Source organism: Hemicordylus capensis, chromosome 2 (genome assembly GCF_027244095.1).
Source record: "Hemicordylus capensis ecotype Gifberg chromosome 2, rHemCap1.1.pri, whole genome shotgun sequence".
NCBI classification, from domain to species: Eukaryota; Metazoa; Chordata; class Lepidosauria; order Squamata; family Cordylidae; genus Hemicordylus; species Hemicordylus capensis.
The window spans coordinates 76,953,253-77,054,918 of NC_069658.1; the positions used below are offsets into that span (position 1 = coordinate 76,953,253).

General features: G+C 43.5%; 2 protein-coding genes and 1 long non-coding RNA gene across 4 annotated transcripts; 1 reads left to right on the forward strand and 2 right to left on the reverse strand.

Annotated features, from left to right (window-relative positions):
- Positions 1-6,674: 6,674 nt before the first annotated feature.
- TMED7 (transmembrane p24 trafficking protein 7) lies at positions 6,675-17,644 on the reverse strand. The gene is made up of 4 exons (XM_053290712.1): positions 17,378-17,644; positions 17,036-17,245; positions 11,133-11,378; positions 6,675-9,680 (listed from the first exon to the last, which is right to left on the reverse strand). The coding sequence occupies exons 1-4, from the start codon at positions 17,516-17,518 to the stop codon at positions 9,444-9,446; spliced, it is 834 nt and encodes a 277-aa protein (XP_053146687.1). The 5' UTR covers positions 17,519-17,644; the 3' UTR covers positions 6,675-9,443.
- Positions 17,242-75,953, forward strand: LOC128342798 (uncharacterized). The gene is made up of 3 exons (XR_008315178.1): positions 17,242-17,506; positions 47,664-47,774; positions 75,667-75,953. It is a non-coding gene; the product is annotated as an uncharacterized LOC128342798 (long non-coding RNA).
- A 1,661-nt stretch (positions 75,954-77,614) lies between these two features.
- On the reverse strand, positions 77,615-97,685 carry CDO1 (cysteine dioxygenase type 1). Of its 2 annotated transcripts, none has more exons than XM_053290716.1 (5): positions 97,416-97,685; positions 87,332-87,409; positions 84,399-84,556; positions 80,933-81,102; positions 77,615-78,238 (listed from the first exon to the last, which is right to left on the reverse strand). In XM_053290716.1, exons 1-5 carry the CDS (start codon positions 97,592-97,594, stop codon positions 78,209-78,211), a joined length of 615 nt encoding a protein of 204 aa, XP_053146691.1. In that variant the 5' UTR covers positions 97,595-97,685; the 3' UTR covers positions 77,615-78,208. The 2 variants fall into 2 exon arrangements, with proteins under 2 accessions (XP_053146691.1, XP_053146692.1); XM_053290717.1 differs by lacking the exon at positions 97,416-97,685 and adding an exon at positions 90,669-90,810.
- Positions 97,686-101,666: the final 3,981 nt, after the last annotated feature.

Here is a 101,666-nt window from a genome sequence, read left to right on the forward strand (position 1 = left end):
AAGAAAGGATTCCTTCACTAACTTGTTCGGCAAGTGACAGTGGTGGTACCAGAATTTTTTTTTTTAAGAAGGGGGCGAGCGGGGAGAAAAGTCCAGGTACAGTTCGGGTCTTGTCCCACGTTTCTGAGAGAGAGAGAGAAATAACCGTGTGTTTTCACAATGTTGTTTCCGTTCTCAATGTAAACTGCTCACGAGGAAGTGCTCTCTCTCTCTCTCTTTCTCTCAGTCACATACGTTGACTTGACTAATTATAATAAAGATCAGGACACGGGAGTATGTGAGAAGTGCCTTTCCTTTAAGTTACTTCGAGGATCCACGGATTGTGGGGTGGGGGCACTACAGGGGGGCCATCCTACTGGTCTGGGAGTGGGAGGGCAGGGCACTCCTCGCGAGTTGCTTATTGCACGGGACCCTGCAACTGAGGTCTGGAGCAAGTCTGTTTGAAGTTCTCCTTTAGCTCAGGACAAAAAAAGCACCCGCCAAAGCCCAGCAGTCATATTTCAGGATGAACCATTAAAGAAGGGTTGAGAATAAAACTGCAATATGCCAATGCTGTCATGCAAATCTAGGGTGCGGCCACATTTGGAATACATACTGTATACAGTTCTGGTCACTGTATCTTAAGAAAGATATTGCAGAACTGGGAAAGGTGCAGAAGAGGGCAACTAAGATGATCAGGGGCCTGGAGCACCTTCCTTATGACGCAAGGCTACCGCATCTGGGGTTTTTTTTTTAGCTTAGGAAAAAAGACAAGAGAAGACAAAATAGAGGTTTGTAAAATTATGCATGGTGTGAAGAGAATTGATAAGAGATTTCTCTCTCACACACACACACAAAATAGAACAACAGAACAATAGCACGCACACACACACACACAATAGAGAGAAGAGCTGGTCTTGTGGTAGCAAGCATGACATGTCCCCTTAGCTAAGCAGGGTCCACCCTGGTTGCATATGAAAGGGAGCCTAGAAGTGTGAGCACTGTAAGATTTAAGGGATGGAGCCGCTCTGGGAAGAGCAGAAAGTTCCCTCCCTGGCATCTCCAAGAGAGGGCTGAGAGAGATTCCTGCCTGCAACCTTGGAGAAGCTGCTGCTGGTCTGCGAAGACAATACTGAGCTAGAGAGACCAATGGTCTGACTCGGTATTTCCTATGTTCTTATGTTCCTAACCTGTGTGAGAGAGAGCGTGCCACTTTCCACTCCGTCTCTCTTCTTGAGGGCATGCACTCAGACTGCCTGCCCGCTCTCCTGCGTCTTGGGAGGGGGGGGGGCACGGGTAGCCTGCCTGCATAGCCCTTGAGAAAAGAGACAGAGTGGAAAGCGGTAAGCTCAGCCCAGGGATGTAGCTATAATTGAGCAAATGGGTTGAAAGCAGTGGCGGAGCCAGTTCACCAGCAGCCTGTGTCCGGCCGCGGCGATGACCCTGCTCACCCCTCCCCCTGCAGCTGACATCAGACGCAGGGGCTAGCCACACCCCCACATCAGATGTCAGATGCGGGGGGCGGGGGTGGCAGCTCTGTTTGGGAGTTAGGGCCAGGAGCAACTCTTCCCTGCATTAAAGGCAGGGGAGAGCTGCTTCTGGCTGCACTGCGAATGCAGTGTTGGCCGTCCAACTCCTGAACAGAGCAGCGTGGCTCCGTTCAGGAGTTAGAGCCAGGCTGGCACTGCATTAGCTGCACTGGCCATTTAACTCCCAAATGGGGCCGTGTGACCCTGCTCAGGTGCTAAATCAGCACCCCCCGTGTCTGACATCAGAGGCGGGGGGCATGTCTGGGGCCGTGCTCGCGGCCCCTGATTGGCAGTGGCCCGGGTTCTTTGAACCCATTCACCCAATGGTGGCTCCGGCCCGGTTCAAAGAATTTGGACCCCTCAGCTCCACCCCTCACTATTTTCTTCCTTACTCCAGGGGACTGCCCGCCAGAGAGAGGAGTAAACATGGGCCCCCTCTCCGCTAGCTATGCCCCTGGCTCAGCCCATCATGGTGACCCACGGGCTAGGAGGGAGCGCAAGGAGGCCATGTGGGGAGCACGTAGTAGCAGGGGTACACCTAGGTAATTTTGAAGCCTGGACCTAAAGGCCTTTGGAGCCACACCACCCTGCTTTGGAGGCCCCCCACCCACGCCACATACACACCATGACACAGGTGGTATTTTTAACATGTGCATTCCTGAGGGCACAAACAGCAACTGAACTCACAATAATGTAGGCATATAAATCAGGTATATTTATGCAAATATGCATTAGCAGAAACATTTCAACACACAACTTAACATATTCCCACCCCATATATTTCTTTCCCCAAGAAATCCGCCTTTCCGCCTCTGTCTCTAAAGCAGAGGTCACACTTGGCTGCCCAGAACAGTGGTGGGCCAGCGTGTTAGCCAGTACAGACTAAGGAGGATTTGGAGGTGCCCAGGGTGTGTGGAGGCCCTGCAAGTCCAGGGGTAAGAGCACTTCTGCGTAGTAGCTCGGTGTTCTCCAGTCTCATCTCCTCAGACACCACCAGGCAGCACGCTTCCTAGCCTGCCAGTCCCTGCTGAGAAGCTGGGCTTCCCCAGATGGCTTCCAGCTCCTCCATGCTATCCATGAGCTATGAGGGGGAGGGAAAAGACAGCAGGTGCAGCAGAAAAGGTTTGCAGGGAAAGTGCCTCTTTCATGTGATTCCTCATCATCTTGAGAAACTACCTCATTTCCTCCTCACATCAAGGCTTTCTCATCCCCCTGTCGCCCCACCATCTTCTCTGCACCCTCCTCTGCCAACTTTTCCCTTGTGTCCTCTCCCTCTGCTTTTCATGAAAAGTGGTATTTAAATAATCATGAAATTAGTAGTCTTTGGTTGTGGGTGGGTAGATGGAGGGTAATCTTGGTTGGAGGCAGGCATGGAGCCTGACCGTGAGCGGCCCGTGTCCGGCCACGGCAGTGGCCCTGCCCTCCCTCCTCTGACATTAGATGTGGGAGGCGTGGTCTGGCTCCTGAACAGAGCCACACGGCTCAATTTGGGTGTTTGCAGCACTAGCCGTTTAACTCCCGAAGGGGCCATGCAGTCCCCGCTCGGGAGCTAAACCGGCATGAGGTGCGGCCCCTGATTGGTGGCGGCCCAGGTTCTTTGAACCCGTTTACCCAATGGTGGCTGGTTGGGAGAGCCTTTGGCTCTCTAGTTATAACTACAACTCTGAAATTTGTGTGCATGCACACTTGCATACAACTTTATACACACACACACCACACAAACACACACATATATACACACACACACTCAAAAGTTGCAGTTAAGAGATGAGTTTACATCCAGATTACGTTACTCATAAGCAATTCAATTAAAATTCATGAGGCATATTCATTTGTCCCACTAATTTCTATGCGAGTACTCATGAGTAATTTAGTCTGGATGCAAGCCATTGTCTGGAAAAGTAGCCTGCCTCCCTAACTGTAACACACACAAACATTTCTATGTGGGTACCTGAGCTGAACATCTGCAGAAGTGGTACACTTGTTTAAAAACGCTGGGAACCCCTGATCTATAGAATTCTCTGTTATGGGATGTGGTGATGGCCACCAGCTTGGATGGCTTTAAATGAGGCTAGGACAGGTCTATCAGTGGCTACTAGTCTTGATGGCTATAGGCTGCCTCCAGGCTTGGAGCCAGGATTCCTCTGAGTGCCTGTTGCAGGGGAGCCGCAGCAGGAGAGAGGGCATACCTTCATCTCTTCTAGCTTGTGGGCTTCCCAGGGGCATCTGGTGGGCCACTGTGTGAAACATGATGCTGGATTAGATAGGCCTTGGACCTAATCCATCAGGGCTGTTCTTATGTTCTTAAGAGAAAGGCCTCCCCGCCACCCACCCCAAAAAAGAGGAAGGAGGAATGGATCTAGAGCCTGGTAACACTCATGTATTAAATGAAGATATAATTATAAATTGTTTAATTCAATATAGTATTTTTTGCTCTATACGATGATTTGCTATTCCATTTATTTTCACAACTTTTTGAACATGGAAGGCATGGCTGCAGCTATCATGGACAGGAACTGCTACAATGTCTCTTTATATTAGTCTTTACTGTAACATTCTAATTTTATACAGTTAATTACATCATTTCCAGACTTGCAGTCAATCAGTTTTACTGGATGATGAAGTTAGCGTAATGAGGAAGTATAAATTTCCCTATACAACCACAGATGTGTTTCTATTATAGCACTTGTAGTTTTAATTCCTTTTTCTGTTATCTAAAATTAGCATATTTGTTTTTTTATCGTCATAGCACAAGGTGTTGAAGTTATCAGGGAACTTTCTTCTGCAACCCATAAGACATCTCCTCCATTGTTACCACACAATTAAACTTGTGCAATATTTTCAAAACCAGAAGCCAGCACATGGACTTTCCACTGAATAAAGTATTTGCTACATAAGCAGCTTCCCCCTTTCATATTTCCCCTTGTTTGTGTACCTCTTCCTATTTTCATCTTAGAGCAGAAGCATGAGCTTGTTTTCTTTTTTTAAAAAATCAGCTACTTTCCAGGACATTGTTCATGAGGCTCCAATATTCTTAGTAGAATAACAATTCAAATGGTAAAGTGGCACATCTATCTAAGGGAGCATTCTAGTCTTTATGATAAAATAATGTGAGGGGATGCACTGTGATACTATGAAGGCTATCAACCATTTTTTGAATCCATTCACTTTAGAAAGGGAAAGCAACAGCACATGAACAAAGGGTGTCATGTAAAAGGGCACCAAGGACAATAAACATAACAACAGCCCTGCTGGATTAGACCCACGGTCTATCTAATCCAGCATCCTGTTTCACACAGTGGCCCACCAGATGCCCCTGAGAAGCCCACAAGCAAGAGATAGATGAGGATATGCCTTCTCTCTTGCTGTTGCTCCCTGGCAACTAGTATTGAGAGGCATCATGCCTCAGACTGGAGGTGGCCTTAGCCACCAGACTAGTAGCCATTGATAGATCTGTCCTCCATGAATTTGTCTAAACCCCTTTTAAATCCACCCAAACTAGTGGCCACATCCCATGACAAAATTCTATAGATCAATTATGGCTGTACTTCCTCTTGTCAGTCCTAAATTTCCCGACCTTCATTAGACTCCTACTGTTTTTACCCTTAGTAAGAGATATTTGAAATAGCAATAGCAATAACATTTATATACCGCTCTATAGCCGGAGCTCTCTAAGCGGTTTACAATGATTTTTTAGCATATTGCCCCCAACATTCTGGGTACTCATTTTACCGACCTCGGAAGGATGGAAGGCTGAGTCAACCTTGAGCCCCTGGTCAGGATCAAACTCGTAACCTTCTGGTTACAGGGTGGCAGTTTTACCACTGCGCCACCAGGGGCTCATGCACAGGAATTAAACTGATCAACATCTAAATCCCACTGTAGTAAATTTAGTCATGACTAACTTGTCTCATTCATTTCAGTGGTGCTTAGTTACAATTAAACGGCTTAGGGCCAAGATATCTGAAGGACTGCCAATGACTCCCATATAGCTCTGCCCAGTCATGTTATGCAGAGGATCTTCTATGCATCCCACCGCCTACTGAAGCACAACTGTTGGTCACATGTGGGCAAGTCTTCACAGCAGTTGCCCTGGTTCTCTGGAACTCCCTTCCCCTTGATCTTAGGCTTCTCCCCCTACCTCGTTTAATTTTAAACAAAGGTTGAAGACCTTTTTGTTTCAGCAGGCCTTCCCCTAATTCTTATTTCTTGTGATAGCCTTATCCTGCACTTCTAAAATTTTAGAGTCTGGTTTCACTGTTTTAAATGAACTTTGTTGTAATCTGACATGAATTCATTTATGAAGAGTAAAGGTAAAGTGTGCCGTCAAGTCAATTCAACTCCTGGCGCCCACAGAGCCCTGTGGTTTTCTTTGGTAGAATACAGGAGGGGTTTACCATTGCCATCTCCTGCACAGTTTGAGATGCCTTTCAGCATCTTCCTAGATCGCTGCTGCCCGATATAGTACCAGTGGGGATTCGAACCGGCAACCTTCCGCTTGTTAGTCAAGCATTTCCCCAGCATATAAATCTTATAAATAAGTAGAGTCTGGATGATGCCCACTATATTATAAGTACATTTTACAGCCAACATTTTAGTTTTTTTGGTCTGTTTGGTCCTTTAAAATTAATGAAGGTAAGATTCTCTTCATTAAGCATTATGAAGAGAATTGAAAAGCATATTATTTCAATCAAGGTACTGTAGGTAGGTGTGTATATAATCAATTAATGCCATCAAGCATGGAACATCCTTTAAGATTCCACTGAGATTAAGAATCAGAACGACCATCCTACTTTTAAAAATCTAGTTAAATGAGTTATACTGCAATCCTATGAACAGTAACGTTCTAACCTACCTCACAGGGGTTTTGAGAGGATAAGCACATCCATGTTATGTTGTGAGCAGCCCACTCTGGGCTCCTTGGAGGAAGAGTGGGATATAAATGCAAATAAAAAATAAATAAGATCCACTAAGCCAAGTGGGACTGACTGTTGAATTCCTGCATAGAAAAAGGCTGCTTATCAGTTTTCAGAGCTCTTATTTGATTCTATTAGGATGATTCTAAAGTCCAAACAAGAAATCTGAAACCTATCTGTCCCATCTTCCCATTTTTGGGAACATCTGCATAGATTGCATTAAATTCTCAAACAAAAAACAACTCCAATACCACCTTATATTAATTTTATTACCCCATAAAATTCACAGGGCCAGCTTTGTCTTACTGACACTAACAAAATTTTGCAAATTATATCAAGAATGGGACACTTCACAGCACGATACATACATGTAGACTTAAGCAACAGAATTCAGAAACCTGGCATCTTATTACTGTACTTCAGACGTAGATGTGTTCCAAACAGCTTTGTTTGAAGAATGGTTGGAATTTATACCCACTCATGTATTGGTATATGTGCCTATTAACCCCTACTCCTAATCCAATAACGTATGCAGCTACCTTGAAATATACAATATGTGAAAAAGGCATTTTTAAAAAAAGACTGCACGTTTTACAGAATGGTACGAGGTGGTCTGGATAGAACCAAGTAGGTTGAAAAGGCAAGTGTCACAATTTGGAATAACTGAGCTAATCAGCTCCATTACACATTAACTTATTACTGGGAAGAGACAAGGAAGAGGAAGGGAAACACACAAGCAAAATTCTCACACACAATTTAACATATATTAGGGGGCTTGAGATCTCCACTCATAAATTACTTATGAGTAATTTATAAGTTACTCAAATGGCACAGCAACCGCTGTACCACTCTTCCTGGTACAAGAAAGTAGTTGTATGCAGACTCTAGCCAGTGGTTACATAAGTGTTACTACTACCTCTCCTCTGCTAAAAAGCTAGAGAAACAGAGTTTAGTTACATTATTAGAACCTACAGAAAGCTGCATCCCTCATGCTGTCACCCGCTCTACCCAAAATGCTTTTAAGTGGCTACTAGATATCTGATTCCACCCAACGTAAACATAACAAGGTAGTTATAAAAGTTCCTTAGCTCTAGACTGTTTTCAGTCCAACAGACATCTCTCAACTGGCCAGCTCATAAATAATATTGAATAATTTTTTTGCCATTTTTTGCTGTTTATAGCCAAACCCCTAACACTGCTATACCGATCTTAATTAAATGTCAATAGGGTTGATATGGGGCTCTAGAATATGCCTCACTAATAGAAAGAGAAGTTGCAGAAGAAAGCAGATTCCATCTTGAATAGGTTTTATGTTATGAAAATTGTCTTAACCTGCCCTCCTGAATGGCTAGTACTGACATTTAATGTAAGAAATGGACAAGTACAGTAAATAAGTTTATTTTATGCCAGTGGGAGAAACACACACACTGTGCACTAAGATTTCTGCAGGATTTTAACTAGTACAACTCTGTAGTCTTCCCTTCCTCTAAAACACATCATTTTCTAAAAAGCCACACAAACAGTAATGAAAACGGACATTTTAACAACCCCAATAAACTAACCAAACTAGTTATTTTTAATTTGAACATCAGTGCTTTGACACTGAACCACTCTGTATTAGAGAAAATCTACTCCACCCATTAACACACCATCAGCATTTAAAGTTAAGACAATGGTCTAGGTTCATAGAGTATTAAAATCTAAGAAACTGCAATGGATGTGTTTTTCCAGGATTGATATCTACGCTGCCCAAGTGTAGCGAGGCAAGCTGGTTTAAAGATCAAAAGATATTTCTGCAATTGTAAGCTTTTGAGCTTAGTGGTATTCATATGCTTACAAGCGCTGCAAACAGGCTTTTCTTTTGAAAGAAGCCTTTTAAAATCCAAAATATACATACATAGTTTCAACAAATTTTGCTTTCATGAGGCTTATTTTCATATAGGTGTGTTTGATTGGGGCGATAGTGTTAATTTTAGTTTGATTGCTTGAAGATAAGGTAGGATGTGCAATCTTACACACTTACAGAAATATTCAAGATGTTATTAGGCATGAGCAAGGAGAACAGTTCTGGCTATAAGCCAAAAAAGCCCACATACCCTGAAGTTTGAGAACCACTGCACAAAATAGCCCTCTAGTCCAAAAATGGTAGCAATCAGGACAAGGCAACAGATTATTGCATCACATCAATCAAAAGTAAACTTTTCATCAGTTGTTAATTTAGACTCTTTATAGGAGAACTGAATAGTTAGTGAGATTATACTGCCATGACCAGCATTTGTACACACATTGCTTAATAAGCCAGCTGTTCAAGTTATAATCCTCAAACCACTTAGGCCATTTAACCCAGTGCACATGTACTTTATAAACTTAGTCCTATTGACTTCAAGTGGAACTGACTGACAAATGATTTGTGGATCAGCTAGCTGATTTTTCAAAGAAGCAGCACCACAACAAGCCCTAAGATTCAAACAACTTTGAGAGTTGCAGAACATTCTCCTTATTTAACTTAAGAAAAATGCAATAAACCATGCAGACTTTTAAAGAAACAGAGAACTGGTCTCCCTAGAATCCAGTCTAAATTATAGTACTGCAAAAGAAGATGCAAGAAATGCTTCTGACAAGAATGTTCACTGCAAATCAAAACAGCGCTGTACAAGGTTTTGAGACTAATCACCTTTGCTTTTATTCTCACATCTCCCAAATTTGAAAAATCAGAAGATTCACCTAAATCACAATTTAAAGAATTTTAAGCATTATGTTCCTAACAGTCTCATTAATTAAAAAAAACCCAGTAACCTTAAGTTAGGTCTTTCAGCAGACAAACAAAAAGAGAAAACCCATATGTAACAAATAAAGACTTTCCACAGCTTTTGGGGAATATGTATTTTGCAATTTTAGGCTGGGGAGGGAGGGTAAAAGTATTTAAAATGTTCCCCACGTTTAATTGTTCTTTAACTAGAAATTATTTGAAGAACAGTATTTTACAAACAGTGGATTTGAAGCATTTTCTCAACATGAGTTATGATCCAACACGGGTTGTGGTGGTTCTTTTGTCTGAGAAGAAGCTTTTGAGAAGAAACACCTGCCCAATGCTAACTACAAGAAGAATGATAGCTTCTCCTATTGACCAATACGCCACCCGTGTGTTTAAATCTTCAGCTCTGCTGCGACCTTGTGCTTCTCTCAACCGAAAGTGAGTCTGGTAATCAATGACAGATTTTAAAGCTTCGTGAATTGAAACACATGCTGACTCCATCTAGATACAGAAAGAGAGAAGAGTTGATTAACAGGTCACTACTGAGCAACAAATGTAGGATTTTTGCTATGGATTAACTTTTCAGTTTACAGTAAGTTATTTTCTTATCCAACCAATAGCAGGCAACAGTCATACCCAATTTTCTCAAACTATCTTCAAAGATTTTGATTCAATGAGTGAAGCCTTCAGGACATATACAGTATTTGATCGTGGCATACAGGAATTTTTACCACTTTGTAAAATGAAAACATTTCTTGAACAAGTACCAAGGCATTCTGCAGGAGCTGTTTTTCCTAACCTAATGATCCTGTAATTAAGTCAGGATGCAACAGTCTTAAGCACACTTCAGCAACGGGGAAACCAAACTAACCTGGGCATTTATAAAACTGTTGCTAATACCCAAGTCTTCCAAGACACATGAAAATACATTCTGAGTGATGGTAAAAGCACCTATTTTACATCAAATCTATTTTACACTATGAATCTATTTTACAGTCAGTGGTTCAGCATCAAATATTAACATATCTGGCAACTTGATTATGCTTTAATATTAATCTGCAGATATGTTCATCCTGATCAACTCAATGATAATGGAATTTGTTGCTGGCAATTAAGATGCATTTGTGAATCACCTAATCAAATATCAAGCTGCAGTGTAATGGTATAAAAGGCTTTGGCTGTGCAACTGTCATGCTACCTTCTCCATTTGCCTATATATCCTGTAGAACAAGACCCAAGCAAGAAATTAACACTTAGATCCATTGCTTTTGGCTGGGTATGAAGACCTTGTACATTGCTATCCTCAGCACCTCCAAACAGCTGCCTCCTCCAATAATGTAAGAACCACTGATACCATCTGCCTCATGAAGACCTCAAGACTTTTGTTAAATTCTAGAAGATTTAGGATGTCTGTTCAATTTTACTATAAACTGCTTTGAGAACATTTTGTTGAAATGTGGTATATAAATATTCTACATATATACATAAAAATAGTAAGTGTTGTACATACTTAAGTGCCTAGCCCTCTGCCTTAAGCAGCTGGGTGAACAAAAAACCATTAAAGGTAAAGTTGTGCCCTCGAATCGGTGTCGACTCCTGGCGACCACAGAGCCATGTGGTTGTCTTTGGTAGAATACAGGAGGGGTTTACCATTGCCTTCTCCTGCACAGTATGAGATGATGCCTTTCAGCATCTTCCTATACCGCTGCTGCCCAATATAGGTGTTTCCCATATTCTTGGAAACATACCAGCAGGGATTCGAACCAGCAACCTCTTGCTTGCTAGGCAAGTCATTGCTTTCTGCTAAATCCAAAGGCCTACAAAGCCTAATTTCACTCAAGTAACTAACCCTAGGTACTGGCAATTGTAGGATTTGTGAAGATCTATAACTAGGTTTCAGAAAGCTTGGTGTTGTGCAAGATATCTTCTACTCCAAATAAAAGGCAACTCTACCTGAGTAAGTGCAGTGACTCTGTTTTCACTAGGAAACAGAGGAGGATCATCTCCAACTTGGAAATCAAAGTACACTGTCTTGTGTGTGAATGTAGAGAACTCATTGCTGAAACAAAATTTGTATGTTCCATTTCTGGTTGCAGTAAAGGTAAAGCTATCATATTGTTTCTTCATTTCTTTGTACAGCACAATGCCATCTGGATCTTCTAAGCGGCAGTCAACGTCATAGTGCCCTCCAGTGATCACCTGTGGAACAGAGAAAATTGGTATTTAGAATGTCAAAGAGTCAGCAATACCACAATTCCTGGCAAATAAGGCAAGCATGTCTACAGGACAAGCCACAGACGTATAGCTCACTATTACTGAAACATTTGTTCAGCTGTAGTTCTTGTATATCAGACTTTAAACAGATTAACTGTTCCAATCTATAACTGAATACAAGCAAAGAAGAAGTGCTAGGAGAAACCCAAATGCCTCAAGATAAATCACCTGACCTGCACAACTACTACAAAACAAGATCACATTTTCTACCGGTCTTTTTCTATTACTATGTAAACACAAATTCTGCTGTTATCCCAAAGCACTTGTAATGAGAGTTGGAAGTGGAGTCATACATTCAGCAGAAGTTCACATAGGCTTCCTCTTTTATTATGGTTATATTAAAGCGATAAAAAGCTAAACATTAAACCTTAGTCACAGATACATTTGAAGAGGTTGGTTTGATCCATTTTCCTTCCTAAACTGAGGAGCCTCTGCATGACAGATAACTCTAATATCCTGGTCTGATGTACTAGCATTTCTACTTGTAACACTATTATGTCCAACACTGATAATCCTATTTTGTAGTAATTCACTGGTATGTCATGCGTTAAGCAACAATGTGCTGGAACAATAAAGCTTCACATCAGATCCAAAAACTATCAAACCAGAAAGAGCAACACCAAATCACACAACTATCAGGAGAAAGATTTCAAAAGGTATTAGTAAAAGCAAACAAAACCACATGCATGCAAAATTTTCTACCTTTAGTAAATATTTATTTATCTATCATATTTTTATATTGCCTGATATGTATATCTATAGGCGGTGTACAAAATATATTTGCTAAGTAAATAAAACTGGCAATGGATAATTATAATTTTGTTCAGAGAGACAGATTAAATATCCTTGGTAAACAGATAGCTTGGGACAGATAAACAATTAACTCCAATGGGGAAAATGGCGGGGAGGGTTAGCGATTTGCTAAGGCAATTTTGCTTTCCTCCTGTTCTTTCCATAAAAACTATCAAGAACCACTGTAGTGTTAATTGCAGCAAAATTGATGAAGAACCTGTTTTCTAAAAGCCAACATGTACAAACCTAGCATATATAAGGTTCATTCCAGAGGAAGTTACCTACAAATACCTCTTACTGAAATCATTGGGACCTGGGCTGAAAGGCAATGCCTACACTTGGTGGCTGTAATGGTCACTTAGTGAATCATGGAATGCTGAGGGGCAGGTTAAGCCTGAAGGGAGGGGCATAGAAGGGCAAGTGTGCAGGTAATGTCTACTTGTGAAACTGGAGAGCAAAGTAGAGAATTCTAATGTGACAGCATGTGCAAAAGGAACTGAGTCCAGACATTCAAAACATGTCTGCAGAATGTCAGCTAGTGGACACCAAGAATATCCTTAGAGATGGCCATGTGATTTGGAGTTAATGGAGTAAAAGAAATGCCAGACAACCAGGCTTTCACAGAAAGATATAACACATTAATGATACAATCGGGTTAGGCCATATAGATAAAGGACAAGATGTCAGCTAAGTCTCCTATTCCAGGGTAACCAAGCTATGGTGGTGATAAAATTGATATATTGCTTTTCAGCAAAAAAAAAAAAAAAAACAAAAAAAAAGGTTGCAAAGTAGTTCACATAGCGAAAGGAATGAGAAAAGGCTCAGGATCTTAAAAGGCTCACAAGCAACAGCCACTGAAGGGATGTTGTACTGAGCTGAGTAGGGACAGTTGCTCTTCATCCTGCTAAACACAGCAAGAACCACCACTTGACAAGATGCCTCTTTGCCCAGTTAGTATCCATGTCATTGTAACCTTAAGTGTTTAAGTGCTATACTATCTAAGTACAACAAAGTAAAGAGTAAGATAGGGGTGTTATTGGGGGAGGATCCGAGGACAGCTTCGTTGCTACTATCCTCCACCCTCCATGCCAGATCCCAACTCCCTCACCAGCATAAAATTATGACAGCAAAATAGCTTGTGAAAACAGACACATACACACCATCAGAATTCAAAGGAAAACTCAGAAGGGCTACTCCCTGTTTTCACTCCCATCCCACATCACATAAAAGAACATGGTATGAACAAGTGGGGAGTCAATTACAGTACAGCACCAGAGACTGAAGTATTAAGACATTAAGGGAAATGCCTCCATGATGAAAAGACTCTGCACAAACAGTGAAGGAGAACAATATAAAATCAGCAAGCTACACTTTTCTTTCCAGAACTTTACAGGTACTCTGCCTGAGAATTCCAAATACAAGCACATAAGATATTCCAGGGAGTAAGGTCCCTCAGAAAGACACTTAATAAGTAAATTATTTGCACAAAGCAGTTCCCTGATTACCCAAACTCTCCCAAAGCAGGTGGGCCCTCACCATGCACTAGGAAGGTATACAGCAAGCATAGCAACCTGTTTACCAGCAAAGATCACACTATTCAAAGCACTGGAACCAGTAACCAGGCCACCTTCTCTGACATATTCTTTCTTATAGGGAACACCACATGAAGTATTGTCCTAACAGCAACACATTCTCCCCTAGCAGGTGCCCCCAACATGCAGGGGTGAGGAACTAGGTAGGCAACAGAATGCAGCACAGGAGGCAGCAGGATTCTCTTCCCAATGCGTACCTGGGCACAATGACCATCTATTGCAGCTGCTCTCCATTACCTTCTTCATGTTTCCCTTGTCCCTTCACAGGCAATCAAGCAGCCTTTCAAAATTTACAGAGGCATGAGATGTTTCCTTCTCCGTCTCCTGTCCTTGCGGATCATGAGCAGTGAAAAGCTAGCTGTTCCTACATGGGCCACAGCACATCTGAAGCTGCTAAAAGGACAACTTGCAACAGTATCAAGTTGGGGAGGCAGTGATGAAAAACACTGAACTATTACTCCATCATACAGAGGAGCCCTACCACTACAAGGTTAGTAACCCTATTCATCTATTATGTTGTCAGAACTTAGTCTATAACTGATAACAGAAATTGATCGCAGAGTTGATATCAGTTGTGTTACCAGGACTGACCTTTTTGATACAACAGACTAAAATGGCCACCCCTCTGGAAACTGTCCATAACTAACTTTTTAAAAAAGCTGCATCTGTTTCAGCTGTCTGCTGAGGACTATGAGATAAAGGAACCCTACCTTCATGACAAGGTACATTGTGAGCCCTTTGGGGACATGGAGCCATTTTATTTATTTATATCTATGTAAACCGCTTTGGGAACTTTTGTTGAAAAGCGGTATATAAATATCCATTGTATTTGTAAGGAACACACACACAGAAGGGAGGGGCAACAGAAGCTCTTGGCCCTCCTGACAACCTTCCCTTTGGTTACTGCTGATGTGATAAATTAAGCAGTTGGGATGCCTGCAATGGGAGTGGTTGGGTAAAGAGTGACAGGTAACAAGGTCTAGTGGGACTTCTTGCACATACTGTCCATCAGGTATGTGTAAGTGAATGTAAACTAGTTAGAACCACAACTTCCAGGTTTGGATAACAAATGGAGCTGTGGTTTAACTAAGGCCAGGAAGTACCTAGGTGCACAAGGGGAGGAAGTGTGCAGGCTTGGTAGGCATGGTGTACCAAACCATGGTTTGTTAACTGAACTGGGTCTATATGACTAAACTCCTGAACTGGAGCTTCACTACTCTTGTCAAGATTATGTGCCTCCCAACTGTTGTCCATTCTCCATAGTCTTAACATCGGTGAAGTTTCTTGCTTGTAGTAATCACGTTTTGAATAGTTGATTTCCTTAACTTTATTACATTGAAATATTCTCAATATAGTCTGTTGTATATGGAGAGCAATATGCAATGTGGAAAACCACAGTACTACTGGACTGAGTAGAAGATGAGGAAGCACGTCGTATGACAACCCGATGTTGGCAAATGGGAGAGCATTATGTGGCTTCACAGTACTGGTAGTGCTCAACATGATTGCTTAAGGAGAGCTTCCTTTGTTTCAGTTAACAATTAGATGATTCATTATTGAGGCAAGTTGTCCTTGATGTTTAGGCCATACCTGGTAAAAACCTTTCAGAAACACACAATTTGACAAAGTTGAGACAAAAAGCCCTCTACCCTGGGTAGAGGAAAAATGGCTACCAGCACAGAAGTTGAGGAGTACTCCATGTTACTGTTACTACCAAAAAAGGCCTCTCCCAAAACCTTGTGGGGGCTTACCTTAGCAGTAGAGACTCTGAGTGTTCAACAGCCACCTGCCATATTCCTTTACAATGCAATGCCCCCACGAGTGATGCATGGGGAGGGTCACTGCATACACATATCAGATGTATGCACATATAAATATGATAAATTTATAAAGTGAGTTTAAAAGACAGGGGGGACCCCCCCCCACACACACACACACAGACCAGGGTGCCCACAGACACTTGGCTGAGGACACAAACAGTGGCCCCTCTATTTTTTCCATTTCTGTGCAGAATTAGTTTTGTTTTGGGTACCAGTATCAAGGCAGTGTATGTGCACATGCATTCAGAGTGGGGCCTTCCTGAGTCAACCTGAGTGGGATCTAAAATAAACTGGGCATTAAAAAAAAAACTTGTGAGTGTGTGCACATGCCTTACAGGGAACACTGGGCACAAGTACTGCAACCATAGGAACAACATAGGAAACTGCCATATACTGAGTCAGACCATTGGTCTATCTAGCTCAGTATTGTCTTCACATACTGGCAGCGGCTTCTCCAAGGCTGCAGGCAGGAATCTCTCTCAGCCCTATCTTGGAGAAGCCAGAGAGGGAACTTGAAACCTTTTGCTCTTCCCAGAGCGGCTTCATCCCCTGAGGGAAATATCTTGCAGTGCTCACACATCAAGTCTCCCATTCAGATGCAACCAGGACAGACCCTGCTTAGCTATGGGGACAAGTCATGCTTGCTACCACAAGACCAGCTCTCCTCTCCAATAAATTTATAAAATGGGTTTAAAACCCATTGTACTTATATGAAAGCCAGTGTGGTATAGTGGTTAGAGTGCTGGACTAGGCCCAGGGAGACCTGAGTTCAAATCCTCATTCAGCCAAAATACTTGCCAGGTGACTCTGGGCCACTCACTTCCCTCCCAGCCTAACCTACTTCACAGGGTTGTTGTGAGGCAAAACTGAAGTATGCAGTACACCTCTCTGGGCTCCTTGGAGATAGAGTGAGATATAAAAGGTATATAATAATAATAAGTTTAAGTCAAAAGCTAAACTGTATCAAAAAGGAAAACTTCTCTCACCTTTTCCATGCCTGTTTTACAGTTAGAGGAGGAATTGGAGTCCATTCTACTGTCTTTGATGTTTATATCATTCTTCCTTCCTCCATGAAACTCAAGGCAATGCATGTTTCTTACCTTTCATTTTATCCTCACAACTCTTTGAAGTAGGTTAAGCTAGGAGCAACTAGTCCTAGATTACTCAGTGAGGTTCATGGCCAAGCTGAGATCTGAACCCAGGCTACCCTGGTCCAAGTACAACACTCAGGACTACACCACACTGGCTCTTCACTAATGACTACTGTCCAGGAGAGAAGTTATTCTGTTTTAACTAAAATTCAGACAAGCCCCACCCCTAGGCGTTGGAACACATGTGGATAACACATGTGGCGTTGGAAGCCAAATGATGCCCTTACCTGGAACTCCAGGGTACACTTGGTGCCCTGAACGATCTCCTCGTAGAAGCACTGCTTGGCGTTGTCGGGCAATTCAAAGGTGATCTCCGAGGCGCGCACAGCACAACCCAAGTTCAGCAGCAACAAGAGCAAGGTCCACAATCCCAGGGAGCCACTAGGGCCCTGCCAGCCCCTCAGCAACATTTCCCTGACGGAGGCGCAAACGCAACGCTGAGGGGCGAACAAGAAAAGCAAAAAAGGGACAAAGTGAGAGAAGGGCAAGGAAAAGAAAAGGCTCTGCATAGGCCTCGCCTGCGCACCTGGAGAGCAGGTAAACAAGTGAGTCCTTGGCGGAGAGTTTACCTGCGAGGGACGCGAACAACGGCAGCCCAAGCCGGTACCTGCGGCGTGGCCAACAGAACGGGAAGTAAACCGTACCCACGACCCGGAGGTAACAGGCCTCCACCTTACAGAGGCAGAAAGCACTTCCGGGTGAGTTGTCATTTGTAGACGTGGTGTTCTTGCTGGCGGCCAGGGAGTGAGAAGGGGCGGGGACTAGACAAAAAAGGTGGGCGGGGTTTAAATGACCAGACTGTGCTTGGTGCGCTGAGAGGCTTCCACGACGGTTTTGGGAAACGAAGCGATTGTCGCTTCCAGGCGAGGTGCTGATTGGACGTTGCTTGGCGATGGGGGGGCGAGAGCGTCTGTTACTCTGTGCAGTTGGCGCTTCCCTTCAAGACGGGGAAGGCGATCCCTGCGCAGGTGCTTCGGTGCCGTACCGCCGCCTCAAATAAACCCTTTTAGTAGTGAAAACTCTTCTGCTTTATGCCAGGGACGTGGGGATTCTCCTTGCGGGTGACAGTGCTGGGCTGAAAGTATCCTCTTGAAGTCAGTAGGTCTTGCTTTTGGAGAAAACATGCTGCTGAGGATCACGCTGTCGGTGTAGAGCCAGCTGGTGTAGTGGTTAGAGTGCTGGACTAGGACCGGGGTGACTCTGGGCCAGTCACGTCTCTCTCAGCCTAACCTACTTCACAGGGTTGTTGTGAGAAGAAACTCAAGTATGTAGTACACCGCTCTGGGCTCCTTGGAGGAAGAGCGGGATATAAGTGCTATGGCGCATGTAGGGAATGAAAGGCACTTGACCCAGGATGATATTGTGTGTGTGTGTTTGTGTGTGTGAGAAAGAGAGAGAAGAGCCCTATTCACATGTTATGTTCCATACTTGTACAATGTACACAGGTACAGTTATTTGCACATTATGTTGACCACAGGAGATGTATCAGGGAGATGGCATTTTCTATGATTGCACCCCATTTATGGAATAGCCTCCCCTGTGAGGTTCTCCTGGCTTCATCACTTTGTTCTTTTAGATGCCAGGTAAAGACCTTTTTGTTCACCCAGGCCTTATAAGTTTGGGTTAGCAGATTTGGTCTGTTTTTTAACTAACTTGAAAATGAGTTTTTTAAAAACTGCTTTGTATTGTATTTTGTATTTCCTTTTCAGCTTTATTTTGGTCATGATTTAATGTGTTTTTATTATATGTTTTAATCCTTTATTGTGAAGTGTCCAGAGAACAATTTGTTATGGGGTGGCTAACAAAGTTTTCTTATTATTATTATTATTATCATCATTATCATCATCATCATCCGCTTTCTTCTTCTTCTTTATATTTATTTCTCTAAGACGTACCCATGGCTAATCCCATGTGTGGCAGCTCTCGGGAGAGTTTGCAAGCTGCTGCCAGATACCCATGGGTACAGGGCAAGAAAATGGCGACAGGGGGCAGCAGGCGGGCAGGGAAAGCATCGGCCGGTGGGGAAGGAAAGTGCCCGCCAGGCCAGTGAGAAAGGAAAGCGCCGGCCTGGCTGGCGAGGGAAACCACTGGCAGGCAGGGAGAGAAAGCATCGGCCAGCAAGGGAAAACACCCCCAGTGACGGGCGGGGAAGGAAAGCGCCGGCCTGGCTGGTGAGGGAAAGCCCAGTGGCAGGCGGGGAAGGAAAGCATCAGCCTGCAAGGGAAACCACGGCCGCTGGCTGGTGGGAAGGAAAGTGTTCTCCAGGCCGGTGGGGAAAGAAAGTGTCGACCTGGCCGACAAGGGAAACCACTGCTGGCGGGTGGGGAGGAAAAGCATCGGCCAGCGAAGGAAGCCGCGGGTGGGCAGGGAAGAAAAGTGCTGGGCCTCTGGCCAGGCCAGCGGATGGGGAGGGAAAGTGGACTGGGAGGGAGGAGGAAAGGAGCCCTTTCTGGGGCTGAAGGGAGGAAGGAGGAAGGAGCATGGACTGGGGCTGAAGGGGGGGAGGAAGGAGCACGGACTGGGGCTGAAGGGAGGGGGAAAGGAGAACAGGCTGAAGGGAGAGGGGAAATGAAGATGGGGAGGAGAGACAGGGAGAACAAGGGGCGCAGATGCTCTGCACCCGATCAGATAGTACTTATATATTTATTTTTCCTAGACATACCCGTCACTAATCCCATGCGTGGCAGCTCTCGTGATAGTTCGCAAGCAGTTGCCAATTAGAGATGGGGGAGAAAATAGGGATGCTGGCATGGGGCCGGGAGCAGCAGGTGGCACCGGGCCGGCCACTGGGAATTGGTTCCAGCCAGAAAGCACCAGGCAGGGAGGGGGTGAGAAGAAGTGGGCTGGCTGGCCCGACAGCCAGAAAATGGGGGGGAGGGGGGAAGCAGGCCAGTGGAGACGCAGATGCTCTGCACCCAGCCCAGCTAGTCTTCTATATATTTATTTCTCTTAGAAGTACCTGTTGCTAATCCCGTGCATGGCAGCTCTCGCGAGAGTTTGCGAGCAGAAGCACCATGGTGATTGGGCAGTGGAGATTCCATATGAGGATAGGGAGGAGGAGCCTATGAGAGCAGCAGTACCATGGTGATTGGGCAGTGGAGGTTCCATATGCAGATAGGGAGGCGGAGCCTGTAGTACTGTGGTGATTGGGCAGTGGGGATTCCATATGCAGATAGGGGGGAGGAGCCTGTGATGGTTAAGGTCAGTTGGAATGCAACTGTTACTGGTCAGAAGATTGTTGAAGAATCTATATGTATATAAGAATAGTGGGCAGGGGTCTGTGAAGAGAGGAGTTGTGAGGGAAGAAAGCCCCTTCAGGAGAAGGAGGCCACCGTTGTGTGAAGTAGATGAGGAAACAAGGTGAACAAGATCTATTAACTTAGGAAGGAAGGGTGCGGGGGGAAGCGAGGGGAAGAAAGACAGAAGGGAAGAGTGAGTGGAGGAGATAGAAAGAGGGGGGAAAGGGAGGGGAAGAGAGAAAGAATGAAGGGCAAGGGATGGGCCCAAGCCTGTCAGCGGCCTGAGGAAAACAAGCAACCATCATGGTGCCTGTTGGCAGCAAGGAAGGGCCCAGTCAACCACTGCTGCTGTTTGGGCCACTTCAAACCACATACACCCATGATCAGAAAACTCCCCTAAAAGATGTACAGGTGAAACTCGGAAAATTATAATATCGTGCAAAAGTCCATTAATTTCAGTAATGCAAATTAAAAGGTGAAACTGATATATGAGACAGACGCATTACATGCAAAGTGAGATAGGTCAAGCCTTAATTTGTTATAATTGTGATGATCATGGCGTACACCTCATGAAAACCCCAAATCCACAATCCCAGAAAATTAGAATACTAGATGGAACCAAGAAGACAAGGATTGTAGAATAGAACAATATCGGACCTCTGAAAAGTATACAGTGTACTGTGCTTTATTGGCCAGCAAACTCTCCTGACCTGACCCCATAGAGAATCTATGGGGCATTGCCAAGAGAAGGATGAGAGACATGAGACCAAACAATGCAGAAGAGCTGAAGGCCGCTAATGAAGCATCCTGGTCTTCCATAATACCTCATCAGTGCCACAGGCTGATAGCATCCATGCCATGCCGCATTGAGGCAGTAATTGCAGCAAAAGGGGCCCAAACCAAGTACTGAATACATATGCATGCTTATACTTTTCAGAGGTCCAATATTGTTCTATTCTTCAATCCTTGTCTTCTTGGTTCCATGTAATATTCTAATTTTCTGGGATTGTGGATTTGGGGTTTTCATGAGCTGTACGCCATGATCATCACAATTATAACAAATTAAGGCTTGACTTATCTCGCTTTGCATGTAATGTGTCTGTCTCATATATCAGTTTCACCTTTTAATTTGCATTACTGAAATTAATGGACTTTTGCACAATATTCTAATTTTCCGAGTTTCACCTGTAATAGCCTAGAGTCTCAAGCAATGCTTTATTTCTGGCAATGTCCTGTGCAAACACACATATTCCTAGTGTAAGCTATTTGAGATAGCATTTTAGCTTAACAGTACAATCAGTGTTCATGTTGCTTTAAGTAAAATCAAGTAAAAACCAGCAATGGTGCCCCTCAAAAGCATACCCCCCCATACACAAATGCAACATTCAGATTTTTGTACACTTTTGATGTTTCTTGGGATAGCTTCCTGAGTACAAAAAAACAAATTTCATTTTTATTGCAATTTGAGGTTGACCTCTTTCTCTCTTTCTTTTGAATAAAATGATTGGCCTAAGAAGACTCTCAGAAATGATGGAAACTGTTGTTCTTTTTATTTCCTCATAGTTCTCACAGTGCTAACTCTTCTATTATGGAGACTGGGGAAAGGGGGTTAATGAAATTCACAAGCTTACCCCCCTGCCAGTATATCATGCCCTCCTCCATAGCCTTCTAAACACTAGCTGAGAGAAGGAGATCAAAAGATAAGGGAAATGTGGCCCCCTTATAATTTGAGCACTGAAAAACTGTCTGATTCTGAAGCTGCTGCCATCTGTAGAACACTCTTGGGAAAAGGAAGAGCTTTTAGTAGCACTCTGATATGTGAAGCATAAAATCACGAGAGCTTAAAACCACATGAGCTGATTTCAGTGCACGTACCAAACATCACTCATTATTTTAATAGTTCAATGAGCACTGACTACATATTACTTAGGTTATCCAGACATTTTTCTGTCTGGGCTCTCCCCAAAAGAATAGGCAGATTATCTGTCCTTGATTTTCTATAGAAGTAAGAATTTAGTGATGGAATATGGAGACAAGAGATAAATACAGACTCACTTTGTTCACCAGAAATGTATAAGTAGGTAATTTCTAATTACTAAATCATATTGCAGGGCAAGATGGATTGATTTAACTCCCTAGGGAAAATAAGAAAGATTTAAGTGAAGTTTCCCATTTTGAAATTCATATATTTCTTGAAAAAGTAAGCATACTAACAGGTTGCTATTCAAATTAAGACATATTGGTTTGCAACTTAATAGGGCATACAACTTGAGAGCATGATAGAAAATGTTTGCTCATGTGTCTTTTGCTCTTTGGAATTATATCTGCTAAGAAACAGATTTCTATTTAGCTTTCTCTCTACACTTGCAAGGATACAAAGCAAAGCCTATTGTTACATTCATGCCCCATTCACATGTAATGCAAAACCAGAGTTTAAGGGGCCAGAGGTTGCCAAACAGGTATGCCCAAATGCAGGAAACTCTGTTTCCATGTGGAGAGCAGCCTGAGGTTTTCTTTTCTAAACTCCAATTTGAAGTTTAGTTGCTCCAGCCTGAGGTCTGCCACAGCCTGCATTACGTGCGAATGTGGAACTTCAGGCTCGGCTATCTGGAACCAGAGTTGAGGGAGGATGCTACTCCCTCTCTCTGGCTGTGACTGGCTGTCTGGGCTATCCTTCACACAAGAAGGAAACCCACACAGCCAGTTCCCCCTCTGCAGTCTCCCTGACTTCAGACAGCCTGCTCTCTGTTACGTCCGAATTCGGACAGGAGAGTGGGGTGGGGAAGGCAGTGGAACTGCGAGTCTGTGGTTATGTGTGAATACAGCCACTGTTTCAACTTTAAAGGTAAAGTGTGTCAAGTCGATTTTGACTCCTGGCACCCACAGAGCCCTGTGGTTTTCTTTGGTGGAATACAGGAGTGGTTTACCATTGCCTCCTCCTCTCCAGCATGAGATGATGCCTTTCAGCATCTTCCTATATTGCTGCTTCCCGATATAGGTGTTCTCACATTCTGGGAAACATACCAGTGGGGATTTGAACCAGCAACCTTCTGCTTGTTAGTCAAGCATTTTCTTTCAACTTTGGGTCAAACTAAATATAACATGGAAGATCTGCAAACAGGATCACCCACATTATTTTTTAAATGGCCTTGGGGAGTGGGTGGGAATGCAAATCACTACCGTGGTGCTCGGATTAATCTTTTCTTTATTCACCTTTTTGATGAAATGAGATTAAAGAATATCTGTATAGAGTTATCTGGGTATGATGAAGGGGTTAAATCTCATACTAGGAAAGGCTGGCAGAGACAAGCCCTGCAGCTGGGAAGCCCCCTAGTGGAGGAAAAAAGAACAGAGCAGTTGGAATATTGTTAGAGTTGACAGCTGGAACTGAAGGTTCACAGAGGAAAAGTCTGTCAGGCAACCTAGTAAGAAGGCTGGGAGTAAAGAGGTCAGGTTCTGAAAAATAAAAGTGTAAAGCTGATCAAGCTTATGATCTCTGGAAGGAAACTATTTAAACCAAGACTCATATATGTTGTTTATGTCTGAAGTGAATGAAGAGATACTGTTATGTTAAAACCATTCCTATAACTATGCAAGCAAACCTCCCTGCTTAGAGAACCAAGTGATCTTCAGAATGTGTAATTAATAAATTTCTATTTATTCAACGTTAAAGGAAACTGAGAGTGACTTTGTCTATACCACCTACACCTACAACACCTCATTAGCGGAGCTGAAGACCTATACATATGTAGATCCCGAGATCCTGTTTATACAGAGATTTTTTATGGTGCAGTGGAGTAAGGTGATGCTGGGAGAAATAGAAAAATAATAAACAAGTAGAAACAAGGGTATAAAAAAAACCCTTTTACAACAATATTTTTTTAAAAAATTGAAATGACCCCCTGAAGCTGTTTGTCCCATGCGGGAAACATAACTGTATATTTTATCCTGCGGGGCAAATAGCTGTGGAAAGCTATTTTAATCAGGAAAATTATGCTGATGGAGAAAAGAGGGTTAAAAAACAATGTCACCTTCCCACACTATTACAGACTCAGTTCAAAATGTCCCAGTGCTGCAGCGGCTATTAATGTTTTGTTTTTTAAAAAATACAGTCAATCCTGTTTACAGATTTCCCATGTTGCATCTGGTTTGGTCTTTACTTGAAAGCTAAGGCTGCAGTCCTATGCAGACATTTTTGAAGGTGAATCCTATGGAAGAAAAGTTACTGTATTTCTGAGTAAATTCACTAAGGAAGCACAAGCATCCCTCTGATATGTGTCAAAAATGCTCCAGGATGTGTATGTTCCAAATAGACATATGGAAATCCTGAAGGCTTTGCAAATGATTGTGTATCATAAAGTGCTCACCTGTTCACCTCTGCCATCTCTCCTTCACCCTGTCTTGAAGTCCCTACACATTTACCTTGGGGTAGGGAAAGGAATGGGACTAGCTGATGGTAGCAGTGGGTGCTCCAGGCCCTAGTAGAGCGTCTTTTCCCTGCTGAGGCTGCTGCAATTTGTAGTCCAATCCCAGTAGGTTGGGGGCGGGACTCCATTGGGGTCAGGAAGGCTCACTATTGCCCCTGCCTCAAAGTAAGCTTGTTGGAACCATGCAGAAGGGAAACAGCAGAGGTGGATAGCTTACAGAATTGGATGGAATGCAGACCTGATCAAGCAGGTCAAGCCAGGTCAAGCCAGTCCTGCTTCCAAGCCCTTGGATAGGGGTATTCTGAATGCCCCTACCCAAATGCTTTCAACATCTCTAGACATATAGTGCATAGGGTTGAACTGCCACATATCCAGAACTTTCTAGGTGGTGGGAGGCAGTTACTGTGCAAAATAGTGTTTATTACAAATATTTATACACTTCCCATCTTGTGAAGAGTGTTATAAAGAGTTAATAATAAATTAGAAGACCTCACAAATGCCCATTTTTCACTGTCCATTTTTATACAGCCCCTTCCAAAAGATTCTGGGAGTTGCACAAGGACAAAACCAAACCCGCAACACAATCATTTTAAAAACAATCAATACAAAACCAAATAAACAGTTTAAAACCATTAAACAATTAAAAGCATTTAAAACAGTTCTAAAACCCTGAAAGTCCAGACCAAACAAATAGGTTTTAAGGGCTCTCTTGAAGGCCAGTAATGAACCTAAACTACAGATTTCTGCTAGGAGTGTATTCCACAGCCCAGGAACAGTTACAGAGAAGCCCCAGTTCCGAGTCGCCACTAGACGTACTGGTGGTAACTGGAGACGGACCTCAGATGACCTTAACATGTGATGGGGATCATACAGAAAGCATTCTCTGTTATCCTGGACCTAGGCCATTCAGGGCTTTAAAAGTAATAACCAGCACTTAGTATTTTGCCTGGAAATATACTGGCAGCAAGTGCAACTGTTTAAGTACAGGCATAATATGGTCTCTCTGGGATACCCCAGAGACCAATCTCGCTGCTGTATTTTGGATTAACTGAAGTTTCAGAATTACACAAGTCCCACATAAGAGTGCATTGCAATAGTCAGGCCTAGGTTACCAGCTGATGCACCACTGTTTTGAGATAGTTCTCTTCAAGGAATGGGCGCAGCTGTCGAATCAGCTGAAGCTGATGGAAGGCACTCCTGGCCAGAGCCTCCACCTGAGATACCAGGGTGAGGCCTGGGTCCAAGAGTACTCCCAAGCTGCATACCTGCTCCTTCCGGGGGAGTGCAGCCCCATCCAGCACAGGAAGCTCTATTCATCCATCAAATTCTGAGCCCCTACAATGAGCACATCCATCTTGCTTGGACTCAGCTTCAATTTGTTATCCCTCATCCAGCCCATTACTGCCTGTAGGCAGGCATTTAGAGAATGAATGCCATTTCATGGTGGTGGTGGTGACGGCGACAAGGAGAAATAGATTTGGTTGTCATCAGCATACTCATAACACCCTGCACCAAATCTCCTGATGACCTCACCCAGCAGTTTCATGTAGATATTAAAAAGCATTGGTGACAGAATGGAGCTCTGAGAGAGACCATATAACTGCTCCTGATTTGAGAAGCAACTGTCACCAAGCTCCACCATCTGGAATCTAGCTGAGAGATAGAAACAGAACCAATGCAAAGCAGTTCCTCCTATCTCCAACTCCCCCAGGCAATCCAGAAGGATACCATGGTTGGTGGTATCAAACAGCGCCAAGAGATCCAAAAGAACCAGTAGAATCACACTTCCTCTCTTGATTCCCTGGTAAAGGTCATCTATTAGGCCAACCAAGGCTGTCTCAACCCCATTGCCAAAATATGACATTGTGTTATTTATAATTGTTAAGCTCAGAAGTGAGATATTTCCCCCTATTGTTCTCTGTGTTTTATGTAGAAAAACAGCATATAACTCAGTGTTTGATACTGTACCTAGTCGTAGTTCGGTTTTAAGAGATTGTAAATGTAGGCTTTCACATGTTGGTTTATTTGAAATCCAGATTCTCCCTCAGAAGAGGATCCGCTGCCTATTATGAATTGCTTCGACCTCCTGCTCTCAAAAAGGGCCAATCACAGATCTTTGCCTGTCATTTGGAGGGAGGAGCAATCCCCTCAACCTCAGTTTTTCGCCCTGCCCCTGTCTTGCTCCAGCAGGTTCCGAAATCGTTAGCTCTGTACTTGATTCGTGTTATTGAGGAGTGTTTTTTAAGTCTCCGGTTGTGTGTTCTCCTTCTCCCTTTTCAACTTCCCTGCTTGGATTAGCGATGGGGGAACCAGGGAGACAGATGTTTTAAAAAGTTTTTCTATTGCCTCCACTGCGGCGTTTGGCACACTCTGCCCAACATGGCCACCGACTCTGGGCGCAACAAGAGAGAGGTTTCTCCCTCTCTCAGAGGAGGAGTTGGTGGCACATTCTGTGTGCCAGGCCAAGTGGGTGGTGGCGACCTCTCCCTCACCCATTGTTCGAACTTCCAAGACTGTGAGGAAGAGGTCATGGCAGAAAGGAAAGCAAAGAGTTCTTGGGAGGCACATAAGGCTCCACTCCGGGAGGCGGTGCCAGCCAAATGGGGGAAAGTGTCTCACCACTCTCTAGGGTCAATCGGCCCGATGCGGGGCAGAGATCAGGCTGGGGTTCTGGGAGCGCAGCCCTTAGTGGGGGCTCCCACCACTCTGCCCACCAAACGCTTGTGCCCTTCCGAGGCCAATCATCAGATGGCTCCAATTGAGAATGAGGAAGACAAGTTTCCTCCCAGCTTTGTGGCTCTGCTCCAACGCGTTATGGCAGTGGAGTTTAGCAAGCTGCCCTGGCCACCTCTTCCCGCCAATTTGCCTCCGGAGCGATGCAGGCAGGGAACTCGCTGCTCAGCCCTGCACAGGAACAAGGGTCACCTGTCCTGTCTCCACAGGGGTCTTCTGTCCCTATTTGCCCTGCAGCTCCTTCGCTGCCAGCAGTGCCTTCATTGCCCATGAGGCACAATCCTGTTGTTCTTTCTGAAGTGTCTGATTTGGATAATGAAGATGGGGAGCTTTCAGGGGACAAGGAGGAGCCTGATAATTCCTAGCACCCACCTTACTGACTGTTCTCTCAGTTGGATTTTTCTGTGTTCCTGCACAAAGCCTACAAGATCCTTAGGTTGGAGGGGGTGGCCCAGGCTGTCTCCGAAAAGCCCACAGGCGATTCAGCAGTGCTTCCCTCCCTTCAAGCACTTGAGGTCTCAGTGCCTTGCCCACATTTGTTTTTGAGTATTATACAGGCAGAATAGGACATCCCTACTGAGAGTAAGGGGCCTCCACCTACAGTTAGACGTTTTTATAATGCAACCAAGTTGGTGATGGAAAAGCTCAGGGTGCCCCCATTGATACTGAAATGGCTGCCTTAGTGCTGGGAGCCATCTTACCAAAGGATAACGTGCAATGAGGTACTAAAAAAGGTACCTCATTATGTGCTAAAAAAGGTACTAAAAGATCTGAACGACAAAAAATGGGTTCTAGAATCCATACTAGTTGAAACGAAAGATAAGAAGAAGGCCATGCCTTCTAGTAATCAAAAGGAAGATTATAAGTCCTTTCCATCCATGTCATCCAAAGCCAGGGGCTACAAGGCAAGGTTTTGACCCCGCCAGAATAGTCAGGATAGGTTTGCCTGGTCTAAGCCAAAAATTCCCTTTTGGGACCACATGCCCCACAGGCGTCAGCAGGCTGATCAGAATGCCAAGCCCAGCTACAGGTGAAATCCCAGCCAATGACTGTTCTTTTGGGCAGTCCCCGCCACTTCTCCAGGTGGGGGGAAGCTTGCAGGCATTTGTACAGCATTGGAAAATGATGTGTATGGACACTTGGATTCACCAGACCATGGGTTACTTCCTGGAGTTTTCTTCCCAGCCCCGGACCATTTCCTGCCATCTCCTTGGTCCCACAAGGAGTCCAAGCATGTCCTGATGTTGGATGCCGTTCATCATTGGAGGAGAGTGGGTGGGGGGTGTATTCCATTTTATTCCTAGTTCCAAAAAAAGAACAGGGAATGGAGGGCCATCTTGGACCTCAGATTTGTCAACCGGTTCCTGAGGAAGAAGGGGTTCCACATGGAGACCCTCTGTTTGATTCTGATGGCCATCCAGCAGGGAGACTTCTTGACATCGGTGGACCTCAAAGAGGCATACCTCCATGTTCCCATTCTTGTCCAGGACAGGCGCTTCCTTCACTTTGTGTACAGCAACTCCCACTTCCAGTATCAGGCTCTCCCCTTCAGTCTCTCGACTGCGTCATGAGTGTTTACCAAGATCATGGTGGCACTTGTGATGCACTTGAGGACCATGGGCATCCATGTGTACCTTTATTATCGTCAGTTACCAAAAGAGTTCCCTCAGACCGCAGAACAGGATCCTGAATTTGGGGGCATTCATCAACACCGTTCTGGGGATGGTTTCTCTTTCTCCCAAACGCAGATGGAAGTTGGTTTCCAAGTGCCAAACTGAAGTACCCCTGACCCCAATAGGGGGGGTTCGTTCCTGGGCGGATGGAGCCCAATAATCAGCCCAGACGAGAGGACTTAAGATCAAAGTTTTATTTGGCCTTAAGTAGCAAAGGTGCTGCTTGGCTCACGCTCAAAGCAGGACAAAGACCTGATACAGAAGCAGCACATTTATACACCAAAGCATTCTTAAGAAAACAGTTACAGATAGTTACAGAAAAAGAAACAGTTATATGTCATAGGTCATAACTCATAGTTAGTTCCCCTTTCATCTGGAAATGGGTCTGGCATTAGGTCATAAATTAGTTGTGCAAGCCGTAGGCCGGTCTGGTCTTTATCTTGCCCCCTCAGCACTTTGCGGTTCCTATGTTAAATATGAATTCTGCTAACTGTAGGAAACCTAACTACCAGGGGTGAGAATTATTTCAGCATAAGCAAATTCTTATTTCAAACTCAAGCAAAATGGCAAAGCTTATGTCAAGCAGTTAACTTCTATATTCAACTTATATAGCCCATACACCAAGGTCCGGCGTTCTGTCACTAAGTCAGCTGCAAGGAATTATGGTGTCTACCACAGGGAGACCGTGGTAGACACCGCATTCACGTCCTCTCCAATGGTTTCTTTTGCCTTGGCAGGACCAGGTCATGGAAAGGGCAAGGCTCAAGATCAGCTTACCGGAACGTGTACGGCATCCTTGAGTAGGTGGGCATCCCTGGCCATGTTGAAAGGGGTTATGTTTCCCCCAGTAAAATGGATCCAAGTGACAATCGACACCAGTCTTCAGGGCTGGGGAGTGGGCACTGACAGCAACTTCTGGTTCAGGATCTTTGGTCCAAAGTGGAAAGGTTAAACAGTATTAACTGGCTGGAGCTCCAGGCCAGAAGATACGTCCTCATGGAGTTCTTGCCCGTTCTCCGAAACCACCATGTCCTAGTTTGGACTGAGTGCGACAGCCAAGGCCCACATCAACTGTCAGGGTGGCACAAGGACCCGGACCCACATGAGGAAGGCGGAAAGTCTTCTAGCTTGGGCGGAGATCAATCTGCTGTCCCTAGAGGCAGACCATGTAAATGGGGTGTTAAACATCATTGTGGATTGGTTAAGACACTCTCAGATCAGGCAGACTGGTCACTAAGCGATCAAGCATTTTTTCGGATCATGCAGAGGTTAAGGCAGCTGGTAACGGACCTGTTTGAAACCCCGGCAAACAGCAAGCTTCCCTGGTTCTTGTCTAGGTACCTAACCCCAGGGGTGGAGGGGGTGGATGCCTTGACAGTGCCCTGGCCGGAGGGTCTGCTTTATGCTCCCCTACCACGGCAACAATAATCCCTCAGACAGTAAGATGGATATGTTAGGTGGGGGCGGAGGTTGTCCTGGTAGCTCCACATTGGCCATACCGCCCTTGGTTCTCAGAACTGGTAGAGCTGTCCAGCAAATGGCCCTAGGGTCTCACAGAAAACTTCTCAGGCAGGGCCCGGTTCCCTCCGCCCCCCCAGAGCTAGAATGGCTTGATGTGTTTGAATGGAAATTGAGAGGGACTCCTTAGAGGCCCGCGGGTACTCTCAGTCGGTCCTAGGCACTATCATGGCCTCCCATAGCCCTTCCACGGTTAGGATATAACAGTCGATCTGGAAGGCATTCTTCCAATGGTGTGACATGCTGGGAATCACATCATTGTTGGGCTCAATTGTTCAGGTTTTGGGGTTTATGCAGAGGGGTCTCGATAAAGGACTTCGTCGCCAAGTTTTTGCCATTGCTTCAGTCTTAGACATGCTGTGTGTGACCTCTCTATCAGGGCACTCACATATCCAAAGATTTCTGAGAGGGGCAACCACCCTAAAACTGCCAATGATTCATAGGTTTCCCCCATGGGATTTGAACCTGGTGCTTAAGGCCCTCACCAAGACACTGTTTGAGCCCTTGATGTCCCTGAGGCTTTTGTCTTTTAAGGTGTTGTTCTTGGTTGCGATAACATCCGCAAGGTGGGTCTCTGATTTGGGGGATCTTCTGTCACGAAGGAGTTGTGCTTAATTTCCCCTAAGTATGTGCTACCTCAAACTGATCTGACTTACTTACCAAAGGTGAGTTCTGTTTTTCACAGAGCCCAGGAACTGATGCTGCCATCTTTTTGCCCTAATCTGCCTAAAGAGAAGGAGTGGCATGCGATGAATGTCCGCAGAGCTCTTAAAATTTACCTGTGGCATACTAAGTCATTCAGGGTTTCTGAGTCACTCTTCATTTCCTTTAGGGATTGTTCCCATAGCAAGAGGGTCTCTACGTCTACCCTGGTTTGGTGGGTTTGCCAATGTATCCAATTGGCTCATACTACTGCAGGTGTGCCTTCACCAGGGGGGATCCGGCCCATTCGACTAGAAGCGCAGTGACTTCGGCTGCTCTTTCCACAATGGCTCCATTGGTAGACATTTGCTGGGCTGCCATCTTTGTAAAGCATTATAGAATAAAAAATTGGGCTTCAGCCAATGCCTCATTTGGTCGGAGGGTCCTGCAACAGGTGGTTTCTACTTAGGGACCAGACTTCATAATCCCCACCCAATTTTTTGTGGCAGGGGCTCTGATAGATCCCATAATAGGCAGTGGATACAACCCTCTTCCGAGCGTTTTTTCCTTGACCTTGCAACTGTTATGTATCCTGTGCAAAGTCTGTTTTGTCTTACCTTTGGCAATGGAGCATTAAGGATCTGGCGACATACTGAGGTTGAGGGGATTGCTCCTCCCTCCAAGTGGCAGGCAAAGATCTGTGACTGGCCCTGTCTCAGAGCAGGAGGTTGAAGCAACCCATAATAGGCAGTGGATACAATCCTGGCACAGCGGGGAAATGCTTGACTAACAAGCAGAAGGTTGTCAGTTTGAATCCCTGCTGATACCATATTGGGCAGCAGCGATATAGGAAGATGCTGAAAGGCATCATCTCATACTGTACAGGAGGAGGCAATGGTAGAACCCTCCTGTATTCTACCAAAGAAAACCACAGGGCTCTGTGGGAGCCAAGAGTTGAAATCAACTTGACGACACACTACCTTTACAACCCATACTTTTGAGGAGAATGAACTGTCAGGTAAGTGTCAACGATTTATTTTTCCCTAAACCAGGTTATTTTAAAAATGAGTTGCAATTGAACTTTTTAAATATATAATTTTTAATTAATTAATAATAATAATTTTATTGACTATGCTGCAGAAACTAGTGTGTTGTATCTGATGCAATTATTAAATTTAATTTAAAATCAAACATATCCAGATTCATAGGTCATAATCTCAGGTATACAAATAACTGCATTAAAAACTGTTGTGCCCCATAATTTAGGCTGCCATCCTGGAAGCATTTATTTTAAGGTAGCCTGAAGGATGTCAACTGGGCTACTGCAAAGTTCACAATGTTGTCCTAACTGCTGTAGCACAGTAGAGGGAGCTCTTGGATCAGAGTACTTTTCTGAAATCAGTCCCTTTTTGTGGCAGAAAGTGAAACACAAACTCACTTAAACTTGGTCACATTAAAATCTTTTGGAACTGCAGTGGAAAAGTACACCACATTAAAATCAGTCAGACTTTCAGTATTTCTAAGCAGAAGAAAGCCTTCGTTACACACAGACATCTTAACAGCTAGGTAGGGCTAGCTATGTAAAGTAGCAAAGAATAAGCAGATCATCATGGTATTTGGGAAGGGAACGTTGGGGGGGATGAATAATGTTTGGTGTTCGATGTTTGAGTTTTTTCAGGGATGTAGCAAGGCTGCGGTGGGCCATGGGACAAAAATTGAAAATGGGTCCCTGCCCCACCCCACACACATTATCTTCTTCTTCTTCAGAGAGGCATGAGGGGAAGAGCAAAGAGCAAGCCATCACCCAGCTGGCGGGCCCCCCTCCCTCAGGGGCCAGGGTCATGTGTTTCCACCCACCCACTTGGCTTCAGTTATAGCTATGCCCCAGCGTTCTGTCTGTCAAGAAACTGCAGTCTCAGAAAAGACTACAGATTCCAAGAGCACCCACACCATTCCAGGAGCACCCACACCTGGACTCCACAGGAAAAAGAAAAAAACACACATTGCTTTAAAAGCTGAGCCATGCATGTACATGCTTTTGTGTGAATGTCTTTACAAACGTTCATTTAAAAGAAAAGCAGGATGCAGCAGGCCCCCTCAAATGGCTGGCCTTTCAGGGCTTTTAAAAATATATATATATTTATTTTTTAAATCTTTAAATTTTTAAATTTTTAACTTGATTTAATGTTTTTAATGACTTAACACACACACACACCCCCGCCTTGTGCAGACGGGAGGGAGTTTGTCCCAGCCTGTCCTGCGCGAAGCCCAGGAAGGGTTCCGTTTGACCTTTTTGGTCAAGGGGCGGGGTTTCGGCCAGGATTGACCGATCCCTGCCCCATCCTCCATTTTCCATTCTCTCTTCAGTTGGGGTCAGGCAATCACAGGAGAAGGGGCTTTCCCCTCCCTCCCTCCCCGGTGCAGAGCGGGTCTAGCGACTAGCCGCCTGAAGAGGCCGAGTAGGAATTTTTTGCTCCCAGCGCATTGGCCACTGTTGGGGTTTTTTTCGCCTACTCCGTTCTGTGTCCTGGGTGCGTAGTTAGAGTTAGGTCAGCCACAATGGCAGGAACAGTGCGGGCGGGGTGGCAATTTGAGGGTTAGAACATCAGTGAGCACCCTTGGATATGTGAAAGGGGTGATTGGTTAATCGCTCCTTTGTAGCCTGTGCGGCACGGGGAGAATGATTGCCATGAACCCTGCTTCAGGACTTCTCCAACCTTTGGGCTGTGTGGTCCGGGGTGGAGGAATGCCTAGAAGTATCCAGACCCTCCCTTACAGAAGGGAGGGTTGGCTTTGAAGGAATTGGGTGGGGTGTACCTGCCCATTCCCGAGCCAGGGTGTGTCCCCCAGTAGGGTGCTGGGTAGGACTTCAGAGTTCTGACCTGCTCTATTGGCCCGCACTGTTCTTTAAGGGTGATTAATCACCTGGTGTTGCAGTCTGCCATGTCGTGTGTAATAGTTAACAAAGTTGTGGCCCTTTTCTTCTATACTGAGTCTACGTTTTCTTGAGCTGGGGTCTGGGGATAATGTTTTATTTTTGTTTAAAATGTTTTTAAATTGTTAGTTGTTGTTTTAATGTTTTAATTTGTTTTAGCTTTTTATTGTTTTAAAAGTTGTTTTAATTGTAAACTGCCCTGAGCCATTTTGGAAGGGTGGTATATAAATCAAATAAATAAATAAATAAATAAATAACACTAGAACTAGGGGTCATCCCATGAAATTGATTGCCACGAAATCTAGGACCAACAAACGGAAGTACTTTTTCACACAACGCATAATCAGTTTGTGGAATTCACTGCCCCAAGATGTGGTGACAGCTAACAACCTGGATAACTTCGTGGAGGAGAGGTCTATCATCGGCTACTAGTTGGAGGGCTATAGGCCACCTCCATCCTCAAAGGCAGGATGCCCCTGAGTATCAGCTGCAGGGGAGTAACAGCAGGAGAGAGGGCATGCCCTCAACTCCTGCCTGTGGGCTCCCAGTGGCATCTGGTGGGCCACTGTGCGAAACAGGATGCTGGACTAGATGGGCCTTGGACCTGATCCAGCAGGGCTGTTCTTATGTTCTAAAGGCAATAGGCCAACTCACCGAGGCCAACTCACTACCGCCAATTGGACATGGCCAACTCACTGCAGGGACAACTCACTGCAGGGAATAATGCAACTCCCCCCACCTCCCAAGCCTGTCCTGTCATTTTGGCTTTCGATCCAGAGGGGACAAGTGGGAGGGAGGCGAGAGGAAGTCAGCCCTCCTCCCCACCCGAAGAGAAAGCTTGCAAAACCTTTTACACACAATGGAGTTTTCTTACACAGAGTGGAGTTTGTTGCAAACGAACAAGCGGCAGGCAGGAAGCCTGCAGCGTTGGCTCTGCCTGCGCCGGATCAAAAGCCAAAGTGACAGGACAGGCATGTGGAGGGGGCGGGCGGGGAGGGAGATATGTTGTCCACTGAGCGGAAGCTGCAGGGAGGGCTCTCTGGGCACCCCTTCTGCTTTGGACAGAGAGTCTCCCAGCCCTCCTCCTGCCCACCTGCCCCTTGGTTTTGTCAGGAGAAGCTCCGTTTTGCAGGAGAGTTGCAGCTTTCTCAGTGAGGCTGGCAAGTTGCCTCCAGAGAAGGGCCATTTGACTCGGAATGGGTAGAGCCCACATCGCTGCTCTCCTAGCCTGCCTCCCCCACCCACCCCATCCCAGTGAGCCACGGAGCAAAACGGCAACTGCTGCGAGGAGCGAGTTGATGCTTTTCTACTAAATGAAGTTATCACACCTCTTTCACTGCAGTACTACAAGGTCATATTTAGACAGCAGAATCAAAATCTGAGAAGAGTCACAAATTTTTTTTGATTTGTTTACTATTGCATTTTTGTCACCTCTCCAGAGGTGATAAATAGTTCAGATTGGTGACAAATTTGAAAAAGGGGCTATTTTGATCCAATATGGCGTTCTGGTCATAATATTGCTCTGGAGTCAGTAACAATTATACTGTGGGCTTGCAAACATCTAGAAGCCTGAGCATGTATACACTTATCCAAGCTCTGGCAGTTGTACATGGCTGGGCCCAGAAACAGAGTGGGGAAATTGATCCTCACCAGACATTTCAGTTCTCATGAGGCACAACCCCACATGTAGGAATGCAGAGAGATTCTTAGACAGTCTAACACCACACCAAATACAAGCATGTTTTGACAATTGTGCGGTTATTTTGAAACTCTACAGTGTCCAACAAGAGGCTGTGTTCTTTATGGGGAGGATGCTAGGAGATATGCCAGTTTTCAACATGCAGATAATGCAGCCCAGACTACAGCCCAGTCTCTTGTTCCTGCAAAAATAAATGAATAGATAAAAGCCTAACTGTCTGTACAATTCTGCAGAGTGAATGATTGGCATGGCATCTTGATATCTTCTCTGCCATGTAAGCAGTTTTATGCTGGGCCATAGGGTGCAGTGAGTTGCACTTTCCTGCAGAGAGTTAAAAAACAACAATACAACATGCACACACACACCTTGGCCAGGAAATCTCTTCCTAAGAGTTTTGCTAAACAATTCAAAATTCAGCTACACACCAGATCCCCCAAGTGTTCTGTTAATATCCCTGGGATACATGTGAGGTAGTCTGATTTAATAAGAGAACTCAGCAACAAGGTCTGCTGCTGCTTTGGGGAGACCCGCAAAGGGGCAATATGAGGAGGAAAATGCCAGCTCACCTGCTCCACAGCTCTGGTGCAGGTGTCACACCTGACATTTCACTTCTCACTTCCCATGCGGCACAGCCCCACAGGTAGTGATATACCCATGCAAACCATCCACATTGGGAGGGCAGTCTAACCTAAAACTAAGGCCTAGGGAACCACAGTACAGCCATCTAAATATGAAGTCCCATAACTCTCTATGCCTCTTCCACACTGGAAACTAAGGGGTTAATTCCCCCAGCCCTCTCTGCCCAGGGAGGTAGCCTTTACCTCTTAAGGAGTAAATCTGCTGCAGCTGTTGAGAGAAACATAGACAAGGGGCCCAAATAACTGGCTGACACCTCTAGGAAGATAAGTGAAGGGGAAATGGAATAGGCTATAAAGGGTGGATGTTGGGAAACTGATACAAGTTAAGGGATGGTCAGTTGTTTCGTTCCGATGTAAACAAAGGTGGATCTGCACTGATGATAGGCTTTGCAATTCCTTCTAAGACTTTTGTTACACCATGATAGATGACTAAGCTACCCTCTGTGCATAAATACTTACCTGTAACTGGGGGTCTTCGCTCTCGATTTGGGTGCGCCCCGAAAGCCTTACTTGCTAGCAGTAAACATCCCATAAGCTTTTCCCTGTGTGTGTGTGTATTATTTGGCGTCGTGCACCACCCAGACAAGAACCGGCTTTCACGGTTATATCAGTAGGAATGCAGAGAGATTCTTCCTTCCACTGCAGAACATGAAAGACATGCTTTGGTGGCTGGTAGGTGGAATCTTAGCTTCCTCTTGCCTCCTTCCTGCTTGTCCCCTCCAGATCGACAGAACGGGCTTGCGGGGTGGAGGTGCGTTGTTCCCCACGGTGAGTTGTTCCTGCGGCGAATTGGCTGCATCCAATTGACCGGCAGCAAGTTGGCCACGGTGAGTTGTCATAGACTCTGTTCTAAGCATGACGGTGTGTGAGGCAGCAGCCAGGTAGGATGGCTTTTTCCTCCCTCCATAAAATGCTGGGGACAGAATCTAACTAGGGCGTGTTTGTCCTACCCAGTGGTCACCTTGCACACCATCATTCTCCCTGCTCCCTACTTTAATGTTTGCAAGCACACAACCAAAAATTGGGAGCATGCCCGACTCTCCTGTCCAGGCTGGGCATTTCTCTTACCCTGCTAGCAATCATGTGAACAAGCCTACTATGTGTGGATAGGTTTAGTCTCTTCCTGCATGTTGCTTCCTTATAAGCAGTTTACAAACAAAATTGCCTACCCTCACTTCCCCATGCCAAGGAAGCTTCCAGACTGACTGAGCTAATGAAGGCAGTATACTCAGGGTCTTTCTGTCATTTAGCTGTATGGAAGAAGCTCCTAAAGAAGCCAGGTGTTGCCACAAATCCATTCACCCCATAAATCCTCAGGGAAGGGAGAGTTCCTTTCTTCCTTTGCCTCCCCGCCCCAGATCAGCCACAAATGGTTACTGGTCTCCAGTTGTATCTTCATATGCTTCAGTGTCAGTCTAATCAAAATTTCAGGGGCTGCTATTGCATACTTACTTACCTCTTGTGATATGCATTATGACCCATGAATCTATACTGTTGTTTCACATGAAGTGCGATGCCTGCGCTGCACTCATGATACATTTCTTGCAAAATGACAGACGTTTTTGATTGTGCCTGTTCTGCGTAGGTAGCAGAGTTTGAACATATACAGCTGCCATACTAACACCACCACCACCGCCAAATATTTATTTCCCACATTTTAACAAAAGTGTCCAAAGCGGTTTACATAAATAAATAATAAATAAATAAGATGGATCCCTGTCCCCAAAGGACTCACAATCTAAAAATAAAAATAAAATAGACGCCAGCAGCAGTCACTGGAGGGGTACTGTGCTGGGGGTGGATAGGGCCAGTTGCTCTCCCCCTGTTAAATAAAGTGAATCACCACATTTAAAAAGTGCCTCTTTGCCTAGTTAGCAGGGGTTAGTCAAATCATTGGTCTATCCATCCCAAGTACTGCCTACTCGTAACTCAGTGGCTCACCAAGGCCTAAGGCAGATGTCTTTTGCAGCTACACTAAATGAGATCTTTCTAAATGAGATGGAACCTGGAAGTGCTAATATGTAAAGAATGTGCTCTACCAATGAGGTATGGCTATATTTTGCCAATATTTGCTATGCAACCCGTTTTTAGTTATTAAACACCACAGAAAGAAAAAAAGGAAAAAATAGTCTTGTGTTTTATATATTGTGTTTTATATTACTTTTATTACTTTTAATATTATTACATATATATTACTTTTGAAATGAATGAATTCTAGTGTCCTCTGCTTCTTTTAATCTTTCTTTTTTAGTTGACAAAATACAAGAAAAATAAGATGCCAGTAACAAAAGGTGTCATCCTATCTCTTTGTTGTCTGGTCTTTTTTAAACTCAGAAACTGTAGGATGCTTAGCTTTTTATATATACATAGAACTACCGCTTGTTTGATCATCTGCTGTTTTTGTGTGCTTTTGTTCTTGTCTCTCTGTTGACCGAGCAAATGCTTTCTAAACCTAATAGTTCTGATCCTGTAAAAAGGCATTAACATTTTAGCAAGCCACGGATGCTTAAAGATCTGTCAATATGGCTGAGTTCAGTAAGATTTATCTCCAAGTAAACAATCATAAGCCTGGGCCACAAAACTGAAATTTGACCCCAAGCCATGTGTGTTTATTCTGAAGTGAGCCCTGCTGAATTCAATGTGGCTGCTGCCCCCACATCTCCTCTGGAGTCCTCCTCCACCTCTATGTCTGCTCCTTAAGCTTCCTTGCTATCAGTTGCTTGGCAGTGGGCGGGCGGGCTCAGAGGCAGAGCATGCTGCATGTGCTTGTGTGTGTGTTCCCCACTGCTTTTCTTCAAGGCTCCTTGCTCTTCCTTGCCCTGTGTCATCCTCTGCCAACTTCCTTCCTCCTTGTCTCTTCTCCCTCACACGTGTGCCTGCTTGCCACCACCGCCACTCTTTTTCAAGCTTCCTTGCTTCTTCAAGGCTTTCTCATTCCTTTGTCCTCTCTGCTCCCTCCTCTGCCAACTTCCTCCTTGTCTCCCTCCAACTTTTGTTGAAAAGTGGTGGGTAAATATTCATAAAATGAGTAGTCTTCAGTTGTGGGTGGATGGAGGGTAATGTTGGTTGGTGGCACCTTATTATATTGATTGTGACTGCATTCTTCTGCATTCGGTGGGTAGAAGTGGAGGGAGTGGCTGCCACCTTAATTGTAACATTTAAGTTTGTGTTTGGGCATGCACACACACACAATTTCCCTGGCAGTACCTGAGCTGACTAGGGAAACACCGATATCGGGCAGCAGCGATATAGGAAGATGCTGAAAGGCATCATCTCATACTGCACGGGAGACAGCAATGGTAAACCCCTCCTGTATTCTATCAAACACAACCACAGGGCTCTGTGGTCACCAGGAGTTGACACCGACTTGACGGCACACTTTGCCTTTACCTGAGCTGAAGGTTTGTAGCAAAAGTGGTACAATTGTTTAAAAAGGTTGGGAAACCCTATAATAGAGGATTGCAACCATACGGGGTTGGGGAAGAATAAAAATTTTATTTTCTTGTTTATTTTGAAAATTCAATAGACCAGAAAGGTTTTTCTAAAAGAAATGTCTGAATAAAGCAGAACATATCTTATATAAAGTAGTTATATAAGAGATGTAGGAAACCTCTTGCCATAAAGAAAACAGTTGAATGCTTTCTAGCTCTTTCAATACTTCAGATAACTCCAGTTTCAAATGCACAGCCAAGCCAAAAGGCTATAGTTCCTTATTTAGCCCATTTATATTCACCGTTTAGGTCTTCTGTACTGAACTGAACATTAAGATTAGAGAAAGAACAGAAATGGTAATTTATAAAAAGAGTTCCTGAGAGGTTTTTATTCCATTTCTGGCTGCTTTCAGGGCTAAGCCACTAGCAGGCTGTGAACCATGGGAGGAACAACAGATGTTGCTGCTAACCCACTCTGAAGAATGAGGGGGCCCTTTGGCAACCATCGCCCACTCAGGGGTGAATTTCTGCATAGGCAAGATAATACCTATGCGTTAGGGGGCAAATAATGGGAGGTGGCAAATTCGGGGGGGGCAAGTTAAATCTTTTTTAAAAAAATTCAACCACTTCTGCACTGTAGGGGTGGTATCAGAGACGAGGGGCAGCCAGTGGGGTGCGGGCACTCTAGGTGAGGGGAGACAGAGGTGGGGGAAGGCGGCGGGGGCAAGAGCTCCTTCCCTGAGTCCGAGCCCGCCTGCCACTGAAATGATAGGTTGGGCCATTTTCGGACCATTTGGGGGCTCTCTGTGCATGTGCACAGAGAGCCCCGAAATGGGCCGGAAATGGCCCTACTTGTCATTTTGGTGGCAGGCAGGCTCAGGGAAGGAGCTCTTATCTCCACCTCCCCCTGCCTCAGTCTCCTCTCACCTTGAGTGCCCACACCCTGCCGGCCAGCCCCACCCCACCCCCCGGCTTCCGGTACCATCCCAGCTGCACAGGGGCAGTTGGAAAAAGGTTTTGAAAAGTTTTCTCTTGTCCCCGACACCCCAAGCCCTCCCTCGACACCAGCCCCTGCCCTCAAGCCAGGGGCAGCAAATCTTTTTTGCCTACAGGTGGCAAAAAGATTACTCTGCCCCTGCCCCCACTCAAAGTTTGATGTCTTGTTTGAAGGAAGTGCTGGTGAAATTAAGTAGACTTTTAAAGTAATTCCTGAGTAATACAATTGAATAACTTAGTCCGGATGTCAGCCCGTGACTTCATCTTAATTTGGTGGCAGAAGAGTTGTCATGAGTCATGACATGAGTCATGAGTTGTCATTTGTCTGTACTGTTCTGAACATCAGATGATTTAATGAAGTATTACTCAAACGAGGTGATATCCATGAAAGTTAATGATTTTTATTGTCTAACATGCAAAAAGATAACTCACATATAACAGATACTATTTCCTCAGAGTTTGTTGGTGAGATCATTTAGATTGATGATGCTTGGACATTAAAACCATTAGTTAAAAAGTGACCATTGTTCTCCACCAGGTTCAGGTTAGGATTAAAGGTCTCTTTCTCTCTTTCCCAGAGAGGGCATTTCTAGGAAGCACTGCCGGTAGGATCAGCAAGGAGAAGGCAAAAGACAAAGGCAGAAGAGGAGCCAGTGCTTTCATTGGCTCTCAGACTGAGACAGCCCTACTAAGCTATTCCCTATACAGTGATTCTACATAGACTGTACCAACTGTTTTTTGCTTACATGAACAACATGAAAATATATAAGGGGAGAGTGGTGCTAATGGAAATACAAAGAAAAAAGTTAACGCCAGTTGTGGCTGGGGATGATGGGAGTTGTAGTTCAACAAAAGCTAGAGGGCCAAGGTTACCCACCCCTGCACTAGAGTGACCAAGGCAATTTCAATTCCATATCCAGAACGGAAGCATTTCCCCCATACCATGGTTTTGATCCTGATCACTCTATCATGTCAGCTATTTAAACTTAAAAATAAGAACGCAAGACCAAACCGCATTTTACATAAGGTGTTGTTTGGTAGCCCTGTGAATAATCTGTGAAGTTGGCAACAACCCTTTAGAGAGGCTGCCCAGATGTAGTGAGAACTGAAACTCTGCCTAACAAATCTTGCAGGAAAAATAAGTTGATAACTAGTTATGCATATTGATTCAAAATTGCCCTGTAGAGAGACACAAGATTTGAAATAAGAATTTACAGCAGTGATACATGCATGGGAAGGCTGATACATCAAGTGATGGGTGACTTAAAAGCTATTATTAATAAGCCATCCATTATTTTCGGTAGCTACTACCATGGCCACATGGCTCTGTGGTAGCCAGGCGTTGACACTGACTCGACGGCAAAATCTTTCCTTTCCTTTACTACCATGAATATTTATATACCGCTTTTCAACAAATAGTCTCAACGTTCACATTGATAAATAAATAAGATGGTTCCCTGTCCCAAAAGAGCTCACAGTCTAAAAAGTGTTCTCTGGGCAACTTCTATATATTATTGGCTGAACATGACATCTCAATATGACCCTTAAAGATCTAGCCTGTTTTCTGATTTTCTAACCTTTTTAGCTTGCCAGCAGTGTGCAGAACCATTATTGGGAGGAAAAATTAAGATTAAATTATCCACATTGTCTGAGTGTTTCGGTTTTAAATCAAATTTTACCTCAAGCTAAGCCAAATCACAGAATACTTCCCTTAATCAAGATGAGAAGCTGCATTTCATTTGAAAGAACCGGTGTGTCAATAATTTAATTACGTGTGGATGTTCAAGAATGTTAGCATTGTTTTTCTCTTCGTTTCAAAAGATGTTTTGTTTCTGCTCTGTATGCTTTCAAAGGCAAACACAAGAGAAGCCTTCACAAAAACTTCATTCATACCAGTATCTATTTAGCCAGTGAGCATTGTTCCCTTTCCATGTAGCTGATGAACCTTACAGCCACGTAACACTGACCCTGAAGCTACATTTCTTACATCTAAGCATCTCTCATTTCCAAACACTAGGAGGCACATTTTCCCAAATGTCAGCTGGCTGACTAACTGCTGCTGAAACAACAGTCTGCTTGTTCTTTCCATTTAGAACTGTGAGACTCCACCCAGTCCAAATTTGGCAGATCTCAACTGATTCCTAATCCATTAATTACAGTGGAAAGGAAGAAAGTAACCAAGGATCCGCTTGGGGCCTTTATGATTGTCAGTGCTTGTCACTATAGTATCCTGTTTTTAAACGAGAGCCACCTAATGGCGCAGCGGGGAAATGACTTGACTAGAAAGCCAGAGGTTGCCGGTTCAAAATTCGAATCCCTGCTGGTATGTTTCCCAGACTATGTTTCCCAGACTATGAGAAACACCTATATTGGGCAGCAGCCATATAGGAAGATGCTGAAAGGCATCATCTCATACTGCATGAGAGATGGCAATGGTAAACCAAAGAAAAACCACATGGCTCTGTGGTTTCCAGGAGTTGACACCAACTCAATGGCACACTTTACCTTTAATAGAATCATAGGGTTGGAGAGAGTTGTAGGCCATTTAGTGCGATGGTGGCCCTGGCATAACAAGCTCTGAAGGGGTTTATGTAAGAATTGAACATGGACCCCATCAAATAATTTCCCCATAGGAGACAATAAGAAGCTCAAAAAGATTAATAATTCCAGAATGGCTGGGCAGAAAGCTCTGAAGTTTCACATGGTGTTTAATGTAATTTAACGCTTAATGCTATCACTTGATTTTTAATATTGTTTTTTCAGTTTCTAAAACTGTTTAAAAGTGTCATAACTGCTTTGTTTCATGGAAGAAAGTTACAAGTGGCTCTGGAATTTAATCCTCCACTGTGCCCATCAGTCAAGTCTCATTTGGATGAAACTACTTCTTGCCTTCATATAAAAGGAGACGTACCCCGATTTTTTGCACCCCATGTAGTATTCTCTCTAAAAAAATTTTATCTGTGTGCAGAATGAGTTTTGTTCTGGGCAGCAGTATCAAAGCTATGAGTGGGGCCTTCCTGCTTCAATCTGAGCTGGATCTAAAATTAACTGAGCGGACATCAAAAAATGTGTGAGCACGCACACACCTTAGAGGGAATACTGACTCCATGTTGTTACTTCAGAATGGCTGGGCAGAAAGTTCTCAAAATTCATATGGGAGTAGCACATGATGGTAACATTAAATTTGTGGTTGATCAAAGAGGTCAGACCACCTGTTGCTTTTTAATGAGTTTTTAAAGCTTAAAAAATAATTAAAAATCAGTGGGTAGACTGATTTCCTTGAACATTCACACATTTAATGCTACAATCATGTAGGAACACCATGTGAAATTCCAGAGCTTTCTGTTCAGTATTAGTTTCCCATTTATTCCTATGGAGAAATTATGATCTATCAGAAATTTGGGTGCAACGTTGGTGGCCCATGTTCATTGCACACATTTGCTCAATTGTAGATCTGCCCCTGGATACAGGAAATCCAGAACTAGAGCATTCCAAATAGATGCTTTTCCAGTCTCTGCTTGAAGGCCTTCAGCCACGGTGACTCCATCACCTCCACTAGGTAATTGGTTCCGTTGTTAAAGTGTTCTTACCATCAAAAGGTTTCTCCTAATGTTCAAAGGAAATCTACCCTCCTGGAATTTAAGCCCATTACATATAGTCCTGCCTTCCTTCTAGGCCAGCAGAGAACAAGTCTTTGCCCTCTTCAATATGACAACCCTTTAGGGAGGTTTTAGGCAATACTCTTTCCCAGCCCTATCTGGAGAAGCCAGAGATTGAACCTGGTACTTTCTGCTGTTCTACCACTAAGCTACAGCTCCATTCCCTGATTTATATGAATGGTTTCCTTCTACTGTTAGATTACAGCACTACATATTATTTACTGACCTCTTTGGGTCTGTGGAGAACAGAGTGCATTGTGAGATGACATGATGTATACACTGGCTGACATCCTGACTAACACACCATACCAGAGCTCGTGTGTTTATGTAGGGAATTTCAGCACCTTCCCTTCCTCTGGAAGCCCTCTGTCATCTGAATGTTTGTCCCTGAGGGATGCATGTCCCTCAGGAACATATTTTTGAATGGTGCAGAGCACTTCTTGGGGAAAGAAAGGTTGTCGACATTTGCCCCCACCACTGAGCCAGCAGTGAAGCTGAGTTGTTGAACTTCTTGAAGCACCAGTGCTTTTCTGGTTACACCAGTGCTTCGTCAGGAGGTCAGCTAGAGTGAAGTACAATTTACTGTTATATAATAGCTCTTGCGTATGAATTTTATGAGCTTCTGGATGAAACTTGTTGGAATGCTGATCACAAGACCCACATGAGAGACAGGGACTACAAAAGTTATAGATCATGACAGACACACACATCAGGATGGAAAGGTCTTTGGCAAATCATCTGTGAAAGCCTGTAAGAGTAAACTTGGGAAAAGCTTGCCATCTTGATATGATGCACATTTACTATGGCCAGAAATAGCAACCATTCCTTTACTTTGAAAACTTAATTTCTAGTTGGATAAGTTGCAGTGGGACTTATGTGATGGGTTGGATCCAGAGAATTGTGAGTGATGTTCTCCTTGTGATATGGGGCTTTCCACCCCCTCATCTGCAGTGCAGCATCCAGCGCCCCCTGAAAAGCCAACTCTGAGGGTCAAGGGTCCTTCTGCAATAGTGTGGGATATGGAGCAGGGAGCTACAAAGGGAGACAGTAGGTGGAAATTGCACCACCATGCATGAGTGAAAGTACCCTTTCCTTCATGCAGGGAAGGCACCTCCAGATCCAATGTAAGCCACTGTATTCAGCCAAAATTGCCTTTCAAAGTGACTTAAAATTAAAATTCAAGATGAAGAAGGGTACAGTATGTGATATATAGAGGGGGAAGCAGGAGGGTAGCTGTAGCTCACAGTTCTAGCTTCATCTGATTGTTTGTTCTTGCACTTTGTGTTGCTCTGCCATAGCCTGCTTGGCTGGTTTATCTCTTCTGAATATTTTTAATTAAAGCTGAGCCTTTATGAAATACACAATCAGTATTCTGATTACTTCAAAGAGATGTACATTCATATTTTTCTACATGATGAACAAGTTGTTCTAGTAGGAACTAATCTGCCTACTTTCCTTTCACTGTCCCTACAACTGGGCTAAATTTGGTTCTGATCAGTCCACAAATTAGCCCTCTTTCGCCTCAAACATCCATGCATCCACCATCTTGGGTTGAGATGGATGAAGTCATCACAGACTAAGCTATTGAGGTGTCCCTGTGTGTCACTCACTACATCTGCATCTAATTTGGTTCAAATTGGTTTGACAGTTCACAAGAAAGCCCACTTGCACCTCAAGCATTCATGCATCCTCCATCTTGGACTGGGGTAGATGACATCAGCAGAAACTATGCCATTGGGGCATCCCTATGTGTCCCTGCAGCTGTAGCAAATTTGTTTCAAATAGGCTAGCCCACTCACAAGTTAGCCCACTTGCGCCTCAAACGTTTACATGTCTGCCATCTTGAATTCAGGTGTATGACATCATCACAAACATAGGGCCTTGAAGTGTCCCTATGTGTCCCTATAACTGTACCAGATTTGGTTCATATGGGTCCAGGAGTTGTGAAGTTGGTGGTGGGGACAGACACATGGAAATGGACACACAGGAAGAAAAGCGGGGCAAACCACACACAGAGAGAAAGTATGCTAAAATGGCAGCAACTGTTAGGGTGGAGCAGCTTCTCAGTTGCTGATGAAGGGAGTGTCGTAGGTGTCCATCTTCTGCCGCTCTCACCCCTACACGCCAGTTGATGCTGTTTTTGCCACCTGTTGAACTCTATGGGGTCTTTGCCATGGGCTTCCTTTCCAGACAAACTAGGCAGCACAGGTGACCTCCTTTGAGAAGGATCTGGTCGTTGCAGGGGCTTGGCAAGATACTATGAAACTGGTGCTGTCAGTTGTTAGCCATGAATGTGATCTTAAATGTCACAGGACTACTCTTATCCCCGCTATCTGGCTGCGGGTGACTACTGACTGCTGGGTGTTCTGAATGCTGTGATGTGTGTGTAAGAGGCTATGAAGATTGTTATTCAAAAGAAACTGACTTTCCATAACTTTCCACAGAAGCAAAATGTTAACTGAAGTGTGAGGGCTGGACCTTGTTTCTTCCCTTATCAAGGGGCAGTAAACTTCCCAGAAAGAGTGCTGTGCTGAAGGAAAGCACTGAGCAGAACCAGTATAGGTGGTCTGACTTGTTTCTCCTGAGCCCTTGGAGGTTATAATTTCACCCCACTGAAGTTCCTTATAGTATAATGAAAATGAGAGTTACAAAGCAAAAAAACAGAGTCATTTGCATTCATTGTTTATGTAACTAGCCTTTTGCCTCCAAGCAAAAATGTTGATGGCCCTTGTTCTCATAGTGCTCTAAGGAGCTGTTCTAAACCCACAGATCTGACATATCCTAAGCCAAGCCAGTTTCAGCCTGACTGTACTTACGATGCGGGTGATAATAAATTGGAGGTTTCATTTTAATCTCCTGAGGGCAGATCTTGCTACTGTAGAATGCTGCATAGCATCTACTAGAAGTCAATTTCTGACTATAGGTGGGGGATCACACATGATGGAATGCTTCCTCACAAAAAAGGGGGGGGGAATCAAAAGCAAGTCGTACACATTGAAAATTAACATGTCAGGCAGAAAGCTAGACTTGAACCTTCTCCCCAGTATGCTTGTTTTCTGTGTGCAGGGATTTTGCTTTTTTGTACAGAAACCAATTTATACTCTCTGCCACCTTCAAATTCACTTCAAGTGTCTGTATTTAACACACTGAAACATCATAAAAAGCAAGCATAAACATTCTACAGTTTTATAGCATAAAGGAAGACAAACAAACCTCAGGGGAAACCATCTGTTTAATAAACTTTATTTTATTTACTTGTTTTCAGCACTAGACTGAGTGAATTTCTGTCAGCCACCCTACCTACGCGTACGCCAAGCTAGGGAAACCAGTTTCAGTGTGCTAAATACAGACGCTTGAAGTGAATCTGAAAGTGGCAGTGAGTATAAAGTCTATTGAAATCTTCAGGAACATTTATAAATCACAAATAACATTGAAATATAACCTCCTAATGGCACTGGGGCATGACAGTCGCTACCTGTACTCTGAAATGGTACAATTGAGATACAGGTTTATGAGCTCGCCTAGACTTAAGAGGATGCTCTCAGTTGATCTTGAGGATCACGGTGAGACATAATGCAAGAGGAAGCAGTATCTTGAGTATGTTGGATCTAGGCCATTTAAAGCTCTAAAGGTCACAATCAGCAGTCTGAATTGTACCTGGAAAATGCAAGAAGCCAGTGTAGATGTTGGCGCACCAGTCAACACGCTCCTGAACCAGATATGTTCTAAAGTGGCTGCCATGGCAGCATCCACTGCCTTTTGAGTTGCTTTTCTGGCCTGTTAGTACATATCTCAACAGATTTTAAACTACATGCTGACTGCATGATTCTGTCTGTGTGTGTGTGTACGTGTACACACACACACACACACACACACACACACACACACACACACGACATCTCATGTCAAGAAGCAATGTCTGGCTCATTTATATGCTGTTGTTAACACTCTCCAAGACATACAGCAATGGCTTTGGATCCAAGACACCTGAATTCAAATGTTGAATCAGATTGAGTGATGGCCTGAGACTGAGTAAGACACTATGGGAATGGGTAAAATGTCAGGAGGCAAGAGAGCACACTCCTCATGGGCACAGTGTCTGAACCCGCCCAAGTCTGGTTCCTGCCCCACTTCTTTGGAGCAAGATTCTACTGACTTCTGTCACCAAGATTTGAAGTTGGCTTGACAAAGTCGATAGAATCTCAATAATGTGATGCAGGAACCGGACTTGGGCAAGTTCAGGCATCATGCCTGCCAGAAATGTGTGTTTTCGCCTCCTGACATTTTATCCACTTCCAAACCGGGTGGCAGTCATGTGAACCCTCCCTATGTTTCAGCCTCAGTTTGCCTTTGGCAAAATGGAAATAATAATGATTTATCTCATGGGATTTACAAGATCCTGAAAAGCAGTTACCTGCCTGGATCCATAGAAATAAGGAAGGCTACCTATAGTACCTAAATAAAATGTGAATGTTAATTCACTTCACAGAGGTTGCCTTACCGGTACTCAGGTTGTTTTGCAAGCTATTCTGAAATAAAACAGTACTAAACCTGTTCTGCAAATCAAGGATGAAGGCCAGCTTTTGAATTTCAGTCAAAATGGACTGAAGTTCATGACATGACGTTTGGTCATTGGGGTAAAATGCTGCCCTTACAAGCAGACTCCCTAATGTTGATTTAACTGTGGGTGCACAGGTGTAGCTGAGGTCAAATTTGGCAATGTATTTCAAATATTGTCTTTGGCTGAACTGATAGCAGTTTTCTCTGAGTACAAGAGTCAAAAAAGGCTCAGCCATTGCTCTTCAGCTTGCTGCGCTTGCTTTTCAGTTTTCAAATTTCAAATGAATACTTCCTTAGAACATGTGCAACCTTATCGTATGATGAGACTGTTCCCGATTGATTCAAATCAAGTTACATCTTTCTAATTAATATATTTTCTGAACTGGTGGTTGCAACGATTAAAACATACCTGATTGCAATCAAACATATTACTCATACCACCCTCCCAGGGATACAGCAGAACCTTTGTTCATGTCGCCCACATGCCTTTTGCACTGGTAAAGAATTTTTATCAGCTTAGATAATGATGAAATGATGATTGGCATTGGGGGCTTTCTCTGCGTATGTGTAAGGACACCAATCAAGATCACTGAAGACTGACAATAGATGTGAAGACTATGCATGTCCACCCACAAGTAAGTCTGATTGGCATAGCAAAGTAACATTGGCGTAACAATGGTGGTGGTGGTTCACATTCGAAATCTGGTAGCTGCTACCACAGCCAGACTCCCAGCTCACCTACTTTCTTTCTCTCCCTACCACCCGCCACCAGCCCTGCATCCACCTCCTGACCTCACCAGCCACCTCTGTGGCCACTCACCTGCTGCCTCTTTTCCCGCCTGCCCTGCCTCCTGCAAGCCTCCACCTCCACCTCGGCTCCTAAGCTTCCAGGAGCTGCTGCAGCTTGCTACAATTTGCCCAGCCACTGCATGCTATAAAGACATCATGACCCTGCCAAGGGCCATGGTGTCTTTATAGCATGTAGCAGTCAGGCAAACTGTAGTGAGCCACCATGGCTTAATCATAAAGTGTAACATTGAGTCGGTGTCAACTCCTGGCGCCCACAGAACCCTGTGGTTTTCTTTGGTTGAATACAGGAGGGGTTTACCATTGCCATCTCCTGTGCAGTGTGAGATGATGCCTTTCAGCATCTTCCTATATGGCTGCTGTCCAATATAGGTGTTTCCCATAGTCTGGGGAACATACCAGAGGGGATTTGAACCGGCAGCCTCTGGCTTGCTAATCAAGTCATTTCTCCACTGCACCATTAGCTGGTTCAGTAGTTACAAATTCTAAGGGGCATAGCCATATATGGAAGTTTTTAGAATAATTATGCTTGGATTATATTGGGAGTAAAATTATGTTTGCAGTGCATTCTTGAGAGAGGTTTTTTTACATCTATATGTGTTTATTGTATAGACTGCACTGAGGAATTTCTATATCAATGCCACTGAAGAAGGCTAAGCAACAGCTGAAACACATCTGGCATACTGCAAAGAATTATTGAGCCTATTTTTCTGAAACAGTGGATATTTTTAAATGGATTTTGGCATACTCAAAGAATTATTGGGCATTGAATTATTGACATTTATATATGGAGTTTTGGGATATATCCATGGAACTCTGTTAAGGATATAATATTAACCTTTACTGCACCAATTGGGAACCATAGAAACAACATCCTCTGGACTTCTTTAGAGACTATGTTTATATACTTTTTATGATAGGAGTGTATATTTTTTAGTGTATGTGTGTTTTAATGTGTGAATAATTGGTAGGGTTTTTATATGGAATCAATGCATTGGAATTGATTGATTGACTGACTGACTGATTGATTGATTATGTGCTATCAAGTTGGTGTCAACTCTTAGCAACCACATAGATAGATTCTCTCCAGGAAGATCTGATGCACTGGGATTAATGAAACTTTAAGTATTATGAAAATTTGATTGAAGTGGGGTACTTTGTGGTTTACTCCGCCTTAACTGGCGCAATAGGGAAATGCTTGACTAACAAGTGGAACGTTGCCTGTTTGAATCCCCGCTGGTACTATATTGGGCAGCAGCAATATAGGAAGATGCTGAAAGGCATCATCTCATGCTGGAGAGGAGGAGGCAATGGTAAACCACTACTGTATTCCACCAAAGAAAACCACAGGGCTCTGTGGGTGCCAGGAGTCGAAATCGACTTGGCACACTTTACCTTTAAAGTTGAAACAGTGGCTGTATTCACACATAACCACAGACTCGCAGTTCCGCCCCCTTCCCCACCCCACTCTCCTGTCCGAATTCGGACGTAGGTAACAGAGAGCAGGCTGTCTGAGTTAGGGAGACTGCAGAGGGGGAACTGGCTGTGTGGGTTTCCTTCTTGTGTGAAGGATAGCCCAGACAGCCAATCACAGCCAAAGAGAGGGAGTAGCATCCTCCCTCAACTCTGGTTCCAGACAGCCGAGCCTGCAGTTCTACATTCACACATAATGCAGGCTGTGGCAGACCTCAGGCTGGAGCAACTAAATTTCAAATTGGAGTTTAGAAAAGAAAACCTCGGGCCGCTCTCCACATGGAAACAGAGTTTCCTGCATTTGGGCATACAGGTTTGGCAACCTCTGGCCCCTTAAACTCCTGTTTTGCATTACATGTGAATGGGGCATGAATGTAACAATAGGCTTTGCTTTGTATCCTTTCAAGTGTAGAGAGAAAGCTAAATAGAAATCTGTTTCTTAGCAGATATAATTCCAAAGAGCAAAAGACACACGAGCAAACATTTTCTATCATGCTCTCAAATTGTATGCTCTATTAAGTTGCAAACCAATATGTCTTAATTTGAATAGCAACCTGTTAGTATGCTTACTTTTTCAAGAAATATATGAATTTCAAAATGGGAAACTTCACTTAAATCTTTCTTATTTTCCCTAGGGAGTTAAATCAATCCAACTTGCCCTGTGGGCGCCAGGAGTCTTGACTTGATGGCACTCTCTACCTTACTTTGTGGTTTAAGTTTATATATTCAGATTTAGATTTTTGTTTGGGGTTCTCTTGTACAAGTAAGAGTAAACACCACTTACTGTTTCCTTGAACCCCGAAAAGGTGTTTATCTACCTAAGGCTTAGGAACCACTGCCATGGCCCAGGGAGGAGGTGGCAGGTAAGCAGGGACTAGCGGAGGTGGAAGAGGCAGGCAGCAGGTAAGCAGCCCCTGGTGGTGAGCAGCCCGTGTTCATGGAACATGGCCATTCAGTATTGTTCTGCCTCTGCACTGAGCTCATTTAGACATACTCCTTCTAAGTGTACATAGGATTGCAGCCAAAGTGCCAAACCTTTCCCAACAGAAGCAAGGGCTCATAGTTAACAGTGTCATTCCAGGACATGGGAGGTAAATGTCCATGCTGTTGTCAGAGTCCAGATATTAATAGTTTGCACAAATCTATTTCATTTTTCTTCTTCATGGTTCATTCTTTAGTACTGAAGCAACACAGAAGCATCTGCTTCAATGTGTTTGATAAGAGGGTCATGGATTCAGATTTAAGAGCCTCATTGTAGACCTTTATTTATTTATTTATTTATTTATTTATTTATTTATTTATTTATTACATTTCTATACCACCCAAAACACATGTTCTCTGGGCAGTTTACAAAACAATAAAAACAGCCAATAATAGATTAAAACATTTCAACAATTAAAATTAAATGTTAAAACTATTAAAACACAATTAAAACAGTATCTAATTAAAAGCCTGGGTGAACAAATGCATCTTGACTGCCCTTTTAAAAGTTGTAAGAGATGGGGAGGCTCTTATTTCAGCAGGAAGTGTGTTCCAAAGCCTCGGGGCAGCAATGGAGAAGGCCCGTCCCTGTGTAGCCACCAGATGAGCCAGTGGGAACTGCAGACGACCCTCTCCAGATGATCTCAATGGGCGGTGTGGTTCATAGCAAAGAAGACGTTCTCTTAAATACCCAGGGCCCAAGCTGTTTAGGGCTTTATAGGTTATAACCAAAACCTTGTACTCTGCCCAGAAACTCACCGGCAGCCAGTGTAGATGTTTTAAGATAGGAGTGATATGGTCTCTCCGAGATGACCCAAGAGACAAATCTGGCTGCCGCATTCTGAACTAACTGCAGTTTCCAGACTATGTACAAAGGCAGCCCCACATAGAGCACATTGCAGTAGTCATATCTGGAGGTGACCAGCAGATGTACTACTGTTCTGAGGTCATTTATCTCAAGAAATGGATGCAGCTGGCGTATCAGTTGAAGCTGATAAAAGGCACCTCTGGCCACTGCCTCAACCTGGGACATCAGGGAGAGTTTTGTGTCCAGAATATGTATGTATTACAGATATTGTTTTAAACCAGTTATTGGGGTGTAACTTGATATCAGCTTTTTACAATTTTAATTTTTTTAAACAAATCTAACTTTTAATGAATTGCTTTTTAAAAGAAGATAATTGATTTTTATCTACCCTGATTGACACAGATTTTAGCTTTGGAGAGCAGTGATCCTGTTTTGTCTACAGAGAAACAGAGTCACCACTCTCCAAAGTCAAAATCTCCTGTGTGAATCAGGATAGATAAAAACTAATGCTCCCTTTAAAAAAGAAATCTGATAAATTTCACTTTTTGTCCTGTAATATTTTTTTTTAAATGAGATTTCGATTTTTAAAAAATAATCACAAAAGTCCAAGTTTGCATGCAACTACAGATGGTAAATTATGTTAATGTCAATATAATAACACCAGGTAATATAATAATGCAGTATTGTAACATCACATAAGCCATAGTGTAAAGATGGGCAGTTATTTGACCGAGCAGAGCAGACACAAAAGTAAGCAACAGCTTTGCTAGCAGCGGAGTAACGTTTTTGTGCCAGATAAGACAGACAGTTCATATCCCCACCTGACACAGGAGAATTTGGCTACAGAGACTGGTGACCCTGTTTGTCCATAATGCAAGTACGAACTCTGCGAAAGTTTTCCTTTCTAGGGGTTGTTGGTTCCCCCCCACACCAATAAGGCACTGTGTGTCAAATCAGTATTTGCAGTTTTGTTACACAGTGCTTCTAAACAGAAAGATTTTACATGTTTGTCATTGCAACATTTTTGCCATGCATACAGAGACCAGAGCTGTTTTCAGTTTAAAGAAACCTTAGTTGATCAATCGACTAAAACTTCATATGATTAATTTGTCTATTAGACTTGCATATGGATAAGAACAATTGTTCTGAAGGAAGCTGCATACTTTTAAGATGGGTGCTTGCTGCCTACAGTTTTTATAAGTACATATTTTTAAAAAAATATTGACTGCCTGCATTGCCTTGAGGAATGCAGGCAGTGGCCCACACGTTGCATCTGTGTCAACAGTGTTTACGCAGATGCAACAGGGAAGTTCTGCTTCATTGTTAAGACAAATATAATTGCATGGCACAATGCCCACTATTTCTAATATGGAAGTAAAAAGCGTAAAGTTGTGTTTGCGCAACTTTACAATGGAGCGGGACTTGTCTTGACTCTGTTACTCCCATTTGGATAACCTTGCTCTGTATGCCCATTTGCTCTAATTTAAGCTAATTCCCACCACAGATCTCAAAGCATAGCCACAGGCAACCATGCACCTTAGAGTAGTAACTGATTTCTGGTGCAGAATGTGGAGAAATATGGCCATGTGTGTTTCACATGGATGATTTTCCATGGGAAAGCATTTGTGTAGGAAAGACATGGGATAACTGCACTCAGAATGGATTGGGGAAATTTCTCTTTGTTCCCCCTGCCCACCGCCTCTCACAAGTCACTATATATGTATTGTCTGAGACTTGTGTATATCTGATGTGTGTGCAGCCCTGGCCTACTCAACTTTGACCCCACCTCCAGCTGTTTTTCGACTACAACTCCCATAATTCCCAGCCATAGTGCCCCATACCAGGGATTATGGGAGTTGTAGGCCAACATCTGGAGGAGGGCCTGATGAGCAGGCCTGATCTAGCCCTTAGGAACCCTGCCCCCAAATCTTACCACTTTGAGTGGCCATAGGACAGACTCCTCTGTATAGAGTCATAAGGTACTCAAAGTATAGTCTCCTAGGAACTTAGACTCTCTTTCCTGAACTGCAGTCTCTTAGGAACAGAAGCCCTGCTAACAGGGAAAAATCCCCTTTAAGAGTTTTATTGTATTTTCCAAGAACAGAGGGAGGAGAACTGTTCTTGTGGTAGCAAGCATGGATTGTCCCCTTTGTTAAGTAGGGTCTGACCTGGTTTGCATTTGAATGGGAGACTACATGTGAGCACTGTAAGATATTCCACTCAGGGGGTGGGGCTGCTCTGGGAAGAACATCTGTTGTTTTTATCTGTTGTCTTGTTTTTATGCTTGTTTTTAGCTTGATGTTTTTACTGCTTTTTATTGTATGTTTTATTTTTTGTAAACCGCCTTGGGGTTTTCTTTTAACGAAAGGCGGTATAGAAATGTAAAAATAAAAATAAATAAATAAATAAATAAAATAAATCTACAGGTTTGCATGCAGAAGGTTCCAAGTTCTCTTCCTGCCATCTCCAAGATAGGGCTGAGAGAGACTCCAAACTGATTACCTTGACCCATTTTCAACTGGCTTTCAGGCTGCCTATGTGGTGGAGACTGCCTTGGTCGGCCTGATGTATGATCTCCAATTGGGAATGGACAGAGGAAGTGTGACTCTATTGGTCCTTTTGGACCTCTCAGTGGCTTTCGATACAATTGACCATAGTATCCCTCAGGACCGTCTGAGCAGGTTGGGAGTGGGAGTCACTGCTTTGCGGTGGTTCCGCTCCTACCTCTCAGGCAGGTTCCAGATGGTGTCCCTTAGAGTCTGCTGTTCTTCAAAATCTGAACTTTTGTATGGTGTCCCTCAGGGCTCCATACTGTCTCCGATATTGTTTAACATCTACATGAAACCGCTGGGAGAGATCATCAGGAGATTTGGTGCAGGGTGCTATCAGTATGCTAATGACACTCAAATCTATTTCTCAATGTCAGCATCATCAGGAGAGGGCATAACCTCCCTAAATGCCTACCTGGAGTTGGTAATGGGCTAGATGAGGGATAACAAACTGAAACTGAATCCAGATAAGACGGAGGTACTCATTGTGCAGGGTCGGAACTCGAGAGCCAATTTTGATCTTCCTGTTCTGGATGGGGTCACACTTCCCCAGAAGGAACAGGTATGCAGTCTAGGGGTGCTTCTGGAGCCAAGCCTCTCCCTGGTCTCCCAGGTTGAGGCGGTGGCCAGAAGTGCCTTCTATCAGCTTTGGGTGATACGCCAGCTGCGTCCATTTCTTGAGACGAACGACTTCAAAACAGTGGTACATCTGCTGGTCACTCCAGACTTGACTACTTCAATGTGCTCTATGTGGGGCTGCCCTTGTATGTAGTCCAGAAACTACAGTTGGTACAGAATGTGGCAGCCAGGCTGGTCTCTGGGTCTTCTCGGAAAGACCATATAACTCCTGTATTGAAGGAGCTACACTGGCTGCCAATATGTTTCTGGGCAGAATACAAGGTGTTCGTTATAACCTATAAAGCCCTAAACAGCTTGGGCCCTGGGTATTTAAGAGAATGTCTTCTTCGTCATGAACCCCACCACCCACTGAGATCATCTGGAGAGGTCTGTCTGCATTTGCCAATGGCTAGTCTGGTGGCCACTCATGGACAGGCCTTCTCCGCTGCTGCCCTGAGGATTTGGAATGCGCTCCCTAGTGAAATAAGAGCCTCCCCATCTCTGACAGCTTTTAAAAAGTCTTTAATGATGCATCTTTTCACCCAGGCTTTTAATTAATATTGGCTTAATGGTTTTAATGCTGTTTTAAAATTTTTAAATTGTTGTAATGTTTTAAACTTTTTGTTTTTGTTTTTAACTAATGTTTTACTTTTTATTTTGTTGTGAACCACCCAGAGACGTAAGTTTTGGGCGCTGTAAAAATATGTTGAATGAATGAATAAATAACTAAATAAATAAATAAATAATTTAAATATATTATATAAGGCACATTTGTACATGTTTCATGTAATATATACTGGAGTTGAAGAACAACATGTTCTCAGGTTGAGAATTCCCTCTGTCACTAAAACAAGTCAAATCTTGCTGGGTTCTCACATCTCAGGCTTCAGTATCTGAATATTGCTGTTTATACATTTTGCTTTAATACCTAAGCTTTTGTGCAGTATAAGAACACATGCAATGCATGAAAACTGGTGTTTTCTCTTAGCCAATGAGCAAACCTAGCACACTGATATAAAACATATATTTGCAGTTTAATGCTTGTCTTGAACAAATGTTCCCGCAGTTGGGCACAGTGCTTTGCCCTTTGCCAAGTTGCAAAACTGCTTTGCAAGCACTTGTGATCAAGTGCCTAGACCCTGAAAACAGGGCAAGGCAGTGTAAAATTCTGTTCCTATTCCTATCTGGAACCAACTAGTGAGAAGAGCTATTCATTGGACAAAGGAAACTTGAGAAAAAATTGATTTACTTTTCCCTGCTCTGTGTAAAAAGAAGTATGTAACAGCACTAGTAAATGAGGCAAACAAATATTAAAATGGGAACATAGGAAGCTGCCATGTACTGAGTCAGACCATTAGTCTATCTAGCTCAGTATCACCCCACTGTTCTTCTGTCTTATCCCCAACTACAAACACTAGCCCAAACTCTGCTACAGATGCTCAGTCGATAACTCCAGACAGGAGTGAAGAAAACTCCTCTCTGAAACCCTGAAGACTAAGAGCTGCTATTAATAATAGCTCACATACAGCACAAACTACCTTGCATGTTGTCACACAGCATGCACGTAGTTGCATAGGTGTGCTCTTGTAACATGCACTTGTGCAGCTGCATGCATGCTGTATGCCAGTGCAGACAATACTGAACTAGAAGGACCAATTGCCTGAGTCAGTACAAGGCAACTTCCCCAATGAATCTGCAAAATTTTAAAAGTCCACTTAGCTACCTTTCAAATAGTGAATGTAAATTTTTCTCATTTTCGGAAAGTATCATTTCCATATGTACACAACAGCTGTGCTTGGGATCAGTTTTGTGTCATATGAATTGGCCCAACTCAAGGTGAAGTGCATTTGTTTTCTCCAAAGAGTGCTACCTCATACTTTCTTATGAGGCAGGACTACCACACCTGGTGCTTTTTAGTTTAGAAAAAAGGTGACTGTAGGGAGACATGATAGAGTTCTATAAAATAATGCATGGTGTGGAGAAAGTAGAGAAATGCTTCTCCCTCTCACATAACACTAGAACCAGGGGTCATCCCATGAAATTGATTGCCAGGAAATTTAGGACCAACAAATGGAAGTACTTTTTCACAGAATGCATAATCAACTTGTGGAATTCTCTGCCACAAGATGTGGTGACAGCCAACCACCTGGATGGCTTTAAGAGGGGTTTGGATAACTTCATGGAGGAGAGGTCTATCAGCCCCTACTAGTTGGAGGGCTATAGACCACCTCCAGCCTCAGAGGCAGGATGCCTCTGAATACCAGTTGCAGGGGAGCAACAGCAGGAGAGAGGGCATGCCCAACTCCTGCCTGTAGGCTCCCAGTGGCATCTGGTAGAACATTGAGTGAAACAGGATGCTGGACTAGATAGGACATGGGCATGATCCAGCAGGGCTGTTCTTATGCTCTTAGTTACTCGGGGCCAAAATAGATGTTAGTGGATTAACATTAAATCCCTGGATTTCAGACAGTTTGGCTTCATGGATCTCCGTGAGATGAATTCACTGAATTCAGCTATTCCATCTTTAATCCAAATAGTGCATCCTAACTGGTCTAAAAGTCAGCTGTCTCTATCTTAACACTTCTGTTTAAGCATATGTGCTCAGTTTAAGTTGGTCGTGCTCTGGAAGCCCTCTGCATGATTGGAAACACGTCACTGACCCTCAGCAACATGTTTCTGATCGTGCAGAGTGTTTCCAGAGTGCAATCAACACTCAGAAGTGCTTGCCTTGTGTCGCAACATCACACCAGCAGGAGGACTGGGGTTGTAGGTGGAGTTACACATAGGCTCTCAGTGCATCCCTGCAGAGTCTCCTTATGCATACTTTGCTAAACAAGATGCCAGCTAATATTCATTTGGATATCCAACAGCATTCTTAAACTAATTTTTACAAAGACCATCCCAGTTGTGTTATGCATTACTGTACTGTGTGTAAGGATCGCTGGCTGAAGCAACCTTAAATAGCAAACCAGTTCAGACATTAAACCATGGTTAAAGCCTGGTTCTGTGCAACGTCCCTGAGCCTCGGGAGCATGTGCTCCTCTCTCCCCTGTCTGTGTAACTCTCCCAGGAATTCCAATTCCAATATAGGTTAGAAAGAAACCAAGATCCAGTAGCAAGATCCAGTACAAGTGGAGCAGGGGGCAGTGGTAAATGAGCCACAAGTTCAGCTTGTTCCCACTCACTCCTCCCCACCCTGACTGCCTTGCCTCTCCCACTGTGGCTGCTCATTCACCAGGTTCCCCAACCCAAGCAAATGAACAGAGAGCCTACATGCCTATGGCATGCAGACATAGTAGAGGGGGGTCACGATGGCAGGGGATGCAGAATGAGGCAGCCAGGGTTGGTATAGAGGTGAGTAGGAATGAGTCCCACATGTGGCTCATTTATCGTCCATCCTGCTCCACCCACATGGGCCACTACTAACTAAGATCAATCATGACACTCAAACTGACTAGTCTTGATTAATTCTAACCAGATGCTTAAAATAAACCTAAATCTAAACCCAAGGTTTGAAGTGGGTTACATATTTAGGTTTATTTCAGGCAGACTGGTTAGAATAACTCAAGATTGATCAGTTTGGACCTCGTGATCCATTTTGGTTTCTTGCAGGCAGGGAAAGGAGGAGAGAAGTGCTTCCAAGAGGTTGGGGATGTTCTATGGAACTAGGACTTTAGCTCTGGTTCTGCATGATATCTTAATGGACCCAATAAGGGATTCCCAGATGCCTTTATGAAGCTGGTGACCTATTGGCTTTCATCCAAGTTTTCAAGAATAATACAGATTGGCCCAATAGGCACCAGGGTAAACACTCAAAAAGCCTTATGGAAATTACTTAATCATAATGAAAAATCCCATTAAAGACACTCAGAAGTAAGTTTGTTAGACAGAAAAATTGTGACACAAAAACTGTATCATATATAGTCTGACTTCCCATGTGAAGGTACAGTGGACCCTCGACTTACGAACTACTCGACATCCGATGTTTTCGACTTACGAACAACAAAAATGGCCGCACGCTTACGAATTTTTCGAGCTACGAACGGAAACCATTGGCAGTTTAGATGCGGCTTACTCGACTTACGAATTTTTTTAGACCTCCGTGGGTGCGCTTTTCGACTTATGAAATTTTCGACCTCCGAACATGCATTCGGAACGGATTAACTTCGTAAGTCGAGGGACCACTGTATATTCACCCTGAAAATGTGAGGAAATGTTAATATGTTTGAAAACCTACTAAAATAAATCATTTGCTTTAACTTGCATCAGCTAACATATTTACTGCAAATATATTCTCTTCTAAGTTACTGATCTACCGCAAATCAACAAGATGTTTATTATTTTTGTAAGCACTGATTGTGAAGGGTACCCATAGAATTAGCCCCTGTTTCCCCCTTATCTCTTTAGGAAAATCTGGTTATCATGAGCAACATATTTCCAGGACACTTTTATACATTTAGTGGTATGCATCTCATGTGGTCTCTGAAATGCTAGGTGAGGTCCATAAATACTAATGCCAACCACTAATTTAATGCAATTTAGCTCCCTGCAAATTCCAAATCCCTGCAAACTTTCAGTTTTTCGACACTTGCTAAAAAATTAAGCCAATAAAGTTAGGTAGAACCATCCTATCTTAATTATTCATTAAGATCACATTCCTAAATGTTAAAATCAATGAGGGCACCATCCAGTCAAGGTTAAGAGATATTTAATATTTTAAATCACATTGAAAAATCAATGGGCCAGATTTACACATGGCCTTAACTGCCAAAGTGAAACCAATGGACCTTAGAAGAATTTGACTTTGTTAGGATCATAACTCAAAATTCTAAAATGTTTCATGATACCATATTGTAAAATATGATCCAAGGATCTCAGTGTTCTGTTGACTGTAAATGCCAACTGCTGACCTTTCCAGAAGTATATTTTAATTTGCAAATATGTTGCTGACCAGCAAAGAGTACTAATTTCATAAAGTAGTCTCATAAATAAGATTGGTTTTTAAATCTCATTGCAGAAACAAACACTGAGCAGACTGAAGATTACTGGACATCTTTGTCTCTAACTTGCTTTTTTGTTTGTTTTCGAAATAACTGTGTGTAAGAGGAGCTCCAGATCTGGACTCTGGCACATGGGGATGGGGGTGGGTCTGAGCTTTCCCCTTCTCACAGAGTTGCTCAGGGAATTTATGGGGCCTGGGGCAGGAGTGATGTTAGGGCCCCTCTAAAAGGGTACGCGCATGTGTGTACAAAGTTGGGGGACCATATGTAAGAATTTTTGCATGGATGGTCCACAGGTAAGAATTCTCACATGCAGCAGTTGTCCTGGGATGAAATGGGCTTTCCCGTCTCATGGCAAGGATGACTAGGCAGAAACTGTGTACATTAGAGTCAGGTTACGAAGCAAAATAACATCAACCATTTACAAGTAAAACCTTTATCAAACTTATGTTATGAAGTTAGGAACAAATTGAGAAGAGCAAAATTGGAGACATCAGTTTTGTTTTAGCAATGAACTGAACTGTACAGTTTACATTTCATGGTCTAAGCAAAGTATTTCTATTTCTTTCTTGCCTTCATGAATGCAAAGTCATCAATTACATCATCATAATTTATTTGCTTTGCAAGCATGTTCTCAGTTCAGAGCATTATTAGATGGTTCAGCCTATTCTCCCCAGTCACTGACCACAGGTAGTTCTTATTTAGAAGCTCAACTGCAGTCACTATGGCTCCTCCAGAGGTGCACTGATTCTAATCTTTCCTGATTCTTGTAAAACTGGCATAGCTCTTGCAACTTGTCCTTGCTCACATCTTGTGGCTATGTGGTAGTCAGGGACTCTGAAAATGTGACTTTTTCCCATCTCTGCAAGAGTTGGTAGGTCAAGGATGGATGAAAACAAGCTTGAGAGTTTCCCCATGGTCTTGGCTAGGGTTTGGACATCTGAGAGGAGCATGTCCATAGCTATGGTGAACACTTGGGTCCAGAATTTCTCTTCTGGGGGATTGGGTGTTTTTCCCCCCTGTATTGGCTAGCTTATTATGGAAGCTTGCTTTGGATACTGGAGTCAGAAGGATGAACACAGATTGCATCCACTGAATGAGATATGAAACATTAGGCTGGGTTTCTGCTATCAAACCTAATTTTTCCTCAATTCTGAAGAATCTAAAACCACTTTATAATTTTGTCCAAGTAGGTGAATAGCTTCAATTCTTGAGCCCCATCTAGTTGTTAATACAGAACAGAGTTAATCGTGCAGTTTCTGTCTTGCACTATTGCATGAAAACAGAGTGTATAGTTTCTGTACATTTCCAAAATAAGTTTTCATATCAGGGCTCATCTCCATGGTATGGACACCACATAGATTCAGACAGTGTGCACTACAGGGTGAAAACAATGCCTGAAGATTTTCATCCTGTATCCTGGTTTTCACGCCCTGGTTTTTTCCAGACATATTACATTGAAGCATTATTGCATCCTTGGCCTCTACAAAACTCTATCTTATATTATGCTGATACTTTCTTATCTGTTTCACAATGTGTATCCTTTCTTTTCATCACAGTCCACCATTCTCCAAAATCGTTCCTTTGCATCCCAATTTCTATCTTTTTCATGTGCCTGTCTAATGATAAATACCAACTGCCCATAGAGACATCAGATGTTCCATCTATGATGATCCCATAATAGCAAGTATATCTCAATTCCTCAAGAATTGTATTTAGTACTTTTTTGGCACATGCTTCCAATATTCATTCTGGCTATGCCAGGGCATGTAGTTTACTTACTATGCATTTTCTGTACATTCAATACTCCATGACAGATTCAAGGTGGGCAATTCAGATCTCAATTATATTTACTAAAGAAATTTATGGTAGAAAGGAATAGTCCACAGTAGAATCTCTGAGTTGTGCATGTGTTTATACATAGGTACTGCCTGCAAGTGGATGCTCAATAATCCACCCCCAGTTTTTCTTCTTAGCCTGGTCTTGCATGAGTTGGGGAAGGGAGCACTGAGATTTTGGGTTGGGGGGGAGAAATAGAGGTAGTGTTGCTAGAAGAAAGGAGGCAGCTTTAGAGAGAGAGGGCATTGCTGCTTTCTATGCTGACACCTACAATTCAGTCTAAGAGCATGATTCCTTTACTCACAACTAATCAAGAGACAAAATTAGCACTAAATAGCCAGCTGCCAAATGCACGTGTGAATGATGGAGATTTTAGTTGAAACAAGTAAACAGCTTTATAAACTGGAAAAAACCATGTGCTAGTGATTGCCCCCAATTCTACTCAAATTATCTCCAGGTTGGACCTATCTGTTGTTAGCTCTGCCATTAGCCTCAGCAAATGTTACCTTTGACTCTGTCTACCATTAGCTGCCCTGCACTTTGTCTTCCAAGCCCCAAACACCACCAGCCACCACTAGCGTCCATGCCCATAGGGTTCTCGATAAAGGTAAAGTGTGCCGTCAAGTTGATTTCGACTCCTGGCGCCCACAGAACCCTGTCATTTTCTTTGGCAGAATAAAGGAAGGGTTTACCATTGCCTCCTCCCGTGCAGTGTGAGATGATGCCTTTCAGCATCTTTCTATATCTCTGGTGCCCGATATAGTACAAGCAGGGATTCGAACTGGCAACCTTTTGGTTGTTAGGCAAGCATTTCCCTGCTGCGCCACTTAAGGTGACAGGGTTCTTGATATAAAGTATTTAATCCTTGAGGATTAAACCAAGGTGAAGATAGTTCTCTCTGATTCTTTAAACACACTTTTCTCTCCCAGACAAACAAGGGCAAGCATATAAGCCTAGCCAAGACTTACACCAGGTAGAGGAGATGAGTTGGTGAAGCTGGAAACTGAAGGCAATCCCTCAGCAGAGTGGAGCAGGTCATTCAAGGGATGTGGAGGCAAGGCAAGTTCTCTTGCACAGAAGCGTAGAGGTCAGTCAGTGCTTGAAGCCTGCAGATATCCATGGCTTGTAGTGGATGAATGTTGACTAATGGACCTGGCGGAAGCTGGTGGATGTTGGGGTTATGGAAGCTGGTGGACATCTGCATTCAAAAGCCACTGGATTCTGACCTAAGGTGGAAGAGGTTGGCCAATGTTGTCTTGAAACAACTGATTCTTATACTGAGGGTTACTGCCTAAGTCCTCCACCAACTATTCTGCATTGTTGAAGATAAGTCGACCCACTAGATGCTGTGCATTGTATCATGCCTTTATGTTGTGCATCAATTTCCATACAGGTGCACTAGAGCCACCATGTGTAAACCTACCTACTTGGAGAACTAATTTCTAGAAACTCTGGGGAGGGCAATGAATGCCGGAGAATGATAATTCTAGCAATTTGTATGGAATAAAATGAGATAAGAAGCAAAAATAAGTACAAGTTAGGGACAATGATCTAGCAGGGACAGAGTCCAGAAAATAATATAGCCTGTCCCTGGTAATAAGGGAACCTATGACAGCATAAGCATATTTTTGGTAGAAAGAACTATCTCTCCAAAGCATAATTGTTCCATGCAGGAACATTAATAGCTGCCTTATGCCAAATCAGACTGTAGGTCCATCTAGCTCATGGGTAGACCAACTTGGCTCTCCATCTCTTGAACTACAACTCCCATGTTGGGAGTTGAAGCTCAACAACAGCAGGAGGTTTTTCCACACATGGCATTATGCCTCAGGGTATTTGAATAGCAAATCTGCTTCACAGTAGATTCAAGGCATTTTAATTCTGGGTATAAGATGGACCATTCACATTGCCGTTGGCTGCTCCCTGCATTCCCTGCAATCTGTCTCCTTTGTGAGTTCCCACTGTTTGCTCCAGGTTTTTTCAAGCTGGCCCCTCAAAGAATATGCGCTCCAGTGTTCCCTCTAATTTTTATCATCAGTGAGTGGAAACAGTTTTGTTCTGGGTGGCAGTTTCAAGGCAGTGCACACACATCTCTCTCTCTCACACACACACTCACACACACACAAAGAAACACTTTTTAAATCACCCACCTCTCTTCTTCTGCAGCTTATTAATGAACACTGAAACTAGTTATTCATTACTAAGCACCATAAATATGCACCATAACGATGGAAGGGGGGGGGAAGTGTATTTTACAATTCTACTCTATTTTATTACAAAATGTAATAAAAACAGGCAATACTTCAACAAACAATTACTGGAGTGATACTTAATCTGAATAAAAGCATGTCTGGGTAGACCCATAGATGCCACGATCAAGATTATACAGTGCATTGAGTCATGTTTGTAGAATTTGTAGTTTATATGGACACCCCCAATTTGATAAATCTGTCCTCCCTAATAAGTAGCAAATTGTAGTGTCATGCCACAGTTGCTGTATCAGCACCCTGTTTTTGGTGAGCGAGGCAGAACCATTCACCTGTAATTTGTTTGGGATCGGAGCAGTTTTCACTACACAAATCAGATACAGGGCTACACAGATTAGTAAGAAGGGCTTTAAAGGCTGAAGGTTATTTTGAGTTGTGCTTGGGACTGGGACTGGGACTGGACTGGGGGAGTTGCCCTTCCAATTGTTTCTAGACTTGGTATTCCCCACTGACTGCACCCCCTTCCCCATTGCCTGACACACACTCCAGTTTACATTCCCTTGGCTGCTGCTCCCCCCCCCCTTCCCCATCGCTGCCTCAGACTCTCCTTGCTTGGGCTGGCTGAGTCCCCCCAGGTGCATCTGTTCCCACCCACCCCTCCGCCTCTCTGGCGATCTCTTTTGCCATCTCTTCTGAAGGAGGGAATGTCTCCCTCCGTTTGCTGCTACGGAGCCCAGTGCCTCGGCCTCTCCCCACCTGCAGCAGCTCTTCAGGGCACTTTCCAGGCTAGCTGCTCATCAGCAGCAAAATGCCTCCATTCAGGCAAGTCGCATTCGGAACGTAAACAGCAAGGGGAGCAGTCTCACGGAAACCAACAACCTGGAAACACAGCAACTTTTTCACGCCGGGTATACGACATCCTTGCTCTATATCACAGTGGTTAAATTCACAACAAGGCATTGGAAATGTGAACTGCCCCCTGCTCTCTGCGGAGGGACTGCGGTGTTACTACGCACAAAGTGTGGAAGCACACTTCCGAGATTTATCTGTCTAGTCTGGAAAGCACCCTGAAGGAGAGTCATTTGCTGCGGCCAATCCCACGTGAGATCAGCAGCAGGGAAGGGCACCCTCGGAGGGAGGCGATTTCCTCCTTCAGAAGAGCCCAAGCAGCTGGCGGGGAGAGGCGGAGGCGCCTCTCAGGCTCGGCAGCAGCAAACATCGGGAGACTATTCCCTCCTTCAGAAGAGCTGCTGCCAGTGGGGAGAGGTGGGGGGGGTGAGGCAGAAATGGGGAAAGGTGGGGGGTGGGCTGCTAGGGAGGCAGCCCTTTTAGGTCAGTGAAGCCGAATTATCTGAAACAGCCCCTCCAAACATTACAGAAAAGCGCCAGGACACATTTGAAGCCTCGGAGATTTTTTCTAAAGCTGCTGGAAATAGAGGAATTTTTAAACCGGACATACTTTGGGCTAAGTAAGAATTTGCAGCCTCCATTGGGGGGAAATCAAAGTCCTGTCTGTCCTGGTCCCTGATAGCCCACAGGGAGGTTGGATTAAATCCAGCAAATATGTGGACTGGCACACTCCAATCAGGAGTGAATTCATAATAAAAGTCCTGTGTGAAAAGGCCCCTGGAGAGCCAAGGTGACCTACCCCTGATCTAGTTCCTTATGCCATTTTCTCACTCCTGCAGGTGGGAAGTGGAAGTGCAGTTGATGTGAACTCACAGTTCCTCTCTGATGTACAGAAAGGATACAGCTCAGGGGCGTAACTATAATAGGGCAAGGGGAGACAGTTGTCTGGGGGCCCACTGCCTTGGGGGGGCCCCCAGAGGCAAGCCTCATGACAGACTCCCCCAGCCACACACCCGCTCGGGCTTCCCTCAGTTGTATTCATCCTCCGAAACTGATGTGAGTGTTAAGACCTGGAGCTACCAGAACAGCATGTCTTTCTCTAGTACCATTAAATGACTTGCATCGTCCACATGAGCTGAGCTTCAGTGAGCGGGGGGGGGGGGAGGATTTTAAAATCTTGTCTCTGGGCCCACTCCAACCTTGCTATGCCCCTGATACAGCTGCTATTCCCCCTGTTTTGTTTTTGCCCAAATTCCTCTCTTGCTTGTTTTTGGGGAAGATAGAAGTGGGTTGAGATAAAGGAGTAACAGACCAGCACTGTGAAAACGTAACATCACAGTCTCTGCATCATCATCACATTACAGTCTCTGCATTATCTCAGGACCTTGGATCTTTTAAAGAGACACTCACCACGTCTGAGTGAACATGTGACTTGACAGTAGAATTGTAACAGGTTTAACTAAGTGCACAGGTTTCTTTGTAATTAAAGCATTTGGTTTATGATCCTTGACATGATCCCAGTATATTCACAGCACTGGGATACCTGCCTGTGCAAGAGCCCATTCAGGAAGGTTCTAATAGCTGCATGCTCGGCACTCATGGCTCCACCCATGGTGCGCATGCATCCATCAGAAGGGGCAGCTGGACTGCTGCTCTCCTCAGTTCCTATCCAACCGCCGACCAGTACGGATGCCTCGGAAGGTTCTTCCACACTTTGGCTGGAGTTTGCCACTTCAGCCATTTGGATAAGTGAGAGAAAGTTGTTTGGCTGTTTTCTTGTGTGAGAATATCATTTTTTAATTTGTTTATCGGAGAGTTTTGATGACAGAAAGGAAGAAAAATATGTTTAAGAGGTGCTGGAAATGTAACACCTCTTTCCCCTCTTCAGATTGGCATTCCTTTGCCTAGGAGAAAAACATAATATGGAGAACCTTTATAATTTATAATTTGGCGCTAAAACCTCAACTCTCAATGTCGAGCTCATCAGCTACTCTGGTGTCAAAGCCAACCATGCCTTCGATGTTGACAGTGAAATCCTCCAAGGATCCCAAGGCGCAGTTGATGCCTATGCCTACACGGGGGACCCTGAGTTCCAGGTCTGCCTGGCCTTTGACTCCGATGCTGGCATCCAAGGATAAGGTGATCGCTCTGAAGCCCTCTTCCCCAACTTTGAAAGATGCCAAACTGGGAAAGGCTAAGTCTGATATGAAGTGGCAGTTTTTTTCATCTACTGCTTCAATGTCTGTCTTCCCCAAGAAGGCAAAAGTGGACTCGGCAGCGAAGTCATCGACATTGGAAAAATCCTCAATGTTGACACTGTTGGCACCAGGAAAAATATTCGAAATCAAAGCATCCGAAGCCTGTGCTGCTGACATCGACTCCCTTGCAGACGATGAAAGTACCGCTATCGAGCATGTCGATGTTGGGAAATGTGTCACTGACCACGGTACTGAAGTTTACGATACCAAAACTGAAAATCATACCTATCAAAGTACAACAGCATGAGGGGATGCTGACCCTTGACTCCTTGAAAACAAGCCACTCACTGATGGTGACAACTGAAGTCCCTCTGGGCAACATTTTGGCTCTGCCTTCAAAGGCAAATGTGGGTCTGTCCCAGGTGTCTATCCCTCTTCTCCCTCACGTCCCAGTATCATTGACCTCAGTGATACTGATGATGTCATTGAAGTTCCAAAGACTCCGTCTTTTTCTCCTGTCACACATGGACACCTCTTCTTCTCGCTCCGGCAGGCAACATGTGGCCCCAGTTGATAAGGAGACTTGTAAGTTGGACTCCCTTGAGACATGTTTCTATTTAACCAGCACTCTTGTAATGCACATTGCTAATTACACCACATGCATGTTGCGCTATCAGCACTCCTTATGAGAGGAACTTGCTGAAACAAGGCCAGAGGACATGCCAGCTAAAACCAAAGAGCGCCAAAATAAATCTGCTGATATCACCAGACAGCAGATTAGCACAGCCCGCCATCTGATAGTCTGTGAGTCAAAAAGGGTGTGATAGCCTTGCGTCGTCATGCCTGGCTTTGCTCCTCCACTTTGCAATACAAAACCAGGGAGAAAATTGAGGACCTCCCCTTTGAGGGTGAAGGTCTCTTCAGCACTGAGATGGATGATACCTTAGAAAAATTGAAAAAATCAAAGCTGACTGCGAAGTCATTTGCAGGCTTGACTACCCAGTCCAGTTATCAATCTAAATCAAGGTCATCCTATGCCCCTAAACACTTCCTATGGGAAATCTCAATCTCAATACAAGCCCGCTGACAAGAGTGATTTTAATAAATCTTCAAGACCCCCTTCTAAACCCTACCAACCTAGGGGGAAGTCCAATACTCAGCACCCCAAACAGGGCAAGAGTGCAAAACAGAACCTTTGATGACTTGGACACTCCTACCCAAGTAACCTTGATATCTCAATATCTGGACAGTTGGAAACTCATAACGGACAAATGGGTGATTTCCATAGTCCAATTGGGCAATGCCATATAATGTAATATCCTTCCCTGGTTCATGGGTGTACGATCCACCATGCTGACCCCCACTCTCCAAGCAGAGGTGGTGTCAGTTCTGGAAAACGATGTGATAGAACCCGTCCCGCCAGTTCTCCAGGGGGGAGGGGGTCTATTCCAGATACTTCCAAGTGCCGAAGAAGGACAGAGGAATTTGTCCTATGCTAGATCTCTGGACACTCAACCAATTAATACAGACAACCAAATTCTGCATGATCTCCATTGTATCCATAATTCAACTTCTGGTGGGAGACAGATGGTTTGTCACCATCGATTTAAACTTTCATATCCAAATCCGTTTGGAACACAGGAAGTACCTTTGTTTTACGTTAGACCTTCACGTCTACCAATACAAGGTCCTACCCTTTGGGTTCTCCACTGCCCCAAGGGTGTTTACCAAAATGTTGGCTGCAGTGATAGCTCATCGCCATCACCTTCATCTGGAAGTATACCCGTACTTGGATGACTGGCTTTTGACAGCCCAGTCCAAGGATAAACTGGAGCAGGATTTAAAGACTCTTCTGTTCACTTTCAAGGATCTGGGCATCTATATGAATTATAAAAAGTGAAAGATTACTTCTCCAAAGTCCATCTTGTTCATAGGGGCCTTGTTGGATGCTGCCAGCCAGAGAGTTTTCCTTCCAGAGGAGCAGATATTCAAGCTGCTGCATCACGTGAACTTGGCCCCGTCGTTCCCTACAAGGACTGAGCACCAGGTACAAATTCTACTGGGCCTCATGGCCTCTTGTACCTGTGCAGTCACCCATGCGAAACTACACATGCACCCTCTGCAACTTTGGTTCTGGAGGAATTTCAATTTCCTATACAGCTCCCCAGTGCAGCTTATGCACATACCACAAACCATTCAAAATTCCCTCCTGTGGTGGTCCTTTCAGGGTCATCTGAACACCGGGATCCCTTTCCAACCATGTTTTCAACAGGTGATTGTGACTTTGGGTGCTTCCAACAAGGATGGGGAGCACATTGCCTAACCTACAAAGTAAATGGATCTTGGACCGGCACCCAGAAGCAACTGCACATAAATGTGCTAGAATGATTGGGGTACTTTCAGGGTCTGAAGGCCTTCAGGCTGATGTTACAGAGCAGAGTAGTTCAGTTTGTGATGGACAACACGATGGCCATAGTGGATGTGAACAACCGGGGGGATACTATTTCACACTTCCTATGCAGCCTGGTGTGGTACAACTAACACTGGATTTACCCCATTGCTATGCACATCAAGGGGATCAACAATGTGGAGGCTGACTCACTAAGCTGCACATTGCATCACTTGGATGCTCACGAATGGAACGTGTCCATGACCTACCTCTTCCCCATCTTCCACCCATGGGGGTTCCCACGAGTGGACTTATTTGCATCAGAGGAGAATGCGAGATGTGATCTGTTCGAGGGCAGCCATGGACACCAACTCTATGGGGGACACCTTCCTCATTCCATGGGACTAGACCTTGTAATACCTGTTTCCACCCCTTCCTTTGATCCCATGTGTCCTCAACAGGATCATCCACCAGGGGACAGATTGCATGCTGGTCACTCCAGACTGGCCACGTCAAGCGTGGTATCCTACTGTATTGAGACTTTCCAGGGGCAGGTCCCGACCCCTACCTACTGTCCCGGACCTGCTGTCCATGAATCATGGATAAGTATTACACCCTGACATCAAGATGCTGAAACTCACCTTGTCACAATCAAGTCTCTGCAGAGGCGTATCTAGGGTAAATAGCGCCTAGGGCAAGCACTGAAATTGCGCCCCCTGTCCAAACATCTGACACCCATCTTTCAGATAACTTTACCATAATATCAGCTCAAAAATACAAGCCAAGCTCGTTAATCTTTTAATATTTCAAAAACCATTTAGCAATGAACGTAGCCAGACAAAAAAATGCTGGAAAACTACAAATTTCAGTATGCTGGGGCTCATGAAATACCCAAAGACTATGTGGAAGTGTACTTGGAAAACTAAACAGAAGTGCCTGTCCTAATTCTCTACTATGCATTGTAGCATCACTATTACATCAGTTTTAAAAATAAATGGAGAATTTGACTTTTCCCAGATACTCTGAAAATAATCAAAGGATATGCAGAGTAAACTGTGTCACTGCTTGGAATATATTCTAGTATTTCAGAAAGACAGTTGAAATGAGAGCAAGAAACTCCCAGTGGGCCTTAACACTAAGGATTTCCCACTGATTCAAAGACAAACTCACCATTAATAGCCATATGATTAAGACATCACATGTAACTCACTTATCACAAGAAGCAAAGTAAGAGCAAATGAATACAATCCTAGTTCATAAGCTTCAGCTCAGTATTCACAAGCCCTGATTCTCTGTACATAGTGCCAATCTGAATATGTATACAGTGACTTATATTATATTAATTTAAAAAAAAACACCTGTAGCCCCTTCGGGGGGCTTCCTAAAGGCCGTGGGGGGTCTTCAAGGGTTCCCCCTCCCCCCGCTGGCCTCTAGAGCCTCGCAGGGACCATTTGAGCATGTGCAGTGGCCATTTTGTTTTTGGCAGCCATTTAAATTTTTTTAAAAAAATTAAAAATTGTGCCCCCCCTTCAAGGGGTGCCTGGGGCACGTGCCCTGCCTCCCCCACCCTAGATATGCCCCTGAGTCTCTGAACCCAGTGAGCGGCTGTTAGAGGAGATTCTCTTAATGAAAAGAAACCCTCTACAACGAAAACCTACAAAGAGGAAAACTTCACGCTATATGCGGAAGCGCACTCCTTCTCACCTACAAAAGGCTACCGTATTGCAAATACTGAAATATCTGTCTAGCCTGAAATTGGCTGATCACTCTATTAAGATCCACCTTGCCGCCATCTCCAGTTTTCATACAGGCGTTGATACCTCTACTGTTTTTTCTCATCCCCTCTTCAAAAAATTTCTCTAGAGTCTGGAGAACCTGTATCTGACCTTGACAGGACCCATCCTTTTCGTAAGGATAACAGACTCTTCGTGTCCTATAGAAAGGACAAAAAGGGCATGAGAATCACTCACCAACACTTGTCATGCTAGATTGTTCAAGCTATAATGGAGGCCTACAGTTCTCAAGGCAAAAACCTGCCCAAGGGCATTAGGGCACACTCTATGAGAGCTGTAGCTTCCTCAGCTGCCAACCTATCAGGTGTCTCCATGACTGAGATCTGGAGGGCTGCCACCTGGTCTTCAGACCACCCCTTCATTAAACACTACGTGCTGGACCTTTAGTCTTCCAAGGATGTGTGCTTTGGAAGGGGTGTCTTGAAGCAAGTTCTATCCTAACAGCGCACAAAGTCAGTCCAAGAAACCCACCTCCTGTAAGAGTTTGCTAATCGCCCAGTGATGTGAATACACTAGGATCACATCAAGTATAAAAAGGTTGTTCACCTGTAACTGGTGGTCCTTGATTGATCCTAGGTATTCACACATCCCACCCTACCTCCCCTCTTTTCTGGAGGTCATGCTCTGGGCAACAACAATATGTTACTTACCTGTTCTCTTGCTCACCTTCTCCAGTTCCTTATGATGTCGCTGAAGTCCGGCAGTCATCCAGAAACTGAGGAGAGCAGCACTTGGCCGCCCCTTCTGAGAGACGCATGTGCGCCGGGAGTGGAGCCGGAAGCACCATGTGCAAAGCTATTAGAATGTTCCCAAACAGGCTGCTGCGCAGGCGCATAGCCCAGTGGTGTGAATAACTAGGATCACTCAAGGATCATCTGTTACAGGTAAGCAACCTGTTTTTATTTTTTAACTTTGAGTATTGTGTTTGTTTATATTTTGAGGAAAAGAAGGTATGCATCTTTGATAGCCTTGCAGAAGGGGGAATTTCGGCAGGTAGAGTTCAGATGAAGTCACAGTGCTGCAAGGTGATAAAAGTGGCACTATCTGAAGTTCCCTCTTCTGCACAGCTATTAGAAGGCAGAGGAGCCCTTTCTTCAGTAGCATACTACCCTGTGACTTATGCCTTGCAAGACTGTTGAAAGCTCATAATTACAAGCATTCACACTAAACACTACCACTACAAGTAATGCCTCTGTTTGCAATTGTCTGATAAAGCCCAAAGAGTAAGCACTTAGTAGGTTGCTCAGGTGACATGCTAGCAAAACAGTACAGATTCTGGGATTTCTGTTAGCACATCTGTCCTTTGCTTAGCAAAAGGTTTTCCATTTCTGGAGCATCTTTCATTAATCTGAGTTGAAATATTTACACTTTAGGGTTGTTCCTTTTTTAAGGAATAGCATTAGGGATTCTAGTTGTCAACTTCAAATGAAATGGAAACAATATTTTTTAATAATTATTTAAGAAAGTGAAAATTTCCGATGGAAAAAGCAACAATTTTTTAAAAATAACACCATGATAAGTACAAGCATATTGCATGTTTTAACCTTGGAAAGGTTACACCCTGGCAGGACAAACAAGTGTTTTCCAGGCATGGAAGAGGCACAAAAATAACTTAAAAGAATGAGCAAATGAACAGTGAGTTCACCTTGTATCCATGTTAGTCCTGATGAGACTTCCGGAGTTTTTTGGTTTTCTAAAAATAAAACATATCACTAGGCTCTTGGCACTGCAATCTTACTTCTCCAACCCAGTTTCAGGCACAGGAGATAAGTAGAGATAAGGAATATGTGTTTGCTATTGAGAGTATCTCCTTCTCCATCTCTGCTGCTTAAGGGCACATAACCATGCTCAATATGCCATTATTCAGAACATGGAAATGGGTAAGAGAAAAGCAAACAAGAACCAAACACACACTTCAGAGATTACAGAAGTGACTGCAAAGTCAACTGGTGGAAAGTTACTGTCTTATTAGTAAGCAATCTATATATATATATCTATTTTCTTAGTCAGACATTTTGACAGCTATGACAGCATCACATTGTTTTTGTCAGTTCTGAGGAAACAATGTAATGCAATATTTCAGGGATTAATGACTCTTCACATGTAGTGTTTGTCAGCTATATCATTTCACTAGTGATCCAATGTATCTTTCCTAGTCCTTAGTCATGTCCCCCTTGTGAAAGATATGATAAAGTGGCTGATGAGGAAAATTACTCAAAGTAGTCCCATTGAAATTAAAAGGACAAGTTAGACAGTGCCCAACTTCTCCTTTGTATAGGACTACTCTGAGTAATTTTCCTCATTCTATCAGTATTTCTAAGAATGTGCTCAGCAATTATAGACCACAGATGGCAGTAGAAAACCAGCTGGGTATGTGCTCTATCTTCCTTCTGTAGCAGTGCTCCCTTCAGAAAAGCAGTAGGTTTTTTGAAGTTGATCAAATTTCTGTTCTTCAAAAACAGTCAAATAGGTTTTGTCATTCAAATACATGGATTTTATCTGACCCATAGACAAACTTCCTTTATATATAGCGGGGCAGGGTGGCGGGGGGGGGGGGGGGAGATACATTTGAAGAAGTTAGAAAGGATGTTGCTGCAGAGGATGCTCTGTTAGCTTCCATATGTGTAAATGGCTTGTCAGAAAGAGATCCAGAATGTGTCATTAATTGTAGGAATGCTGAATCATATTTAAATAATAAGAGTGACACACCTCTTAGAGAAAGCAAGATATTGGAGATAAAGGACTGGCGAGTTTAGACTTCTTGGATTTATAGAATTCTCTTTTGTCAAAAACAGTCAAAAAGGTTTTGTCATTCAAATACATGGATTTTATCTGACCCATAGACAAACTTCCTTTATATATAGCGGGGCAGGGTGGCGGTGGGGGAGATACATTTGAAGAAGTTAGAAAGGATGTTGCTGCAGAGGATGCTCTGTTAGCTTCCATATGTGTAAATGGCTTGTCAGAAAGAGATCCAGAATGTGTCATTAATTGTAGGAATGCTGAATCACATTTAAATAATAAGAGTGACACACCTCTTAGAGAAAGCAAGATATTGGAGATAAAGGACTGGCGAGTTTAGACTTCTTGGATTTATAGAATTCTCTTTTGTCAAAAACAGTCAAAAAGGTTTTGTCATTCAAATACATGGATTTTATCTGACCCATAGACATACATTGAAATCCTTTCATTTTCAGAGAAGTTGATGAACAGGATGTCTTCACCAGCAACTAACAAGCATGGAATAATAAAGGAAACCATAAGCAAAAGTAGGAAGAGAGAGAGCATGAACAACCATCAGCCATGGATAAATTTACTTAGCTGTTCATTGCCTAATATGTTATGCCTTTACTGAAGCAAGCACAAAGCTTATCGGCCAGATAATTATCCTGCACTGACATGCACAAAACTAAGAAAGAAATGTCACTCTTTTTGATTGATCAATAAAGATGTCAAACATCGTGTGCGAAAATAATCTCAGGAATGCTGGATCACTTTTTTGTTGTTATAGGAGGTGACTTGCCTAGGATTAAACAGTCATAACTTTTGATGAATAGCACTGTCAGATTTGTTACTATGAAAACAAAGGTATGGACTATTTGCTATACATGATGGCATTAAAATGGAAACAATTTTATAAAATGTCCATTAAAATGTTTTCTTTTTGCCCCAAATTAACTTTTATTCCTAAAAAAGTGAAAATAAATGAACTATAAACGAAAGCCAAGCTTTAGCTTCGTAAACTTTAAAAAGTAGCTAATCCTACTGCCCACACTAAAGCAGATTAACCATCAGATTTATGACCAAGCAATGCCGTCCAGAGTTCCACAAAGATTCCATGAAGGTGTAAAGTGCACCAATGCCAGAGATTCTTGCAATAGTTGACTTACTAAGATACTTCAACTAAGAATTAAGTAGCACACCTTGTTATGCTTTAGTGGTCAAAAGTAAGGCAGAAAACAATCCACAGAATAAAGTCAGTAACCAAGAATCCACAGATCCCTGAAAATATTAATATTGTGAACAGACACTTCTACTTTTATGCACTGCAAGAAGCCGATCCTTAGTGGTTTTCTATCTAATTAGCTGGCCAATTAGAGTTTATCAGGAGCTCATTTTGTATGAGTTCAGAGGGGTCAATTATGAACTACGTAACTGCAGCAACATCTGATTTTCTTGTCTTCAGGGTGGTCCGTCTGTGATTGAAGTAGCCACATACTACAACCCAAATAATGAACCCCTACTTAAAACAGGGCAGTGAGGGCCTGGTTTCACTGAAGTGAAAGACCATTCTCTCCAAGGATTTCACACCAAGTATATTGCATGTCAAGTAATGTCTGAAAATATATTATGGTCTATAGAACTTTCTAAACTGAAGAAATGTTAGCAAACAGAGGGGAAATTTACCAAAGAATTTTCCCTTGATCAGACAATTTTCTCTGTTGTCAGGAGGGGACCCCCCCCCCGTTTTCACCAGCTCATTGTTACAGGGATGCAGAGTGAGAGGCAAATAGAACAAGGAGATAGTATGTTGGAGGCCCTTGCTCCGTTTGCCCCCACCCCCACCCCACTGTAACAATGAGCTGGTGAAACAGAATTTCTTTTGAGCTCTAATGGTCTTTATCTTATTAGTAAAGCAGAAGATGGAAGTGATGAAGTGAAAGGAGCTTTGGAAACAAACATGGTATCCATTCCTTGCCCCCTTTGGAGAATGGATGTGCAGCAACACGTTTATCTTCATTCTACTAAAACGGACTCCTAGTATTAACCAGCAGGTCCATTAAAAATATATATCAGCAGCTAGAACCATAAGCAGCCAGAAACATCTTTTAGAGCATGTGCATGGATCTCTGAGCTTTTATTTGAAAAGCAAACTGCTTTTCAAATAACTTCAGAAGTGGCTTTTTTTAAAAAGAAAAAAAGAAAATCAAATCTTGAATAGGTGATGCCCCCTAGAATTTGGGCAGGAATTTAATATAGATTTTTAGTTTTACTGAAAGTCTGGATTCATTGTTCTCATTTCCCTGTCCCTCATATTGGCCAGAACTGGTAGAAACATTATCAAGACTATTGTTGATAGGATCTGTAAGTCAAGCTAAATTGTATAGGACATCAGAAAAAGAAAGAGGACATTTTGCAATCTGATTCTGTATCCAAATTCAATTTTATTTAAGTTTTCAAGCAGGTTCCACTAAAGACTGGAAGCTGAGCTCTTTCCACATCATTAGCAACTTTTAAAAAAACTTTACAGAAAACCAATATTATACAAGACAATTATTGCTATTAAAAACATCTTATACATGACGTTTTAAAAATACACAAACTATTTAAAATTTTCAACAAATCACTGAACATAAGATATGAGGCTATTAACAGTATATAGTACATACTAGATGACTACAAGTTAATGTTGACCAGAGGCTTAAAAATCTAAACTAGCATATCTGTAGGGCTGTTAAGAGAGTCAGATGATATTTAAGGACCCATATGCTGAACTTCTGTTTATACAGTTTCAAAGGAGAAATTAATAAGCAACAAAAAAATCCAGAAAGGGACATCTGAATTCAGTGGCACTACTCCGTTTAACATTCAAAAGGAGAGGAGAAATCATTCAGGATAACTGTGTGACCAGGAAGCTGTCCTACGGTAGAGATTATTCAGACACAGCTTGCTGCTGGCATTCACCCTACTTTCCTCCTGCTCTGTCTCAACACACAAACACAGCAGGCCTTACACTTCTCAGTTGTTCTCTTTTGAAACCAATGTTATCTAGAGAGAAGACAGAAAAGGTTTTATTGTCAGAAATTTCCTGTTATTGAATGCCTCAGAAGTTTCTGTATTACACACCTAAATAAATGAGAAAAGGTAACAGTGGCATGGCTCCCACGGGACAGTTTTCTAGTAGTTAGTCATGTGCTTCAAGCCCTTTTCAGATATGGATGCTGTTTGAAATGAATAGAGAAGAACCAGAATGGAAGCCGCAGCAGTTCGGGCTATTCTCACTGCAAAGGTCCTGTCTTTGTGGGAGAAAATACAAGAAATGGAAGGGGGCATAATCCTACTAGAGCAGGGGTTCCCAGCCTTGGGCCTCCAGGTGTTGTTGGACTGCAATGCTCATTATCCCCCAGCCACAATGGCTGGCATTATGGATGATGGACATTGTAGTCCAGGCCCGCTCATCTTTGGCTACCCAGCTGTTTTTCAACTACAACTCCCATAATCCCCAGCCACAGTGGCCAATAGCTAGGGATTACGGGAGTTGTAGGCCAACATCTTCAAGCGGGCCCAGGTTGAGCAGCCCTGCTGTAGTCCAATGCTGTCTGGGGAGTCAAGGTTAGGAACTCTTGGGGAAAGAGCAAAAGGGGGAAAGAATCCAGCTCCCATGCTTATCAGGGAACCAACAGAATGGAGCTTTCTTATTTCAATCTCCAGTCTTCTCCAGTAAGAGGAGGGCTGAGATGTTAGTTCAGCAATGAGCCAACACACATTTTGCATCTAGTCAGAATATAGCTCAGGCTGTGATAAACTAGTATATCCTGTTCAATTTTTAAATTAAGCTTCGGATGAAGCCTTCTTGGATTTTTTTTTTTAAATTCCTGCCTTTGTCTTGATTGAGGAACAGTAAAGACACAGCACAAGGATATGCTAGTTTCCCATGAAATCCCCAGATTCTTTCGTTGGAACCTGAAGGGGTTTGCAGCAATCAGTTCTCGATAGCGCTTTTCTGGCTGAACCCATCTTGCCTGGAGCTGCTATTACTCAAATTCATTGCAAAAACTGGCTTGGCATGTTCTCAATCATGCTGATATCCATTTTTTTCTCTCCTGGCATCTCACAGATTGCCAAGAGAAAGGGAAATGGCTCATTTCATCAATGAAATGGTGGTTCTAGAAACCCCTGCCTGGAACTGCTATTACTCAAATTCATTGCAAAAACTGGCTTGGCATGTTCTCAATCATGTTGATATCCATTTTTTTTTCTCCTGGCAACCCACAGATTGCCAAGAGAAAGGGAAATGGCTCATTTCATCAATGAAATGGTGGTTCTAGAAACCCCTACTATAAGAAAGCCTTCATGAAAAAGCCATTTGTAAAAAATACCCAGAATATATCATTTGTGCTGCCATTGTTTACTATTTTTGATACTTTGTTCATAAACATCATGCAATGTAGCCCTTTCAGACTGTAGGGAGAGGACTGCATATATTTCAGCACTTCCCCAGGCAATTTTTCACACCTGGCTTTTATCTCGCATCTCCTCCGGAATGGAGGGGATACATTCACATATCAGCCAAGTTTACCCTGAAGTCCCTACAAGCTATCAGGGAGCACTTCACACACAATTTGAATTTTTTTTAATTGCACGTTAGAGTGTAGCCCGATTTATATCCGGAGTAAATAAAAAATCCACTTTTTGCATCGGGTTTTGGGGGCAACTTCAAACTTGCAGTAAAGCCTCTCAGTAAACCCACAGTAAAGCCTGCTGTCTGGGATTTGTCTCCAGGTCAAGGCCTCTGCCTAAGGAAAACCTGCATGTCTGAGATAAGGGTTCTAACCTGGATTTCTCAGTGTTGGGTTAGGTTTCGTTGTTCAGGGATTTTAGAAACGGGGTGTGGCGGCGGGGGAACAGGGACTGTATTCCAACATACAAACCTGCAATGTGAAGTTTTACAGTGTGGGAAGGGCTGTATTGCAAGACATTCCTGAATGTGTAAATCAAAGCTTAGTGCACTGTTTATTTTTATGGAATACAGCAGAGCAGCTTTGATACACTCTTTGTTCTGCAACGCTTCTATCCCAGTTTTCCCAGCACAGTAGTTTATTGTGCTTCAAGCCAACTTCCTTGCCTCTTCCTTTTTTCCTTCCAATAAGCATGCTAGCTAGCTGCCCCAGCTCACCAGATTATGCTTAATTCCTCTTTCAAAACTTTATTTTTATAGATACTATGTACCTAGTGCTTTTCACAAAATAAGAGGGAAAGTTCCTGTCTCAAAGAACTTCCAATCTAGAAAAAGATAAAGGGATACAACAAGGGAAGGAGAAGCAGAGGTGCACCTAGGTAATTTTAGAGCCTGAACTTAAAGGCCCTCCCCTGCAAATTAAGCATCATAATGCTTGGCCAGGTGATCACCCCACCCGGGACAGGTTAAAGAGGATTTGGGGATCCCGCAAGGGCTATGGAGGCCCTGGAATTCGGTCTGGAAGTCAAGGGGTAAGAGCACTTCTGAATAAGCTACACATACTTAGACCTAGTCACAGTATGGTATGGGAAATAAGGAGTTGTGCTGAAAGTTTCTTATATAAGGTGAGTTTTGAGGAGGGATTTGAAGGAAATCTCCAAAACCTCTCCACAAGCAGTCTTATTTGTTATCAATAGCTTATGTGAGTCAAAAGCCATGTGTCTCTAGACAGGTGGTATAGATAAGCTGAAGGTGGACATGAGGAAATAAATTTTGATACTTACAGATGAAGTCCTTTCTCCAAGCTGGCTATAGAATGTCATTTTCACTTTTTGCTTGTGTCCAGTTCTTTGATCAAAGGCATGGCAGGTTTCAAAGGGTGGGCTGTACAAATGAAGACTAACAGCAGTTTCTGTATGGCTTGGGTTCTCCACACGATGAAGGCCAATGGAGTCTAAACAGAAGGCAGATGAGTGAACGAGACTCATGTAAATGAGCTGAGTTCTGACAAGACAATCTCAGATTTATTTTTATTTATTTTAAAAACTAGCTTCAATACAAAGGCAGGGTAACTCTTTCTTACATTGATGAAGACCAACAGATGTCTCTGGGACTGTTCGTGAGGTTACAGCTCTTATTAATTAAATTACTTGCCACTCAAGTGAATAGGTTTTCATATAGTGGACCCATATGAAAACACACAACATGCTAAAGTAGCATGGGCCAGCCAAGATGGTATATCCAGACTCTTCATCAAGTTATACTTTTAATAACCCCCACCTCATAGGAATCAAATACCATATAGAAATATCTGGGGTCTTAAAATAAAGGGCAGTATAGACAAATACAATATTCAGTAAGGGGTTTTATTTTTCATTATGATTGGCTAATCCCAGCCAGGTAGCTTTCCTTGTACCCAACCCATTTCATGCTACTGTTCTACCTCATATTTTAATTAATCTATGCCCCCTTTTATGAAGATCCTTCCCCCACTGTCATCTTATGGCTTCCCCTTCCCCTCGGCTGATTATGAAGTACGTTTTTGCGGTCAAATTGTTATCTTTTCCTTTTACGCAACCTAGGCATAAAGCCTATGCTTGCTTGTTCTCTGTAGTCAGTTAGCTTGACCCACCCAATTATGTGGAAAGTGTTTTTCATCAGGGCAAGCACAGGTCAAAGGCCTAGGTATACTTGTATATTGATTCTTCTTAACCCTTCCTACTTACATGAATACGTATTAAACTGTCTAATCGGATTTCCCTTCAAGATTCTCTTGCTCCAAGGGTCTTCCAGCAGGAGAATGGTCCCCCCACTCCAACAGGAGTTCTTGCCACTGCTTTTGTTCCCCATTCAATCCAGTGGAACATGATCATTCTCCATTGGATTGGGTAGGCAAGGTGAATGAGACTGTTAATTTTCTTCTCAGACATTTACTACACTAGGTAGAATGTTAGGAAAGCACTGTGCCTTGCCTTGATGCATCAGGCAGAAATTAACTAGAGGTGTTAGCAAGTGATTGGGCAGCACCTGTTGAATTTCTGCCTGGACACACGCAAGCCCAGTGTCAGGCTGAAAGACCAAAGCAAAGCTGGTTGCATGGAGTATAATTTCTAAGTGAGCATCATGTGTACTACGCACCTCCACATATGATAGGAAAAATATAAGATAACCTGAAAGCAAATAAACCTGTCTCCTTTCACAAATCTGTGATTCTCTGTGCAGCTTGGATCGCCATGCAGATTTATATATCTCAAATGCATCTGTAAAGCTGCCATAAGTAGCTGAGAAGGCTTCTATTTCCTTGTAGTGGAATTAAACGCACAATGGAGTATTAAATATCAAAAGCCCACCATGTTTGCTGCCAGCCTGAACCTAGTAAAGCTCCCGTTCCATTGCTGTTAAATTCCACCACCACCCCTGAAAGACTTCCCCAATGACAGTAAACATATGCATACATGCATAAGAAGAGCTCCAGCTTGCATGCAACACTTCAGATAAAACCTTAATTATGAACAAATATGATATTGACAGCTGCACAATAATGAAAGGAAAAGGAAAGATTTGCAGTCGAGTCAGTGTTGACTCCTGGCGAACACAGAGCCATGTGGTTTTCATGGCAGAATACAGAAGTGGTTTACCATTGCCTTCTCCTGTTCAGTATGAGATGATGCCTTTCAGCACCTGCCTATATCACTGCTGCCTGATATAGGAGTTTCCCATATTCTGGGAAACAAACCAGTGGGGATTCGAACCAACAACCTCCTGCTCTCTAGGCAGGTTGCTTCCCCGCTGTGCCATTAGGTAGTTTGCACAATAACGAACAAGTCCAATATACGGCTACACAACCAGACAGTTACACACTGAAAGGCAGCTTATGGGAGGAGACCCAGAAGATGGCAACTGGGAGCCAGGAATCAGAGCCAAGGGACACATGGAAACACAGGAAAGCCAGAAGTTCACTGTTGCTTAGGCAAAGCTCTATCCAAACAGGAAGCCTTGTATAGCCCTTCCTGTCTAGGTAGGCCTAGCAGCCAGCCTGGTTGGCCACAGCCCATCCAGAACCTCAGAAGACTACACTGCCCTGCAAGATGCTCCAACTAGCAGTTCTGGTTGTTCACCAGATGGAATAGCTGATTCCTGGCCCTTATTCACTTGAGCAACCATGTAGCAGCAAAGATTTTTGAGAATTACCGTGATTCTGTGCATTTTGCATTTAGAAAGTTATCCATCACCACTGAACAACAGCAATCAGTTAAAAATGGCTCAAAAATGCAAGTCCTCCAGATTGCAAAAGACACAGTCATTTTCATGGTCTCACACCACTCCTGCACCCCAATCAATTAAGGGGTTTGAAAATTTAGAATGGGTCACACTAGCTAAGCTGTAGTTGTGATCACAGTGCCATTTGGTTTAGCTTGTCTTTATATACACTTGCTAGCGCTCTTACATTTGAAAGTTTTCAGCTTTTTTACAATGTGCATTAAAATAATATAGGATTCTCAAAACAGACTGAATTTCATGGCTTTATTTTGATGTGAATGAAGCTACCACAGTACTTCTAGAAGAGTAGAACAGGCCTTATTCAGAGTAAAATCAGTCCCAAGACATCTAGTTGTATGTGTTTAAGGGATCACCAGTTGAAACCAGCTATACTGTACATAGCGAGGCATTAGAAATTTTTTTAATCCTATGGAAAAAGGTTAAAAATCACCCACTTGCCCATTTCTTTTGTGGGTTGTGTGGTAGGTAGCACCCATCATGCCCTACCACACAACCCACTTTGGTGTCCCTAGGAGCTATCCATGGGGAACAATGGGGTGTTTCGAGTCCTCCCACTATGGCCAAAACACTTGAAACTTTTCAAATTGTTTCATCGAAACAGCTGGCTTGGCAGCTGTTTTGACAAAACGTTTCAGTCATTTGTGTTTTGTTTTGATCTCAAAACAGAACGCAAAATCTGTTTCATGCACATCCCTAGTAAACAACACTTTATAATAAGGGAAACTAGACTCTTGCAAAATCACAGTCTTTACCATAAAGAGGAAGTGGCAAGGGCTATTACAGAAACAGGACACACAGAGACCTCTGCATCTACAACATACAGAATATCCCCCATATGCCTTATTCCTTTAACTAACACACCTCAGAAATGTTACCTTCAGTGTTTAATTGTAATTGAGCCAGAAGAATGAAAACTTCTAGGCAGAGATAATTTTGTTCTGTACGTGGCATCAAAACAAAAACGCTTACCATTAATATAGGCACAATGATTTTCCCTCAAAACCCTTTCCGATTTCTTCACCATCTCTCCAGACCCCTTTTTGCCAGGCCACTCAAATAGTGTTTCCTTCAGATTGCCTTGAAGTATCTTCATAAAACAGTGTGAATCTGTGTGATCATGGATACTGCTGTATATACACACATAAACACATTGAATCAGTATTGTACATGTATAGAGAAAGTGACATATGAGAAATATTATTATTGCACACACCATTCTGTTTTGATCTTGCAAGTAGGGCAAGGTTTAACTCAAAAGGGATACATTTTCAGATTTAAAGGGAAATATTTGGATTTATTTTTTTAAGAGAAGATAGAACTTTCAGAGGAAGGTGTTAGCTAAATCACCAAGGAATTATGTTCATCATCTGCTAATAATTGGTAATGGCAGGAGGTGCCTTTTCTAGAAAGCTCAATTAAATATTAGCACCATATCCTAAAGGCATTTTTACCTGGAATAAAGATTTGGGCACTGTGCAGCACGCCATTTCCCCCACCACTGAATCAGAAGCACAGGGGAAACAGTGCATCAATCAAGAGGCACTATTAGTACTAGGATGGGGCAGGGGATGTGGATGGTGCTAATTTGGACTGCATTGCTATCCACAGCAGTCATCACTGGCACCAGTGCTCCCTCTAACAGGGATTCCCAGATGTTGTTGACTACAACTCCCATGATCCCCAAGCAAAGACTGTTGCAGCTGGCGATGCTGGGAACTGTAGTAAACAACATCTGGGAATCCTTGTTAGAGGGAACACTGACTGGCACCCATGTAATATCTACATGAAACTACTGGAAGGGTAGGGGGATTTAGAGTACCAACATGGAGATTACACCCCGTGTGTGTGTGTGTGTGTGTGTGTGTGTGTGTGTGTGTGTATAGGAAGTTACAGGATAACAAATTAATCTAGGCACAGTCTCAGTGCTATTAGTCAGTAGGAAATTTGATCTGGGAGTGGGTATTTTGCTTGTTTGCCTTTTGAAAGATCAGGAGTGCAGTCTTGAAGTATTTCTGTTCTGAGCCTAGCTTTGCTCTTGAAAGTCTCTGCAGTGGAGAAACAGCAGCTTTGGTTTCCCAGACCCACAGTTACCGCTGAACATGTAGTAACCACATATCCCACAAAAAAGGAGCAATTTAGCTCTGGACAGCTGAGGGAATAGGTGGAGAAGGAAATTCATTCAGTCTTCAGAACCCTTTAGTGTCACCCCATAAGGGAGTTGTGTTATAGTTAGCTGTATAGGTTGAAGCTGTATAGGTTGAACTTGCAGTGGTGCTCTTACCCCTGGACGTCAGGGCCAAAGTCCAGGGCCTACACACCCCCTGGGGACCCCCAAATCCTCTTTTGTCTGTCCTGGATGGTGGTCACCACTGGCCCACATTGCACCAGGTGGTATGTGATTATGACCTGTGCCGGGTGCTTTAGAGACAAAGGGAAGAGTGGGGAAAGAAATATGTGGGATGGGAATATGTTAAGTTGTGTGCTGAAATGTTTCTGATGCTACTGCATATTTGCATAAATATACCTGTTTTATGTTCTTACATCCTTGTGAATTCAATTGCTGTTTGTGCCGTCAAGAACCTACATGTTTAAAATACTGTGTTTGTGTGTGGGGGGGGATGATGCTTAACTTGCAGTGGGGGCCCCTCCAGCAAGTGGCCTGTAGGTCCAGGCTCCAAAATTACCTGTGCACCTCTGACTGCAAGAGGCTCTTTATTTAGAATTTGATTTATAATTCACAACCGTGCGATAAAATTAGCAGCAACAATGCCAAACAAATCTTAAAGCAGAAAAATGATCAATTACAAAGATGATCATGGAGTAGAAGCAATACTAGTGACACTACACCTAAATAAAGCTGTTTTAATTTGTTGCCTAAACATGCAAAGCCAAAGGGCTTGCTGGATCTCCCCAAGAGGTGAATTCCACAATCGTCACGTGTCCTTGTCTACTACCCCTAATTCCCATCTCTTCAGCAACAAGGTGGCCACTCACTCTATGGAATCCAACAGAACTGACCTATTCTGCTTTGCAGAACGGCTTGAGATATTTGGAATAGATTCTGGTGGTTTCGGGTCACTAGATTTCATAAAAATGGGGGTGAACTCTATCACTTCAGAGGCTGCCTTAGAGGCAGACACAGCACAATGCTCACTCAGTCAGTACTGGGACTATCGTACATGGAGCATTCAGAGCGATGGAAAACATATTCCCATTGTAAAAAACACAAAGAAGGAAGTCACCAAGTGGTTCTACAGCAGCTTGTACTGACAAAGAGTAATTACATTCTTCACACTTCAGGATTTCTGATAGTTGCCTGTTTTTGCAATGGCCAGACCTTATACGATGCATAGATTTTGCATGCAATATATTATGGGGAATGGCTCTGCTGTATGAAGTCATGCAGAGTATTCATCAAGAACTCAAAGCCTATACATCCATGACCTTAAACGAACAAGACAAGACACAGGATGCTTTGATTCCATAACTGGCAAGAGAAGTGCCCAAGCAGGCTGAAATCATGGGATGCACATGGATGAACTGACCTCAGCTACTCTGTTGTCTCCCCGTGCGTGCTTTGGATGCATACAGATGTACATAATGTTAGTGGCAGGTCCACCGTGAAAGCACTCTCACTGCATTTTGGACACATGTACATCTTTCTCCCCTGAATCCAACTCGAGAGAAACTGGCCCTTTTGGTTCGCATGGTGCTGATTGGCCAGTCTGTGTACATCAACTCTCCCACACACCCTGCATATGACATCTTACACAGCACGCACACATGAGTACAAGACAGGCAATAGAGAGAAGGGAGCCGCGGGCAAGAATTTTAAACTGGCACAGATGCAATATGATGCACATTTTATCTATATCCTTTAAAATGTATACTTAGCCACAAACCTGCCATGCCCTTCTCCCCAGCATAAGACCATCAGATTGAACTTTCCATTTCCTTTATCCACGAGATTCCTTGTGTATCTGAAACAATCAAGAGCAGGGTTTTATTTTTAAGACCATCAACATTAAAGGTGCAGAACAAGTCTCAGAGCGATATCATTTGACCAGTATATTAAAGTGTAGGAGAAGGCAACAACAACAACCATTTTAAAACTCTGCCTGAATTCTTCCCACCATTGACTTCTGAGCTTGTGGCTCATTCAGTCTGAGTTCTTTTGAACCATGAGCACCTCTTGTGTGCATATGCTTGGATATTTCATCTGCCTTACAGAGTGGTTGTAAGGATGATTGAGATAACTGAGCACTTTGTAGCATTATAGGCATGCAGATTATATGAAAGTTGCAATTCCTCCCGCTCAGGATAGTCTTTGAATCTGTCAGATGGACAGCAGCCTCAGCTTTTATTGGGCATCCACAGGACTTTTTCCGGGGGGGCGGGGGCGGGCAAAGATTCTAATCCTATACCCACTTACCTGGAAGTAAGTCCCATTGAATTAAATTGAGTCAGTTCCCAATCCAGGGGAGTGGGTGTGGGGTGGGGGCGGGAGTGTCATGTATTATATAATGGACAAAATCCAGATTAAGTTAGTAATAATTAAGCAGCACTGGCAGTTAGACAAATTAGTCATGGCCCTATTCATTTCAGTGGGACTTAGTATGAACCCTGCCCAGTTTATTATATAGCCCTCTTGCCTGTAGGCTTTCCAGAGGTATCTCGTGGGCCACTGTGTGAAACTGGATGCTGGCTAGATAGGCCTTTGGCCTGACCGAGCAAGGCTGTTTTGATGTTCTAAACATACCCATTTGATGTTCTAAACATACCCAAGGCTGTTTTGATGTTCTAAACATCCAACGTCTAGACTAAACTATTCACTTAAATGAATGGGCCCATTACTAACTTGTCTAGTCATTACTAACTTTTGCTGGATCTTGCTCATTTATGGCTAGCTTGTCCCATTGGTTTTATTGGGTCTACTTACAAGCAATTTGGCCTGTATGTCAGCCGATAAGGTCAGGGTGTAAAACAAAACAAAACAAAAAAACCCTACAACTAATTGTGTGCACCAAATGGTGCCTTGGGCCTGTGTTTCCTAAACAGAAGTGGGGGCATACCTATTAAAACCACTTTTTAAACTGAAAGGACACTCCAACATTTTTGCAATGTGGTACCCTAGGCTACTTTTCAAGGACAAGAATCTCACTGGATCTACCCCAGCCCCTTAGCCATGTCTACAATGCTCCTTATATCCCAGCCACAAGGGTGGCTGGAGGGAGGAGCAAGCAACCACACCCCCAGGAAAAGTGATTGCCCTCTATTTCTATTTCAGAAATCTAACATGTAAGACACACTTCACTCACACAGAAACACAAGTTGCCCCTTCTGGGCCTTCCTCGTTCTTTTGTCTGACGCTGACACTGCCTAGCCATAACCATAATTAAACCTGCTCAGAGCAAGATATGATGCCGTACCATCAGCGGTTTTATCAGGAAGGTTTTTGAAAACCCCTCTGGCTAGTTGGTTATGCCTCTGTGGCTCAGGTGAGGTCAAATCTGTCCACCTTGTGCTGTTGTTTTGCCCGTTTTATAATGATAGCCGGTGTAGTCTTATTTCTCCCTAGCTATCATGCTTTCCCAGCCAGACTGCTGAATTTTACACCATACTCCTCCTGGCAGATAAGAAACCTTCTACCACCTACAAGGTTCCCAAATTTTATGCAACTGCTGCTAAGATCCATCAACAGCTAATCTCCAGCCCTTCTTTTTAGATGTTGTTACATAAGGGTTCTATGTTGGTGCATTCTGTATGATTTACTTCTTATCTCTGTGTATATATATATAACTGGTCACTGATCATAATAAAGCTATTCATTCATAATAATAATATGCAGAGCAGTGTACTACATACTTAGGTTTCTCCTCACAACAATCCTGTGAAGTAGGTTAGGCTGAGAGAGAGGTGACTGGCCCCGAGTCACCCAGCTAGTATCATGGCTGAATGGGGATTTGAACTCGGGTCTCCCCGGTCCTAGTCCAGCACTCTAACCACTACACCACGCTGGCTCTCCCAATTAAACCCCAAGTTTCAACCAAGTCCAGACTTATATGTATTTAAGTCCCATCCGTTTCAGACCTAGTTGAAATCCATGTTTTAAAATGTTTGCTCCTATTATACTTTTCAGAATGTGCAAGTTGCTAGAAATTTTGGGGGTGAATTATCGTTAGAATTTGTAAATGGCAAAGCAATTTTTTTTAATGTCTGAAATATTTTTTTTAATAAAAGTTATTTCTTAAATGAAGTTTAGGAACACAGCTTGGGAGTACGTTCTGCCCTTCCGTTTATAGTCTATTAATATACATTCACTTGTAGAAGGAAGTCATTTCTGCAATGAGATTATAACTGCAGAGCCTAATGAACAAGGAAGTTGAAGTTATTTTTACAGTTTGTTTTCAAATGATCTTGACTTTGCATTTTCCCACCCAAGCTATTTTTCTGCATGAGGTAACTATTGTACAGATTATGGGGTAGGACACGTTTTATGTGTGCCCTCCCTCCTGATAAAACTCCAATTTTATAGGGAATTCTGCCAAACAAGATAAGAGCAAGATAGTCAAACAGTATCAACAGGCAAATGTTGCACAATAATCTATAAGAAAGATACTCAGATTCTGAGACTCACACAGGATATTGCACCCTAAAAAACTAAACAGAAGCACTTCTTTACAACTGCAGCCTGCCATTTCAATTGCCCTGGGTAGACACGCCCTGCTAGAATGTTTTTGTTGGGAGCGGCATGTCTCTTTTAAATATCAGCACGTGCACGTGTATGGATACAGGTGCTCAGTTCTAACAATGGAGAGGGAGAGGTGCGAGTGTGTCCAATTAAGACTGTCATCAAAGAAACACAAGGCGAGCTTTCCAGCAGGTAGGGATACACAGGACCGAAAAAATGTTGGAAAAACAGTCACTGAGCTGATGATGACGTTGCTCGTGTCTTGCAAAACCACGGTGCGACCGATTCCATGCTTGTTAAAGAACACGATATAACCCGACCCAGATGATCTAGCATAACAGAAATCGACTTTTATTATCTTTATCACAGCCATTTCTCCCCTGATCTAACCAGCTATAGCAGCACTACACTACACAAACTCATGGTGCTGGGAAATGAGCAGGGCAGGCGAGAGGGCTTATTATGATCTAGCCCTTTTAGTTCCCTTTCCCTCTTCCCTTCTTGCGCGGGCCGGGGCGATGCCTGGTGGCTCACTGAGCGCAACCTGCCTCCACTCCAGCCACTTCACAGCGCCGAACTCAAAAGCAGCCCATCATGGGCAGCCACCGCGGCGGCGTTCCAAGGTTCCTGCGGGAAGTCCAGGCGGCAGCTGCCTAAGGAGACATTGCCCTCCAGCACAGTCCGGCCCGCCCAGCCAACGCCCCTGGCCTGGATTCCATATGAAAACAAGAGCTCCAGCCTCCGGGCCTCGCGGGCTGTCATTTCCCTCGCGCCAGCTCTCATTGGTTAAACACGTCGGAGGTGTTGCTTCAAGGCGGCGGTGATTGGCCGCCAGGTCCCCGCCCTCTCTTTGCCTCTCATTCGCCTTCTTGCGTGGCACTTCGGAGGAGATGGAGAAGCCGGGAGAAAACCGCCAGGAGCGGAGGGGGCGGACGTCCTGCAGGAAGCAACAAGTGCTCGCGGGGCGGGGCGGGGGGGAGAGAGGAGATCGCGCATCGAGGCTATTTTTAAAATTATTATTATTTTAGATCTTCTTCCCCGCAGGAGCCAAAGTTTAAAACAAGAAATAAAACACCCGGTGCTTTACTGATTTACTCGCTAAACTGCTTTGACTAGAATTGTTGGGAAAAGGGGGTAAGAACAGAAGAAAAAGCCCTGCTGAATCAGGCCAAAGACCCATCTAGTCCAACGTCCTGCTTCAGGCAATGACCAAGCAGATATAGCTGGGTGGGGAAAAGAAAGCAATGCCCCCTCCTCCGTAGCACCTGAACATAAGATCATCAGCCCTGTTGGAACAGGCCCAAGGCCCATCTAGTCCAACATTCTGCTTCATGCAGTGGCCCACCAGATGCCTCTGAGAAGTCCACAGGCAAGAGCTGAGAGCATGCCCTTTCTCCTGCTGTTGCTCCCCTGAAACTGGTATGAAGAGGCATCTTGCCTCCGAGGCTGGAGGTGGCCTATAGCCTAATGACTAGTAGCCATTGATAGACCTGTCTTCATGAATTTATCTGAGAGCCCTTCTTAAAGCCATCCAGGCTAGTGGCTGTCACCAGATAATTCCATAGGTTAATTATGTGTGACGTGAAAAGGTACTTCCTTTTGTTGGTCCTAGATTTCCTGGAAGTTCATGGGATGACCCCTGGTTCTAGTGTTATGAGAGAAGGAGAATGCTTCTCTCTCTCTCCCTCTCTCCCTCTCTCTCTCTCTCTCTCTCTCTCCACATCATGCCTAGTTTTATAGATCACTATATTTATCACTATCAAGTCACCCTTCAGTCACCTTCTCTAAATTAAAAAGCCCCAGGTGTGGCAGCCTTGCCTCATAAGGAAGGTACACTAGGCCCCTGATCATCTTGGTTGCCATTCTCCAGTTCTACAATACCCTTTTTGAAGTATGGTGACCAGAACTGTACACAGTACTACAGATGTGGCCTTTGTATAAGGCCACATTTGTATAAAGGTAAAGTGTGCTGTCAAGTCAATTCCGACTCCTCCTGACCACAGAGCCCTGTGGTTGTCTTTGGTAGAATACAGGAGGGAGTTACCATTACCTCCTCCTGCACAGTATGAGATGATGCCTTTCAACATCTTCCTATATTGCTGCTGCCCAATATGTGTGTACCAGCAGGGGTTTGAACCAGCAACCTTCTGCTTGTTAGCATTTCCCCGCTGCACCACTTAAGGTGACTCCACATTTGTATAAGGACACTTATAATATTCATATATTATAATAAACTTCATATAAGGGAAATATTAGCAGTTTTATCTTCAATCCCTAACTATTCCAAGCATAGAATTAGCCTTTTTCACAGCTGCCACACATTGAGTTGACATTCCATGCATTCTGAAGCGAACTCTTGGTTTCCCCTTTCAGTTTTCTTTTCATACTTCTCAATTTAGCAAAGTTTCCTCTTCTGAAGTTCAAAGTGTCTGTCTTAGACTTCCTTGACAATTCTCTCCTCACATGTATGCTGAATTTGATCACATTATGGTCGACTGTTCCCTAAAGGGTCCACAACCATCTTGCACCAGGTCCTGTATACACCTCTCAGGATTAAATCCAAGATCTCCTTCTCTCTGTTTGATTCCATGACCAATTGTTCTAGTCATCCAGTGTATCTAGAAATTTGGCCTCTTTGTCATTACTTGAATTTGAATTTACCCAGTCTGTGAGTGGGTAACTGAAGTCACCCAGTATTACCGCTCTGTCTCTCTGATGCCTCCCTGATTTCCTTCTTCAACTCCCAGTCACTGACAACATTTTGATCCAGAAGGTGATAGCACATTCTTAGTAGGACATTCCTTTCAGGCCTTGTATTGTCATCCACAGAGTTTATTTGGAGGACTCTGGTCTTCCTAGGTTTTCTAGCTTGTTAGAGTCTATCCTTTCTTAACATACAGTGCTACTTCACCCCCAGTTCGCCCCTTCCTGTCCTTTCTATAGAGTTTATATCCAGGAATAACAGTGTCCCACTGGTTCTCACTGTTCCACTGTGTTTCCATTATGCCCACTATATCTATGTTTTCATTAGCAACCAAGCACTCCAGCTCATCCATATTAGCTCAGAGGCCTCTGGCATGTACTGTATGCCCCATCTGATGTTGATGGAAATACAAGGCTATCCTAGCTACTAGCCTTTGCTATTCAGCAGAGAGGAGAGCTGGTCTTGTGGTAGCAAGCATGACTCGTCCCCTTAGCTAAGCAGGGTCCACTCTGGTTGCATACAAATGGGAGACTAGAAGTGTGAGCACTGTAAGATATTCCCCTCAGGGGATGGAGCCACTCTGGGAAGAGCAGAAGGTTCCAAGTTCCCTCCCTGGCTTCTCCAAGATAGGGCTGAGAGTTATTCCTGCCTGCAACCTTGGAGAAGCTGCTGCCTGTCTGTGCAGACAATACTGAGCTAGATAGACCAATAGTCTGACTCAGTATATGGCAGCTTCCTATGTAAAACTCACCCATATCTGTTTGCATTTTACCACAGATTAAAAGATAAAGTTGCGCCCTCAAGTCAGTGTCGACTCCTGGGAACCGCAGAGCCATGTGGTTTTCTTTGGTAGAATACAGGAGGGGCTTAGCACTGCCATCTCCCACGCAATATGAGATGCTGCCTTTTCAGTATCTTCCTATATCGCTGCTGCCTGATATAGGTGTTTCCCATAGTCTGGGAAATGTACCAGCAGGGATTTAAATGGGCAACCTCTTACTCACTAGGCAAGTTATTTCCCCACTGCGTTATTGGGTGGCACCACATAGGAACATAGGAAACTGCCATATACTGAGTCAGACCATTGGTCTATCTAGCTCAGTATTGTCTTCACAGACTGGCAGCGGCTTCTCCAAGGTTGCAGGCAGGAATCTCTCTCAGCCCTATCTCGGCAACGTACTGTATGCTTTGGTAGTTTTTTGGTTCAATAAAAAAATCTTGTCCTATCAAAATAAATAAATAAATAAATCATGTCCTATCTTGGAGAAGCCAGGGAGGGAACTTGAAACCTTCTGCTCTTCCCAGAGCAGCTTCATCCCCTGAGGGGAAGATCTTGCAGTGCTCACACATCAAGTCTCCCATTCATATGCAACCAGGGCAGACCCTGCTTAGCTATGGGGACAAGTCATGCTTGCTACCACAAGACCAGCTCTCCTCTCCACAAATTGAGACCCCACCTTTTAACCTTTTCCCTGAACAACTCCCTACAAGGATGCCTTAAATATAAAGAGATTACTGTTAGTAGCAGTGTTCCCTGTAACAGGGATTCCCAGATGTTGCTGACTACAACTCCCATAATCCTCAAGCAAAAGCCATTGAAGCTGGGGATTCTAGGAGTTGTAGTCAACATCTGGGAATCCCTGTTACAGGGAACACTGGATAGCAGATTCATTCATACAAATAGAAACCAGAACCAGATGGGGACTAACATTTGGGTGAAGTAGCTCCCTGTATAGTTTTGAAGATTTAGACTTCACCATTATCAATGGAAGGAGTCTGATTTTCAGGACATGAATCATACATGTATACTGTGCTAGTGTATATTGAGATAATTTGGTATGGTTTTTGTCCCCTAACACCCTCCCATTACTCAGAATGAATGCAACATTCTGTAATCACTTGTGTGTAATCTTTTGCTAAGTGAGTCAGAAACTTTTACTACTCCCACATTCCTCTCTGGATTTCTGCAGAGGCACCAGTTTTATTAATGTGTAGTTATGTTTATATACCACCTGTCATAAAAACACATCCCGAAGTGGTGGTGAATGTGTGCAGTGGAATTCACTTATAATTGTTATTACACACTAATTGTAATAATTATCAACCACCAATAATGAAAATAATTTATATGGAATATTTTGAACACTCTAAACTGCAATATAATGCTAAGTGAGGTTGTTAAAATGGTCTTGTCACCACTTGGCCAGATGATTGATTTACCAAGTGGTTACAATCAAACCAGGCTAAATTGCCTCTTAGTCATCCAGTTTCACCCTCCATGGATTTATTTATTTATTTATTATTTACTATTATTATTAAAACTTCCAAAAGGCTCAGGGTGGATTATTATTGTATTTAATATCCTCCCCCCCAAAAAAAAATACTCAGGGGGAAAATGGAATGGATTTTTGTCCACTCTTCCAAAAGCATGCTTATAGTGAAGTGGTAATAGTAATTGGGCCCTTAATTGGGTACAGCCCAATTAAGTTTTTGGTAATTTGTATGGGTGCTGCTGAACATCACTGCTGCATGGTGGAAGATTAACATCACTACAAGTTCATCTTCCTCTCATGGGCATCATTGTATGATGTACCCACTGCCAGGGACAGATACCTCCCATTCAATCCAGCAGCTCTATATGAAAAGAAACTTTAGACATTCTTGTAGAGCTGTGCTGATCCCTACTGCATGGCAGCTACACTGATTGAACATTTGAACTTAATAGTACAGATTATGAATCATGCCTTTGAACAGGAATGGGAGGTAATCGGTGGGAAGCACCGGGCTGTAATTCTGTATTACGTGGCATTACATGGCCCAGCAACCACCACAGAACCCATTTACTTGCATCAGGTGGGGAAGAGACTGAAAAGGTCATACCCCCTCAAGCTGATTTTATATATTTTAAAAACCACACACACACACCCACAAAAATCCCACCACACACTCAAAACACCTCAAACCCAAAAGACTTGCTGTTACCACCACCCCTCATTTTTTAGCAGTGCGGCATGGAAGATAGATGTCCAGGATTAGGGGCCCCCCACTGCCCCACAAGGCACCTCTGAGAAGTTGGTGCTTTGACTTATTTTAAGCCATCTCCAGATTGCTCCATCAGACATTATGGCTCTATTCAGAGGAGCTCACTTTCAAATGCCTTTCTCAGGAGAAGCTCATATCTTCCCTATTTTTTATTTTTTTAAAGACAAACAAGCCATCTCTTTTGCATAAACCCTACTGTCATGAAATGTTGCAAGCCAGGTGATCAGTAAGTACAACTGATGCGCCAACAGATTGGAGCAGTAGTGAGTAACACCACAAAGTCTCCATTTGCCGGCTACAAAGTCAAGACAAAGCTGCCAAGAACTGCTAGAACATGCCACAGTCACCTTGAACTAGGCTGAAGGCGCTACGAAGAAACTGCGTGTCACTTTCCTGGCCAGCCTGGGAGTCCTGCCAAGAAGTCTTCTGTGGGCATCCAACTCCCCCAGCTGTATCCTAGACGCTCAGTCGCTTCATTTTCAGCTCGCCAGCCAGTTCTAAGCTGCGTTGCCTCCCATCAGGTCCACTCCCCCCGCCCCGCCGCCTTTTAAACGGCTCAGACCCTTCATCTAGAGGCACGACTTAAAAACAGAGCGAGCGGCTTTCTGGACGGAACATCTGTTAACTATCAGAGGCAAGTTGTCAGCAGCTCCTTGAAAGCTGCGCAGCAAGCAGATGTGTCGAAAAGCGATTCGAAGCAGGCATTTCCAACGTCTCAGACACACCAAGCAGGCAGCAATCCAAGTTATGGAAAGTATGCGATTGATATCTACGTTTTAAAAGACCCGCACTCGATTCATGGCGCAGTTAAACCAAGCATGATGCACCAAGAAAACCACAACGATCTTCTGATATGTTGAGATAGCCGAAGAGCTCAAAAGAGGAGCTTGGAGGACGCTTCTGTTCCTCAGGAGTATCCAAGGAGTACCCATCCCAAACGAACTACACTCCTTGAACTCCCCATAGCTAAGCAGGGTCTGCCCTGGTTGCGTATGAATGGGAGATTTGATGTGTGAGCACTGCAAGATATTCTCCTCAGGGGATGAAGCCACTCTGGGAAGAGCAAAAGATTTCAAGTTCCCTCCCTGGCTTCTCCAAGATAGGACAAGATTTTTTTTAAGTTGTTTTTTTTAAGGACAAGATTTTTTTTATTGAACCAACAAACTACCAAAGCAAAATTATATACAAAGTGGTTGTTTGTACATTATATATCTACAAAGATTTACACACAAGGATTTGGAAACCCACAGGGATATAAAGTATATGCAGGCAGTACTGTAACTCAGGGATGGGGGATTACAAGGCACATCAGGTAATGAGGGGGAGGGGTTACGTCCAACGTCTATTTCCATAATTTGTCCCATTGCTGTTTAGAAGAGATACACTTGTCTTTGAGAGAGATTCCTGCCTGCAAGCTTGGAGAAACCGCTACCAGTCTGTGAAGACAATACTGAGCTAGATAGACCAATGGTCTGACTCGGTATATGGCAGCTTCCCATGTCCCCCCCACTCCCTTCTCCCCCAAGGAGCCCGGAAGAGCCGACTTTACCTGAACTGGTCAAACTGGGCGTACTTGGTCCACTCTTCGGGTTTGCTCTCGTAAGATTCCATTAAAGTTTGCACTTCGTCTATATTGACTTTATCGCCGGAAAACAACTGATGGAGAATCCGGATTAGCTCCTCCAACGTCTGTGGTTTCCACACTTCAGTCTGCACAGGCTGCTCCATCGCGCCCTGCTCGGAAGAAGACTTCAGGTGGAACAAGGCAGGCTCTCTCTCTCTTGCCCAGCAACAAGGAGCTTTTCCCCCAAGCCGGCGCCTGCCTCTATTTATCTCCTGGAGTAACAGTGGGAACGTACCAAGGAAACTGGAGGGAGGCTCCGCTAAGCCGCTTTGACTAATGATAGGCTGCGACGGCACGCTGAAAGGAAGGACACCCCCACCGCCACATAGTTCACAAGCTTTTCCAAAGCCCCTCGCTTTCCAAGATGGGGCGCCTGGGCGCTCTCCTTGTTGCTTCCTCAGGGGACTTTAATTTATTCATTACTCTGTGTAGCTGTGTGCAGCACGAAGACCCGACTTTGAATAGTCAAAGAGAGCCGGGGGGTGGCGGGAGGAAAGGAGAATGTACAAGAATGGAAGGAATCACGAATGATCTCAACGCCTGGATATTCGCGAGTAGCCCACAACCACAGCAGATCTGGGCAATTGTACACCACCTATGCACCCACTCCTCTGTGCCACAGTAGCTTCCCAAGTGGGGTCGTCTTTTCAATTAGCCGCCCCCCCCCCCGGGTTTGTTTGTTTGTTTGGCCTCTATTGCCAACGCGGGTGGGGTCGGGAAACTCTAAGCACACTTTCTGTGGTTGGAGGCGCTCAAAATTATACACTACAAATCAGTTAACCCTCAAGGAAGGTGCAGGCCGAATGGTTAATGGGTAGGATTTCTCCCCATCTGAAATCACCAAACGAGCTGTTTCAATCCTATTGGTGATTTTCATTACAGAATCAGGAGGTGGGTTTACAGAAGTGTAGCAAGGTTGGAACAGGACCGTCCTGGGACAAAATGTGAAGATCTCTCTCTCCTCCACCCACCCACACATTTTTTCACAGATTTGATTGTGGCTGGCTATGTGACTTAAGAAAATAAGTTTGTATTGAAGTAGGTTAGAGGTATGCCATGTACTGATGCAGGAGGAAGAATATGATCGATGGTAAGTTTTATGCTGGAGCAAGAATGTCAGTTACTAAAATTATTTTATTTGGAATAAGATATGCAAATATTTATGTACCAGTCAAGTACCATAGAAGGATGCCATATACGGTCTCTCAGCTGTTCTACTGTAGCAGTCAAGAAAATGAGCTAGGAATTTCCAGTTCAAATCTCAGCATATGAGTAAATATGTTTAGAACTGCAGCCTTAAGGTCTCCTTCAATTCTCAAACAGCCATTGTTACATTTCAATTGTATATTCTAGAGATGCTATTAACATCAGGCAGGATCCAGGCTAAGTTAGTCATGAAGCACCACTGAAATAAATGAAGCATGACTGAACTCAAATTAATTTCAACCAAACTTAGTCATGACCAACAGAGTATGGATCTTGATCAAATATATTTCTACAACTAACCTGTAAGACAACTTGAACAATCCTCCTACATATTTTAAAACACTGTTATATTGTCTATAGCTCCCAAACTAAGATCAAAGTGCCGTATTAAATACAGCTTTGCTGTATTTACTTTATGCTGTATAGTAAACGCAGTGATTTGCAGGCTAAATTAGTTAAATAATATTGTGGAAGAAAATTCAGATGCAGTTTTAAAATACAACATTCACACCTTACTCAATTTTTGAATAAAAATACTCTGATCCCTTTCTTTCTAAAAGAGCAACACTAAAAATTTAAGATAAAGCTACATACAGCCATGCCCTTACTCTCAAGGCACAGCCCTGGAAAACACACTGTAAAGCTCTGCATTCTCCATTATAAAAAAATACACTGGGCCTTAATATATTGCAATATTCAGACATAGTTTCCAAGCAAGCATTTTGGAAATAAAACTGCAATTTTGCATAGATTTTGCAGAAATGACTACCAGCTGACAATGACATTCATTAGCTAAACATTTTAAAAAAGGTAAATCAGAAACAAGTTGAAAATGAACAATATAAATAATGAGGGGAACAAATTAGTGTAGGGCATATTTTGAAAGCTGCTATCATTTTCTTTTTTGATTGTTTTTAATAATGATGCATAAAAGTTACTATATGTATTGTTTCAGTGATTTTACTTCTTGAGGGCAATATGAACAAAGGGTAATTAATGCATGATCTTTGTCTTCCTACAAGGTCACTCTGAGTGTTGATAGTTATTCATTCACCTAAACAATGCAATGGGCTGGTAGGTTCCACTCCAAGCAATTTGATACAAGATCAATGTCTAAAGTGAATGTAAAGGTTAAGAAGACTCTTCAAGGAAACAAACTACTGGCTGAACATATACATTGTGGAATTAACCTATGATTAAAAACAGTCAGTAACAGCACAGGTAAGAATGCAGAGACAGAAGGTGGTCACCAGGGTGAATGCAGACAATGTTAATTGAACAATCTCTTGAAGTGCTGCAAGCCATGGGTTACAAACAAGCAAAAAAGGCTGTAAAGCAAAGAATATTGGATATGGAATGGCAACAGGAGATGAGGCCCGCAAATGACTTAAATCATGGAGTCATGCTTTTAGCACCAAGCCAGCTGATTATTGTCAAGCCCTAATCACTTCCAAATATCTTAAAGCATTTGCGCTGTCCCACTTTGACATATTGCCTTCAGTAGTTTTAAATGGTAGATATGGTAGGATTCCTTATTCTGAACATTACTGTCCATGTAGTACACAGGCCATAGAGGATGTGGGTCATATTTTATTATCCTGTAATTTTTATAGGGATTCGCATGAATCATTGATTTTACCCCTGATTAAGGACCCACCAGGCAGAGGAGATAAAGCATAGATTTTATTTCTCTTATCAGACCATCAAGCCCAGATTACTTATAATGTGGCTAGGTTTTGTGTAATAGCAATGAATATACGATGGCATCTAATGAGTAATCTACTGGTATAATCTACTATACCTAATCTATAATATACTGGTATAATCTATCTAGTACCCAGAATGTTGGGGGCAATATGCTAAAAATCATTGTAGACCGCTTAGAGAGCTCCGGCTATAGAGCGGTATATAAATTTAAGTGCTATTGCTATTGCTGTAAGTGCTACTGTATATTTGTAAAGTTATTGTTGCTATATTATTTTATGGACCTGATTTTGTACTCTCCCCACACCCACTTCTTGCTTCTGTACTGGTCAAAGACTGTAATAAAGTTTATCTATCTAAATGAACAATCTGAAAATACCTCAATGTTCTCACATTTACATTTCTGCAATTCATTCCATGTAGTGGTTAAAGTGTTAGGTTTTAACATGGGAGGGAAATCCATGACCATGAAGCATAGTGAGGCAAGAAAGGAGGCACCCAGGCCAGGGAGCTCTTGTCCTCAGCTCCTGAAAAGACCAACGGCCTGAGACAACTTCTTAAAAATCTTCTGTAATTTGCTTCTTTTAATATTGTAAACCGCTTTGGGTGGCTTTGTCAAGGCAGAAAGGCAGTATAACAATGCAGTAAATAAATAAATAAATACTGACTGATCTCAGGCACGTAGCATTCTAAATGCATTAATACTCAAACTGCATTTTATTCAGTGACTCAAAGGCCACTATTCTAAGCCAAAATATGCCCTTGAATTGTCTTAAAGCATTATATCACAATCCATACAACTACTGTAGGCAAGCCTTTGCATGTACTTTCTCAAAAAAGCAGATCTTCATGTCAACCCGCAATTTCAAAACAAGCTGCTTTTGAAACACCTGCAACAGCTTATAGCATCTCATCCTTACAAAGGCAGCAAGATTTATTTGAAAATGTTTATATTTAATGCTTTTAAAATATTTTAGCATGTTCTGTTGGTGCAGCAAGTCTTAGTACAGGGGATTGGTATACAGTTTTTTTTAAAGATTTCAGCACATAATGAGACTGTTCACATGCGCAGCTTAACCCAGGCTAGGGTGCTGGGATCGAGCCCAAGCTCAGCGCTGCTCCCCATGCTTAGTTCTGCTTTTGAATCCAGTGTTTAGTTGAGGTTAAGTGAACCTGTGGTTTGTTTAACCTTGGCTGGCGATAGTGTGCACAATTGCCACCCAGTTCAATGGCTTCCCTCCCAGCCCACCGCCACTTCCAGCAGTG

What these genes read in the sequence shown, in the direction of transcription:
- TMED7 (XM_053290712.1), bottom strand. Translation starts at nt 17,518, where the DNA reads ATGACAACTCACCCGGAAGTGCTTTCTGCCTCTGTAAGGTGGAGGCCT. An exon ending in GTTGTTCGCGTCCCTCGCAG is followed by an intron (nt 17,246 to 17,377) that starts GTAAACTCTCCG and finishes TTCGCCCCTCAG; the next exon opens with CGTTGCGTTTGCGCCTCCGT. An exon ending in AGTGTACCCTGGAGTTCCAG is followed by an intron (nt 11,379 to 17,035) that starts GTAAGGGCATCA and finishes TCTGTTCCACAG; the next exon opens with GTGATCACTGGAGGGCACTA.
- CDO1 (XM_053290716.1), bottom strand. Translation starts at nt 97,594, where the DNA reads ATGGAGCAGCCTGTGCAGACTGAAGTGTGGAAACCACAGACGTTGGAG. An exon ending in GCCCAGTTTGACCAGTTCAG is followed by an intron (nt 87,410 to 97,415) that starts GTAAAGTCGGCT and finishes TGATTGTTTCAG; the next exon opens with ATACACAAGGAATCTCGTGG. An exon ending in TTGGAGAAAGGACTTCATCT is followed by an intron (nt 78,239 to 80,932) that starts GTAAGTATCAAA and finishes TCTTCTCTCTAG; the next exon opens with ATAACATTGGTTTCAAAAGA.